Source organism: Zootoca vivipara, chromosome 8 (genome assembly GCF_965207765.1).
Source record: "Zootoca vivipara chromosome 8, rZooViv2.hap1.1, whole genome shotgun sequence".
Taxonomy (NCBI): Eukaryota; Metazoa; Chordata; class Lepidosauria; order Squamata; family Lacertidae; genus Zootoca; species Zootoca vivipara.
In genome coordinates, this window is record NC_142591.1 from 70,012,813 (window position 1) to 70,156,991 (window position 144,179).

Here is a 144,179-nt window from a genome sequence, read left to right on the forward strand (position 1 = left end):
TTCGAATGGTTTAAAAGCAAGCATTAAACTGCTAAAGAGAAATACGTTCTCTTTATGGCTCCCAGTACGTTTCCAAGCACAATTCAAAGTGTTGGTATTGACCTTTAAAGCCCTAAACAGCCTCAGCCCAATATACCTGAAGGAGCGTCACCACCCCATTGTTCTGCCTGGACACTGAGGTCCAGCACCGAGGGCCTTCTGGTGGTTCACCCAGGGTGGCTGGGGAAACCCAGCCAGATGGGTGGGGTACAAATAAATTATTATTATTATTATTATTATTATTATTATTATTATTATTATTATTATGGATCTGGGGTTGAAGCATGAGTATGGAACCATATAAGCTAATACTGTTACCTTGGGCACACTTACAAGAGTCTTCATTCCAAGTAAATAAGCCCAGGATGACCTCTGATAACTTGTAGTTATAATCAACTCCATGGACTCTCATGTGGACTCTATGGCCTGGTTCTCATGTGTCAATAAGCTACAGTCTGTTTTAAATCATGACTGAATCATGTCACCAACATGCCACCAGCATGGCTCAAACAAACTACCCTATGAGAAGAATCCAACACAGTGCTAAGAGAAGGTTCCATCAGTTCAAAGATTTCTCCCTGTGCAGCAGAACAGAACATTCTCCTCCTCTCCTTCCCTATATGCCCCTTAAATGTTCTAGGTGTTCCCTCAGCTCTCTGAAGCAGATTCGGGGAGAGTGTCGGGTGTACATGTTGCCTGATCCTGGACTGCTATATGTCAGTTTCAAACAAGCCAGAAACAGTGAGCCTGAAAATATTACCAGAGTTCGTTCTTGGTTTATTTCTGCCCTACCACTTGCAGTTTCTTTAAAATAAACTAAATGTGGTTCAGGTTCAGATGACACTTCATTCCATAGCAAGGCTAGTTTGAGCTGAGCAGGTGTTTATACATGTTTTCTCTTACACTCTTTCCATTCCATTGAAAACTGCTGTAGTGGAAGAGGAGGGAGAGATCTAGACATGCTGAGAAGTGTGTCTCCAGTTTGGGTGTGTTTTAGATTTACTGGATGGCTTTAGATCCCTTAGATCCAAGCCACTTCCCCAAATGCCCTCTTTCATTTTCAGCCCCACTGCCACCAGAACTCTCGAGTCAAGTGGGTCAGGTCATTGGAAGAGCCGGGGGGGGGGGTTAGAGATTTGCCCCTCTGGAACTTCCTATCTGACACTAGAGTGGTACATCCAATTTATCCTATAAGCCCCTTGTTTTATTTAGTAGTTTTAACTTTAACACCACTTTTCAAGAAAACAATTCTTCACGAAGTGGATTACACAGCACAAGCATCAAACATAGGCAATGAAATAATAATTTTTAAACATTTACAACTGTTCTTTCAGAACTCCAAGTACAGCTAAAAAGCCTGCACTGAATCAATTTGTCCCTCACCTTGACACTGAGTGGCTTTCTGGTACCAGGGATACCTAAGGGACGGGTTCAGAAATTACTTCTTGTAAGGTTTCAAAGACTAAGGTCCTTCTGTTGTTGGAAGGGGGAAAGGTCACAATTGAGATAACAACCTTGTGATAAGATCTCTGATCCTTATGGGGTACTCAGGGATGAATATTACATATATATTTTTTGTCCTGCCTGACAGAGATAGCGGAAACTCCTGCCACCATCTAAAAAATTAAAACAGTCCTATCTTACAATTCCCTGCTGCTCCTATCCCACTAAGCCATTAAAGTGATCAGACAGTGTCAGATTTCTCAGTCTGAACTATCATGTTCATCTCATCCCTCTTGTTCCTGTGTAATCGCCATATCTAATGGGAAGAGCCACTGACTGTTGCACAGACATTAGCAAGGGAGTGTAGCTGATTCCCTTGTGCTGTGGTAGATGAATCTGCTCATGTGTTTTAGGATGGAAAAAAATAAAAATAAAAGGTCACTGGGAGAAAAATAGTTCTTTCCATCAAACCTCTTTGATCAAAACTTGTTATGATCTCTCAATTGCATTTCCTTATCGACCACTACACTGTTTCTTCTCCCTGATTTATGTGAGGGATGAGAACACCAGCCTCAGGACACAAAAGTTCATCCTAGGGCATCACATCTTATATTTGTCATCAATGACCATGAAGAAGCCAGTTAGCATACTGCCTAGGCTAATAAGCTGACAGTGATAATGATGGGATTATCTCGGGGAAAGCGCTGAATATCTTACAAGCCATTAAGAATCTGCTTGTTCGTTTTGATTGCATTAAGCCTTTCCATCTGTAACGTCCCACCAAAGAGAAAATACTTAAAACTTTTTGTCAGGAGACATGATATGTAACCTACATCGTTCATTAGCATTCAGACCTGTCCAGCGTCAATCATGGACTTTAAAGTGGCATTGGTCAAATCAAGTACAGAAGAACAACGGTTGTGCCTGTGGTTCTATTGTCTAATTCTTATTGGTAAGGAATAAGAAGGGCATTATGTAGCAAAAATAAATCATGACACAGATCTTCCTCACCTACTCAATGGCCCAACAGTGCATCTATGTTAATATGGGCAAGGTTGATTATGTGAACCTCTCCAACCTGGTGGTGGGCACTTTCCCTTCTACTTTGCTTTAATCAGGCTAAAAAAAAAAAATACAAGTTTGGCCCTGCTTCCATGGCCCTAGCATTCATAGACTTCCATTATACATTTTCTAACTGGCACATTTGCAACAGTCCCAATGCTTGCTCCAGTAGCCCAAGTAGTCTTGTGTGGACATCCAGTGGACATCCTACAGGTAGCAACCATCCTATAGTACCTACCTCTTTTGAGATGTACATTTTCTGTGTAGCTGCTAATTGGAACAACTGATTTAAACAGGAATCTTTACACCAGAAGTGGAGAACCTGTACACTTCCAGATGTTGTTGGCTACAGCTCCCACTGCACCAGACCACTTGCTGTGGTGGCTGTAGCTGAGCTGCTGTAATATATATATATATATATATATATATATATATATATATATATATATATCTGAAGGACCACAGGTTTTCCCATACTTACGTTTATACCAATCTTCTCCAACCTAGTGCCCTCCAGATTCTTTGAATTTCAATTCCCATAAGCACTTACCTTTGGCCATGCTGCCTGGACCAGATGGGAGTTTAACTCACCACATCTGGAGGGCACCAGCTTGGGGAAGGGTGCTTAAGACCTTCACTGATTGGCATAGGACAATGGGATGGTCACATGCATCATAGCGGTGTGAGAGAGGCACAAGGTTTGGAAAAGCTGGTCAAAATCTCAGTGAAATGTGAGAACAGCATCTAGATTACCATCGGTAAACATTTAAAATGAACAAATCTGAAACTTATTGTGACAGGTGCTAGTTATTGTATGCTCCCTCCTTTTATCTGGTAAGTGCCACTAAGCCAGGGGTCCCCAAACTAAGGCCCGGGGGCTAGATGCGGCCCAATCGCCTTCTAAATCCGGCCCACGGACAGTCTGGGAAACAGCATGTTTTTACATGAGTAGAATGTGTACTTTTATTTAAAATTAATCTGTGGGTTATTTGTGGGGCCTGCATAGTGTTTTTACATGAGTAGAATGCATCCTTTTATTTAAAATGCATCTCTGGGTTATTTGTGGGGCATAGGAATTTGCATATATATATATATATATATATATATATATATATATATATATATATATATTCAAAATATAGTCTGGCCCCCCACGAGGTCTGAGGTTGCTGACCCCTGCACTAAGCTGTTATTTTGAAAAATAGAAGGCAATCCCTCTACTCTTCCTCTGCTCCTGATGGCTGCTTGATTGCACCCAACAAAGGATGCACTGCTTGCAGAATCCTGGCAGCCCCTTCTCCTAGCTCCAGGGGGATGACCCAGGGCTGCCTCAGATTTGTTTCTTCCTCTCTGGCTGTTTCCCCACTGTCAGAGTGTGTCTTGCTTGCTCATGGATGTGCTGAAGGATCAGCCATTTCTTTCAGCAGCAACCATTTACTGAATTGCTTGTTTTTGCCTACTCGAGGCACAACAGGAAGTGACGCCTTCCCCTGGCATGCTGCTCCCTCCATCGCCCCCGTAGACTGTTGCCACCAGTGCCGCTTCTCTGCCTGCCCTGCCACTTCTGCTGCTAGCTGCTACCTTGGGGGCTTTTGCCGCCTGAGGCAGCTGCCTTAGCTTGCCTAATGGCAGAGCTGGTTCTGCTTACTGATATGCTATTGTGTGTGGGGGGGAGCGTATTGATTAATAATAATAATAATAATAATGCTTTGTTATCGTAGTAAGCCACTTTGCACTCAGCTTTGCTGTTGGAAAAGTGGCATACAAATACTAAATCCAATCAGTATTAGTGCAATGGCTCGGCTGCTATATCTGCCAGTGCACTTGTTAAGGGTGGCAGTTTGTCACAAACTTCACTGGCATAGTGGTGCTTCCCACAACTCTATTGCCCCACAGCTGGATAAGCTTGTGCCCTGTTTCCTGGAGGGTGTGTGTGTAAGGAACCAGTCCTGTAGGTTTTAATGGGATGGAACTGAACATGCATCTGAAACAAATGTCCATTGAAAAGTGCTTAAGTTGGGCTGGATGATGGCTCTTACTAGTCAACATTTTTATTTTATTTTTGAAAGTAAGTGTCGGTTTATTGATTTAGTTGCAACCATCCTCTGTAGATGTTCAAGTCTGTTTGGAATCTGCACATTTGACAGAGTTTAATTAAAAAAAACAGGTCCATTTTCAACTAAATAAATAAAAGCAGGATTCTAAATAGATCAGTCGCCCAGTTGCTTCGTTGCTGATGTCGTTGCCGGGAATCACTCTATTCTGTAAGCAACACACAGGTGTTTAGTCACATCTCTCATACTGAAGATGGCTTGCTTTTCACAGTTAATTTCCCCACAAGCTCTTTTGAAAATATCAAGATGATTGATCCTCTAGCTATCTCATTGTACTCTGGTAGGCAGAAAGCCTGACTCACAAACCCATTGAGTCCAGACTTTTTGAGTTCAAGCTGTGTTAGTCTGAAGTGAAGCCAAGAGAACTGAATCAGCTATAATCAAAGATCCAGTGCAGGCAAGTTGGTGAGATGGGAGATCCATGAGCAGACCGCTTGAATTTTAAAACTAAAAGGGGCTGGAAGCAGCCATGGGATCCTCCAGTTTTGATCACAGCAGTGAAGCTGGGGAAGGACATATGTCAAAATAACCCTCTAAAGGTGTTAGTAGATCCAGTTGGGGGATGGGGAAGAAACAGGTAACATTGTATTATTGTACTTGGTCATCATGTTGCCTCGGATATTACTGTTTTTCCTCCCAGCAGATGATAATAATAATAATAATAATAATAATAATAATAATAATAATAATAATAATAATAATAATAATAATTTATTATTTATACCCTGCCCATCTGGCTGGGTTTCCCCAGCCACCCTGGGCAGTTTCCAACAGAAATATTAAAATACACTAATTTCTTAAAGATTAAAAGCTTCCCTAAACAGGGCTGCCTTCAGATGTCCTCTAAAAGTCTGGTAGTTATTTTTCTTTTTGACATCTGGTGGGAGGGCGTTCCACAGGGCGGGTGCCACTACTGAGAAAGCCCTCTGCCTGGTTCCCTATAATTTGGCTTCTCGCAGCAAGGGAACCGCCAGAAGGCCCTCAGCACTGGACCTCGGTGTCCGGGCAGAGCGATGGAGGTGAAGACGCTCCTTCAGGTATACTGGACCAAGGCCGTTTAGCGCTTTAAAGGTCAGCACCAACACTTTGAATTGTGCTCGGAAACGTACTGGGAGCCAATGCAGGTCTTTCAAGACCGGTGTTATGTGGTCTCGGCGGCTGCTCCCAGTCACCAGTCTAGCTGCCACATTCTTGATTAATGGTAGTTTCCGGGTCACCTTCAAAGGTAGCCCCACATAGAGTGCATTGCAGTAGTCCAAGCGAGAGATAACAAGAGCATGCACCTCCAAGATCCTCCAAGTGTCCCTGTTTTCTAGGGACAGTTCCAGATTTATACACGACACCCCAATTTCTGATTTAATCCCATAATGTCCCGCTTTTCCTTAGGATGCCCCTATTTTCATCAGAGAAATGCTGGACGATACGAAGTTATGCATACGCCAAACCAAGCAGATAAGTAACTATAAACCTTTAGAAGACATCTGAAGGTAGCCCTGTATAGTTTTATTATGTTTTTATATATGTTGGAAGCCACTCAGAGTGGCTGGGGCAACCCAGTCAGATGGGCAGGGTATAAATAATAATAAAAACATTATTACTATTATGGAATAGGATGTCTCTATTTCTATCGGATAAATCATAGAATCATAGAGTTGGAAGAGACCACAAGGGCCATCCAGTCCAACCCCCTGCCAAGCAGGAAACACCATCAAAGCATTCCTGACATATGGCTCTTAGTGCTCATGTATTTGTTTTACACACAAACAGGACGTTTGAATTTGAACTACATTGCAGTATGTGGTCAAATAGTGAGACTCATCTAGATTCTTACAGCTATGCATGTTAGGCAATAGAGTTGGAGGCCACACATTGTCTGGATCTTGACTTGAGTGTCAATAATAAAGTCATACATTTCTCTTTATAAAATAAGCCAAGAGAACGAAGCAGGATAATAAAAAAGGAATGTATGAAACTGCCTTATACTGAGCCAGACCATTAGTCCATCTCCAGATACTCTCCAGATTTGAAACTGGGGTGTCTCACAGTCGTATCTCAGTGTGCCAGGGATTTTTTGATGCAAAACTCCACTTCTGTTGCTGTATTTTTCCATGTAAAGTGGGGGTCTATAAATATTTAAGCAAACAAACACAATTTGCACCTTGTAGCTCTACCCCCTCTTGTCTCAGGAACAGAGCATGGTAATCCTCAGTTGCCTTCCTACTATTTCTCTATTTATAAAACTTTGATTTGGATTAATAGGTGTCATGATCCCATCACAAAATAAATATTTGGAAAGGGAGAGTCCAATTAGTCTTCATCACGATGAATTAACCTTTGCTTAAACAGCAACATTAATCAGTGCATTCACTCAAGTGCTCAAATGCCAAAGCATGGTATGAATGTGACTTTTATTTTCTGGACTGTTCCAGGTGCAACAGACAAATCAGTGGGCAGGATGAAGATAAGATGGGAGTTTGCATGAGGCATGCTTAACAAAACAAATTTACTTCAAAGTCGCCTAGTTCAATGAGGCACTCTCCCCGGTAAGGAGACTTAGGGACTGCAGCCTTAATCAGTTTATGATGTACCTGTAAGTTGAACGAAATCCTCCATTGGCAAGATTGTACGTATGGGTAATTATAATCAAACTGTGCACTTGAGCGGCAGCTGGGATACGAGCACACAACTCTGTTAGAAAAAGGAGCAATAATGTCGATTAGCTGCTGGGTAGAAAACGTGGGTAATTGAATCCTGAACAGCTGAGCCACAGTATGATTGTTTCTTTAGCAAGCCTTCAAGTGCACACATCCTTGGCATCCTGAGTATGCAAGAAACTACTCAATCCCTGTTTGCTAGAATTATGTGCTCAGAGATTATGTTTTCTGAAAAGGTGTCACCACTACCCCATTTGATCCTAGTAGTGGCTTTCTTTTCTTTCTTTGCTACATAACCTTACAAAGGCCTTCCAGCTAAGGATGGGAGAGAAATTGTATTCAGCTCAGATTTAATTTGCACTTCCTAGAACAATATGCAAAGCAAAACACAGTTGTTGTTCAAAATTTGCACCTCTCCAAATTTTGTGATGCCATTCTCCAGCACCTCCTAAAACAGGCTTCCTCAACCTCAGCCTTCCAGGTGTTTTTGGCCTACAACTCCCATGATCCCTAGCTAGCAGGAAAGATTGAGGGCACTAGGAGAAGGGGACGATCAAGGACGAGATAGTTGGACAGTGTTCTCGAAGCTACGAACATGAGTCTGACCAAACTGCGGGAGGCAGTGCAAGACAGGAGTGCCTGGCGTGTTATGGTCCATGGAGTCACGAAGAGTCGGACACGACTAAACGACTAAACAACAACAAAAAACAAACAAACAAGCAAATTGCAAACTGATGTAAAAATGTGATGAACTCACCTTGATATTCATTTATTTGATGCATTTATATTTTCTGCAAGGAGTTCAAACCTGTGAGGTATGTTAGACTAAAAAACAATGACTAGCCTGAGATCTCCCAGATCCTCATCCAACACTCTAACCCCTAAACTACACAGACTCTACATTAGGGGAAATTAGAAACTGAGATTGACAGGTTTATCAAACTGTGTCTCCAGTCATTAACTCAGAAAGTGTAACTGGATGAAAGGCTGCCTGCACTGAGGATTTAATTTTAAAGGCGAGTCTCATATTATTTGGGAATGGTGAGGTAGCTGTTCACAACGTTAAACCCTCCCACTAAAGTTATCTCTAGCTGCCACAACCCCCAGCTCTGCTTCTCATGGAAATCCATGTACAGTACATTCGCTTTGGGCTCCCCTACATGAATGGATGTGTGTGTGTCGGGGCGGGCGGGCGGAGGAACTAAAAATATCAGCACAGGCACTCCCAGCCTGTGAACAAAATGCCATTCTTACTGCTCCATTTCATTGCTCAAGTGGCAGAGTGAATTTCTGGATGGGGAATTCCCTGCACAGAAGGTAATGGCATCCTGGGGAGATGCTGGGCTAGAACACATTTTATCTGGTGCACTATGCCCAGAGGAATATTTTCACACAGGGAACATTTCAATATGTGATCCTCTGTTTTGGTATGAAATTGTAGAGCTGCCCCCACATAGCTGTTTTGATCATTGGCTTTGATCTTAAGAAAAGTTAACTTGAGGAAGGTCATGGAATGAAAGTTCCCCATTCCTTTCTCCTCCCAACAATCACCCCACAATCCCTCTGTGTGGCTTCTAAATTGTATAGGATGGTGCATGGGGGATGGTGGGAGACAGAGGCAGCTCTCTGGGTGGAGCAGAAACACTATGAGCTGGCTTCCCAACAGATAGGTTGCTTAAAAAAAAAAAACCTGGGAAGGAGAGGACTGAGGCAGCGTGGAGGTTGGTGGGGTACAAATGCTGTGGCAGAAATGCCAGATGGGCTTCTCCGGTTTGTTCACACTGCACTGACCTCTTCACTGCCTCCCCTCTCCCCTGCTCTGCTAGGAAGTGATTGTATAGACTCTGCCCCACCTAGAGAACCTCATTTGCTGAGGGAGGAAACAGCAATCCCAAAACTGCGCCCACCATTTTGGATGATTTCCCCTTACCCTAAGTTTTTGGTACCTTCTCAGATATTATATGGGAGACCACCTTCATCTAGAAAACCACAGGAACATTGGAAGCTGCCTTGTACTGGTCCACCTAGCTCACTATTTTCCACATTTGTTGGCAGCTGCTCTCTGGGTTTCGGGCCAGGTATATTTCCCAACTGGGGACACTGGGGTTGATCCTGTAGGCAAAGCTTTACCATTGAGACAATGGCCCCAGTCCTTTCTGGTAGTCTAAATCAGGCACTCCCAACCTGTGGCCCTCCAGATGTTTTGGCCTGCAGCTCCCATGAGCCCTAGCTAACAGGACCAGTGGTCAGGGATGATGGGAACTGTAGTCCAAAACATCTGGAGTGCCGAAGGTTGGGGGTGCCTGCTCTAAATGGTTGGAAATTGGAGGAGGGGGTAGGCAGCCTTTTTCATCTGTGAACTTCCTTAAAGTAACTCATATTTGGAACCGAGTCATTGTTTATTTGTTTTTTAATATATTTAAGTAAGCCTATAGAGCAGTAGGCCGAAAGAGTTTCTGTCTACCCAAAAAATGGCTCTTTTTATTTGAATACTTGTCTTCACTTGTGATGTATGTAAGCTTTTTAAATGCTCCAACTTAGTTCTCGACTCGAACATACTTGACTGGAACACACTTTGGTGTACATTCTGTCAAAGCCACACATTGTCAGCTCCCTCAGTAATTATGAGTAAACCTGCAGCTTTCTGTGCAAAATGGAATTTTTGATCACATTTTTGCCTCAAAGAACCAAGTTTGAAAGGGGGAGGGAAGGCAAATGTTGTGATTGCTCCATTATGCACCATTGTAAAGGAGAAGGTTAGTCATAGCAGGGGAAGTCGTATGTTGAGCAGAAAACAAACAGTGATTACTAGCATAATGCACTAATTTGACTTATTGCAAAGAATAATGTAACAAAGATAAGATTAATTTCAATTTTGGATATTGCCTATTCCACATTTGTTCTCCCTTCATTATCAATGTGAATTGATGTGAATTGTAAATGTTATATATATTTTCCCCCTTTAGCCAGAGAGTGTCTTGAAAACTGAATTGAATAACAGAATTCTATTAGCATGAATATTAGGATTTTTTCCACTTGGGTGCATTTGAAGAATAGTATCCATTGCAATTCTGAGTCATTTGGATTTCTTTCTAAATAACCTAGGTGATATTAATGAGGGGTGCTTGTTTGTGCCTGGATGGTTTCTTTAGGCAAGAGATCCAAGTCAGAACCAGTGTTATCTAAAAAAGATTTCTTAGGGTGTCTTGGTGTAACATCATTCAACTAATTCAATGGGATTTATTTATGAAAGATGGCGGGTAGAGAGGTTTGTGCATATGTATTACCTAGCTAAGATACATTTCACAAAATGCTGCCCTTAATATAGGTACAATGTACCCATAGATAGTCATTCCTAGTGTCCACGGTTAAATTAAAGTCTATTTTGCTCAAGAATATCAGATTTCAGGCTCACTTAAATAACAGCAACTTCTCACCCCAAGGCTGCACCTGCCTTTGGTGACAAAATTGCCACGATGAGCAAACAGGAATTCAGTCACAGGAGTCTAGCCTTACACTTGCATCTCAGAGCACCATCATGGGAGAGATGTGCACTACATTATCAAAATTCTGCAAAGGCCTGCCGGTTCAATCAGAATACATCAAGTGGAACCTGGTAACTGTTGAGCTGGAAACCCGATGGGAAGGTAACGAGAAAAATGTGGAGAAAACCTGTTCGGAAAGGAGAGGCTGGCTGGATTAGCATATAACAAGGAGTCTGTAGGTAAAAGAAAAGTAGAACAGATAAATCCCTTTTGAGTAGCTCAACAGGAAAAGAGAGGGGCACTAATGGAGTGACAGGAGGGTTCTGGAAAGGCCGAATCCCTACAACAGAGAAGGAAGCACAATGGGGATGGGAAGACTTTGCGGACCAATGTCTTTTTGACAGGGAGAGAATAAAAAAAGCTAGAAGCATCTGGTTATCTAGAGCTTTGTACAGTTCTGACTTGAGCAATCACTGCCAGTGATAGATGTCTAACCTTAGCGTGATAAAAACCAAAACCAAAACCTGCAATATTCAAAGACACTGGGATGTTGCCTTTCATTCCCGAGCTTTCTCCGCAGTTAGGTGTGGTTTTTATTTTGCAATATATCACTAACGTCCCAGGTGAAGTAGCATTTAGTATGCCTCTAAAGGCTTTGTTTTGCTTTGTTTGTTTAGAAAACCAAAGGTCTAAGGGAGAAAAGGAAGCAAGGCTGAAATAAAGCGTGGAGCCAGCTGGTAGAACTGTGACCAAGTGATGTTAAATCTGCTTAACGGGGAAGGCACCAATTAAATGCAGTGCGGCACAAATTCCTCTTCTCTTAGGGCAGATTATGTTGAAGTCTATGCATTAAGGATGACAGTTTAATCAAAACCAGCCTCGTATAAAACTTGCTCCTAATCACACCTTTAGGGCAATAACAGTATGAACTGGCTCTTTTACTAGGATGGAAGTGAGGTTAATTCTCTATTAATTATAATTGATTTCACATTAGCAATGCCTGAGATCATTAGGTCAGAGGTATGCCTGTGTTTAGAAATACTTGGCTGCATTTTAATGCACCGAATTTTCATAGTCAGTTCAGGGGCTGTGTCCCCTCATTGAATCTGTCTTCTTGTTACTGCTTTCTTGGGAGACACCAGGATATTATAGTTGTTTTATCAGCAGGGTGACTGCTCTGCTTACTTTATTTATTAAGAGGATTTATAGGCTGACTTCCCATCATAAGAGGAGCCCTGCTAGATCAGGTCAGTTAACTCATCTAGTCCAACATCCTGTTCTCACAGTAACCTATGGGAAGCCTGGAGGCAGAACCTGAGAGAAAGAGTCCTCTCCGCTCTTGCTATTCCCAACAAATGGCATTCAGAGTCTTATTGCCTTCAACAGTGGAGCTGGAACCTAGACACTGTGGCTCGTTTCATATGAAGATCAAGGCATACATCAGGCTTCAACAATTCTACTTGCCACCCCTGTTATGGCTAGTGGCACGATGAATGACCAGTCTTGCTTCCAATTTATTTCATTTATCATTACATATAAATCCCACCATTAGGCTAACAGATGGGGACAGGCCCAAAGTTTAAGAGGTGGTTGAGAATCATTATGGTAGTAGCATGGTAGTAGCCCTCCTAGACTCCAAAATTAAGAAGAGAGCTTGGTGACTAGGCTGAACTGGACCTACTTTCTGGACTTTCCTGTTTAGAAGAGGAGATACAAGTGTGGTAATGTAGGTGCCATTGCCTGAATACATCCCCAATACATTCAAGCAGTGGTGACCAAGTTGGCTCACTCTCCACCTGCCTGTTACCCCCTCAGGAAAGGCTGTTATGTGTCACTGCCCATATTTTTATAATGCTTTCCATTGGCTGGCCAGTGTGAGAACAGGATTCTGGACTAGGTAGCTTTTGGCCAGATCTAGCAAGACTTTTCTTACATTCCAAGTTTGGACCTCATACTACAACAGATCATGTGAGCAACCCTAAGCAGACTGGAGAAGAAGAGGGGGGGGCATGGTTTCCTGCAATATTTGCAACTGTGAAAGAACCTCGTGATTAAAGCACCACATGCACCTAAGGTTACACGCTTCCCAAAACTTCTGAACTTTTTTTTATTAAACAATTCCCATTTACTTTTGATTCGTACTGCTTTCTGTTTAACAGTACATGGCCTGATGTAGCTTGGCATGCTTTTATTGCCTTCATAAAATGGAACAAGAAATGTGGCAGGGAGTGAAATACCCTCATGGGTATCCTTCATTAATCACTATTCAGACTCGTTTCACAATAGCTGCATTATCTCCTTCAACTTCCCACAGAGTACTTATAAACCAGTGCTTCTCAAAATAGGTTTTCTTCTTTTCATGAGACACTGCAATCCCCCCCCTCTTTTTTTAACATTGCAGAAGGAGTTACTATTGTTCTTGGACACTCTTGAGCTCTATACTGTGCTTTTCCGAAGTCACCTTGAATGCATGCTCCGACATTGTCTTTAAGTAGGAATTCGGTTCTTCTGAAATGGTGTAATCTCTTAAAGGAGCATTGTGTTTTGGAGAAGTACTCTCAACTAGAGCAGAGCAGGGTCTCCTTGTTGCGTTCCATTCTTGTTCCAAGGGTTTGCTCTGTTCTTTCTTCTGCTCCTCCTAAATAGTCATTTAACTAGTGATGCTATTTCAGAGGACTCATCCATACTGTGAATAATAAGAACCACCAGTGAGTTAGAGACTCTAACCCTCGGTGAGTTAGAGCATGCAAAGACAGGCTCCAGCGGATTGAGCGGATGGGAACAACAGTAGGTCCAACAGTCAAGAAGGCTGTTACTGCATGTGCTGTAGAGGGATGAGAGGAGAACTTCAGTAGGGACAAATGTAAGGTTCTGCACTTAGGCAAGAAGAACCAGATGCACAAATATAGGATGGGTGACGCCTGGCTTACTGTCAGGACATGTGAAAAGGATCTAGGGATCTTGGTGGACATGAGTCAACAGTGTGATGCAGCAGCAGCAGCAGCAGCAAAAAAAAAAAAGCTAGTGCTAATCTAGGCTGTATCACAGAATTATAGTGTCCAGATCAAGGGAAGTAGTAGTACCACTCTATTCTGCCTTAGTCAGACCACACTTGGATTCTGAGCACCACAATTTAAAAGAAGGATGTTGACGAGCTGGAATGTGTGCAGCGAAAGGCAACCAAGATGATCAAAGGTCTAGTAATTTGATGATATACTGATCAAAACGGGGGAAAGCCTGGCCTCTTTTTAACTGCTGTAAAGGGATATATAGCTTTGGGTTTCTTTTTGTCATTAATATGTGTCAGTGCACAAAATCACAAATTGGAATGTTATTTTTTGAAGGCTTCCTACACGTCAAGCTGCGGAGCAATGCAGTGAAATATGCATGAGGGAACTCATTAAATTGAGCAGGATGTTGGCTTCCTTCATTCTACTACTGATCAAGAATGAATCAATGGGAATATAGGGGCACTGTAAATGGCCACAGGTTTTGGGGCATGGTCCATGAGAGGGATGCTGGACTAGTGTGGACTAGCATTTAGTGTGATCCAGCAGTGTTCTTATGTTTGCATTATGAATTTCCAGCCATCTTTCCTACCCAACGAGTAAAGAGGGAGGGTGGGCCTAGTTCACTTGGTGTGCCCATCACCAAACCTAGAAAATTGGAGTGTCTGTTGCTTCCTAACACGCAGGTAGGTGCAACCTCTTGATTATTCTCTACTCAGTTTCTGCAGAAACCAGATTACACATTCTACTCAGTTTAGGTGCAGAATAGCTAAGGATGACTAGGCATGTCCAAAGGCTCCTATTTGCTTTCTTACATTGATATCCCACCTTTCTTCCATCATGGTGCATGTGGTGCCCCCAAGATGATGTGCGTGTGAGTCACAGGTGTTCATCCATCCAGGTACTGACCAGATCCTGGCCTGCTTACCTTCAGGAAGTTGTGGGTCTCATGTGCCTTCAGACCATGTGCCTTCAGGCAAGCTATGTGTTGCCTGACACCTCCTTTCTTTTCATTCCCACATACGCAGCAAAAACAGGAGGCAGGTCACCATGTGTGGATAGATGACAGTGTTTGGATTCGTAAGTAATAAAGGTCTATCCTTAAAGCATCCTGATGTCTATTGTGTCCATGCTTAGTCCCGTATAAGCTATTACTCCCAGCCTTGTATATTTCTTTTCCTCTACCGTGCTCTTTAAAGTGATACAATTTATAACCCTGCTGAACCTATTTTAATAATATTCATACTTTGTAATAGCACCTGGATATTTAGCAAACAGAAAGCCTGATCAGAATCTGCAGGGTCATCAGTTGACTTAAATTAATTTTCTCGGGTGTACAAGCTATTCAGGATAAATTGCCACACTCTCCATCGTCCATCGGCAAGTGACAGAAGGCACTTTGCACCTGATGTACACCCCAGTCTTTCCCCCCAAACCTGCTCCGGGAGTTCATGAATAATATGAATTATCTTTCCCTGGCTCTGCTTCAGATATTAAGGTCTGTGAAGTTTTCCTTTGATATCTTCTTTATAGTCACAGTCTAGGCTGTAGCTGAGATGCATGTAATGCAGTCTAAACATATACAGAAGCAATACAGCCCGAGGCTGATGAAGAATGCATTGTAATCAGCGATACTATTAGCAGTGGTTTAAAAGAAAATTGGCTGATACTCAGAAAGTCGGTCTGTATGACTTTGAGGGTGCTCTTTGTCCCTTTCTCATTAAGTCTATATTGCATGTGGATATCAATAAAATACTTCATTCTGGCATCACACACTTGTAGCAAGCAGGTGTAGATGTATGCTGTATAAAAAGTGACTTGCCTTTCGATAGGCACACATCCCCTGTCTGATTGGTAGGCAGTAAACTGCTTCCTGAATTAGGAATGGGCAACTGTCATCTTCAGTTTCTCATTTTTCCAATCTTAAATTGGAAATTTAAGTTCTGCACATTTCCACATCATTTTGCAATTTTGCCAAATTAAAGCCCTCACAGAAGTTCTTTATTGGAGTGTGAATTTCTCCCAGTATACACATCACTGTATGTAAGTTTGCCAGTGTACACTTCTTCTTCTTTTTGCAAAGTGTATATTCACTAATACGCCTTTTTGCTCACATTACTTGGTTGGAGACCTGCATGTCAAAATTTGGAGATGTATGAATTTCAAAGGATGGCTGCGTTTCGGTTTGCATATCTTCATAGGTAAAGGTAAAGGGACCCCCGACCATTAGGTCCAGTCATGGCCGACTCTGGGGTTGCAGTGCTTATCTCACGTTATTGGCCGAGGGAGCCAGCGTACAGCTTCTAGGTCATGTGGCCAGCATGACAAAGCCCCTTCTGGCAAACCAGAGTGATACACGGAAACGCCATTTACCTTCCCGCTTGGAGCGGTACCTATTTATCTACTTGCACTTTGATGTGCTTTTGAACTGCTATGTTGGCAGCAGCAGGGACCGAGCAACGGAAGCTCACCCCATCGTGGGGATTTGAACCACCGGCCCTCTGATTGGCAAGCCCTAGGCTCTGTGGTTTAACCCACAGCACCACCCGCGTCCTTGCATATCTTCATAGAAAGTGGAAAAATTGTTAAGGAAGTTCAGCTTTAAATGTGAACTGGATTGAATTACTCCACTTTTTCCAGTGTGAACGCTGGTAGATAGAACTAGGTAATTGGACCCAATAAATAGTGTTGTCAAATTAGAGGATTTGTGACCATAATATATGGTGGTGGCCATAAGTTAGGTGACTTTAAAAGAGGATTATGCAAATTCCTGGAGAATAATGCTATCAATAGCCACTAGACATGGTGGCTCTATATACAGTATGCAGGATCTGAGAAATGAAAGCAGGAGAAGGTTTTTCCCTCATGCCCTGCTGGCTGGCCTCATGTAGGCATCTAACTGACCACTGTAGAAAGTGGACTGATGGTCTGAATATGTTTCTGGTCTGATCCAGCAAGACCCTTCTTATGTTATTGATGTAGGTGATGGTATGTGCTGCACTCACTGACTTCTGAAGCAGATGTGTTCGCCACAACATCATAATTATTACCTTGTAAAGGAGATGAATGTAAAGTTTTGAAGAATGTTTCATCTCCTAATGGTTGTATTTCTATGGGTTTTATCCAATGCTAGTCCTGCTTTGAGTAGACTCCTTGGTGTTAATGGACATGCCTAATGCGGATTCATTCTTTTCAGTGGGCCTACCCCAAGCAGAACTAGGTTGGATATGACCTACAACACATGCACAGTGGGGATAAATAGGAAGAAGTGAGAACAGTCTAGGGCACATGTGCACATACTAGCAAAATTGTATCTCTTAGCAATCTCTCCAGCAAAAGACGAGTGCAAAGTGTGTGGCAGCTCTGTCTATGGTAAACTGGGACGGTAAGAATGCATGGGAAATCAGTCTTTTTCTTTTTCTGGGAGTTGAGTCGTCCCTAGGGTGGAGAAATAGGGAAGTCAGCCTGTTTAATTGCTAGGGAGCGTAAGTCTGTCCTTGAAGAAGAAAGGGACACAGTGTGAGAAGTCCCTCTTCCCTGTCACTTGTAATGATCAGGTCAGAAGTGCTTACCGTCCTTTCTTTAATGTCTCTGTGTGGCATTAGATGTGATGATAATAGGTGGTGCATAATGAGGACATCTGAGTTATATACTATGCAAATTGTGATTATGGAAATGGGCTTCCCATTGATTTCTCAATCCAGCTTCAGTGCTCTACCCACCACTGGGCCTTATTCCACATGCCTCAATTTTAATGAAGGGGGGGGGGAGGTGAATTCAGTCTCACACCTTGAATGAGGGCAATTTTACTTTTAGTTTCTTAAATTATGTATTTGCTTTTACTGTTTAACCCCAAGGTAATGCAAACCAAAGATGTTTACCAAATTATGCATGGCATTGATAGAAAAACAAAACATTTTTTCTCCCTCTCTCATAACACTAGAATTCATCCAGTGAAGTTGAATGCTGGAAGAAGCAATTCTTCACACATAGTTAAACTACGGAACTCGATCCCACAAGATGCAGCAATTGCCACTAATTTGGATGGCTTTAGAAGAAGATGAGACAAATTCATGGAAGAGAGGGCTATCAAGGGCTACTAACCATGATGTCTGTGCTCTGCTTCCATGGCCAGAGGCAACAATGCTTCTGAATACCAGCTGCTGGAAGCCTCAGGAGGGTAGAGTGCTCTAGTGTTCGGGTCCTGCATGCTGGTTTCCCACAGGCATAACCATCAATTGAATGTCAAACCACCTATTAGGGCAAATGAGGCACTGCCCCACCAATCTCTCTCCCCCCCCCCATCAGCTCCTGCCTGCCTGCTTTCCAACATACAACCAGTCTAGGGGGTAGCACTGCCTGTCAAGTTTTGAATCCTTGGTCTTTGTGTTGTCCTTACAGAAATGAGCAGGGAGGAGAAGGACAAAATTAGAATTAGATGGCTCTGCCTGTCATTTGCTGTGGCTCCACTTCGTCTCCCTGTCCCCTGTGCTGCTAGTCTCAATGGGCACCAGCTCCCACTGTGAAAGGCTGAATAGCAATTGCACACTTAGGTAGAAAGAAGGTCTCCATGGTTAGTGGGGCTAATTATTGCCAATAATCATATACTGTAGATGTTTGCACTGGAAGCCACATTGAACTCAGTAGGACTTTTCCCATGTAAGCACACATAGGATCAGGCCTTTTGCTGCTAGGGAGTAATCTCCATGGATGCATTTACAAATGTGCCTCACATCACGTGTATTCTACAGCTTTTTCCCGCACGTTAAAAGTACTGGTGTGAACTGCTACAAAGCAGATTTTTGATGGCTTCAGCAGACACAGAGAATGTGGGGAGAGAGAGAGAGAGAGAGAGAGGGAGGGAGAGAGAGAGGGAGGGAGAGAATGGGTGTTAAAAATAATTTGTCAATAGTTCTAATTCCACTGTTACTCATTTTGTTTTGATGAGACTGAAAATAAATGGCATTTCATGATTCAGCGATTACCCTAAATGCATGAAAACACAAGGCTGGGGTCTTGCTGTCTGACAGCGTCACCCAAATCCATTCCAAATGTTGATTATCGGCTTATAGGAGGCACTGCCAAATGCATATTTAACTTCCCTTTGGTCAAACAGATAGATTTGTCAAATACTCTTCACAGCACGGATAGGGTGTAAAATTGCATTTCATGCCTCTTTTCTATTTTAAACCAGTTTTGATAGCACTATTAGCACAGATAAGATGAGGCTAGGATTGCATAAGCAGTTAGTTACTTTGCATGGGTATAATGATGAGGTTTACAGAATCTCCAAAATATGTGGCTAGGCAATCGAGCAAACCCAATCTTAGACCACTTCACACCAATGTAGTATCTATGGCCTTATCCAGATAATAAAAGTTACATTTTTCTATATGTTGTTCAACACCTGGAACAACCTAGCTCTATAACCCATAGGATCAGTAGAGATGTCACCAAAGATGGCGTCCTGCTGCTCTCTGTGTATGGAATGACCATGTGGAACTCTTGCCAGGCTACGACACAGGTTGTGTGCCATAGAGAGCATGGGGTACTCCAGGGTTCAAGGTGAATGGCCTGAGATCAGTGGCAGAACATCTGCTTTCCTTGTCGAAGGTCCAAGGTTCAATCCCCAGGAAGGGCTGAGGAAGAACTGTCTGAAACCTTGGACAGCTGCTGCCAAGTCAGTGTAGACCAGGCATCCCCAAACTGCGGCCCTCCAGATGTTTTGGCCTACAACTCCCATGATCCCTAGCTAACAGGACCAGTGGTCAGGGATGATGGGAGTTGTAGTCCAAAACATCTGGAGGGCCGAAGTTTGGGGATGCCTGGTGTAGACCCTACTGAGCTAGATGGACCAATGGTCTGGCTCAAGAGCCAGTGTGGTGTAGTGGTTAAGAGCGGTAGACTCGTAATCTGGGGAACCGGGTTCGTGTCTCCATTCCTCCACATGCAGCTGCTGGGTGACCTTGGGCTAGTCACACTTCTCTGAAGTCTCTCAGCCCCACCCACCTCACAGGGTGTTTGTTGTGGGGGAGGAGGGGAAAGGAGATTGTTAGCCGCTTTGAGACTCCTTCGGGTAGTGATAAAGTGGGATATCAAATCAAAACTCTTCTTCTTCTTCTTCTTCTTCTTCTTCTTCTTCTTCTTCTTCTTCTTCTTCTTCTTCTTCTCAAGTATAAGACAGCTTCAGGTTTAATGGATTGACTCTTAAACCACTTTGAGAATGGCAGCTCTGTGAGGGAAGTTGGGCATTGCAGGGGGTTGGACTAGATCAGGCATCCCCAAGCCCTCCAGATGTTTTGGGAGTACAACTCCCATCATCCCTAGCTAACAGGACCAGTGGTCAGGGATGATGGGAATTGTAGTCCCAAAACATCTGGAGGGACGAGTTTGGGGATGCCTGGACTAGATGATGCCCTGGGCCCTTTCCAACTCTACAGTTCTATTATTCTATACTCTCAGGGCTCTTAACTGCAGTCCCCAGGTTGTTTGTGGGGAAGCCATATCTGTTTAAAGTGGTCTGCTACTGCTTCAAATGTATAATATAGATGGAGCAGAGAAGACTCCCTGGAAAAGACCCTGATGCTGGGAAAGATTGAGGGCACAAGGAGAAGGGGACGACAGAGGACAAGATGGTTGGACAGTGTTTTTGAAGCTACGAACATGAGTTTGACCAAACTGCGGGAGGCAGTGGAAGACAGGAGTGCCTGGCGTGCTATGGTCCATGGGGTCACGAAGAGTCGGACACGACTAAACGACTAAACAACAACAACAATGGCAAATAATGGATACAAGCCTATCTGATTGCTTCAATAACACATACTTCGGCTTAAAGTAAGAGCTAGTGAGGTGATCTGAAAACCTCCTGGAAATCGTGAGTTTTGAGGAAGGACTTAAGGGAAATAGGGGGAGTGGTTACAGGGAGGCAGTTCCAGCCATAAAGGGCAGAAAGAGGAAATTGGTAGAATTGTTTCAGGGAGCAGGAGACCTTCCAGTGATGGTGATGATGGCAATGCTCATATTATCTAAGAGTTTGTATACCATATTGGCCCAAATATAAGCCACAACAAAGGGAAAGGGGGAAAGAAAAAATACTCGAATACAAGCCAGTCCATTCCTCGCTGCTCCTGGCTGCATACTGGGGTGGGGCCTTGGGGAGAGGACGGGGGACTATGCACAGGGTGGGCGCTGCTTCACCATGCTCCTGGCGCTGTTTGCCCTGCACTCCTGGCTGCATACCGTAAGGTTGCAAATATAAGCCACACTTTAACTTTCCACGGTTGGAATTTGGGGGAAATTGAGGCTCATATTCAGGCCAATACGGTATACTTGCTAAATGTGCTATGAAGACCATGACAGCAGAGTTCACAGCTGGGGTCAGGGAAGCTCGTCACATCATGGTCCCTCATCTTATGTGGGAAATTGTAACATACAATCTGCTGTAGGCGTAGGAAATTCATCAGGTGGGATGCTAATCACTGTGACCAATGTAAAAGTATAGATCTGCAGTCTAATATGAAGCTATTGAAATGCCCATGCGGTATCTGCTTCAAGAAAATTCAGGCGGTACCTGGGAGGTGGCTATTCTGAGATGTGTTGAATTTATCAATGTAGGTTATTAACTTTGGAGAGGCTGATTGTCCTACATGCACAAACAAGGTCAGGGTTTTTTTAAATATAAAAATAGGAGGGAAAAGAAGCACAGGTGCATTTGGGTTCCTACTATATTTTAAAGCTTCTTTTCTTGCCTGTGACCTCTTGGTGGTTTAATCCAGGGTAAGGATCCAGGTTGTCCATCCCCAGTTGTGCTGACAAATTGCCTTGTATTATCAGTAACCAGGGAGCACACTTTGCGAGAGAGAGATTATTAAACACAAAGCCACAGGAACGAGAAGCTGGATTGATTGCAGCAGTAACCAACCTGTGATAGATATATAGAGTCACTCCCGGAGAAACACAAGTATCCTTTGCAACTATCTTATCCTGCAGCAGCTTGAGGATGAATAGGCTGAGGAAAATGGAAGGTCATGGGAAGCGAATTAGACAGGGCAACATCTGACACCCACTTTGCACCCACTTTGCACAGGTGTAAATGACTGCACAGGCTGTCAGGCAGTGAGAATTAAGCTCTAGGACTTCATTTTGGATGCCCTGTCAAGAAGTGACACACACACACACATACACATAGCTATTTTTAGCACTGCTGCGCTGTCTCTGCTGCCTGAGTTTGGTGACTAGTAGACAGGCTGGAAGAATCAGGGAGCAGGATAGCTCACCAAGTACAATGCCATAATTATTTCATGCTGTATGTACAGAAAAATAGTGTTTTGGTTTAACAAATCCGCTGTATGTACAGAAAAATAGTGTTTTGGTTTAACAAATCCATTCAGCGGAGCTATGGTGAATTCTGAATTGGGAGAAAGGATTCTAGCGATAGGCTTTTAGTCTTGGATCATACGCCAGAGAGGGCAAGCAACAGACCAACTGAAAATGGATCTGTATTGTACCTGATGTTTGCAGGCTTAAGTTCTTTGTTTGCAATGTTGTTTTGTACCTTGTAGGCAGTGCTTCGATTGGTTTTTCTCCATTTGGATGCCGCGGCAAACTACGGTTTAAGAAACTAGGAAGTCTCCTCACTAGCCAGCCTTAGGAAAGAAGGGAAGGACAGACTTCTGGATCTCCCATCTCATTCGTGCTCCAGCAAACCATGGAGTGTGCCCTATTACACAATCACACAACATAGTGCAAACAGAGGATGTTCTGGCTACCTCACATCTATATGCAGTTGTGTACAGTCATACCTCGGTTTAAGTACGCCTCGGTTTGAGTATTTTCAGTTTAAGTACTCCGCGGACCTGTCTGGAACGGATTAATCCACTTTCCATTACTTTCAATGGGAAAGTTCGCTTCAGGTTAAGTTCGCTTCAGGTTAAGTACAGACTTCCGGAACCAATTGTGTTTGTAAACTGAGGTACCACTGTACTTGAAAGGCCATATTCATACATCTGGCATGCCTCGGTCCTGATGTGCAAAGAAGCCCATCTGCAAAAGCTATGTCTGCACACATCCCTTCCTCACTGGATTCCTTATTTATACACACTTATTACATTTCCCCTTTCTTTGGTGGGAGACAACGTTTTTTCTGCTCCCCTTATGGGAGAAGTCCTGCATCACCAGGCAGGCATTTATGAGACCGTATGTTAATTTCTTGCCATTTGCCTCACCCTGCCCAGACTCCAGGCATTTCCTGCAGACTCAGCATTGTCAGACTCCTGGTGCATCTGCCTTCTCCTCTAAGCAGGTTCCTTGCCCTCTGAATCCTGAGTCCATCTCTTTATGATGGTGACTCCTGTCTGCACAGCACGGCTGGGTTTTCTGGCGCTGCTGTTTAATTGCAGTGGAGAGAGAGAGAGAGAGAGAGAGAGAGAGAGAGAGAGATTTACAGCCTCACCACTTGGGTTCCGTTTATGGCTATATATATATATATATATATATATATATATATATATATATATATTCCTAGCTTTGGCTGATTCCATCCGGTTTTATGTGTGGGTGTTTTTTAGTCCGACGGGTTTCCATTTTAATGAAGCCACAGCAACAGCTTCACTGATGCTGCTTCCATTTGTCAGCACAGACAGATCATAACGGCTCTGATTCATCCTGTGCCTGAAATTGTACACCCCCTTTAAAAATCAGGAGCTGCACATGTGTGTGACCCAGAAGCATATTGATAAATTGTGTTGCAGTGGATTCAGTAGTGTTTCGTCAAACATTTCAAAAGTCCTTTCCCTTCTTCCTTTCTCCCCTCCCCTTCTCCTGGTTTTAGCATGGAAAAACTTGGTGATATTTAACACCATGGGAGAAAATCATAATTCTGAAAGCAAGGTGATGTGAGTGTGGGACTTGGGTTCATAACCCTGTTTCTCATTGTGACTTTGGAGCAATCACACAGTCTCAGCCTATCCTACCTCACAGAGCTATTGTGAGAATAAAAAAATAAAACCCACTTAATGTGGCCACCCAGAGCGCTCTCTCTCTCTCTCTCTCTCTGTAACATTAATCCTATTCAGGCATTCTATGTCTGTGTTTAATTGACATTTAATCAATACTATACTGCTTCCAACTCTCCTGCATTTGGTGCCTGCTAAAAGCTTTTTAGTTTAGTCTATTATTTGTATTGTTGTTAATGTAACCCACCTTTTCCCCCCTGACAGGGACTCAAGGTGGCTTACAGATTAAACAATGAGCACTAAAAACATAGGGGGGGGGGGCAATCATTAAAATAAATTAGTCAGCCCTATCTATAAAAGTAAAGAAGACATACATTCTGCTACATCTATCTGGGGTGACCCAGCTGGATGGGTGGGGGATTCTTCATAAATCATTATTAACCACTCTAATTTTAACTGCTGCTTTGGGCTGCTGCTTCGGCTACAGAGATGTACTAGAAGGACGCAACACAATGAGTCCTGCTAGGGCAACAGGGCTTTTGCCCATCTTCTCCCATGCATCCTCACACCTCCCCTTTATTGGCCTGGAGAAGGGGTTCTGGAGATGCCCAAGAAGAGCTAAAATGCTTGTACTGATAGATGGATTGGCAGAGAATGATGTTGAATTTTTCCCTTTATCAATGTTTTATATTTATATTTTGAAATGTTTTAGGTCTACATGTCTTTAATCATAGAAGCTTAAAGTTGGAAGAGACCACAAGGGCCATCCAGTCCAACCCCTTGCCAAGCAGGAAACAAGCAGGAAACTCCCTGCCAAGCAGTTAACATCTGACTGATCATTTTAATGTATATTTTATATAAACCACTAGGTATGTGTGTGCGCGCGCACACACACACTGAAGCAATGTACATACACTATTCTATTTAATGGATAAATGGATAAATAAAATGGCAACATGCAACAGGCAGGGGAGAGAACAAGGGTGAGCAGCCTAGCTCTGCCCTCGTCACAATCCCCACTGGCCTTTTTAAAATGTAGGGATCACTTTTGATGAGGGAGGCTCCCCCTGTGATTTAGTTCCCCATGAGATTTAGAATCTATGTCATATGGGAAGATGACACGTGTGAGAAAACATTCCCTTCTTCAGAAGCCATCCCGGAGAGTGACAGGGACAGCAGCCATGGCAGAGCTAAAGTGCTCACCTTTGCTCTCCCCCACCCACATTTTGAGCAAATGCCTGGCTAAGCTGTGATCACCTGGCAGAGTGTGGGAAGCTGCTGGCAGGCTGGAGAACAAAGCCTGGCACAGAACAAGTAGTATCGTTGGCTGTGTAAACTGGTGCCATGGCTACATTTTCACCTGGATTTTATGTTTTGTTCATTTACGTATAACAGCGTACCGCCCTCTCGCAAAACACCAGGGCAGGGCACAGCGATACACAACATATAAAACCTATTAAAAAGCAATACAGAACGTTAAAATAACTGGCTGCTTGAGGATATATTAAACAACTGCAAAGGCCCGTCAGCATAAAAAGTTCTACAAGGCACATTTACTGTAAAAGCCGAAAGCAAGGACTCCGGCCAGATCTCTGCTGGAATTGTGTTCCCACAGCATGGGACCAGCAGCACTAAAAACATACCCAACTTCTGGTTGAGGGCAGTCGAGCCTCAGGAGCCTGGCTGACAACTAGTTGACCCCAGTGAGCAAGTTGGGATACAAAGGTTCAAGCAGTCATAGTTAATGTTGTTGTGAAAAGAAAATTGCCTGTGAAAAACAGAGACCGGCATGATAACTTTGAAGAAATGTTTGCATGGGGCAGGCACAGGGAGTTGGCAGCTGTTCCTATCTTAAGATCAGTATGAGGTGACCGAGTGGCGTCTATCCTTGCTTTTATCCATTTTTTAACAGGAGCTTCGTGCCAGCTTCTCTGTCTCCTGGCTTACTCAAATGCCTACTTAGAGAAATCTACAACAGGTTGATCTCCAGGGGGCTTTCTGAGAAGCGTGGCTGGCCAAGAAGCTGCCTGCAGAGCACTGAAGAGCTGTGGAGGATTTTATTACTAATAATAGCCTGCTGAGGAGAGCAGCTGAGGATTTAACCTTTTTTAAAAGTGGCAGGGAGAAAACCCACCCTGCTTTCACAGGGAGTGAATAGTTTGGTGAAATGGCAGTGTGTGTGTGTGTGTGTGTGTGTGTGTGTGTGAAGATTCGGCACCAGTGTAAACAATTTTTCCTCTGTATGAAATTTTGATATATGGCGCTACAATTTATGTACCACAGCAGCCTGTTTCATGTTCCATTCCTAACCTTTGAATAATAATATAATAATAATAATAATAATAATAATAATAATAATAATAATAATAGAATAATAGAATAATTTATTGGCCAAGTATCAACCATACTTGGAATTTTGCTTTGACTACATTGCAATGTAAAGAAAAAAACGTACCTCATACAAACAGTATTCCTATCACAATACAACAGCACAGCAAAAAGACCCCATACCACCAACTGGCCTCCTTTCCTCCCACAACTACAGATTCAACATTTTGATGGCACGAGGAACAAAGCTACTCCTGTGCCTAGATGTTTTTGTATATAGAGTCCTGTACCGATGTCCGGAAGGGAGTAAATCCCGTGTTGGTGTGACGTAGTCAAAAAAATAAATAAATAAAAATTCCTTCCAGTAGCACCTTAGAGACCAACTAAGTTTGTCATAGGTATGAGCTTTTGTGAGCATGCACACTGTTTCAGATGCACTGTGTATCTGAAGAAGTGTGCATGCACACGAAAGCTCATACCTATGAAAAACTTAGTTGGTCTCTAAGGTGCTACTGGAATGAATTTTTTTATTAAGTGATGACCAGTAGCGAAGGGTCTACAGCAGTGGTCCTCAACCTTGGGCCTCCAGATGTTTTGAGACTACAATTCCCATCATCCCTGACCACTGGTCCTGCTAGCTAGGGATCAAGGGAGTTGTAGGCCAACAACATCTGGAGGCCCAAGGTTGAGGACCACTGGTCTACAGCAGGCATCCCCAAACTTCGGCCCTCCAGATGTTTTGGACTACAATTCCCATCTTCCCCGACCACTGGTCCTGTTAGCTAGGGATCATGGGAGTTGTAGGCCAAAACATCTGGAAGGTTGCAGTTTGGGGATGCCTGGTCTACAGCAATTCTCTCTGCTCTCTTCCTGACTCGAGCGGCATAAAGTGTCTCTACTGGAGGCAAACTAACACCAATTACCCTCTCTGCAGTTCTCACTGCTCGTCGGAGCCTCTTCTTATCCAGGTTAGAGGCTGTACCATACCAGACAGTAATGGAATTACAGAGAACAGTTTCAATAGTACCTCTATAAAATTGGACCAACGATTCTTGGGGCAGATTAAATTTCCTTAGCTGTCGCAAGAAATACAATCTCTGGTGTACCTTTTAAATAATAATATTGATGTTATCTGACCAATTCATTTTTTGAGAGATCATCAAGTCCAAGAACTTAAGGACTCTACCACTACAACCATGTTACCAAGAATGGAGATTGGCAACGAGGTGGGAGGATGCCTTCTAAAAATCATTTATCATTTCCACTGTCTTTTGGGCATTTAGCACCAAGTTATTCTTGCTGCACCACAAGACAAGACGATCTACTTCCCGCCTATATGCAGATTCATCCTCCTCCTGGATGAGCCCAATGACTGTGGTATCATCCGCAAATTTCAAGATCTTAACCGATGGATCAGTTGAAGTGCAGTCATTTGTGTATAGAGAAAAAAAGCAGTGGCGAAAGCACGCATCCCTGGGGAACACCTGTACCGACGGTATTGATTGGAACCCATTCATATCGTATTCTATCGCAGACCCTCCAAGTGTCCCTATTTTCCAGGGACAGTCAGTCCCAGATTTGTGTTATGTGTGTACTGGTGTGCTTAATGGAAACCATAAAAGGAAATCACTGGCCTGTATACGAAAAATATGGTTACAAGGGAACCTGATGTACCTTAACCATGGTTTGTGCCAGCTAGGGATGGATTAACTTTTCTATTTTGGTTTCTGTCAGTTTCTTGTATTTCTAACTTTATGCTTAGCTCATCCCATTTACACATCAACTTTCATTCCCCCCCCCCATTAAAAGGCCTCATGAAATTGTGTGTACGTTTCCATTCTCATTCCTCCAAATCTATGTATTTTTGTATCAGTGTTGCCTAATAAATGCATTATAAGACAATTTCGTATGCTTTTAAATGAATATATGCATTTTGCAAGCAATTTCCCCTAATATAAGGCAGTTTTGTACATTATGTTATACAGCTGCATGTATACTGCATCACAAAATGAGAAGAAGTGCAATTTTTGAAGGATAGCTGTGGTTCAGTTCACTGATTGGTTCAGGAAGAGCAGATTGGGTAGGGTGTGTATTGAAATGTGAATTGAGTCAACCCTCCTATCCTGAGTGTCAGTGCATAATGCAAAACCATTGTAATCCCAGGGATGCAAAAAAATATTTCCTGAGATGGAAGAGACAAATGTGCATTTCTGAAGCTTGCTCCTTGATTGCAAACCATAGTTTCTGGGAATCCAGCATTACATTTTTACCTCTACAACAAAAGAAAAAGGTAAGTTGAATGATATGATGAAGCCTTTTGCTGATTTTCTTTCCTTAGCTGCCAAATTTGACTTAAGGAACAATTTGCATACTTGAGTGACATTGATAATGACAGGTAGCAATATGTTCAAACTCGCTTTTCTTTCACCAAGTATTAATGATTGTGGTCCCAAAGCAGCGAGAGCACAGTTAAAATTTATGACAGTTTAGACAGGTAAAGTAGTGAAAGAGCTTGCTTAATAACTTTGACCTATAGAATCTACCGAGACACTAAATCTGCACTGATATTCTCCTGGCAAGCCGGGAGAAGAGTTGCTGAGAGTTGCTCTAGCCTTCTGATGACTTACTCAAGAATAGACTCATTGAAGTCTTTGACACTCTTTCACAGTGAGTGACGGGAACAGTAGGCAGGGTAATGGAGGAGAATTTGAGAAGTTATTGCCAAAAGTGAACCTTGCAGTGAGAAATGTTTAAGGAAAGAAAACAAATATGAAGCATTCCATATGTAGAACTCTAATCAGATTTATACATGATGGGGGGGGGGGGCAGGCAAAACAAACCTGTTCCTCTGTAAACATAAGATTCCGCTAGACATACTTGTTGTTTCGCGTTAGACAAAATGGCACACGCCAAGAGGTTCGGGGTGTCTCCTCTTTTGCTTTAGAGATGCTCTTCTCTAGAAATCTAATCAACATACAGTGGTACCTCGACTTACGAATTTAATTCGTTCTGAATTCACATTCATAAATCGAAAATTTCGTAAGTTGAATCACGGTTTACCATAGGAATGCAATGGAAATGGATTAATTCATTCCGGAGCCTAGAAAAAAGACCCAGACACCCAGTTTTTTGTGTGAGAAACTTTAAAGGCATGCACTTTAAAGGCATGCAAACTGCACAGCAACATTGCCTTTTCAGTGCAGGGAGCGCGGGCGGCGGCGATCCGGCGGGAGGCCGGCGGCGCGGCAAGGCCCTGATCTGGCCGGGTGGGAGCTGGCAGTGCCGACAGCAATCCGTCCTGAGGCCGGCGGTGGCGGAGAGGGCCCGATCTGGCCGGGCAGGAGCCGGCAATGCCGGCAGCGATCCGGCCCGAGGCCGTGCAGCAGTGGAGAGGGCCCGATCCGGCTGGGCGGGAGCCGGCAGTGTGAGGCTGGCAGTGGCGGAGAGGACTCGATCTGGCCGGGCAGGAGCTGGCAGTGCCAACAGTGATCCGGCCCGAGGCCGTGCGGCGATGGTGAGGGGTCAATCCGGCCCGAGGCCGGTCAGCGAGGTGCCGGGAGCAATCCGGCGGGAGGCCAGCGCCTGCAACGATGCCCCGATTCGGCCTTCGGGTGTTGAAAAAATTTGTAAGCGCTCGCCAATTATTTTAGTTCGTAAGTCGAATATTTCGTAAGTCGAGTCATTCGTAACTCGAGGTACCACTGTGGAGGTGTTGCTTTCAGTCCTGGACTGTGGATCTGTCAAAGGACAGTAGCCACATTGAAAATTGATCTTTAACAGCAGGATAGAAATGTTTCAGATAAATTTCCTCAATTAAACTTGTCAGTATCACATATTCTTACACACCGGAATGTGATGCATACAATTGCAGGCTCAGATGCAATGCAGCCAAGACCATTGCGATGAACACAGAACAACCAATCGGGAATTGAACAGGACACAACTTTATTGATTATGGTTTGGGGGGGGGGGTGTATCCTAAATCAACCAACCTGTCTGCTGGTTGAATATTTTGGCAAGGTTAAGGACATATGTGCATCAAATTGAGATGACCCCTCCAAGGTCTACATTTTTAGGGTGCTATGGCCCATTAGCTCCCATCCGGGTGTCTGGGCAGAAGCACCTCCCCCTGAATCCATTTAACAGGATACCGGGGGGGACGACCCTTTGTCTACTTAGGTAAAGGATTCAGCCCAATGCCTTATCCATCATGAGAGTAAGCCCCTCCTTGCTAGTTCACTGATGATGAGCCATCTGTTCAGCAAATAACTAAACCTAGTGTGTAAAAAAATCCACATTTTGTTGAAGATTCATTCCCTGTGTCTGCTGTCTATCACATGATGGTATATGTTTTTTCATTCCACAGAGTGGGAAGTGACGAAGACAGGCTGTTTGTGTTGCGTGAAGTGGGACTATTGTCTTTTGTTCTTTCCCTCTTTGCTGCCTGATGCTAGAGAGAGAGGGAGCCATGCTGCAGTGTTCCATGTGTTTTGATATGTAAATAAAAGTAGAGTAGCCAAAATGCTGAGTTGCTGAGTTCTGTTACGCAACTGCGCAAACTCTGCAAATCCGTAAGTGTGGTGATGTTTCTTGGCATCAGTCGCTGTGATGTTCGGGCTGCAGAAAGCTTTGTAGCCCCGAACGATCAACCAGGAGGGAGAGAACATGCCAGTCGGGCATGTGTCTCTGCCAGGGTCCTATTTGTGAGTAAGAGATCTTAAAACATTTAACATACAGTCATACCTTAGTTTAAGTATGCTTCAGTTTGAGTACTTTCAGTTTAAGTACTCCGCGGACCTGTTAAGTACGCTTCAGGTTAAGTGCAGACTTCTGGAACCAATTGTGTACTTAAACCGAGGTACCACTGTAATTACCTTATGCTTTTCTGCCTAAATCCAAAAAGTTTCCTATAAATTTGATAGTTGCATACTGAGATTGAGCATTACCAAATAGCTATTCAGAAAAGCACATTCTCTTCAGAGATCCATGCCACTGAACTGAAATCAATAAATATATTGTGGGCTGAAAGCCTCACTCTTCAGTTTCATATTACCTATTTAATATCTATAATTTAAAGGTATTTACAACTATGAATGCTTTCCCTCCAGTTCTGAACACCACCAAGAGCTTTCTTGGGTATAAATGTTATCTCGGTCCTTGTAGACATCAAAACCATCCTTTAATACCATACATTCTTTTTACTCTGTCAACATCATGATCCTGAGAATTACCTTTTCCTATTGGCCAGTTCACATTTAGAGAGGATACTGTGTAAACAACAGTAGATGCCAAAGACTACTCTGAATCCAACAATATGGATGCACTGTGGGTGGGAAGTTCCCGCGTCTAGATAGTTGGTCAATTTACTGCTTTGAATGAGGTCATATTCTCCATGAAGGAGCAGGTTTGTGGTCTGGGGATGTTGCTGGACCCACCTCAGGAGTATCTTTGACCAGCGGTGCTTGGTAAGACAGCAGTGGCCTTTTCTGGGTCAGGGCAGGCTGATCACTGTTGTCCATGGTGGTCTCCAGATTGAATTACAGCAAAACACTCCATGTGGGGCTGCCCTTTAGTGCAGGGAGTGCAAATTGTGGTGGCTTGACTGCTCACTGGGATCTCTCCATAACATTATGCCACTGCTAATGGAATTTCACTGGCTGCCATGTAGCTGTTGAGCTACGTTCAAGGTGCTTGTATTGGTGTACAAAGCCCTATACAGCTTGGGAATGGTAAACCTAAAATACCACTTCAGTCTTTACATACATACTGCATTCTGTAGGAGAGGACAACAGGGGGTCTTTATGTGTGATGTCCGAATCAGGCCTTTAGTGTGAAGGCACCTACACTTTGGAACTCTTTCCCATTGCACATCAGACAAGCACCTTCTCTAGGGCCTTTTCAGCACTCGCAAAGACCCGTTCTGTGCCCAATAAGCACAGGATGCCTTTATCCGGAGGTGTTACTTCCCATAGTTTGCAGCAAAATACTGGGCAACATTTTGCCCAGGATCTTCTCTGTGTGATGGGCTCATGGGAAAAAACTGTCCCATGAACTCTTGCTGTAGAGGAAAGACTATATAACACTGCTTCCCCTGGAGCTCACAGCCATTTTGCTTTGAGAGCTTCCCACCCGCCCAACCTCGGGTTATAGCCTTCACTGAGCAATTTTGGGTCACTAGTTGACAAGGTCAGAAATAATTTTTTTTTCTCCCTCAACCTGATTGGCACTTGCTTAGAGTTGTGGGGTTTTGTTGCCTTTGCCTCAGTGAAATTATGGCTTTCCTTTGTTAGGTGGAAAAACGTTTGTATGAGGGCGGAAATGGCATTGGTCAGGATCAACATAGTATAGGTAAAGGTAAAGGGACCCCTGACCATAAGGTCCAATCGTGGATGACTCTGGGGTTGCGGCACTCATCTCACTTTACTGGCCGAGGGAGCCGGCATACAGCTTCCGGCTCATGTGGCCAGCATGACAAAGCTGCTACTGGGAACCAGAGCAAAGCACTGAAACACCGTTAACCCACCCACCGGAGCGGTACCTATTTATCTACTTGCACTTTGACATGCTTTTGAACTGCTAGGATGACAGGAGCAGGAACCGAGCAACAGGAGCTCACCCCATCATGGGGATTCGAACCGCAGACCTTCCGATTGGCAAGCCCTAGGCTCTGTGGTTTAGACCACAGCACCACCTGCGTCCCTTACCAACATAGTATAGGGGGGACTTAATAAGGTGCCAGAGGGGAGGATTGACCACGGCAAACCCAATTGTGGGTTCAGTATCTGCCTGGTTGGTCCCCGCACTGAGACCTTGCTTGCTTGGCTTGCACGATGGAAAGATTCAGCACTGGCCCACTCCCGTTGCACAAGTTTTGGAGCAATCCAAACCCACTGGATCCATTCCATCAACATTGGGCTTGTGGAATGATGAACTGATTCTCAGACCCAATGCTATGCCAACACTTGCCCTGTCTGCTGCTCTCATGGGTCACATAAAACACCTGCCTGGGCAAATGCATTTTCCATTCAACAAGCCTTCTAAGATCTTTATGCCAGATGGTATCTGTCCTGGTTCTGAATTGATCTTATGTACATATTGTTCTTTTAAACTGGTTTTATAATTATAGGTTTGCTTGTTTTAAGTTTTTATATCCAATTGCTTCTAACTGTTTTTACATATGTCACTGTTTTTATATTGTAACTTGAGAATCACGGAAAGTGATTCATAACTAACATAGGTAAAGGTAAAGGGGCCCCTGACCATCAGGTCCAGTCGTGTCCGACTCTGGGGTTGCGGCTCTCATCTCGCTCTATAGGCCGAGGGAGCCGGCGTTTGTCCGCAGACAGCTTCTGGGTCATGTGGCCAGCATGACAAAGCTGCTTCTGGCGAACCAGAGCAGCGCACGGAAACACCGTTTACCTTCCCGCTGGAGCGGTCCCTATTTATCTACTTGCACTTTGATGTGCTTTCGAACTGCTAGGTGGGCAGGAGCTGGGACCGAGCAACGGGAGTTCACCCCATTGCTGGGATTCGAACTGCCGACCTTCTAATCAGCAAGCCCTAGACTCTGTGGTTTAACCCACAGCGCCACCTGGGTCCCTATATAACTAACATAAATAATAATAAAATTATACGATTCAATGTATCATTTTACAACGTTTCAGTATTGCAAAGAATTATCCACTCTTATTGATTGATTTGTTTTTCCACAGGCAGTCAACTATAAGCATTACAATTACAACCACCTTCATAACTATTTTTTTTTAAAGAGAGTCAACAACAATGGCAAGCATAATGGATGCCAAATGCAATTCAAAGAAACCCAATCCAAGTCAATTCAACAATTCAGTATTTGTTTTAACTGTATCAGGTATGTTAAAATTATTTTCATAAAAGGTTTGTGAGCATGTGACTTTTGAGAATTTGGGATGGATGCAAGAGTTTAAAAAATGGAGGAGTCTGAACTTTCTGACTAAGAGACTAGTTAGCTTCTCAACAAAATAGAACAAGTGTTAAGAACAGCAATACGCGATATGTTTCATTTAAGAAACCAGCAGGACATCCCTTGGCAATCCTGAAGGGAATGCAGGGGAAAGGTGTGTGAAAGTGGTATCAGCGATAAGCTACTCAACCAACACAAGCCGATTAGTATACTTGTTTGGTGTGTAGAAAGATAGGATCACAAAAATGCTACAGTGCCTTAGAGACAATTGGGTTTATTCCGGCATTATTTGCTGTGTAAGGCAGGAGCCTCGGTTTCTTTTCCCCCAATCTCCCTTGCTTCATAGTTTATGTTTGGTAAGGACCAAAGTGACTCAAATTCTCTGGTACTGGATTATCAATCAAATGGAGTAGACAGGGCTATAAAGAGAAACATGTCCGGAGCCCTTTTTCCAGTTTTCCTCCTCCTTAAACATTAGCCTTATTGAAAATGTAGTGAGGTACAGCTGTGCTATACCCCATGTCTCATCCATGCTGTCATGGCCCCCTCAACCCCAGCCCCACTGCTCAGGCATTGGGGTGGTGGGCAGTATTCAATTAAGTATATTCTGGAGTATAAAACGACAGGGTGTATAAGACGACCCCCAACTTTTCCAGTTAAAATATAGAGTTTGGGATATACTCACGGTATAAGAAATACGACCCGGCGTATAAGACGACCCCTGACTTTTGAGAATATTTTCCTGGGTTCAAAAGTAGTCTTATACGCAGGAATATACAGTAAATCAGTTTGCAGCTCCCTTAACATGGAAAACCATGCTAGTAAAGTGATGAAATTTGGGGCTTGTATACTGACATACAGTTATTTTGCACAGTTTTCATGGGGGAACAGAAGCATGGGTGGGGAAGTAGTGCTGTGTCACACCACACTTCCTGATATGAACGAAATTTAGCATGACATGCCGGTGCATTGCTCAAAAAGCCACCGTTCCATAACACAGCAGGCGCTGCAGTGTGAATGGAACGTTGGAAAATGTGACACGAGTGCTACCCTTATCAGGAATAACTAACACAAACTTCCCCACATCTGAATGCTCCTTTAGGCTTATCCAGCAGGTATCTTTGAGTGTACTGATTATGCAATATTCTCAGCCTATAGCCATCCGCATGGTATTTGCTCACTGTAAACACTCTTTACTGTTGATGTTTTAAAGCTATTTTTAGGGGGGAACAGCAAAAACAGCACACAGGATTCCCTAGTGAACAATATGCACAATGCATGCCACACTCTCTCTATATTTTATGGTTTTATATTTTGATTTTGTTCTGTGAAGCGCCCTGAGACCTCCAGGTATAGGGCGGTATATAAATTCAATACACAATAACAATAATAATATGACCCCATTGCAATGGGTAGCAGTGGGAGGCACTGTGACAGAAGTGGTAGGACCAGCTAGCGGCAGTAGTAAGACTCTCCCCTAGCTGTGATAGCTGAATGAGGGATGGGCCCAAACAGGGTTATTGATTATTTGTAAAGCTGTGCTGAACACTCTTGACTTTTCATCTTCAGGCTGAAAAAATGCTATTGTGGCAGCATAGAAATATTGCTGTAAAATATGTGCAAATACGATTTCCCCCCATATTGTTTCAGTTGGTTGGTTCACCATACTATCTTTCCCCCTCTGGCTGTTGTTGCTGCTCCTGCCTAGATTAGTCACATGGGTTATTCCAACCAATGAGGGATCACATGGTGAATGGGAAAATGTCATAATGATGCTAGCTTCATGGCCATTCAGATTTGATGATGCGGTGCAGCTACTGAGGACTAGTTGACGGAAAGTGAGAACAAGTCTGGCTAATTGAAAATAATAGCTTTTTAATGGATACTTTAAGGGTTTCTTTCTTTTTAACTATTGCTGAAATTGTTTAGGCTCAGTTCTCCTTTTTGTATTTCCCCTCTATTTACACACACCTTAAGTAGCTGTCAAATACTTTCTTAGATAAGATGCAGTGATTTGATGTGTTCTGAAACTAAAAGTTAAGGTATATTCAGGTAATGCCTTCTTTTGGCTGTGAATTGTAATGTGGCTAAAGCCTGTGTAAACATTTCCATATTAATTTACTCATGTTCTACTCATTCATTTAAATTAGGGTTTATCATTTTGCTGGGTCCTATCCTCCAAATACTATATAAGCATTTTAAATGAGTTTGATAATGGTGCTCAAGTTTAAGATTCTTGCAGGAATTGGAATCAGGGTTTTCACATCTACCATTGTAAAAAATGCTTAGAATAAGTTAGTGCTGATAAATTGCTAAGCAGAGATGCAGGTAGAATCAATAGTGTGTCTGGAAAGCTGAACAACAGTGGCTACAGGCAATGCTAAAAATGTACATACAATTACCTGATTTGCATACATTACCTATTGGTTGCCCTGAAATTTCTAGATTACTTTGACTCATCTGTAGAATAGGGGAACTCTTATGAAGAGCAATAAGATATAATATTGAGGTGGTGAATTAGTAAGGGTGGATGAGAAGATTAGAGGAGAAACTGAGTGGGTTTTTACAATGGATTAAACTTCCAGCTTTATTTAAATTAAAGAGGAACTATCACCCCATTATATTGTTCCTTACAAGGAGAATTCATTTCTACGTTCCACTAAATCCTTATTAAACACAAACCCTGGAATTAATGCAAGCAGCACTATTGTAACTAGGGTGCTTAAAAGAGGAATATGTACTGAGAGAAATTCAATGTAACTCTTCCAGTGGGAACTGGAAGTGTCAATTTAGAACAACTTTCCGAGGGGCCATTATTTCCATGTGAACAAACTGGTCATCTGATTTTTCAATCTCTTCTCTTCCTATTGTCACAAGCATTTCAAATAGGAAGAAACAAATCTCATCCCCTCCCCCATCTTAAATTCAGGTTGCCACATTTCCACATCAGTTTCCAAATCATATTGAAAAGTCCTCATGAACATCCATTACCATTTTAGAGTGCAGTTCTCCTGCATTTTTGCCAAAGCAATTTCTCCTAACCGTATGCATTTTTGTGGGCAGATTCCCCCCCCCATATATGCATTTTTGTACAAATTCATTTGATTGGAGAGGGGTTTATTGGTTTGTGAGGTTTTTTGTTCTCGTTTTTATTATGTGCGTTGTGTTTTTTTATCTTGCATTTTACGCCGTGAAGCACTCTGAGATATTCAGATGAAGGGTGGTTTACAAATTTAATAAATAGTAAATAAATAGTTCAGCGATAGGCGATTTTCCAAAGACAACTGCATTACTGTTCACATATTGTTTAGGAAGGGAGAATTAGGTAGCTTCACATTAAAATGTGAAGAGAACTGGATCTCTCTCCCATCCCTACACCCCAAAGCATGTTATATGAAGCCAGAAGGAAGTACCATGATGGTGACCTGAAAATTTGAAGAACTCTTAGACAATCATTCCCCACCTCTAAGGAGCAAGCAGAAGGAGTAAAGGGCACTGTGTTCATGCTCTCAGCTGTGTAGAAATTAGTGTTTATAGGGGCAGAGCAGGATTCTGCCTGCTGGTGCAGTCTTCCACATCTCCAAAGTCTTGCTGGACTCATGTCCAGAGTATGCATATAATATGTACACAGTTTTTGGTTTTTTTTGGTTTTTTAATGCACATAGACTTTATCCATCTGATGAGGACCCCCTATTTTGAATGCATTGGAAACGTTGTTTTAACTGGCAGGTGTACCAATGGAGGGCGACTAATAAACTGAACACAATGGATTGTAGTCAAGATAGCATTCAGCAGATCATTCTGTCAACACAAGGTCTTCTCTTTGCACAACAGAACAATCTTCCACTCCCCACCCCCCTACCCTCCAGGATGACCCAGGGCATGCATGAGAATAGGAGAGGAGGGAATCTCATTATGCCAGCACTAATCCTTGCACCAGCACAATTATTTAGTTGAATCCCGCCCGTAATAAAACTGCCGGCTCTTCTTACTGCCTTGGCGTGCAATTCAATTGGAGTGAGGCTTCTGCAAGAAGTAAACATGCAAGCCCACTGTCTCTGCATCTGTCTTCATTGCAAGAAGGCAATCCTGCTATCTGCAGTTTAGCAAGGGGAAAGCAGTGTACGTGGGCTGTGTTTTGATGCTGCAGTCAGGTGCTGATGAAGAGTTTGATTACAATCTGAGCAATCAAGGAAGAGCCCTGTGGTAGCTGGCACCGCGACTGGATGGCATCTACCAGCGGCAAACAAAACACCTTTTCTGTGTGTGTTCCAATCAACAAGAGGATGGCGATTCTGCAAATGCCCTTCATGTTGGCTGCCAGAGCACGAACAAAATGGCAAAATATATAGTTTCTGCCTAGCAGATAGTTTTCTGATGGGAAACAAACAGCTCTGATCTGTATTGTCATTAGACCAGGTCCTCTTTGCAAGTTGGATACAATTTGCAACTTTGCAGTTGCCAATTTCAAGCCTCACTAAGCTTTCTTATTAACGTGATAAATTATATGTTCAGTATTAAAACACTCAATTCATTAATGTCTGTTTAGACAGTACAGAGGTCAGCGAAGCCTTGTTTCCTCTCAAAGGTGAGGCTAGATAAATAGAACAAAAGTGCAGCAGTGGGATGCTGTGTTCATCTTTGAGGGTGGTCATTTGCTGATTGCCATTGTGCTTCATTGCCAAATGATGAGTTCCACCTAAATGGACACCTGGAAAATGAATAAAGAAATCAGAACAGCATTTGAAGTTTTTCTCTCATTCATTGGTGTGTTTGTGTGTGTATCAAACATTCTAATTACATCACAGAAACCAACGTCCGTTCCTGGGTTCCACCTTTTTTGTCACATTCTAGAATGACCAAGATGATGAAGAGAGAAGAATTGATTTGGTTATATATGGCTGGGGCTATATTTATTATGCAGTGGGTGTAAAATCTGATTCCTGTCCAGACAGAAAAATTGTTGAGAGCTTTTTTGGGCAAAGTTGTTGAGCATTTTCATGTGTGTATGTGTAATGATGTTTTTGAGCTATTCTTAGGGAGGGGGGGACTGCCAATATGGGTTGCCATACATGGTGCCCCTCAAAATGTTGTGGACTACAACTCTCATCAGCCCCAGTCATGTGACCAATGATCAGATATTATGGGGGTTGTGACCTACTGTATTTTTCCATGTATAAGACTAGGATGTAAAATAGGTGTAAAATTGGGGCTCGTCTTATACACGGGTAGTGCTGAGAGATGTTTTCTTAATTTGGAGTCCTCCAAAATAGGGGGCATCTTATACAAGGGGGCGTCTTATACACGGAAAAATACGGTAGCTTCCAAAGGCAAATACAAAGGGATTTTTAATTTTTATGGACAGGTCTAGTTTTTAAACACAGTGAATTGTTTTTTTATTTTAAGACGCTCCAAAACTCATTGGAAAGAAAGAAAGAAAAAGAAAGAAAGAAAGAAAGAAAGAAAGAAAGAAAGAAAGAAAGAAAGAAAGAAAGAAAGAAAGAAAGAAAGAAAGAAAAGGCAGTCATTGTGGGAAAGGATGCCGAAGTAAATAAGCAGGATAGTTATTCACATGGGTCACTGTTCTCCTCTAAGTTTTGACTGTGAGAGTAGGATACTACTGGAGTGATCTGCTTCTTCCCCATCCAATCTTTTTTCCTATAAAACAATTAGAAATAATAGATATCTCTCTTGTTTCTTCATGGAGGTAATTTCCAGGAATAGGGAGGGAATGGCAAGAAAAAACAAGCTTGGAACAATAGCCCCTGGACCTATTTCTCTGAACTTCAGCAGATTTCTTACCCAAGGGCCCCCACCTCATGCCTCACTTTTCAGACTGTTTGCTCCCGCCCGCCTCCCAAAAAGTAACGGGAAAGTGGTTTCTATTTTCCTATTTCCAGATGGTAAAGTCTGCCTTTGTGATAGAATCACAGCAGCTATCTTCAGAAATCGGAAAGGTGTCATCTGCTCAGAATGGGAGACCATGTCTGAAATTTGCAGACAATTCTGACAAAACATTAAAATGGTAGATTATTTTTCATTTTGTTTTTTAATCAAAAGGTCCCCTGCAAAACCCTACTTGGATGGATCTTACTGAAATTTGTCAGGCTTAATCCATTTTGGAGGGGCGGTTGGAGAATGGATGGCAGCAAACAGATTGAGGTTGAAACAAGACAGAAGTCCTGTTTGTGGGGGACAGGAGGAGAGCAGGTGTGGAGGACTCCCTGGTCCTGAATGGGGTAACTGTGCCCCTGAAGGACCAGGTGCGCAGCCTGGGAGTCATTTTGGACTCACAGCTGTCCATGGAGGCACAGGTCAATTCTGTGTCCAGGGCAGCTGTTTATCAGCTCCATCTGGTACGCAGGCTGAGACCCTACCTGTCTCACCAGAGTGGTGCATGCTCTAGTTATCTCCCGCTTGGACTACTGCAATGTGCTCTACGTGGGGCTACCTTTGAAGGTGACCCGGAAACTACAACTAACCCAGAATGTGGCAGCTAGACTGGTGACTGGGAGCGGCCGCGGAGACCACATAACACCGGTCCTGAAAGACCTACATTGGCTCCCAGTATGTTTCCGAGCACAATTCAAAGTGTTGGTGCTGACCTTTAAAGCCCTGAATGGCCTCGGTCCAGTATACCTGAAGGAGCGTCTCCTCCCCCATCGTTCTGCCCGGACACTGAGGTCCAGCGCCGAGGGCCTTCTGGCGGTTCCCTCGCTACGAGAAGCCAAGTTACAGGGAACCAGGCACAGGGCCTTCTCGGTAGTGGCACCCACCCTGTGGAATGCCCTCCCACCAGAGGTCAAAGAGAATAACACTTTCCAGACCTTTAGAAGGCATCTGAAGGCAGCCCTGTTTAGGGAAGCTTTTAATGTTTGATGGATTTCTGTATTTTAATATTTTGTTGGAAGCCGCCCAGAGTGGCTGGGGGAACCCGGCCAGATGGGCGGGGTAGAAATAATAAATTATTATTATTATTATTATTATCCACTTATGTGAAATGGAAAGAGAGTTGTAGCCATTTTTATATACCCCATTATAGTCAGCGGGTGTGAAGCAGAGCTTTGAATTTAATAGATCAGATTCGGAGCCTAATAACAATCAGAAGGACATCGAGCCAATCAGATACAGATTGGGCTCCTTTCAAATGCTATCCCTACATTACACTATATATATATATGAAATTTTTGATCCATTGACCCCTTGGGAACAGAAGCAAGTGGGAGAAGCAACTCCTATCCACCGAGTGATTGAAATTTTAAAAAAGTACAAATCATAACTAAATCAAAGCACCCACTTTGAGAAAGATTCCAATTTGTTATCCCAATTAAGAAGATTTAATTGAAATGGTACTGAAGATAGAAAATGCCTTATGTTTGCTGCATATTTCTCTTTTGCTATTTTATCTCTTGGGAACCAACAGAAGTTAATTACTCTGTTCATAATCAGGAGTAATATACTCTCTAGTCCAACCTTCTGCTCTTTCATTCTGCAAGCAACAGAATCAGCATCTAGACAGCTAACAGCTTGTTCGTGTTACTGGGTATTGATATGCAATTTGTACCTAACATCCAACTCTGATTAAAGGTGTGCCAAAGGCTAGCTGGACCAAGCATTTCACAGAGCAACCCTAACAATGTCTGACTGAGTTCAATATGAGTTACATCTAGGTAAGTATATATAGCAGGGATGAGTAACCTCCAGGTCAAATTTGAGCCTCCCCATTTGGCCAATGGAGCTCTTTCCTCAAGCCATGTCCCCATCTGATACCATATGATGCCCCTCCCTCTGCAATGGTCTATCTAGATATTGCTGTAAGTCTTGAAATCTAAGAGGTTTGTGACACATCCTCCAACCCACCTGGGCCTGGAATTTCATCTAAAATGACACATGAACTGAACTTTGAGGGTTCTGCTTCCTGTTCCAGCAAAGGTTCCTGTAGGATTTCAAGGAAGTCTCAATACAGCTTTGATAATATCATCAGTATTTCACAGAAAGGAAAAGGAAGAGCTCCTCTATATCCCTAACAGAGTAAAGAAGTGAACTCTGTTGCAAAACAAGTATTGGGGGGGGAGGGGCATTTGAACCTTGGGTGAGAAAATGCATTTCCTGGACTTATTGGAATTACTCATAATTTCCCACAAATTTTACTTCTCATTTGATTTTTTTTTTAAAAAAATGAAATAACAGAAATGCCATTTTTTAAATAAAGGCTAGGAGACCAAATAAATTTATTTTCAGCTTGCTGTTATTAATGTTTGTTATAAATCATAGAGCAGACAACAGCAGCATACAGAAATGAGGATTAGACGGGGGGAAAGCACATGCTTACAAATAGCCACGCAGGAGACAGAATGTATGAATTTGGAAGTAAGTTTCATGCAGGAGGTCAAATTGAAACTTTGCAAATCAAAATCTGGGAGGAAAGCATGGGGACTCAAATGAGATTAATGTAAAATTTAGGAGTGAGCAAGACATTGTATTGCATGCTAAATGAGTAGAATAAAAAAATTCCTTCAGTAGCACCTTAAAGACCAACTAAGTTTTTATTTTGGTATGAGCTTTCGTGTGCATGCACACTTCTTCAGATCCTAAATGAGTAGGATACACTTTAGTGGTGTTATTAAAAGGCCTACTACTCCATTTTATTTTTGGATGAGAGCACAGTGGCACATCTATTCTAAGCTGTGCCACTGTGAGAAATACTGTGGAAAGTTTTAACATTTTTATAAGCATAGCAATAGCTTTGGCCAGAAAGAGGGGTATATTAAAACACTGCAAATGTTGGATGATTAACAGTGATAAGTGAGCTGAGATAGGTGAGGGGAACCTTGTTCTGCATGAGTGGGGAGAAAAAGGTTCAGGCTGAGATCTTTCCCTTTCTCAAGGCCCAAGCGGCAAGTCAGGAGGTCGTCCTGAGCACAATCTCCATTGAACATAATGGGACTAACTTCTGTTGTTGTTGTTTAGTTGTTTAGTCGTGTCCGACTCTTCGTGACCCCATGGACCATAGCACGCCAGGCACTCCTGTCTTCCACTGCCTCCCGCAGTTTGGTCAAACTCATGTTCGTAGCTGCGAGAACACTGTCCAACCATCTCGTCCTCTGTTGTCCCCTTCTCCTAGTGCCCTCCATCTTTCCCAACATCAAGGTCTTTTCCAAGGATTCTTCTCTTCTCATGAGGTGGCCAAAGTATTGGAGCCTCAGCTTCACGATCTGTCCTTCCAGTGAGCACTCAGGGCTGATTTCCTTCAGAATGGATAGGTTTGATCTTCTTGCAGTCCATGGGACTCTCAAGAGTCTCCTCCAGCACCATACTGGAGGACTTACTTCTAGGGATGAACAAATATGTAAATTTGGGGTTTTCTCAGCTTACCTGTCCACTCCCCCACCACCACAGCTGTTGCATCCTCTTCCTTAAAAAAAATATTTTTTTTAAAAAAAATCTAGCGATGTCTGGAAGTCAAAAGCAAGAATGTGGGCTGGATCTATCCTGGAACAGTATTCCACAGCATGGAACCATCAGCATTAAATACTCAACTTGAGGTGGGCGCCAGTCAGGCCTCTGGAACATGAGGGACAACAATAGGTGCCAGGTTATCTCAGTGACCAAGATGGGTAAAGGGCTCAGGCAGTTCCTAAGGTATCCTGGACCCAAGCTGAACCTTGAACCTAGCCTGTAGCTTATGGCCAACCAGTGCAGATGTTTTTTCAGAGGTGTCTGTCCCCATGAGCATTCTGCAGTAGCTGCAGCTTCCAGACACGGCTGAAGGGTAGCTCCTCAGGAAGTACCTTGCAATAATCCAGCCGTGAGGAATGCCAATGTGGGGCAATGTTCTATCATGGCAGACATCCAACAGGTGCAGGGGCTTCCTTGGTATGTTGTTTTCTCTTGTCATCTTCTGGAAGCTGTAACCCCAGAAGACCAGTGAACATGGCCTGGCTGCTGTATTTTTGTTACCCACCCCCAGTGTAAATTGAGCAAACCCTTCTTGGAGAAGCTAAGGATTGAGCAAAAGCCTAAAAACCCTTTAAGGTGGGATGACAAACCATCCACTTGCAAGCACGGCTTTGGAATTAGAAATTATGGTTGCAGGCTTTTCGTTTCTTTTCTTTAAAAAAAACAACAACACACGCATTGCTTTAAACACAAAAATAAGCAGTGCAACATGGAAGCAAAACATGCATCTTTGATATTTTTCTTCCACAATCCCAGTCGATGTTGGATGATTCTGACAGGTTGTGATTTTATCTATTTAACAAAGCCTTGAGCTTTCAAGCTGTTACACACCACTGGTTTTTTTTCCTGTTCACATATATTTCTATTCAAATAACAAGATCTTGAGGTATTGACATTTTTATATGTCTGTAGAACAATCTGACAGCTCGAAAAGTTTGAGTGCATTGTGGTTCGAGCTGCTTAAAATGATTAACTATCATGTACTTGGCTGGCAGAAAAACGTAACTAGACTTTTGATGAACTATTGATTACAATAGGGGGTTACCAGGACAAAATATATATATATATATATAGGACTTTCTGATAAGTGCATGGGCATGTGGGCAAAAATTGCCAAACACATTTTTTTGAATGTAAAACCATCTATCAAAACTCCTATAGGCACCTCATTTTTACATGCCTCTTTATGTCTGCTTCATATACATTCCTGCTTTGTATTCATCAGTGCCTGACATCTATCTCAGGTACAGATGATGGAGGTTTGGATACAGGAACTAGCTTGGCACTCATATCCCCCTGCCCTAAAGCACAGAATATTTTCTATGAAGCTTGGCCTTTGTCTACGCATTGGGTGGCGCTGTGGGTTAAACCACAGAGTCTAGGGCTTGCCAATTAGAAGGTTGGCGGTTCGAATCCCCATGACGGGGTGAGATCCCGTTGCTCGGTCCCAGTTCCTGCCCATGAATAGATGTCAGTGTTTTAGTGTGAATTTCTCCTGGCGAGCACATTTTTGTCTGCAGCTTTGACTAATCTAGAAAGCACTTTAATATTATCCATTTTTGCATGTCCATTTCACTATTATACATATGTTTCTATATATACTTTTTATTTTCAGTAATATATGCATTTTATGGATGCTTCCTCCAATAGATGCATTTTGGTACACATTGGCTGGTTGGAGAACTGCATTGCAAAAATCAGAGATGTGTGAATTTTGAAGGATAGCTGTGTTTTGGTTTGAATATTGGACTGAGAAGTGTGAATTGGGTGGATTCTCATTAAAATGCAAACAAGAACAAATTTCTTCCCTTTTCCCAGGAGAGAGCATCTTGTTGGACATTGTGGGGAGGATATGGAGCTGGATATCTATGCCATGGACCTGATCCATCAGAACTTTTCCTGTGTTCTAATGTTAGCCTGCAAGCCAGTGCAAAATTATATTGGCTTACAAAAAAGAACAGAAAAATATGGTTTAGACTAACTGATGCAAAACTATATTCATCTGTGTCACGGTCCGGTCGGCGGGCGTCAGGACCAGAGGCAAGATGGTGGTGAAGAAGCAGGGTCGAAGGCAGAGGCGAAGGTCCACGGGGCACGAAGCAGGGTGAAGGCAAAGCGAGGGTCCAGGAACAAGAAGCAAGGCAAAGGTCCACGGGGCAAGAGCAAGGCGAAGGTGAAGCAAGGGTCCAAGGAGCAAGGAGCAAGACGAAGGATCGAGGAACAAGAAGCAAGGCGAAGGTCCACGGGGCAGGAGCAAGGCGAAGGCGAAGGCGAAGCAATGGTCCAAGGAGCAAGGAGCAAGGCGAAGGATCCAGGAACGAGAAGCAAGGCGAAGGTCCACGGGGCAGGAGCAAGGCGAAGGCGAGGCAGAGGTCCAAGAAGCACGGCAGCAACAAGGCAAGGGTCCAAGGAACAGAAGGCCAGATGCAACCAGGCAGGGATAGCGTTGCTGTGGCAAAGAGCTGAAGGGAAATGCCGGGCTTTTATCCCTCCCAGCTCCTGCCACCAGGTGCAGTGAGATCTCAAGTGGCCTCACCTGGGTGATTACTCCTTGCCTCTCCAGCACTAGCTGAGGACTTCACCTGTGTGGGCACGCCTTGCTTCTCCAGCACAAGTTGAGGCATGCCCCAGTCCTGCAAAGCACTACAGGCCCCAGAGCCTGACTCCTGCCCATACTCCTGACAATCTGCTTTGCTACATCAGTGACCAAAACCCCTCAGATATATTCTTATTAACAAACAGTAATGTACCTACCGTGTTTCTCCAAAAATAAGACACCGTCTTATATTTATTTTTCCTCAAAAACAAAACAAAACACGGTGGCTTATTTTCGGGGTATGGCTTATTTTCGGGGTATGGCTTATTTTCGGAGAAACACAGTATTTGCCTCTTGCCAATTTATATTTGCTACAGGCGGCCAATTAAGTGGGTATTTCAAGTAGGAATGAAAATATCCACTTTCATTTCTTTTATTTCCCCTCTGGAACTTCACCCTGCCCTGATTTTCCACTTGTCCTGAATGCCACTTTTAACTAGGAACAGGAAAGCGTCCAAAGTTAATTCCAGAATCAGAGCATGTACAGTTCCACAATGTTTAAATTGAAACATCCATTGTTTTCCCAAGTCTGCATTCCACAATTTATCCTTACAGGAAAACACTTCAATGGTACTTCAAGTACTGTAGATTAATGCAAGCAGATGATATTTCAGTTTAAAATAAAAATAAAAATCAGATTACTATTCTGCTGCCGTTTGGTAAGGATTGTATATATAGGTGACACTTTTCTATTTATTTCATTTTATTTCATAACCTCTTTAATGAACTGTAAAATTGTTTTAATAGCACTTCACAAAATCCACAGAGGATGGCAAATTGGGAGATGAGGCAGGCACCAGCAGGACAGAGACCAAGCATGACAGAATTCAGTAGGATTAGGAAGAGAAGTGGTACATTACCAAATGAGATTCAGCTTGAAACTTCCAATACGTTCTGTGGAATAAACTTTAGCAAATATTGTAGGGGGGGGGGGAACCAGCAGAAACAGCAGCTAGTTAGGTCTGCCCTTGAAGGCGATTCAGAAACTTCAGCCGGTCTAAAACGTAGCAGCCACATTAGTGGCCGGGCTTCCATTTTGAATCCACGTAACCACTATCTTAGAATAGCTGCATTAGTTGCTGCTTTGTTTCTGGGTAATTCAAGTTGCTCACCCTAGGATTTAAATCCCTAAATATCTTGGGTTCCAAATACTGAGAGGAGATATGATAGCCACCTTCAAGTATCTGAAGTGCTGTGACATGGGAGATAGAGCAGCTTAGGTTTCTCCTGCTCTGGAAGGTAGGACTCGGACCAACACCTTCAAGTTACAAGAAAGGAGATTCCGGAAGAAGAAGAAGAAGAAGAAGAAGAAGAAGAAGAAGAAGAAGAAGAAGAAGAAGAAGAAGAGGAGTTTGGATTTGATATCCCGCTTTATCACTACCCGAAGGAGTCTCAAAACGGCTAACATTCTCCTTTCCCTTCCTCCGCCACAACAAACACCCTGTGAGGTGGGTGGGGCTGAGAGACTTCAGAGAAGTGTGACTAGCCCAAGGTCAAACAGCAGTTGCATGTGGAGGAGTGGAGACGCGAACCCGGTTCACCAGATTACGGTGGTAAAAGCTGTGAAACAGGCTCCCTCGGAAAGTGGTGGTCTCTCCTTCCTTGGAGGTTTTAAAGCAGATGTTGGATGCCCGTCTGTCATGGATGCTTTAGCTGAGATTCCTGCATTGCAAGGTGCTGGACTAGATGACCCAGTTCTATGGTTCTATGTTCCTTAGAGTTGATCTAAATAGAATCATTTACTACACAGTTGTGCAAGCTTCATTTTCTTGATTGCCATGGAATTCCTGAAGATGCCAAACCTGCTTCTCTTCCCATGTGTTTTATCTGAGATCCCTGCACTGAAGGGGATTGGGTTAGATGACTCACAGGGTCCCTTTCAATAATAATAAATAGCAAGCTACAGCTCCCAGAAGTCTGTGGAGGAAGCCACTCATTCTCCCACCTCTTCACATGCAAGGAGAGTAGAACTAAACCCACTGGTCGATTCCTGTTGCATGTGATTTCTGGAACCTGCTTGGGGCTGAATGCCTGCAGCAGGGAGCCTGGTCTACACATGATTGAAAACCCTACAAGTATTCTTAATTGTCTAAGAAGACGTCTTTTTATTTTTAAAAAGTAAAAAATGCATAAATAGAAAAAAATGTTGTTTTTTAATAAAAAAACAAAAACAAAAGGTTAATACACAAAGCAAAAATAATAAATTATTATTTGTCTGGTATGTCCATGGGGTCATATTTACCAGATATGACATTTATGCTTCCTACATAATGAGGATCTGGCTCTGCTATCTATTCTGCAAACAAGCACGTGACACTGCTCCTGTCCTGATGTTAACTGAATAAAATTAAACTTTACTGTGTAGAATGTGTCTTGTTTTATTTGAGCCTTAAGCAAGCAAACCTTTTGTGTCAGCTTCTATGGTTTAGCAATCATTCCCTCTTCCCAGGGAGGTCTGGGAATTGTAACTCTGTTGGGGAGGGGAATAGGGGTCTCCTAGCATTGTAAGGAACCCACAAGCTGAACATGAAATCAATGGAACTTGCAGCTAATTTGCCATATTGATTTCAATGGGACCTCAATTCAACTACCTCAGGCCCCATCTGCACTATATGTTTAAAGCAGTATCATGCCACTGTGAATAATGGCTTCCTGCAAAGGATCCTGGTGACGGTAGTTTGTTAAGAGTGATGAGAGATGTTAGGAGACCCCTATTTCCCTCCCAGTTCCCAGAGTGGGAAATGTAGTTCTGTGAGTGGAAATGGGGGCTTCTAACAACTCTCAGTACTTTTACAAACTACAGTTCTTTGGGGGAAGCCATGGTTATTTAAACTGGCATAATAGTGCTTTAAATGTGCAGATGGGGCCATAACTAGGAACCAAACCATATTGTACCAGTTTTCACTATGGTTCCCTAAAAATGCTTCCAAAAGCAAGTCACAACCATTCTTACTGCCATAAACAACGAACAGTTACAGGTAGGTAGCCGTGTTGGTCTGACGCAGTCAAAACAAAATAAAAAAATCCTTCCAGTAGCACCTTAGAGACCAACTAAGTTTGTCATAGGTATGAGATTTCGTGTGCATGCACACTTCTTCAGATACACCGAAACAGAAGTCACCAGACCCGATGTATAGTCAGAGGGTGGTCAGGGGTATTACTCAGAAGGGTGGTGGGAATGGGTGATTGGCTGATAGGAGTGGTAAACCTGTTGATGACTCTTAATGACTGTTCAGGGCCGGCCCTACGGCCATGCTGGGTGGCGCAGGGAGCCAGGGTGCCTGCCTGCCGGGGGGGGGGGTGCTGCGCCTGCCCGCGCAGCTCCGGCTGCCCGCTGCAAAGGGAAACAGGGTAGGACGAGGCCGCCGGAGGGATCCGTCGCACCACGGCGCCAGGGCGTCAATTATACTTAAGACGGCCCTGCGACTGTTAACGACTGCAAGACCAATTGGTGCTACTGGAAGGATTATATATATATATATAAACAAGGAAGTTAAGCTTTTTAACCTTAGCTTCTACGTCTGGACCATCCCAAACATTTAAGAATGTTAGTGTCAGTGTTGGCAAAACATCATAGTGATCTGACTGCACTCACCTGATATCTTTTCCAAAAATGTTGTCACAACAGGGCACTCCCACCACACCTGGTATCATGTGCCTTTTCTTGACCCACCTCACCAACACAAAGTGAGATATAAGGCAGGCTTCAGAGACAATCACAGGGACATCTCTCCCTTATGTATGATGACAATTGAAGGTAAGGAGGCTGGATTTAGAACAAAGAAACTTCTACATTTGTTTCCAGCAGCTTCTGCTTGTTTAATTAGAAAGTGAATACTAACGCTTTCCAAACGGATTAATATTTTAATGACCATAAAGCGTTCTCTCATGTTCAAATGACTTTTCAAAATGTGAATTATGTTTTTAAGCATGTAGGCATACTGTTTTGATTTTTCTGTTCAAATGTAAACGTTCTCTGTGGGTAGTTGAGGATTCCATAAGTTGATGAATATTTATATGAATTCAAGAGCTCGGGCATCTGTCACACTGTGCATATTTATGACATAATCTTGGTGGAAGAATTCTTATGAGAGTATCAGATAAAAATAAAATGCTTCTCAGGTTGCGCTGGAATGCTCCAAAAAGGCAGCTAGATCATTTAGTTTAGTACCTATCTACCTACCTACCTACAAATTAAAACTCTGTTGAGAAGAATGACTGAAATGAAAAGTTGATTAAATACACTCCCTAACAGCTGGGTGCAGGAAGAAAATCATACAAATATCCAGCATGGATACCTTGTACCTTCAGAAACTCTTCACTGGCTCCATCCATCTTCATCTTCCACCTCTGTATTTTAGGAACATGGGAAGCTGCCTTACATCAAGTCAGTCAAATTTGTTAATTTCAAACTCCACAAGTTTACCTTTGAATGCAAACTGAATGTTGTAGGACTGGACTCCCATCAACTCTAGCCAACATGGCATAGTGATTAGAGTGCTGGACCCTCGGAGACCAGGGTCCAAATCCCTGCTCAGTTATGAAACTCGATGGGTGTCTTTTGGCCAGTCACAGTCTCACTCAGTCTCGCCTACTTCACAGGGTTGTTGTGATGATCAAAATGGAGAGCGGGAAAACTATGGACACCATCTTGAGCTCCTTGGTGGAAAGGTGGGCTATAAATGCAGCAATAAACTAAAACTAAAACATGGCTATGGATTAGGGAGGACCCCAGGTCCCCCAATGCTGCACTACTGAATGGAAAAGCAGACGAAAAAAATATTCTAAATTAAATTCTACCAGGTAGTTTCATGCATACAAGTGCTGGTAACTTTTAATTAAATCATTTAAAATCATTTTCACAAAAAGGTGTTTTCAAAGAAGTTGACCCCCCCCCTTTCCTTGAATGGGTTGTTTAGGAATATCTACCAAAGCTTTTAAAACCCTGAATCCGCACGAAATCAATCCCAACAAACAAATGCAAAACAAGCTGAGCTTAGATAAACTGAGGTGCAATTGCATAGTTTTCTGTCAGGATAATTAATTGGATTCTATTATTGGTAACGTATTTTATGTATGTTACCGATGTTCTGCATCTTAGAAACACTTCATCTCAGTTCATTTATATCATTTAACAGCCTGCTGTTCTATTAATCACCTGAATAGGAATTGCAGTGGATCTGTCATCGTCACAAAGTGTAAACTGTTGACGCTGAGTATGTGCAATACTTGTGTTTTGTTTCTGGTTGTTGTTTTTTTAAAAAAAAATCTAAAGGGAAAAAACACAGAGAGAACTTTATACTATTTTCCCTTCAACAGTGATAATATGGTCCTACATACTTGGCTTGAGCAGTTGTTTGTGCCCTTGGCGGAGGATGGTAGAAGGAAGGAGAGTCAACATGCAGTGTCAGGTGAAGAACAAAAGAACATAAGGTGAACCTGCTAAATCAAGCCAAAGCCCCATCTAGTCAGCATCCTGTTCTCACAGTGGTTGACCCGATGCCTGTGAGAAGCCTGAAAGTTGGATATGAGTGCAGAAACACTCTTCCCAACTGGTATCCAGAGACATGATTCCTCTGGCAGTGGAGGTAGAAAGAATGAAACCAACATGCTTTAACAACAACGGTTTGAATTCATATACTGTATATGGCTTTGGTTCCTACCCCCACCTTACTTCTAGATCCCTTTGTACTTCCTCAAAATTTGCACCTGAAGGTATGATCTGTGTGTGAAGTGAAGAATGGTGATAACTGGGGTGGGGATCTTAAAAGTAAATGGAAGTAAGGTGATTCACCACATACACAGTTTGTTGAGCATGGTCTTTGTTGCATACAACCTATCCCACAGAGTGAACAACTGTATGATGAAAATACTACTCTGATGCCCACTACACACTAATCCGAAATGCTGCAGATACTACTTGAAACCAAATCTGTGTTGTGGTTCCTGCACATGGTGGACTAATCTGCCATGATCCATCTCCAAAGCGTCACACAATATTCCTATTCACAATGTATGGGGACCTTCATGGGTTGTTGGCTAATGAAACATGAGTCTCTGCCCACAAGAGTCAAAATACATGGGTAACCACCATGTGCATCCCTTTTCAAATGTCTATGCATCACCACATATGTGGTGGATTTTAATCTTTTGATTTTTTTAAAAATTTCCTTTATAAAAGATTAATAGAAACTGTATGACCTGTTGTGACCAAATCATAACAGCCCTCCATCATATGATGATTGTCAGACCTCATTTCTTGTTGGAAAAAAATGGTTTGTGAATTATGGATTAGGCCCTGGGGCTCTAAAAGGACCTACCTATGAATACCATCAAAAGTCCTGAGACCTCTGCCTTCTGAAGTTAGGCAACTTGTAAGTTTTCATCTGTATGTGTAATGTCTTCCTTAGACACAGTTCCTCCTGACATCGAAGTTGATGTCCTTTTAGCAACAGCCAAAGAACCGTCAATCCCAAGGCCTTCCATCATGCAATATGATCTGCATTTGAACCAATAGTTTGCTTCTTATTTGCTATGCTTTGTATTTATTACAACATTATGAGTTTAATGTGATGGATTATGCTGATTATTTTGTGATTGTTATGGTTTTAGCCATCCTGGGAATTTCTGTAAATGAAGCATAGAAGTGTTTGGAGCAGGTTTAGGTAAGCTGTGGCCTGGGGGCTAGTTGCTTGTAGTTAGTTAGAAGAGTCAAAGGCAGAGCTGAGTTGTATGTATATAAACTAGAAGCTGGAAGCAAGCTGGGAAGCCAGAGACACAAAGCCATGCCAGACTTCTATTGAAATCCAAGGTTGTGAGCCTGCCACTGTGGAAGAAGCAAGATCCTCCTGGGGTGTTAATGCTGTGAACCCCTCCATTGTAGGCTCAGGTTGTATATATGTGTAAATAAACCATATGTCATACAGACACCACAATCTCCAACGTGCCTCGATCCCAAAAGGAAACACAAATCCTGAAACCCCTGGAATCTCTCACTGCTCAATATGTTCCATGGCAAAGGAAAGAGCAGATGGTGAAGAGAAGTCTCTTGCTGTGTGAAACGCTTTTATCTTTTATGCATGTCATGGATCCAAAGACCTGGAAAATGCATTCATTGTGCTTTGATGGCGCGCAACGATGTTCAAATTTCAAAGTTGTTAAGAGTGGGCAATTTGAGAGAAAAGAAAGCAACTTAAAATAAAAATGAAAGGAAAGATGGAAGATAAGTGAACTTTGTCATTCAAAGCTTTAAAATCACTGAATTTTGTATAACATTGACTTTTATTTAACAGATGACTATTTATTTAATAATTATGAAGGTCGTATTCACCCTTTTACATTGATAATACAATACTCAAGGTGGGGGGGAGCAGGGTGGGGAGGAAAGAATTTGAATCCCTATGGGAGCAATCCTATACTCAAGAATCTGGTTTTTATCTCAATCTTATTAGTCACTAATAATCAGTGGTTCTAATAGAACTTAGAATATGGGGGAAAGGGCACATAATAGTTCCCACCTACACAGTTACTGGCTCCATGCTTTTATCAGAGTATAATGAGCGACACTCATTCTGAAGGAAATCAGCCCTGAGTGCTCACAGAAAGGACAGATCCTGAAGCTGAGGCTCCAATACTTTGGCCACCTCATGAGAAGAGAAAAACCCCTGGAAAAAGCCCTGATGTTGGGAAAGACTGAGGGCACAAGGAGAAGGGGACGACAGAGGACGAGATAGTTGGACAGTGTTATAGAAGCTACCAACCTGATTTTGATAAAACTCCGGGAGGCAGTGGAAGACAGAAGTGCTCTGCTCCATCAGGTTACGAAGAGTCAGACACGACTAAATGACTAAACAACAACAACAACAACAATGAGAGACAGCCACAAGAGTGCAGCTTCTATGAGGAAACATATAAGTAATCTCCCAGTCATGATTCCACTGTTCTGTGCAAGTCTAGAAAAGTTCGGAATTAGCACTCTGGGCAAGGTGAACTCTGGGCATTTTACAATTCTACTGGACATCTCCAAATAATATTTCATGTACAAATTCCTTCCTCTGAGGCATCCCCAACCAGTAGTTTAGGGCAGGGGGCAAGTTTTCCCCAACCTCCCTCTATGGGGATGAAGGATCAACGTGGCCATTTTGACAGGCCATGTCAGCTAAAAGGAGCAGAGCTGCGGGTGGCCTTTCTAGGGAGGCCCATCTCTGACTCCTCAGAGCATTTCTTCAAATGGTACTTCGCCTCCTGTCCCAAACCTCAATGGGAATTTGCATCATGGGGTTAGGGCTGTTGCTACTGTTCATCCATGCAGAGCCAAATGATTCATTCAGTGGAGCCCTTTAAACTCCATTAAGGTTCACTTTATTGGGGGCAAATGCTTTATATATTAATTTAGGTTTATAAGAATATTTATAAAATGCCACCTCATTTTTTAAAATGAGTTTATTTTTTAAAATAAAACCATTAAATCATATTGAAATCATAAAGTGCCTTAAAATGCCCTGCACTAAAGCCCTTTGCAAAATGACAACCTTTTCACATGGCAATGGAAGAACATAATTCCAAGTGCCTGCCTGACTTAAAGAGCCGTGTGTGTGTGTGTGTGTGTGTGTGTGTGTGTGTGTAAATTCACCTGCTTATACTCTACAGCTCTTAAAAGAAATGTTCTTCCTGGGAGCTGATGAGGTGCCAAATGTTTGTGCCTCAACTAATAAGAAAGGATCTGAATTCTGCATACTGTACATATCATTCTGCCAGTAAGCAAACTCCTTGTGATGCCAATTGGAAGCTCCTGGATGTTGCAATCTAGACTCCAATATTCTCTTCCAGCTCATTTATTATCAAGCAATCAGCAATACAACAATTCCTTGCAGCTAACAGTATTCACTGAGAACAGATATTAGATTCCCCCCCTTTCTGTGCTTTTGTTCTTATTATGTTTATCTATTGACAGCAACAATGCTTTTCAAGTAGTGACATCTGACCCCAATTCAAAAATTCCTAACTCCAGAGCAAGGGCATGATAAAAAATGAATAATCTGAACTTCACCAAAACACATTTGCAATATTAGAAGCATCTTACGTTCTGCATGGTCGTGTGATTGCTTGAAAATGATTTCAGCATTGAGGTGGTGGAAGTAAACAAGATGGACTACTGTGGAGAAAATATCTCCCAACTTATTTTAGAACACTGCTATGGGGGGGGGACCTATAATGTGAGGGCTAAATATAAGACTTGGAAGTTCCAGAGTGTTATCCTATACACAAGAAGCTGGCACAGAGCAACCCAATGTAAATTAAGTCGGTATAAAGTTATACCAGATCCAAACACCATTGCGTGGACAGGTGGACTCCCCCCCAAACCCAGGCGCCCCCCGAGTGGAATAATGACTCAAGACAACATGCTATGGGATTAAAATTGGCCACAACTTTCTTAAGTTTCAGATGTAGGGAGACCTTGGCTCAGGTATTGGCCTTTTATTCTTCCCAATCCCCAGCCAGGGATCTGGGAGACATCAGGGTTATCCATAATGTGTGGGGATTGGGCTGGCTCTGGAGAACATAGGTTCAAGCAGAGAGCCCGTCCCCCCATTTCCCCACCTTTGGAGGGGAGAGCAATGACAACCTCTCAGCGTATGGCATTTTTTGGGCTGAGCTGGGGTTGGGGACTTAGCACCAGTGGTGGAGAGCAGGCAGGGGCAGGGCTGGTGAGCGTTCTGGGGGCATGCCTGTGGGGGCGGGGCGCACAGCATGGGCAGGGGGGCAGCCACGATAGCACCCTTGGGATCGCGCTGCCCGGGGCAGAGCACCCCTATCGCCCCCCTCTTCCTACGCCCCTGCTTAGCAGCAGATGAGCCCACATGAGCCAGGTACTAGCAGTCTGAGCTAGAGACCTGCTGCATCCTAAGCTGTTCATCCTAATGGATCTTGCCATAAAATTGCCTCCTAGATATTGTGGTGGCGGTGAACTCAGTGTAGATCACTATGTTTGGAACAAGGCATTGCAGAGTATGTGGAGATTTTGCTGAAATGACTGTGCTATATAAACTTCCCTCCCTCCTGTAGCCCCCTCCCAAAATAAGCATACTTTTCCAAAGCAAATATAAAGTAACTGTATAACATTCTCTATGGCTGCTAACAGTGCACTCCTGTACTCTCCAACTCAGAGGTGAGTACCATTGAGGGGTTTTTTCTCTCTCTATTGGTTTGTGGCTTTGCTATTTGTTCAGGTGGGAGAAGATGTACTTTGAAGACGAGCCAATAGAGAAGAACCTGGCTGTTTCATATTTCCCAACAAGAGAAATCTGTGGGCAAAAGATAGCTTCACTGTGGATTGTTTCCAGCTACTCTTTCAATTTCACAGTGCCATCAGAGTGCATGGCACTTGGAAAAGGACAAGAGAACAGGTCCCTGCCCCAATGAGTTTATAATTTCAAATTGAGCACATAGGAAGAGTAGAGAAGAAGCAGGAGTAGACAGAGACGCAAAATGCAGTTATTTCAGTTGTGCCTGGTTAGACCAGGCTTCCTCAACCTTGGCCCTCCAGATGTTTTGAGACTACAATTCCCATCATCCCTGACCACCGGTCCTGCTAGCTAGGGATCATGGGCGTTGTAGTCCCAAAATATCTGGAGAGCCGAGGTTGAGGAAGCCTGGGTTAGACCTAGTAGTGGGTTAAGTTAGAGCATGGCCGGGGAACCTGTGGCCCTTTGGAAGTTGCTCGGCTGCTATCAGTGCTAGTCCAAATGACCAATGGTCATAGATGATAGGAATGGGAAGAGTGCACTCTGGTCCTGCTTTCAAGCTTCCCATAGCCATCAGCTTGGTCATTGTGGGAGTATGATGCTGGTTTGATCCAGCAAGCTCTTCCTATGTTCTTACAGTATGAAAGATATTCTGGTTATTCTCCATCTTTATATTATGCTGATAGATCAGTTCTGAGATATTTATATAGATGGGCATCATCAACAATGCATTGTATGTGAGCCCTTAATAACTTGCGTAATATGTATCTCACACAGTTAATGGGTACATTTATTGTAAATGGAACCAGTAATAAAGACCTCCAATTACGTGAACCAGCTCAGCAAAACCACAACATTCCTTCAACCAAGTAATCCGCTCTGCAATTTTAGAAACATAATTAATCAGTATCAATTTACATAAATATGCATTAACAAAAAATAACTAAATTAAAATTTCAGTTTGATTCATGGTGTCTCAACTTGTTATAATATGATGAGTAATTCAGACTGCAAAATTATGAGCAATTATGAGCATTTAGGAGTAAGTCACACTGAATGCAATAGGACTTCTGGATAAACATGAATGATCTCTCTCTCTCTCTCTCTCTCTCTCTGTGTGTGTGTGTGTGTGTGTATGTGTGTGTGTAGGGACACAGGCGGCACTGTGGTCTAAGCCACTGAGCATAGGGCTTGCCGAACGGAAGGTCGGCAGTTCGAATCCCTACTACGGGGTGAGCTCCCGTTGTTCGGTCCCAGCTCCTGCTCACCTAGCAGTTTGAAAGCACATCAAGTGCAAGTAGATAAACAGGTACCACTCCGACAGGAAGGTAAACGGCATTTCTGTGCACTGCTCTGGTTCGCCAAAAGCGGCTTAGTGATGCTGGCCACATGACCTGGAAGCTGTCTGCAGACAAATGCTGGCTCCCTTGGCCTATAGAGCGAGATAAGCGCGCAACCTCAGAGTCGTCTGCGACTGGATCCAACAGTCAGGGGTGTGTGTGTGTGTGTGTGTGTGTGTGTAGCCACAGGAAAATGGAAATGGGTGGAGTTGCATTTGTGAAAATTATTCCAACATTTGCTTTAATAGTAAATGGAGCAAGATGGGGTTGTTGTTGTTGTTGTTGTTGTTGTTTAATCATTTTTATTATTTTTCCAATAAAAACAGCCAATTAACGTATCCATCAAATCATAATCACAATCCAATAAAAAACAATAAACTAAAATAAAAAACCAAATTACAATCCAAATTATTAATTATTTTTTTTCCGGGCTTCCCATAGTCTAGACCTCTTGAAGTATATCTCCAATATCTTCATTCCTGCCTTCTTCTTCTTGTTCTCGTATTTTCCACATTCCGATCTTAACACTTTAAAGTTCTCCATCCCTGGCTATGCGATTCTCAATCATGTCAGAAATCATATATCCTTTCATCCATCGAATACAGCTTTGATTGTAAATATGTATTTTTTCCAGCTGTATATTTGCCAGTGCAGCTTTTCCTGACTTCATTTCAATCTTCCAATCCGGGCTGTTGTCCAAGCCTGTCGTTTGAAAATTGTTGAACATACTGTTTGCAATATTGCAATGTAAATGAACTGTATTCCACATTTGGCGATTGATCAGCTTTCAGAAACCACACAATCCCCCCTTCTGGGCCCTAGAAGGGGGGCTGCTAGACATCCATTTAGCCTTCTCTCTCGCTCATAATGAAGAAATTATGCATACAGATGCACTGTATGTTATCCCAAATTATTGTCTCAAGTCACTACAAAGTCAGCCAGCAAGCATCTCCCACTTCCCTCGAAAAAGGGAGGAACTCTCATTTTTCTGTGCTGCGTCATATCAACAAGTGCCATCTTGTTTCTTCTTTTATCTTTATCAATTCTTTCAAGTCTAAGTAAAGCTGCACAATTGAATACTTAATTATAAATAGAAGTCCTTCTGCACTTTTTTAAATAAAAAATAGATTTCTTTATGAGGCTTGGAGTAGAAAAACAATTGTAGGTATTGAGGAGAAGAAGAAAGAACATACCAATCTCCTCTTTAATCCAAACACCATGATGAGAATCTCTTTGAAGTCCGAGTTTAAACACCAGGGACTGTGCAGTTTTGCAGGTTTTTTCTCAGTCTTCTTCGGTCCTGACTATGTCTGTTTATTGTCCAAATCTAATTATTTTATCAAACAGATATTTCCGGCTATGAGAATGACTTCAGAGAGTGCCAGTCGTGTCGTGCTCTGGGACCCAGTGTCTTGCCACTTGCTGCAAGCTGACAATCTTGGACAATCTGCAGGTCTACGAGACAGTCCTCCCTTACCTGGGGAATCTGGAAAGGCTAATTACCCCCATATCAACCCTGAATTATTGGCACGGCTGAGGTCCGATCGTATGGGAGTCAGCCATTTCTCACCACCGGAAACAGGAAGCCCTGGAGCAAGATGGTTTGATTCCACTGACCAAGTTCTTTTTATGTCAGAAGTCTAAAAATTGAGAAGCCACATGATTATAAGTCTTTGGTGATTGTAGCAGTTATCAGTTCTGAGTAGTGCTGCACAGAAAATTTCTCATTAAAAAAACAACTCCATTGATTAATGGAGGTCCACCAGAGAGAAGATCCATCTCCCAAGTCCCCACAGCCTTAGCACAAAGCTGTTCTTTAATTCAGTGACGAAGCTCCATGCTCCACTACCGGGGGCAGAGAGCAGGCAGGGGAATGGCTGGCGTCCCAGGGGGCGTGACATGGCGTTTTTGGGGCGTGACACTTGGTGCGCACGGGGGAGCATGTCGGGGGGGCGCCACTATGGGTGGTCCACGCCCTCCACACTACCGTTCCTCCACCAGTGCTTTAATTCAAGCACTTCTCTCTCTCTTTTTTGCATTTCATTTGCACAATCTTTTAAATATAACAGAAGTGTGAATTTTTACTTATATTTGTAAAAAAAAAAACACCAAAAAAACCCTGCAGGACAGGTTTTGCTGCTGAAAATGACATTTCGCAAAAAATCATTTTGCGAAAGCATCGTGGCAGCTTAGCACGAGGAGTCCTTGTCTTGTAGAAATGGCCTGTTCTCATCAAGTGCCATTTCGTCTCAACATCTCGTCACATAAATATGCCATAGGCTGCAATATGCCGAGGGCTGTAATAACTGATAGGTTATTTCTAGTGCTGTGGAAACTAGAGGTCTTATAAAAGCAAGTTTGGAACTGTATTGTATCAGATTGCAAACATATGGCAAGAGGCAGTTTTCAACTGACAAAGCGTACAATAAAAGGTAGAGGTTATAGATAACATCTTTGGAAATGTCCAGAGACCTCTAATTTAGGGCTCTGAGTTTACAAATTCAGGTCTCCAGTTCTCATCGTGCAGCTTACATAATGTAAGAATTGCCTCACTAGATCAGATAAAACTCATGTTAGAACAGGGATGGTGAGCATAGCATAGATTTATACACTAGCTTTATGATACTTGAAGGTTTATTTTATTCGTAATAATTCCTAACACTGAATTTGCCTTTTCACTGCTACAGCACATTTTGGGCCAGAATGTCTAATTTTTTAAGACAAACAGGCAGGAACCCAAACTTGTTCCCCACTGGGGAAGCAGAACCCAATTACTATATTAAATGGTACAGAAGTTATTAAAATGAACATCCAGCCTCTTAAAAAGTTCTGGAGACTTTAGAAAAAAAATGTTCACTATTTTGCAACGTTTTGGTTATCTAATCAGGCAAGTTTGAAGCTTTTTGCACCTATCCTTGTTTGTTATAGCCCATCTAAAGGTTCTTTTTTAAAAAAATAATAATAATAAAGTGAGGTCTTTCTTTCTTTCTTTCTTTCTTTCTTTCTTTCTTTCTTTCTTTCTTTCTTTCTCCCAAGTTTATGTATTGCAGCCTTAAGTACTGCCAACCCAGTAGTTCGAAAGCACACCAGTGCAAGTAGATAAATACGTACCACTGTGGTGGGAAGGTAAATGACGTTTCCAGGCACTCTGGTTTCTGTCATGATCCTCCATGCACCAGTAGTGGTTTAGTCATACTGGCCACATGACCTAGAAAGCTATCTGTGGACAAACAGCGGCTCCCTGAACCTGAAGCGAGATGAGCACCACACCCCATAGTTCCCTTTGACTGGACTTGACCATCCAGGGGTCCTTTACCTTTACCTATTGCATCATTAATCCAGGTTGGGGAAAGGGATAAATGGCCAATACTTCATGTTTAAAAATATAAAATCTAGTAATCACCCAGATCTGTCACTGGTTTTAAGCAAAACACACAGGTTCCTAATGAGATAGAACACAAAGAAAAACAAAGCTGGTATGTGTCATATGTGATAATGATTGACTGTTGACCCACATGATTTCATCTACTAAACTTTTGCAATTACATCTCTCAATGTGTCACATTTGCCAGGTGGTTCTCTGCTAGAGTGTGTAGACCTGTGTGGTCTTATTTATGAAAAATATTGCTAGAGGAAAGCATTAGGGGTGTGTGATAGATTTGTGTGTGTAGGGGAAGGTGTTATTGGATGACTGAGCCAATGAATAATTCCTGTCCTATCAAAAATGCAAATCTGAACCATAAAAATAGAAACCACAAAAAATGTCCTAGTTCTAATTTCAATAAATGTTTTATTAAAGTGGTTGCTTTTAAAAAATACCAGCAGTAGGAATGTCAGAATTCTGACAAAACAAAACCAAAAATTGTTCATGTTCATTTATTTGCTGCATGTGTGGAATGGAAATAAATCTAGTAAATGTGATTGGTATTTTCTGTTCTTACTTTCATCCTACAAACAGTACATAACTAATTATGCTCCCTTCCCACATTTTTTTTCCTGTTTCCTTTGCATTGAAATGAATGGAGTGCAATAACATAACATGCACAACTTATGTAAAGGACATATGTTACATAATTTCATCACAGTCGACAGCAGGATGAATAATGTAGCTTTTGGCAAAAGGTGGAATGCAGTGGGATGGAAACAGTGCTGCATGCAAAAATAAAGGTCAGGATAGGAAGCACTGCCTTATTGCATCCTATCTCATTATTTTAGATTATTTTATGGTATAAAAACATCTCATTTTACTGTAGGTAGATCACATAGAAGACAATGACTCAATGAGAATTTGAGCATGGGTCCTCTAATGCGCATTTACAACACAAGACCCTTGGCGTCAACCTATGCCTTTGCCAATTAGCATCTCAAATGCTATTGTATCTTAGAGCTAAACAGCTGAAGGCATGACACTCCTCCCATTAGATCTGCTTTCAAGAAAGAATTGACAGTTACATCTCTCCCTCCATCCCTCCCTCTCTGGCGATAAAACAAAACAAAACTGCACTCCTGTAGATAGATATCATAGTTGGGAAAGGGAATCTTACAGAAAGCCAACTGTCTCCCAAGGCAGATTCCTTAACTGGCAACATGAGAAACCAAAGTGCTGTTACACTAAAATGAAACTCTCCCTTGAGAAAGTTGGGAAAGGAGGTAAGGCAGCAATAGAGGAAGCACACCTACAGAGCCTGCTACTACATTGGGTAGAGTGCCATTATCTGATGTGGCAGCCATGTGCAAGTCCAATTACTTGTTTCTAAAGGCATGCCCTGGCTCTCTTGACCAGAGTCTCCTGCTGTAATTTCTGTGCTGTTTTAATGGGATTGTTTTATTGTATACGTTAGTGTTATTGTCATTGGTTTTTATACTTGCAAACCACTTGGAAGCATTTAGTGGTATATAAATTAAATCATCACCACCATCAAATACCTTGTGATAAAGGAACTAGATAGGTCAAGGCATGATCAACACTATGCTGGCTGTTGCTTCAGCCAGGACTACCCAATTCCTGTTTGTAGCTGTTCCTCCTGGAACTATTTCACATCCACTAACCTGCACATTTCCTTAGACCAAGATGGCAAAAGCATTAAAATTGCAGTACAGTCGTACCTCTGGTTACGAACACCTCGGGTTACGAACTCCGCAAACCCAGATGTATTTCTGCCGCATGCGCAAAGCGAGGAAATCACAGAAATTGAGCGTTGTGCATGTGCAAAATGGCGCTTCAGGTTACGACCATTTCGGGTTACGAACTGCGTCCTGGAACGGATCGTGTTCGTAACCTGAGGTACCACTGTAGTAAGAAAAGGCAGCAACAGCAACATTTGCTCTCACCCACAGTCAACTGTAGTGGTGAAGGGGAGGAGAAGCCTTTAGCAAGGGCAGTTAGGAAGAAGATCCAAGCCTCTAGAACAGGCATGTCAAACCTGCGACCCTCCAGATGTTTTGGCCTACAACTCCCATGATCCCTAGCTAGCAGGACCAGTGGTTGGGGAAGATGGGAATTGTAGTCCAAAACATATGGAGGGCCGCAGGTTTGACATGCCTGCTCTAGAAGGTGCCTTTGCCTCAAAAATAAAGCACTTCCTTCTTAGATGCTGCTCTTTTCTGGAATGTATCCCACTTTAAAGCACAGATGGAGAAACTGTTGCTGTTGTTGAATGATTCTTCCCATCCCCCTGATCATTGGCCATGATGGATGGAAACTGAAGTTCAACATCTGGATTACTGAGCGTTCCCCATTCCTTGTTTCAAACTGATCCTTTCTGGAAACTGGTGCAAAAATCCAGAAATGCAAAGTGCATTTTTTATGTGGGAGGCTCATTTTTAGTTAAAAGTTGATGTGTGTGTTGAAACAGAGGCCATGAAGCAGTTAAGTCAACCCAAGCATTCAAGGGCTGAAGGCTGCAGCTCTGCAAAATAGCACAGCTACATGTAATCAGGTGGGTAAAACATCCACACTATTGTGATTTCCCCCATGAAATGTCTGTACAGTGTACATGTTTGGAACCCATCCTAACTACTTAACATCCCTAATAATTGTTGAGAAGATACATCTCCATATGGAGATTCAAATCACTTTACAATTAAAGATTTTGATAAATGCTAATTATATGTCAGGGAACAATTCCGAAAATTAGCTGCTGAACACCTGAGAAGCATAACAAAGTAAGCCAATTAAATCAAAGAGGAGCAAAGATCATAGCACTGCTAAGTCCTAAAATGTTTCCAAACTCCCAATAAATCTTTGAGCATATTGTTGCCAGAGAGCCTTGGCTCACTTCCATTTTGAGTGCCCATGCTGTCCCCGTGACTCAAATGTTTCCATTTTCTCTGCAAATATTTGCTGGAGAAGCCTAACAATGAAGGCAGGAAGCACTTTCAGGGATGGCCAATGTGGTTCCTTCCAGATGTTGCTATCCTTCACTTTCCATCAGTCCTAGCCAGTGGTGCCAGTTGTTAAGGATGATTGGAATTATAGTACAACAGTGCCTGGAAAGAGCCATCTTGGCAAACCCCTGCTCGACTGAAATAGTGATGGAGACTGTCTTGGCTCTGTATATGTTGGTCTGTGAATATCTGAAGGTTCAAGCCATAATATTATAGGTGGTGTTAAGCTAAGTGTCCCGAACCCCTGGCAGGAAGTCAGTATGACAAGTCCCCAGTCTGGGGTCAATCCATGTGCCCCACAAAGATCCTGAAGCACGCCTTCAACATGGGCAAACACAGCACCTCAGCTCTGCTGCCTTTTTATACTTTGCATGCTGATTGCAGCATCTGGGCTGGACAAGGCTTGTGACCCTCACCTGTTCTAAGCCTACTCCAGCTGAGGAATCACCCACCTCCTCCTAGAGCTACTGAGCCCCACCTGGCCTACTAGGGAGCTGGGCTGTGGGCCCTTGCCTGCCTAAGCCTCCTGGAGCGCCCTGCTTGCTGCTCCCTATGTCTCAGAGCCTGCCATGGTGAGGGCTCCTGCCGTTCTGATCACTATGCACTGACTTCTCCTTCCCCAGTCCCAGTGTCAGGGATTGGACTCAAGAGGGCGAGATGGAGGAAGAGGAGGAATGGTGGAGATCTCTCTCACACACACACCCTTCTTCTGATGCTGCAGGAGAAGAGGGATACAGTCTTGAACTACAACAGGCTTTGAGGACTCTGAGGGAAGTCACAGCTCAGAGACAGACGAACAGATGAGTTGGGCGGTGTTAGAAGGAGGAGGGGAACTGTGGCAGGGCAGCCAAATGACACACTCTCACTGGAGAGCATTTCTGATCCCCCTTCTCCCAGAACATGGTGTTGGTTAAGAGTGCAGGAACAAAGGAATCAGCAACATTTGACCAGGAGTGGCTACCTTAAGGGGAGTTGCTGTTGCTAGGAAGGTGGGAGCCCAGTTTGGAGCAACACCATTGTTAAGGCTGGCTGTGTTCTTTTGTCTCTCTCTCTCTCTCTCTCTATTATGGTTGAATAAATTCATTAAAAAGTACTCTACCTTGTTTTCTCTGCTCTTGCAACACCGTTCGCCGGGATCCTCCTCCTCCTCCTCCTCCTTCTCCTCCTCCTCCTCCTCCTCCTCTCCATTGTCCTGACAGTCCATGGCACTAAGAGACCTATTGAACTGAATGGACCTTATTTAGTCATGCTCAATCATTTCAGTGGGTCTACTCCAAGTAAGACTTGGAGAAATAAAAACTTTCTAAAAGGTCAAATAGAATTTATTATTCACAGTCTAATAGAGGGGGTGGTGTGAAAACTCAACCACTACATATTCAGCATGAAACAGATGTGCTATAGGATGTCTACTGCGTTTTTTCCAGGATTGTCAAAAGGGGAGATTCAGCTAAGAGAAACTGTGGATCACTCCAAAGTCATGCCTCATAGCTGCAGCTGGCACCTGCCTACTTCCAGTCTCTTTCTGTCCTGCTGTGTGCTCTCTCCGTATGAAATGAGACCAAATGGAGCACTGAGCCAGGCTCATCACAGCTGCCAGCTTTTGTCCAGATAATTGTCCTCCTACCTCTCCCCTCAGCTCAGGCAAATAATTGGCAGCCTGGGTGAAAGGCCACGAAGAAAGAAATCACACTACTGCCTTATATAATAAACACAAAAAATCCTGCAAATTAAAGGGCAAGAACAATAATAAACTCAATGTGACCAACACTGAACTCATCTTTTCTTTCAAACTTTCCTCTCCCTGTTAGCATGGTGTATCCACTGATAGCATCTTTACCATCCACAATGTGATCGTTGGGGTCTTTGGGGAGTCATTGTTTGTGGTCACCCATGGCTCAAATGCATAACTCATATCCAGCAGGAGCTATGCATTCAGAATTGTGAGCCACGTTTGGGGGGGACTCCCTTACGGTTGCAGTGGGACAGGCTCCTACCCTGTGAAGGATGTCAGAGGATTCAGATAAGAATGGAAATGAGCATGGAGATTTCTGCTGTTCACACAGTTCACAAGTAAACCAGGTTTCCTTTCCATGACTGTAAGATGTCATTTGTTCATTGATTTCACAAACACTATACACTGCTTGACTTGGGGGGGGGGGAGAGACATCTCAAAGTGGTTTACAAAAAAGATGAAACCATAAAATCAAGGGGGAAATCGCAACATAGAAAAGTTAAAGGACTAAAACAGGTTAAAATTAACTCAAGTTTCTGAGCATCTGGGTGGGCTTCTTGAATGTGGAGTAAGCCTCATTGAACACAGCAGGACTTACCTCTGAACAAATGTGCAAAGGATTGATGCTGCAATCCTAACTCCTTTCTTTGAATTAGTTACAGGTAGGTAGCCATGTTGGTCTGAGTCGAAGCAAAAAATAAATAAATTCCTTCAGTAGCACCTTAAAGACCAACTAAGTTTTTATTTTGGTATGAGCTTTCGTGTGCATGCACACTTCTTCAGACACAGCTTTCGTGTGCATGCACACGAAGAAGTGTGCATGCACACGAAAGCTCATACCAAAATAAAAACTTAGTTGGTCTTTAAGGTGCTACTGAAGGATTTTTTTTTCCTTTCCTTGAAGTAAGCACCATTGAATAAGTATGTTTAAGTCTGTAGCCTGTGCTACAAAGACCCATTGCAATGTCCCTGTCGCTTTGAATTATTGGCTATGACAGAACAATGATGATGATGATGATGATGATGATGATGATGATGATGATGATGATAATGTTATGACTTTATACACAGCCCAACAAAACAATGACAAAAATCCACCAACACTTGCCCACCCCACTCACACACAAGACAAAGACCACCACAGCCAACCACAAAGGAACAACCATATCCTAGGCCAACCCCAACATCTCTCACCATCAAAGGAAAAGAAGTGAACAACAGAGAACCTGCACAAGCGACGCTGACAACCCCCCCCCACTTAGTAAGCAAAATGGAAACATAGTCACCCCACCCCACCCTCCCCCATCTACTTTCCTTCCCCTCTCCTCACCAATGTCTCAACAAATGAAACTGATTTGTAGAAACGCTAAGAGAGACATTGCACATATCTTTGTAAACCAAGAAAACCCTTAATAATAAAAAATAAAAAATAAAATAAATGTGATTTATAAAACTGTTAGATATTGAATGCTACAATCCCACACTGTCAGCATGTTCCATGGAATTCAATGGGATTACTTCCAGGAAAAGGGTCAGCATTTCAGCTTCAATCCTAGGCACACAAGCCAAGCAGGTATTGGCTATAAAGACAAGCATGCCTCATCCCCCTCAGAGGACTAAAGATCTGCCAGACACAGTTGACTTGGGGCTGGGGGCTCCATCTGATGCTTAGGAAGGGAGGAGGACTGAGCAAAATTCACAGTTTTGAAAATAATGTACATTTATATACAGTGCAGCCTATAAATATGTACTTGGTGGTTGTCAAATGTCCATGATATGTTCTTAGGTTGAATATTAGTTAAATTGGCCAAGAATGCTGCTGCCACTCTAGAGCAGCTCCCCAATACTCAAAGGACTAGTTTTGCTAGGGAAAACTCAGTGTGATCCCCCATTTTCTCTTCCAGCGCTATCGCAGAAACGCAAAAAGAAAGGAAAATGCATGGCCTGTGCTTCCTTCAACATTTTCTCATAATAACTCGAAGGCAGTTTTCAAATTTTGATAGAAACTAAAGCTGAATACGTAAGTTGTGAGTACATCCCGGAGCCTTTTGCTGGAGGTGAAAGCTCTGAAGAGTTTATGCATCCTCGACTGAGAACAGATCTTTAACGAAGTGTATGTGTGTTTCGAAACAAATTTTATTTCATTATTAAACAAAATAAATCAAAGATAATGAACTTAAAGGAGTATGGCTACAGCAGCTTGAAAGCAACATAAGATTGGACATTATCACTGAACTTGCTGTTTTGAAACGTTACAAAAAACAACAACAACTCATTACTCCATAAACCTATTAGGGTGGTTTATATGTATGTATGTATTTATATGTATTCTTTTGCAATAGGTTGGCCAAAATATATTTACTATGGACCAAATTTTCTAAATCCACTCAGATATAAAAGGAGATAGGCTTATTTCTTTTAAACTGTGTATTAAATACAACTTTGATTTTAAAACACACACCGGGCTATAGTGCAACAACAGTCTTGTCCCTTTCCTTTCTAGTCACAACAGGTACAGCTGCTTTGAAAGAGCACCTAGGGGCTTTGTTGCTATGGAAACTGCATCGTTTATACCTGTATTTTTAGATATACGTTCCTAGAAAAAAAATCTCACAAGCAGCTCCCTCTTCACAATAAAGAGAAGAAGAGGATAGCACTAATACGCAGAAAACATATTTTAAAGGGGTTTCCCTCCAATGGCTACATCTAAATACCAGATTCATATCTAAGAGAGCAGCAAACAGGCAGGTGCGGTGTGTTTTCACAAGGCCCTTTTCCAGGATGCTATAAATCAGCCTTCTACAACCATGTGACCCACACATGACCCACACAATTGTTTCAGGGGGCTAGGAAATCCCTCCCCAGTGGCCCCACTCCTTTTGCTGATGCTGCCCTTCAAAGATACTCCCCACTCACCCACAATGTCATGATGCAAGAAAAGAGCAAGGTGGCCCTTTCTCAGGATAAGGCATTCTGAACATGGTGTCTGAGATAATGCATGCATGGCTGCTGCTTTGCCATGGCAACTAGAAGCTGTGTTTAAATGAAAATGAATTTAAATGTTTACCTATTTTATAAACAATTAACCTACAAGAAGCTTTGGATCCAGAGGTCTCAAACAAATGAATTCAAGTTCTGATTCCAACTAAACTTCAGAAGGAACTTTCTGACCCTAAGAGCTGTTCAACAGTAGAACGGTCTCCCTCGGGAGATCATGGACTCTTCTTCCTTGGAGGTTTTTAAGCAGAGTTTGGATGGCCATCTGTCATGGATGCATTAGTGGAGACTCCTGAAGTGCAGAGGGTTGGGATAGATGACTCTTAAGGCCCCTTCCAACTCTACAGTTCCATGATTTTATGATTAATATGCACTTTGAAATAACTATTATTATGAGTTGTATTAATACAGCCTTTTTATTTTTTTATGGTTGTTTTGTTATGTATACATTAAGTTGCTTAATCGGGTCCTCCCTCAAAGAGGGCATGTTTTGCAGTGAGACCTGGCAACCAATCCCTGTGTTGTGGGTGGGTATGATTGACAGCCACAACACCCAATTGGTAGGTCCCTTGATCTAGGGCAGGCATCCCCAAACTGCAGCCCTCCAGATGTTTTGGCCTATAACTCCCATGATCCCTAGTTAACAGGACCAGTGGTCAGGGATGATGGGAACTGTAGTCAAAAAACATCTGGAGGGCTGAAGTTTGGGGATGCCTGATCTAGGGTGTAATCAGGCCAATGGGACACAGCCTAAATGGATCAAAGGACCTATAAATACCTATCCACGTGACCCAGAGCTTCCTCTTTTGGCAAGGGCATCGGAACACCCACCCACCTCTCCCTACTTTTAGGGCTTGTTCGCTTGACCTTGTTATGCCATCGTGTGTCATCTGTTGGTGAGACAGGGGCACAGCAGGAATTTCCCCCACTTGGCTGATTGGCTGGTGCCATTTGGGTTTCACCTGGCATGTAGCAAATCGTCACAACTTGTAAGGTTGCGGATAGGCTCTGGTTCAGGTGATAGGGATGGGAGAGCGCTTTCGCCATCCGTTAAAGGAATCCAGGGACTCTTCGGTTTGGCCAACCCAGTGAGGGGGTTGTGCCCGTGCCTGAGTCCAGGGGGACATCTGGGTGGTGGACATATAGTAGCAAGTCCCTGGCTTTCCGCCTATCCAGGTGTTCACCACAGGCTGACCTATGGTGGTGCCCTGCGTCAGTGCAACTTGCGTAACGGTGCAGGGAGCTAATCAAACCAGAGCCTATTCAACCACTCACTTGCTGTAATTAATAAAGTTGTGGCCTAAATTCTGCCAAAAACCAAACCAAAGTTTGAGTCTTGTCTGAATTTATTTAAGGGGGAGATTAAAAGGTTTGAACACGCAATTATGTTACTATGTTGTAAGGAGATCTGTGACCATTTTATTTAATTTCTTAAATTAATTAAATTTAAAAGAAATAAAAACCCACCTTTGGGTGGGGTTTTTTTTTATGAACACCAGGCAGAAGAGGGTGCATATTTCCCCTTTCCTTTCCTAAATAACCTTCTGATTCTACCATATTTATACAGCACAGAAACAAGTAAGTCTGGGAATTAATTACAAGGAAAATGAAGCTGAAACACTAATGAACTTTGAACTCATTAAGAAAATCAGTGAGGGGCTTAGAAATGTGATGACTGTGTGCAATTGCTTTGAAAATCGACAGGCTAATATGTTTCTTAATTTGACAGCTTTGGAATGAATAACATTCTCTGGTGAAATTATGTAGCTAAACAGTGGAAGGAGTTTGTGTTTCATGTTGAATCATATCCGAGAGGTGAGATCATAATTTAAAATAAGGGCTTCAGTAATTGACTGACATGTTGAGATGAACTCCTGTGCAGAAAAGTTCCACTGGTGAAGTACAGTTTTAAAGGCACTGCTGTGCCAATTAAAAATACATGGCTTCCCCCAAAGAATGCTGGGATCTGCAATTTCCTCCTTTCAAATCTATAGTTCCCAGCACCAGTCCTGGATTTACGTATAAGCTAAACAAGCTATAGCTTAGGGCCCCACTCTCTTGGGGGGCCCCCAAAAAATTGAAGAAAAAACAACAACTGGATGTACACTTCCAAAATGTAAGATAAAAAACAAATAAAATAAAACCTACATACAGCAACAGTGCTTTCTGTTGTGTAGGCTCCTATGATGTAAGTAATGGGCCCCACCTGCTAGCTTGCAACCTAAAAAATCACTGGTTTGCTCATTTCTATATACACTGGTGGAGGAGTGGGGGGGGAGTGCACCGTCCCCAGCAGCGCGATCCCAGTAGCGTGCCATTGCGGCTGTCCCCCCACCCTCCCGTGTTGGGCATCCCGCCCCCGTAGGCGGCACGCCCTGTGCCCGTGCCAGCCCCGCCCCTGCCTGCTCTCCGCCCCCTGGTGCCGGAGTATGAACCCCCGCCACTGTCTATATATAGGGTGCCTACATTCTGCATGTGCAAATAAATTACCATATAGCTGAGCTATACCACAAAGGACAGCTGGACATATAAAGGGCCCCATTACCTTCAGTAGCTTAGAGCCTCATCAAACCTAAATCCAGCCCTGTCCAGCACCCTTCACAAACGATAGTTGACCGGATTCTCTCTGAGAAGTCATGTGCTTTAAATGTGTGTTGACTGTGTTTCAAATAGTTGGTGTGGAACTACCCTGCAACTCCCTGTGGTAGCTTTAAAAGGGGATTTGTCAAAATCATTGTGAATACAACTATTGTTGGCTCCTTGTAAGTTTTGAGGTCCATTTAGAGCTTCAAGGTTGAAAAACAGAATGTCAGTTGCTGGAGAGAAGCAAATGGGATAATGCATTGACCTCCATGCCCAGCATTTGAGCTTCCTGGAGGTATCTGCTTGGCCATTGTAAGGATGCTGGACTAATGGCCCTTTGCTATGCAATATCAAGATTTCCTCTTATTTCGTATTTTTCTTAATTGTACATTTTGGTGGTGGCAGTGTGTGAAGCACAGAGTTATAGACTGCCATGAAAATTGTTAAAATCTAAGTAAAGCATTTACAAAACCATCCAATAAAGACATAGCTGCCAAGTCTCCCGTATTCCCCGGGAAAACCCCGTTTTTCCAGCCATTTCCCACTGGCAGCCCAGATTTTTTTAAAAAACAAAAACCGTAAATCCCCCGGATTCTTACCGGCCCGGGGAAGCTCCTTCTGCGCATGGCTGGAGTCTCTGGACATGCGCAGAAGCGATTTCTGGTGCTGCAGCCATTTTGGAAATGGGCAGAGCATGCATAGAAGCGACTTCCAGTGCTGCTCTGCCCAGTTCCAAAATGGCCGCAGCGCGACTTCCGGTGCCGCGCCGCTGCCGGATTTTTCAATCTGGGAGTTGGCACCTATGAATAAAGATGAAGCCATTTGTCTGCAGCGTCCATGGAGTGTGAAGGCAGCATCCACCAGAGCTTATGCAAGACACAAACTAGTATTTAATTTCTTCTCTCTTAGTGCTTCCTCTAAGCAACAAAAAGTCATGGGTCTTTTTTTTCTTAATAATGGAAGGAATGACAGTAAACAATGAGCCTGTACAAACAAGATTATTTGCAGGCACATTTTTGGATCTATTTTCCTCCGCTCAGCATACAAATGCAAAAGTTCTCTTATAATGTAAGTTTAAAGACCTAACCATTCAGTTAATGAAAAAGTTATGAATTTAAGCACAATGTTTTGCAGCTTATAATCACTGCATTGTAGTAGACAGAGGGGCCTTTTCAGATGGATAGGCACCAGGTCTGCAGAATGTGCAACAGTAAGTTGCTCCTTAAATGATTGGATTTTTTCCCCCTTGTGTGCAGAACCGGTGGCTTCTCTTTCTAATAGCATACTGTGCATCAGAGAGTGAAAGGAATTCTTTATGAACGCCCATACTTTTAAAGGAGCATATACACTTCTTACTTTGCATATAAATAGAAAATGCCCAGTGTGACACCGATGACCGGTCATCCTTTGATAGGTAAGCACGGATCAGGAGCAATTAATGTTTTTAATGAGTGAGGAGCATATGGATAGTCAAGGGAAAGAAATATCTCAAATGAAGAGGTGCTTTTTAAGAAAGGATGTTGAACTGTGTGCTGGGCATGTATGTGGCATGCAAAGAGCTATTTCCCTGAGCTGGTTTTCAATCACATAACCAATCTGGTTGAAATTTGAGAAATTTGAGCTTTGTAGGTTTCCAAGGGTTTAATAAACAGTTTAGCAGCCACAAACAATTTCAACACTCTTTCTCCTGTCAGTTTCTGTATGCAGTAGTACCTTGGGTTACGAACTTAATTCGTTCCGGAGGTCCGTACTTAACCCAAAACTGTTCTTAACCTGAGGCACGCTTTCGCTAATGGGGCCTCCTGTTGCCGCTACACCACCAGCGTGTTATTTCTGTTCTCATCCTGGGGCAAAGTTCTCAACCCGAGGTACTACTTCCGCGTTAGCGGAGTTTGTAACCTGAAGTGTTTGTAACCTGAGTTACCAGTGTACAGGAGTTGCCAACAGGGCCGTCTTAAGCATATCTGCCGCCCTGGGGCCATGGTGTGAAGATCGCTCCGGCGCCCCCCCCCCCCGTTTCCCACCGTGGCTGTCTGGCGGGCACAGCGCACAGCGCGGCTGCCACAGGCACAGCCGCACGGCGCCCCCCTGGCGACACAGCGCCCTGGCGCCCTACGCCACCCAGCCTTGCCTTAGAGCCGGCCCTGGTTGCCTACATTGTATCCATCATTAGCTCCTATGGCACTCATAAAAGACCTCATTCTCTCTCTCCACACACACACAATGCAGGATAAGCAGTTTCCTCTTCCTCCTCATTTTCTGTTTGCACTCACTCAAACTCATGGACACACATCCATAAGATAAATTTCACTGGATTAGATGTCATGTCCCTGTGGTAGCCATTTTTTGTTAGGGCACACACACACAGGAGCCATCTTGTGACTAGCACTTTATCAAATCTGATTAGGAAGATCTTGACCTGCTGGCAGAAGGATAACAAAGTGAGAGCCAACCAAACTTTATTGGAAGGGAATTCCACAATACAGGAGCAGTCACTGGGCAGGCTCTTTCTCAAGCAACCATCAACAGTGCACTCTTTGATGTCGATGGGCCCAAGTGAAGATGCACAGAGTAAGCCTACCTCTTATTTTGTGTTACACACTCATGATCACACATTTTAAGTGAACTTACATTAAAATAGTTGTCAGCTTCTGGCTTCTCTTCACGGACACTAACGATACTGTCCCACAGAAATGCATGCTGTGTTTCAGAGCAACATTCAATTTGCACCAAATATAAAGTGCCAAGTTTCCATTTCCCCCAAACTGGGACACTTCAACCTAAAGAAAACCCCAAAGAATGATAAAAGAAATTATTCCATACTAGCAAGCTTGCTTATCTTAGTTGGATCATTTTTAATTGTTAATTCTCCACATAAGAGAACCAAGAGGGCTATTAAAAAGTTTTTTCTTGCTTCAGAAAACAAATCATCAGTAGGCTGGTGAGCACTTAATAACAAAGGTACTGAAGATTTGAAAAGATGTAAAATGAACAATATGGAGTGTTTGTGGGGGAGAAACAATATTGGATAAATGATTTGGAAAATTAAAGTTTGCTTCTAATTGTTTCAAATAATGTCCTCCCACCATTCAGGCCTTTGAGATAAATCTATAGTTTCAATAGTGAGATAAAATCACGTGGGGCACATTTGTGCTAACAAATCTTTAAATCGATATTTCAAATGTAAGCTCCAAATATTTATTCAAAGTAAGCTCCAGTGCAGGCAAGTCAATGTGTTTATTGAGGTGCACAACAATTTGAAAAATAAGAAGCTACTTCATTGCCTAAGTTTTGTGACCCACCAAGTCAAAGGAAAATTGGAAGCTGCCTTATACTGAACCAAATCACACATTTCCATTCACATACCCTAGGGATGACACACTTCCAATCAAATGTCCTTCAACTCCTGTTGACTCTCCACATGAGCAAGTATTTAAAGGTGTATGTGAAAACATGTGGACCAATTCATCCTGCCATTCAGGATGAAGCTGTCTTTCAGCGTATCCAGAATGTGCTGCTGATACCTTTAATATTATTGCTATTATTAATAATAATTTATTTGCTTCAGAGCCTACCGTAAGCTGATCCATAACTTCATGGGGTTTCAGGTTGTGAAGGACACAGTTTTAGTGCTGTTTTGCAGAACTCACAATCCATACTTGGTGTGGTCTTCTATATCCATCCAAAGTCTTCCAAATAACCCGATTTCCTAGAAATGAGAGACTTCAGTCCCATTCACATTCATTTGGAAATGTTCTGCTGAACTCTTATAAAAACATAGCTCTGAGTAAACATGCATGGAACATTTTTCACTGCCTATGCATTATGCAGTGGCAAAATAAGATGGTTCTCCAGAACTCCCTTATTTCAACAGAGCAACACTTCTTGCAATCAAGACAACCGTCAACATTCAACCAGATGTGGAAAAGTTTACTCACTTTCCCCAAGCAACCACTTGCAAGGAAGGGATGTGAACCCTGCAGCCCTCCAGAAGTTGTTGAACTCCATTTCTCAGCAGCTTGATCAACATGGCTAATGGTTAAGGATGGTACAAATTGTAGCCCAGCATTTGGGGGTTCACAGATTCATGCTTTAAGGTCTTAAGAGACTAAAAGCATCAAACCTAAGCACACTTGCCCCACTCAAAAGGACCTATTTTGGGTGGATATGCATTGGATTGCTCTGAAAATGGGCACAATTTAAATAACAAAATTGTTTCATAGTACTGTCAATAACAGAATCAAATAATTGTACCTAAGAGTTATAGGATTGTTTGCGATTGCTAAACCATTATTGAAAACAGTACCTTCAATTAGGCTTTTTTTTAAAGCACAGTTTTGACAACCAGATGATTGGTCATCAGTCTTCTGAAATGTGTGCTCCTTTTGATGTCTTTGTGTTACTGCCTTTTATTTCTCATAGCTTGGTGAATTGTTATCCTGAAAAGAGAAGGGGGAGGGGACACACAACAGATGCATAAATCTCCCTTTAAGGTGCTTATTATCCTTCTCAAACAGCCAGCAATGAAGTGTATTATAGAGGATTAAAATGGAAAAGAGGTAGTTTAGCTTCTTGGTAATAAAACAAGGACATCCTTGAGAATTACTTCTTCATAGAATGATACATACTGAAGATTATTTTTAAAAGAAAAAGAAGAGAGAGAGAGAGAGGAGAACCCATTGAAAGATGAAATAAATCCACAGAAAGTCTTTTCAGTTTCTTGGGAGCTGGAAAGGAGCATGGGAAAAACCAGATTAATGAAACTGAACCTCCTAACGCAAGGATAACCAAAGTGGTGCCCTCCAGTTGATAGACTTTTACTTTGATCAGTCCCTGTCGGTATGGCCAATGGCCCACAAAGATGAACATTATAGTTCATCTGGAGACAGAGGCTCCAGCTTCTCAAGACAATTGAAGGGGCCTCAATACGACATCCTGACTTCATGCACTCAATGTCATAAGCAGCCAGGGGGTGGAGCATTGAGGGGGCCTGTCCCCTAAAAAAAAACATGGGGTGGGCTTAAAGTGGCTCAGCCTTTAGGAGCTGGCACCCATGTCTGGACATTGGCACACATTGACTATCCCTGCTCTAACGCCATTCGAGTTAAACAACTTTTAAATGGTTATTACAGCATGCCAAACAAAGTATTTAACTAACCCCTTTCTGGTTAACCTACAGCTAGCTCTCTGGGACACAGATTCCTTGGCCACTATGCTCCCTGCTCCAGTAATCCACATGTTGGACTATTGCAATTTGCTCTACATGGAGCTGCCTTTGAAGATTATTTGGAAACTTCAACTGGTTCAAAATGCAGTGGCCAGCACCCTCCAGGTCTTGTTGGTTCTCCCAGTTTCTCTGCCCATAAATAGGGTAGATAATTTGAAGGAAACTTTGAGCACAGCTCTTTGAGCACAGGTTACAGGTAGGTAGCCGTGTTGGTCTGGATCGAAGTAAAATAAAAAAAATTCCTTCAGTAGCACCTTAAAGACCAACTAAGTTTTTATTTTGGTATGAGCTTCCGTGTGCACGCACACTTCTTCAGATACAGTGAAATGGAAGTTTCCAGGCACTTATGTAGAGAAGGGGTGGGGAGGGGTGGGGATGGGGAGGGGGGATCACTCAGAAGGGTGGTGGAAATGGGTGATTGACTGACTGATAGCTGTTGATGACCGCAAACGACTGCAAATGGTTTTGCATGAAAAAGCAAGGGTTGAGATGGCTGAAGATCGCTTATCATGTATAATGAGATAAGAATCTGATATCTCTGTTCAAACCAGGTCCCTCCATGGTTTTGAGCTTGGTGATAAGTTGCAATTCAGCAACTTCTCTTTCCAGTCTATTTCTTAAATTCTTTTGTAGTAAGACAGCTACTTTGAGATCTTGTATAGAATGTCCTGGGAGATTGAAGTGTTCTCCTACTATTTTTCTGTCTTCTGGTTCCTGATGTCAGATTTATGTCCATTTATCCTTTGGCGTAGGGTTTGGCCTGTTTGTCCAATATAGAGAGCTGAAGGGCACTGTTGGCATTTGATGGCATACACAATGTTAGAAGATGAGCAATTAAATAGTCCTGAGATGGTATGTTGGATGTTGTTGGGGCCAGTAATGGTGTTGTCTGGGTGTATGTGGCAGCAAAGTTGGCATCTGGGTTTATTGCAGGCTCTGGTACCAGTGTCCATGTTAAGTCTGGTGGTTGTATTATTGTGGGTGAGGAGTTGTTTAAGATTGGGTGGCTGTCTGTAGGCAATGAAAGGTCTTCCTCCTCTTTGAGCACAGTTTGCATTATTTCAGTTCTTTGAAGCTCAGGTGGATACAGATGCATGACCTATCATATAGTGATATACAGGAGCACCTTCTCTGTTGTAAACACACACACACACACACACACACACACACACACACACACACCAGACTCTGGAATTCCCTACCCGTGGAGCTGTGGTCAGTGGTCTACAAGCTGGAGGAATGAATGAGTAAGGGATAAATATCAGCCCAAAGAAATGATGGAGCCAGATTTTTTCCAGGAGTGAGTTCTTGTTCACTGCCTTTTCTAGGCCATTGAAAGGAAGTGCTTTTAATACAAAATGGTAGCACCCTTCTCATTCCTCAAGGTAAAAATAAAAATAAAAATGGTCCAAGCTTGCTAGCTCATTTCTCTTTGACTTCCAAACTGAAACGATTAGCATGTCGCTCATATCAAACAGCCATAAATGCTTCCTTTTGAAAACTACCAAAGGAGGATTAGTCTCTTTCAAAGACTAATTGCATGTAGCATTGCGGTGCCGGAAACGAAGCTGCTTTTGATCCTACAACTTGGCAATGGAAATACACTCTGAGCCTCCAGCTATGCTCAGGTTTGGAAGTGAAAGAAGGATGCCTGCCAAAATCGTGCCACAATAGAGATTGAAAGCTAGAGGTAGGAGGCTTTAAAGACTGTTATGTAGCTGAAAAGATGGGCTGCGATGGATGTGCTATATCCTGTGGTGGTTTTAATGCAGGTCAGGTCATTTAATGTTCCCTGCTCTCCACTGTTCAAAAAGCCTTCAGGAGTAGCAACAATGCTTCTCTGTGCATTTCTGCCGCTCCCACCTTGTTGAGTGTCCAGGGTGCAAAATGGCTTCTGTTACATAACACAACATTTGTGGCTATGTTCTTACGAACAAAGGAACAAACGGTTTTATATTCTTACAGATGTTATTCAGGAGACAGCACACACACACACACACACACACACACACACACACACACACACACTTTATGTGCAGAAGCATCATCCACATCTCCTTCCTTCTTCAAAAGGAGTCTCATGTTCTGTGCTGTCACTTAATTAATTAATAAATCAGTCAATCAATGTGACACGATGCTCAGGGTAGAATGCAAATGAAAACAGATGCAGAAATGAAGAAATCATTTTAGCATTGCACAGAATCACGGAAGCCCCAGAAGAAGGAAAACTATAAAGATGTTATACAGCAGGCACGTCCAACAGGTAGATCGTGATCTACTGGTAAATCACTGGACATCTGTGGTAGATCACTGGGGGCCCCCAAGAAGCTCAACAAGTTTGGCTGCCCCCAAAAAAGCTCAACATTTTTGCCCTGGACCCCTAAAAAATGTGGCTTTCCCCTCCCTCCCTATAAAAAGTTCAACAATTTCAACCTGAACCCCCCAAGAATGGGCCTTCCTCCTTCCTAAAAAAAAAAAAGGAAAAAAGATAATCAACTTTGACCTGAACCGCCAAAAAGGGGGTAGATCACTGCCAGTTTTTAACTCTGTGAGTAGACCGCTATCTCTTGGAAGTTGGCCACCCCTGTTATACAGCAACACAATTTTAATCATGTTATCCTAGAATGGTAACTTTTTAAGTGGGCTTTTATCTAGTTCCAAAAGAGCATCGGTGGTGGATATACTGCCACTTCCCAAGTCCTGTTGATCTGCACTAAACAATTATTATTATTATTATTATTATTAGGCAGGAGGTATTTGGGAGGGGGGCTTAGCCAGTGTTTATCCACCATACAACCACCCTAAAAATCCCCCCTTGCTTTCAATAAGGAACCATTATCCATTCAATGCTGGGTGAGGATTTTTTGGAGAATGAAGGTGTCTTTGATCCAGCAGATCCAATATCTGCTCTGTCCCATCTCTGGTTCTGCTCCCAGAACACCTGGTTTTGGGGCTTAACACCAACTAGCACTGGTGAGACTAGTGTTGGTGGCCTTTCATAGGTGCAGCAGGGGCCTCCACAGAGAAAATGGAGTCCTAACTTCCTCTAACCAGCAGATCTGAAGGTTAAGATTGCTCTGTCCCTCTGCACTGATTTTGAATTTATTTTGTGATACTTTGATTGTCATGGATATAGGACTCATTCTGGAAAGGAAAAAAAGTGATTGGCTCTTCTTTGGCTCTACCACCCTCTTTGATTTAAGTCTACCAAGGTGGTTCAGATGTTTACCACCCAACCCCACTGCCTCTGGAAAAGCTCTTACATGTGGCAGTACTTAAACATCTATATTCGTTTCCTAAATAATATATGGACCTTTGCTAATAGCATTTGGTTGCCAAGTAAAATCACCAGTTCATTTTAGGAAGCTTTTTCTGTTAGCTGACTTAATTTGCTTAATATGATTGACCCATTACAGAATGTTAATATGACTGACTTAAGCAATATGATAATGACAATTCTTATTGCTAGCCTTTAATTTTAAGTAGCTGTATTTCATTTCTTAGTTTGTAACATACAGGTTGTTTAGGCATTTTTATTCTTTTGGGTGCTTAGTATTTCTGACCTGTCCATGGCTTCAGGAATTGCTTCAGGGCAAAGAAGTCAGTCTGTGGTTATTTAAACAAACAAACAAACAAACAAATAGGCATAGGAGATCATGCCTTTTGCTTTACCCTGCAGAGTCTGACTCAAAATCTCCCAAAGTCAGTGTAACTCTTTCCAATGACATAAATGCATATAGATTTGATCTTCAGTATCTTGAGCCAAATCAAAGAGACAAATTGAATTCCTGGCTTTTGATGGTGACGTTACATTTCAATTGCGTTAGAAAAATGGAGAAAAGAAAGCAGATCTAAAAATGCATTTATGTGTTGTCATTCTGGCTACAGAATGTGTTGTCATTCTGGCTACAGTGGATGTGCCCCTGTGGTTTTGTGGGGCAGCTTACACTCTATGGTCCAAATACAGGAGATCAGTTATCAAATCTGACACCTTTCCATTTTCTTTTTTAGTAGAGCAACCACTAAGGAGGGGAGCTGTTATTTTGATCAATACCATATTCCAGATCCCAATCAGCCCTCTAAAAACTGATCAGAAAAATATATAGTACAGTGGTACCTTGGGTTAAGAACTTAATTCATTCTGGAGGTCCATTCTTAACCTGAGGTGCCACTTTAGTTAATGGGGCCTCCCACTGCCGCCACGCTGCCACTGCATGATTTGTGTTCTCATCCTGAAGCAAAGTTCTTAACCTGAGGTACTATTTCTGGGTTAGTGTAGCCTGTAACCTGAAGCATCTATAACCTGAAGCGTCTATAACCTGAGTTACCACTGTATGTGCATTATTCTTGCCTTTTTAAATTGAAGCCATCTTCCAGATCTCAATCACAGACACACCTCAAGCTGATATTAGCCCTACAGGAGAATATATATATAGCATCTCTTTCATGCTTCTCTGCTTTGGGGAGCAGTTTAGATCAGGAAAACAGCACCTCTTCCATAGCATTGTTGTTGATCAAATTTTCCAGGGTAACAGAACATCTGAACATCACTGCTGCTTTATATGAAAGCAGTGAAACAAAACCACTGCAAAAAATTCATCTTTTCCCCATCCCATCCATCATAATTTCACAGCAAAGAAAAACTTTTTAGAAAATCCTCAAATCAGCACCATTGTATTTCCAACCTATCCTCTCTGGTGTTGTGTTGAAAATCTCTCCTGCACCTTCCAGATTATCCAAAATGTATAGGAACATTGCAAATGTCTGCTGGAGGTGTGGGGGAAATGATGGAAACCTATTTCATATGTGGTGGACTTGTGACAATATTAAGAAATTCTGGGACAATGTTCGTGATGAAATCCAAAAAATCTTGGGAAGGAATATTCCAAAAAGACCAGAGATTTTCTTATTAAGTATTACTTTTCAGAAAGATATCCCAATAAAATTAAGAGAAGTCCTTCTATATTCCTTAGCAGCGGCTCGCATGGTTATTGCCAAAAAATGGAAAGAGAAAGAAGCCCCAAAAATTACAGAGTGGCAGAATAAACTTCAGGAATTTGCCAAAATGGCACAGTTAACAAACAGTTTGAGAGGAAAGGTTAAAGAAGAATTCGTTTAAAAATGGGATAGGTACAAGAAATATGTCAAAAAATATAGTGAGAATAAAATTTCTATGATAGCGTTCGAGTAAATTGGAAAGGACATAGTTTGAATTTGCAGAAATCGGGATGTTTAAAGCAATATGAGTGTGAAACGATAGATAAAAATAGATATAGCATTGATTGTGTATACACTCGACAATAAAAGAAAAAAAGGTATGCTGACGGAGGTAACAGGAAGCACAAAGTTACTCTTTTTCCCCCCTCTTTGTTTCTGGCTGTTGTTCTTTTTTCCCTTTTTTTCTTTTTCTTTTTTTCTGCTGATGTCTATGTGTTTTTTGTAATTGTGTGATTTATTGTATGGAAAGTGTAAAAATTGTATATGTTTGGTGAAGAAAATAAATAAATATTATTCAGAGAGTAGAAAATCTCTCCTGCATCTCCTCTGCCACCTTCCCACCATTTGCTGTCAATTAATGAGGACCAAAAAAATCACATTTGAAATTATCCAAGGGAAGAGAGAATTTCGGTGAAATCTTCATGGGTGAGGTACAAGGGTGCTTACTTTTCAGGTGACTGAGGGCTATTGTGAGCGTCCTTTCATTATTATACAGATAATCTCACCAGTGGTGTTCCCTCTGCAGCCTTCCTGGGTGCTCATCAGGGGAAAGTCAGGAGGAACATATAATGGGACCATTCCTCCCACTGGACTTTCTCCAACAAGGAAGTGCTGGCAGCCAGGGAGGCTGCAAAGCACTACATAAATGTTTAATGGAAAGAAAACATACACCGGCCAACCTTAGCCCACCACACAACAATAGGATAAACTCAAAACTTCACACACACCCATAAAAATTCTAAATAAATTCTAAAGTGCCCTGAGAACGAGGGTGAAAAATAGATGCTACTTTCCAGAGGGAGAAACCCTTTGAGAAACTGGGAGGGCAGATTTTGGCACAGCACTCCATGCTAGTGCTAACATCGATGGTTTATTTCAATATATCTTCATATCATTTCTCTGAGAGAACTATAAGGATTTAAAGCCAGTATTGTGTCCACTTCTACTACTTATACTGTGTCTTACACACATAAACCTTACAAATATTTCTATCCCTTATTACCTCTACAATTCCCTTTTTCTGGAAAGTTTTTAGTTTTACTACAGAGCTGTCCAGCTCTCTACCGCCTGTCCCAAATTAGCTTCCCTTGTGTAGGAATTATTTTAGAAAAATGCCTGTGCTGAGATGCGTGTACTCATCTTAGCACATCTAAAAACAGGTTGTTTGAGAGAGAAAACCAGCATGGACCTCTAAAGATTGGTAGAAGTACTGTGTTCGACTAGAAGGGAACCATCATCTTTTATCTCCCCAACAACTTCAAGTTCAGATCGTTCTGCTAAAATCGAGACACACAAGAAAATTCTATTGATTAAGAGGGAGAGTGAAGTCCCCCCCCCGTCATCTGAACAAAACTGTCATTGCATCATTAAGTAATGAGTCACGATTATGTCACTCATTTCAGTAAGAAACCATCCTTAATGACTTTTAATTGTAATCTTTCAGAGTTGTAATTGCTTTTTCTTTTAAGCTTTTGATCAACACAACAAAGAGCCATTATTTGGTATGCAGCAAAGGCAGTCATTTCACAATTGCCAGCAAAATAATGGAAGCAGCTTTTTCATATAATTGTAGAAGGACAAGCAGTCAGATGTGTAACTACCATGTCTCCAGCTGTGGTTTACTCTGTGTGTGAAGGTGACTTCTGCCCCCCATCGTATACACACAGAGGAACACAGTCAGTTCCCATGAAAGGTATCGGATGCTCAACACCACTTTGATTCATCTAAAAATAACAGCCTTGTGCTCTGCACACACTGAAGCCTCCAAGGATTGCCCCATATAAAATACACTATAGTAGTTTAGCCTTCAGAGACAACCTCAGAAACAAAAGGTGTCAGAACATAAATATGGGGAAGCTTTTAAATAATTTTTCAGGCTATTTCATAGCCAGTTGGCTCCATAGAAACTGTGAAAGTGTAGCTTTCTCTTCCCACACATCTGAATATCATGCAAAAAGGGGGGAAATGAATGGAGGAGAGAGAAAAAAGCAAAATATGCACTTCGCTGTTTCTTCTGTTGGAACCAGAAATCTGAGGAGAGGAAGTGAAACTAATTCATGCTTTCATTGCTTCTACAGAATGAGTGCAAAAGTAGCCATAAAGCAAAATAATGGTAGTTGTGGTCAGAACTTGCCATAGACTTTTTAAAAACTGTAAAATAACTAAATGAATGTATACAATTCAAAGGAAAATAAAACAGGGGAAACAGGGGAAAGGTAGGGGAGAAATTTGATTCTGTTTGCATTTAAAGGTGGAGCTACCCAAATCATGCTTTCCAAAGCAATATGCAAACTGAAACCAAGCCCTCCTCCAATATTCTTGCCTCTCTGAATTTTGCAATACAGTTGTCTAGCCAGTTATACACAGGTAAGATGTGCATAATAATGCATATATGACAGAAAATAACATGCAAAGTACATTATATTGGGGAAAACTGATTTGCAAAAATGTATGTGTCAAGCAAGATTGCATGCCAAAATGTGTATATTAGGAGAACTTCACACTAAAATGCTGATGAATATTCAGATTGATTCCACCCCCCCCCCAAATAGGAAATAAAATTGCAAACTGGTATGTAAATGTGACAAATTGAAGTTAATATTGTAAAATGAGAAACAAAGACAACCCTAAATTTACAGATCTGACCATCCCTAATAATGCCTCAAACTAGAGCAAACCCTCCCTTAAGATGGATCGTTCTAGCAGCTCCACCACCATTTTATTTTCAATAAACAACATTTGTATTTCCTTCCTGCCGTACCCTTTCCATTGCATGTTACGTGCATGAACTGAATTTCCTTGTCCTCTACTATGCATTTCAAGTCATCTTCAGGTTTTATGAAAGCTGAAAGAGACTTTGTTTTGTTTTTCTTGTTAAGAAGAAGAAACCACAGGATTCATACAAAAGAGAACATCCCCAGAAGGCTTAATGAACTGTAAATAGTAGGACACTATTATAGAACTGCAGCATTAAATCAATTGTCTTCACATTTTCATGTTAATTAAACTTTGTTGCCAAAATCCTCTGCATAAATGGCAGGATGCTAAAATAATGGTGCCAGGAATGTAGTGTTACACAGGAAGATGATGGCGATCCAGGGTTGGAACCAGACTTGGCCTTCCACTAATAGAAGGACTCCTTTCAATTGCTGAAAGGACTAAAAATCCACTGGCGAAAGGTGGCAGAAGATGATTTAAATGGCAAGGAGGCTGCAGGGGGAGAGGAATAAGTGAAAATCATCTTTGAAAATCCCCAGCAAAACAAAACCTGAACACTTTCCAAAGCAAGCTGGTAGAACTTGTCCAACTTGTCCAACATTACTCTGAGGTCACAGGAACCTTTAATAAATTAATGTATCTTTACTCAAAATTAAGTCCCATTGAATTCAATGGGGTTTGGAGCAGATGACCCTCAGGGTTCCTTCCAACTCTACAATTCTATGGTTTTAAAATGCTGATGGAAAAGGGTCAGAAGCAAAAAGGAAGGACTTAAGCTGGTACCTAAGCCTGTTCAGTTCAGACATAAATTAAGCTGGCAGAAAAGGGTGGTGTAACTCAAACACTATCTTCAAAGGCTTGCCCAGGCTTAGGCCAGCTCAGCCAGAAGTAGCTCCACTGCTGAATGGATTTGGTGCAAGTTTGTGCCAGCTTAATTTACAACAACTTGCTTAACATAAACCACTGAGAAAACAAGAACAACTTGGCCATGCTCTGTGACCTCTCATTTGATGTAATTTTAATCTGCTGTGCGCGCGCGCACACACACACACACAACATACTGCTTAGAGGATTTTTGCAATTAAGTGTTGTATACATGCTATGAAACAAACAAACAAACAAACAAGTTTGCCATATCCACACCCACTCACACCTCACAACAGATCCAGTGGACACCAGCCCCAACCAGCACACCATCCCAGGTGCTACTAATGTCCTCTGACCTAATTCCAGCCACCACATTCATCATTAGGTAGTTCAGGGTGTGGGTGTGTGCAATTTTAAAGAAGGCAAAATCTTATTTACAATTCAGCAACCCAATGTTGGCCATGGCTCTTAAAGAAACGGGAAGCCGTTTTCAAGGCTACACACAAAAATGTGCTGCAAACATTTGTGGTTTATTCAAAAAGTTGAAACAAAGGCTTGCCTCATTATGAATCTCCCCATGAACCTCCCTCTTCCTCCCTCTTTTGTCCCTCACTATAATTTGACAATCAGCTGTCATAAAGAATTCTACTATGTAGAATTTTCTATTTTAAGGAATAATAATTTCCTCTCCTTAAAAGTCTGGCTGTCTTTTCCCTTCCTCGCAGAAAGTGGGTAGGCTAGCACCCGTCACAGGCAGGACTTTTGATGGGATTGATTCAGACATTTGGAGAAGAGTGAAAGATGAAGTGTGCTTATCTGCCTCTGGATTGCCCTGTTATGTTCTTCCTTGAATGCTCAACAGAATTGTAAGTATTCTTACCTGGTGGGACTCAGCCTACATAAAGTAGGCTAATGGCAAGTAATAGTACCGCTGCATAGATCCTCATTTTGCAGATATGATTATTATCATTCTGCTTTCCTTCATAAATATGCCCAAAGTGGATCACAACAAAGGAACTATAATGAAGATGATCATTCATCAGAGCAAAGAAAACAATGTAATTATATTCTCCTCATTTTGTTTTTGCTTTTAAAAGTCATCAGGTCACTTAAAATTTGGAGGGAATGCTATTGGTAGGGGGATGACTTTGGTATTCATTGACCACAAATGAATAATAAAATATTTATGCATGAATTGTCTCTCACCATATAGGGTTTTTGCACCCCAAAGGGCTGCATTCATGTCTGAGCAACCTTTCCAGAGCCCAATTTTTACTTCCTCAACATGAACGGAACAAAGATGGGCCAATGAGAACCTGCTTCTCTCTCTCTCTTGTCAAAGGCTCCTAGGTCTTTGGGAAAAAAAAAATTTTTCAATGATACTGCAGGAGTGAAGAGATAACCCTCCTTGCATTTTGACTTCCCAATAATTTACACACACACACACACACACACACACACCCCACATCTCCAAACTGTTTAGTGTACATTTGATCTTTAGAAGACAGCTTTCACCTGTGTTTCTCCTGGTAATGATGGTCAGGTACCAATCAGGTACGAGTCAGATGTGAGTTCCTAATCTGGCCAACTACTGCGCACTTCCAGTGGCTATATTTTGTATCCACAGTCAGCCCAACAATGTGCACCTTTCTCCATGCCCCTTGTAATGTGATGCTCTGTGTGCGTGTTTATACTGAATAGTGTCCTACAGCCACCTTGATGTGAAACACTTTGATCTTATTACATCTCTTCTTCTGGCACAAATTGCTCCAGATGATTGTACACAACACAACCACCTGTGGTACATTACGACGAACATCCAAATTTAGCCAACCTTACCTTTCCCAAAACAAATGCAAGTTTCTAGAAGCATAGGAAGTTTCACTAGGCTAGCTCGTATATTACAAAGATGTCAGAAGGGACTCCATGCCACTAAGGCCACCTGGGCCTAGAGCAACAGCAAAGGATCCAGGAACACTCCCAAGCTATGGACCTGCTCCTCAAGAGGGTGTGGAGCCCCCTCAAGAGCAGAGAGTCTCCCACCCATCTGGTCTAGGGAACCACCCACTAACAGTGCCTCTGTCTTATCTGGATTGAGTTTCAGTTTACTGGCTCTCTTCCAATTAATTACCGAGGTGAGACACTGGTCCAGCATATCCACTGGCCCACCTGCAGATGTAAAGGCGAAGAAGAGCTTGGAGGACTGGGAAAGGTTGTGGAAGAAAAGTATTAAATTTACCATGTGTAATACCCTAAGAGAGAATATGATGAAAATGATGTATAGATGGTATCTTACACTGGTAAAATTATCGAAGATTTATCATAAACATGATAATAAATGTTGGAAATGTAAAAAAAAAAACAAGAAGGAACCTTCTACCATATGTGGTGGACTTGCCCCCAAGTAAGAGACTTCTGGGAAAAGATTTATAATGAATTGAAAAAAGTGTTGAAAAACACCTTTGTTAAGAAACCAGAAGCCTTCTTACTTGGGATAGTTAGAGAGGAAATACCCAAGAAAGATGTAAAAAAATTTCTGTATGCCACAACAGCAGCAAGAATATTACTAGCCAAGAATTGGAAGAAGAAAGAATTACCAACGATAGATGAATGGCAGAAGAAGATGATAGAATTTATGGAGCTGGCAGAGCTAACCAGGAGACTCCGAGATCAGAGGGAAGAAGTGGTGGAAGAAGATTGGAAAAAAATTAAAGTGTATTTAAGAAATAAACATATTATTGGATAGAATTAAGAGAAGTTTAGGAGGTACAGAGAGGTTGTAGAAATAAAAAAATGTTTAGATAAGTATTGATATTGAGAAGTAGATATAAATAAATAGTAAGTGTGAGGTGTTGTGTTAGGATATAAGATAAGATTAGAATTAGAATTGGTATAAGAATAAGATTTAGAAATTACTAAAGAGGATTTACAATGTAACACAGTTAGAAGGGATTTGAGGAAGTCATCGATAAGTTGAAGTTTTGGAATTTTTCTGTTTTCTTTTTCTTTGTTTTTTTGCATTTTGTATCTTTTATATTTTTTGTATTTTGTATTCTGTATTTTTTTGTATTTTGTATTTTTTGTATGTTTATGCTTTTGTGTCTTCGTTTGTTACAAAATAATAAATATATTTGAAAGGGAAAAAAGGTGAAGAAGAGCTGTGTCAGCACATTGCTGACAGCAGTATTTTTTCCCAGTGCATGTTGGTTATCCTAGTGCATGGCGCTATATCTGTTCCCAAGCCTGACCCAGCCAATTTTCTGTGTGTGCCATAAGGATGCCGCAGCATGTCCGTGGAGTTCTGTGGATGCTCTGGTAGATGATGTAGAGCTTAACATCAAACATGCCTTGTATTCAAACAACACACACTCTTCTTTATGCGCTTACACATGGGTGAGATTCTTTAGCTCTGCCTTCATTCTGCGTAGCACTAACGCCTGCATGGCTGTCTTTAAAAATAACATAACAAAGCACAAAACAGCATTCTGTGAATGACAGCTCCCAACTCCGTGTGACACATGTTTTGTTACAGAATACAAGTGGAATAAGCAATGCACTGTGGTGAAAAAGCGAGAGGCTTCATTCCTCTGGCACAGTCTAATTCTGAATGACATTGGCAAAGCTGTATTTGAAATACAATTGCGGGCACAATGTCACACCAGCAGCCGCAGAAGCAGTTGTCCTGTCCCCAGAGAAGCTTGTAATGATAGTAGTGTTTTGCAGTCACGGTCCAGTGACAACAGGTGTCAACTACAACCTGCTTCAGCCACCCTGGAAATAATATGTGCTCACATGGGGAAATCCACATTTCCATTGTTTCTTATCCGATGGCTCTCAACAACAACAAACCTCCGAAGAAACGACCTAATCTAACACGACAACACAATTGAACAGAGGACCATTCTCCAAAAGTTTCACAGCTGTATGCATATGCTGCTGATTGAACCACAGGTATAACCACATGTCCGGGCCAAATTAAAGATCCCTATGTGAATTTAAAAAAAACAAAACAAAAAACCAATGAGATTACAGTAGGCATTGAGGGCCCTGTGATTTTTCTATTGAAGGAGATAACATTTGTTTAAAGAAGAAATGGCAATGGTGGATGGGATATGAGGATTGCTGGAGCCATGGGGGAGCAAATATCCTCACAGCTATATAGAGTGAACCCTGTCTTTTGGATGGCAGATAAATAAGTGAATTCTATGAATAAACAGCATTCCTTACTGTCAGAGGGCCTGATATGGCTACTCTAGAGTAACGACTCCAGCATGGTCTTTTAAGGCTTTTAATAAGTGCTGATTATTTACAGTGTTCAGAGCAGTAAAAATGCATCCTTAAGGTGAGGTGTCAGAACCTCCGAATGGCGATTGGCGCGTTTTCTTCCAGCACCAAAGCTTTGGCAGACCCAACCTCTTCCCCCTACGTTTGCGTCGCAATTCGGGAGTTGGGGGATTGGCCTCCCCCCCGTGCGTCCAACTTCCTGTCCCACCTGAGAAATGGGCTCCACAACCTTGCCTGAGCATCGGACACCACTTCCTGACTCTCCGCTGGAGGCAGAGCTCTCCTTACTCTCTCCAGCGCTTGGGGATGGGCTGGAACTTAAGATGGGAGGGACTTCCCTGTATCCCTTGTCCCTCACATCCACCCCCCTCCCAGGCTCCTCTCCCCCCCTCCCTAGGGGCTCTCTGCTTGCTGGGGACGAGTGAAACCCCAAGAAGTCTGTGGCATCCGAGCCTGTGGGTGTAAAAATTTCCCCCCAATCCTGCGATCTTTCTCCTTCTCCCTGAGAAGACGGGAATCCCAAGAAGTCAGTGGCGTCAGAGCTGGTGGGAGTAAAAATGTTCTGCCAGTCCTCTCCTGCCTCTGACGTAGTCGACCTCCGTGAAACCCACACCTCTTCTTCCGTCTCCTCAAATTCCACTTCCCATCTCCATGGAGAGCTGCTGCCTGCGATCCCTTCCTCCCGCCCCTCCCCCTCTCCCTCCCTTTCCATGTGCCAGGGCTTGGGCCTGTGGGGGAACAGGGCGTGGAACTCTTCCACTAAAAATTCCTCAGGTACTTCCGTGGCCGGTATCCACTCATTGTGGGACGGCGGAGTGTCCTCCCATGCTATCAGGTACTCCAGCCCTCTCACCCCTCTCCTTGAGTCTAAAATTTCAGTTGCCTCATTGAGCTGTCGGGCATCTCCCGTTTCCCCTCCTCCCTCTGGAGGCTGATCGCTGTCCCTGAACCTGGTACTTTCTCTGTATGGCGACAGCAGCGATCTGTGAAACACTGGGTGCACTCTCATGTCCTCAGGCAGTGCTAGCCTGAAGGCTACCGGGTTGACCTGTTGCGTGACCGTGAAGGGGCCCAGCCTCCTGGGTGCTAACTTCTTGCATCGCCCCCTGGTGGGAAGACCTTCCGAGGATAACCAAACCTTGTCCCCCACCCTGATGACCTCTCCCGGTCTCCTGTGGCGATCTGCCCCCTTCTTGTACGCTTCCTTGGCCCTCTCCAAGTGTTCTCTGAGCTGCTGGTGCACCGTCTCCAGGTCCTCTGCCCAATCCTCTGCCTGTGGGCCCTCTTCCTCCTCCTCCCCCTCCCTCTCCGGGAAAGATCTGAGGTCGCGCCCGTAGTTGGCCTTAAAGGGCGACACCCCTGTGGAGACGTGCACCGCATTGTTGTAGGCAAATTCTGCCAGTGGCAGGCGATCCACCCAGTCCGTTTGCCTCTGGCTGACGTAACATCTCAGGTACTGCTGCAGAATGGCGTTGACCCGCTCCGCCTGTCCATTGGTCTGCGGGTGCCGAGCCGTAGACAAACTGACCTCCACCTGCAGGAGGTTCATTAGCCGCCGCCAGAACCTGGAAACAAATTGGCGGCCACGATCCGAAATAACTCTTAAAGGCAATCCATGCAGTCTGAATACGTGGTCAACAAACAGTTTGGCCGTCTCTTCTGCCGAGACCGCCCTGGCACACGGTATAAAGTGGCACATTTTGGACATGAGGTCCACCACCACCAACACTGCGGTCTTGCCCCTGGACGACGGCAGGTCTGTGATGAAGTCCATGGACACTGCTTCCCACGGCCTGTGCGGTGTGGCTAATGGCTCCAGCAAACCTGCTGGTGGCGCCCTGACCACCTTTGCTCGCTGGCAGGTGTCACATCCCCTTACATAATCCCGAACATCCTCCCGCACCCCTGGCCACCAGAAGTGTCTCATGACTAGGTGAGTGGTTTTGTCCCTTCCGATATGACCCGCCGTTGGGTTGCCGTGCATCTGCTTGAGGAACTTACCTCTCAGCTGTTTGGTGGGCAGGTACAGGGCTCCCCTGTAAAAAAGCAAACCCCTCCTTTCCTCAAAGTCTTTAGCCTGCTCCCTCCCCCCTCGCAGCTCTCTGAAGATGCGGGAGGCAAACTCATCTGCTGCCGTCAGTGCTGTGAGTTCTGCCTCGCTCACCACTGCTGCTCCGCAGGACCATGCTGATGGGGGGAAAATGTGCCTGGGCGCTGGTGGCAACTCCTGCTCCATGTACTCTGGTTTGCGGGAGAGGGCATCCGCCCTGACATTCTGCTCCCCCGGGATGTAGTGGATGGAGAAGTTGAAGTTCGAGAAGAACTCTGCCCACCGTATCTGTCGCTGGTTGAGCACCCTGGCCGTTCTCCAGAACTCCAGGTTCTTGTGGTCTGTGCACACCTGGATGGGGTGCTTGGCGCCCACCAGGAAGTGTCGCCAGTGCTGGAAAGCAGCGTGGATCGCAAGAAGTTCCCTATCAAACACCGTGTAGTTGCGTTCAGGCTGTGTCAGCTTCCTGGAGAAGAAGGCACAAGGTCTCCACTCTCTGTTGGCGTCCAGTTGCAACAGGATCGCTCCCAACGCCCGGTCTGAAGCGTCTGTCTCCACGCGTAGGGGCGCATCCTGCACCACATGGAACAGGTTCTGGTCGGACGCGAACACCCTCTTGAGGCTTTCGAACGCTGCTTGCGCCTCTGGCGTCCACCTGAACTTCTGCTTGCCTCTCAGGCAGTCCGTGATGGGAGCCGTAACCCGCGAGAAGTTCTTGATGAATTTCCTGTAGAAGTTGGCGAATCCTAGGAGGCGTTGGGCATCTTTGCGCGTCCTGGGGCTGTGCCAGTCCAGGATGGCCTGCACCTTGTCCTTGTCCATCGCCAGTCCCTTGTCTGACAGTTTGTAGCCCAGGAAGTCCACTTCCCTGGCGTGAAACTTGCACTTCTCCAGCTTCACATACAGGTGGTTCTCCTTCAGGCGTTGCAATACCTCCCTGACATCCTTCACATGTTGCACTGGGTCAGCGGAATGGATAAGGATGTCATCCAGGAAGACTAAGCAGTTCTTGAAGAGAAGGGACCCCAGGACGTGGTGCATGAAGGCCTGGAAGCATGCTGAGCCCCCTTGCAACCCGAAGGGCATCACCAGATATTCAAAAGAGCCCAGAGGCGTGAACATCGTGGTTTTCCACTCATCGCCTTCCCGAATCCTGATCAAGTTGTACGCCCCCCTCAGGTCTAGCTTGGTGAAAATCTTGCCCCTGAGTGCCGCTGTCAGGAGATTGTCCACTCTGGGCATGGGGAAAGCCACTGGCTCTGTCACTGAATTGAGCCGTCTGAAATCCACCACAAGACGGCGCTGTTGCGTGTCTTTCTTGTCCACCCAGAAGACCGGGCTGCCCCCTGCTGCCTTGCTTTCTCTGATGAACCCCCGTTTGAGGTTCTTGTCTATGAACGCACGCAAATCCTCGAGTTCCTGATCTGACATGGCGTACAGCTTGGCTGGGGGTAGGTGGTCGGACTCCGCTTCGTTGAAGACCTCCTGCAGGTCCCAGTACTGCTTGGGTATCGCCTCACCCCCTTTGACATGCATGGTGGCCACCGTGGCTATTGGAGGCCCCTCCCCTGGTTGGTGCTGCATGCAATGTTCCAGACAAAAGTCCGACCCAAACGTGATGCATCTCTGGTGCCAACTTATGGAGGGGTCGTGGCGCGCCAGCCAGCTCATTCCCAAAACGATGGGGGGGTCTGAGATGGTTGTGACGTTGAAAGCCAGTGTCTCTGAGTGCCTTCCCACCGTCATTCTCATTGGGGGGGGGGTTTGATGAGTGATGGCCCCTCCCAGCAACTCTCTGCCGTCAATGGTGGCTACGTGCAGGGGAAAATCCAGCTGCAAAAGCTGGATCTGGTGCTCTTCTGCAAAGTTTCTCGAGAAGAAGTTGGCTGAGGCACCACTGTCAATTAAGGCAAGGACTGTCAGGGGATAGCCATTTGGGAGCGTTAGCGTGACTTCTAGAACCACTCCTGCTCTGGGAGGGGTGGGCTGGCTCTGCTCCTCTCTGTGCGGGTGGGCGGGCTGGGGCTGTTGTCTGCTGACTGTGCCTGGCTGCTGCCCCTTGTCTCCTGCAGCCAGGCTGTCTCGTTTCCCTGCTGTGGTGCTGCTTCAGTGGGGGAAGGTACAACCGTTCCCGCCTTTCCTTGCCACTCTCTGCGATGAGGGCAGTCTCTGACGCGATGCCGGGGGGAGTTGCAGAGAAAGCAATTCCCGCCTCTTCCCTCCTTGCGTCTTGGCGCCGCTGGGGTTTGAAAAGCCCGCGCGCGCGCTCCACCGATCTCCATCGGTTCCGGCTCTGGGCATGGTCTGGGCGGGTCTGGGGGCGGGCCCTGGGGTGGGGTTTGGTGATGTGGTCTGTCCTGGGAGCGTGGGAACCAAGGTTTTGCTGCGCGCGTCGCTTGTTTGTCATACCATCTGGATTCCTGTCTCACCCCCACCGCTAGCGCCGCTTTGCTTAACTCATCCATAGTCCGCGGTCTAGGACCTCTTGCCAGCTCATCCTTAACGTCTGCGTGCAAACCCAGGTAGAAGGCTGATTTCACTGGCTCACTTTGCAGATCCCACCCCAGTTTGTGCACCAGCATGGTGAATCTCGCCCAGTAGTCCCTAACTGTCGATTTTCCTTGTGTTAAGTTATGAAGCTCCTGTTTAGTGGCCTCCATTTCACTGTCACTAGCGTACATTATTTTTAAAGCTTCTAGAAATAATTTTGTGTTCTTCATGCAAGGATTTTTTTGCGCGATGAGCGGTCTTACCCATTCCCGGGCGGCGCCCGTCAAATGGTCTATGATAAAGGAGACTCTGTGCGCGTCATCTGGGAATTCTGCTGCATGCAATTCCAGCGCATAATTTATTTCTGTCTCGAATCCTAGGTACTCCCTAGGGTCGCCGCTAAACTTGGTGACTAGGCTCTGTCCCCTTCTCACTTGGACTAGCTGCGGCTGGGGCGCCCCCCCACCTCTAGCGGCTTTCTCCTCTTCCAACTTTTTCTGCAGGTCCAATACCATCACCCTTAGCTGTTTCTCAGTCTCCTCTTTTGTCCTCACCTGGTCCACCAGCTTGTTCAGCTCCTCCTGCGCCCCTCGCGCTTCCTCCTGAGCGGCATGCAATTGCTGCTGTGCCTGCGCTGTGAGGTTCCATAGCTCCTGCTTCGCTGCTTCGGCCTCCAGCCTCCACTGCTCAGCCTCTTGAGCGCTCATCGCTGCACTCCAAAGTAGCCAAAAAAAGATTCGGAGGTTGCTGTCAGAGGGCCTGATATGGCTACTCTAGAGTAACGACTCCAGCATGGTCTTTTAAGGCTTTTAATAAGTGCTGATTATTTACAGTGTTCAGAGCAGTAAAAATGCATCCTTAAGGTGAGGTGTCAGAACCTCCGAATGGCGATTGGCGCATTTTCTTCCAGCACCAAAGCTTTGGCAGACCCAACCTCTTCCCCCTACGTTTGCGTCGCAATTCGGGAGTTGGGGGGATTGGCCTCCCCCCCCGTGCGTCCAACTTCCTGTCCCACTTGAGGCATGGGCTCCACAACCTTGCCTGAGCCTCGGACACCACTTCCTGACTCTCCGCTGGAGGCAGAGCTCTCCTTACTCTCTCCAGCGCTTGGGGATGGGCTGGAACTTAAGATGGGAGGGACTTCCCTGTATCCCTTGTCCCTCACACTTACTATTACCACCATGGTTGTCCTGGCATTGAGGAATGAGAAAGTGTAGAAAAAAGATGCACATGATGGGCATGGCAGGGAAAGCCATCACACAAAGCATGATGAAAGTAATGTATAAACCATCAGCCTAAGACAAATGCTTTTTAAGCCTCCCAAGTACCCTGCACTTAAGGAAGCATATCCGCAATCCAATTGCGGGAAGGTGGTGGACGGTGTATGATGGAAGAACCGCCAACTACTTTTTGGTGTCTGTATGTGGGGACAGAGTTGGCTGGATGGCAAAGAAGGCTAGAGAGGTTCCCGCAGTTCCAACAACTTCCCATCCCAATCCAGGGTCTGAATCCCCAGCATCTCCAGGGCTGGGAGAGACTCCTGCCTGAAACCCTGAAGTGTATACCAGCATACCTGCCAAGTCTCCCGCAGAAAATTACGGGATCAGCAGCAGCAGCGACACTGGAAGTTGCACCGGAAGTTGTCCGGCGGCCATCTTGGGGGGGGCGCATGGCGACGGCCATATTAGGGGTGGCCATGTGGCCACCTCCAAGATGGCCACCGCCATGTGGCCACCCCTAAGATGGCTGCCGGGCATGCATAGAAGCTATTTCTGGCACCAGCAGCAGTCATTTTCTGGTGCCCATAGATGGGCAAACCAGCACCAGAAAAATTTACGGGAGATTTACGGGAGAGGAGCTCAAATGGGAGACCGCCGGGAAATGGTAAGGAAAAACGGGGGTTTCCCGGGGAATACGGGGTACTTGGCAACTATGTATACCAGGGCTTGCCAAACTTGGCTTGCCAGCTGTTGTTGGACTACAACTCCCATCATCACTAGCTAGCAGGACCAGTGGTCAGGGATGATGGGAATTGTAGTGCCAAAACAGCTGAAGACCCAAGATTGGGAAACCCTGGTGTAGACAGTACAGAGCTACAGGTACTAATGGTCTGACTCTACATAAGGCAGTTCCCTACATCCATTCCTACCTGAGAGCAAATCCCTCTAAATATAGTGGGGATGACTTCTGAGTAAACAACCACAGGCTCCAGCCTGCAGACCCACTTATGTGGTGCTTGGAATAAGCTCCAATTGACTCCATGTGGTTGGGTTGAAAGTAAACATGGATAGGATCGAGCTGTGAAGCCCGTGAGACAATTATTTGGAAAGACATTATTGCTGAACCGTGCTTAATCAGGGTGCTGCCATATATCAGGTACCGCATCTGCGCGTCCCATGAAAACCAATATAGAACCTAATTAGAAAAATGAAAGCGACACATTTGCGTTTTATTCGCCGGCAGACAAAAGCTCTCAGACTTTCCACAGACAAATGAATAATTAAAGTGCTAGGGGAAAGACGAGTCTTGGCAAGGCAACTTGAGCCACATTTTAAAACAAAACAATCAAGTCATATTTCCCTCAGGAGCAGCCCATGATCACTGAAAAGAGATTATTATAAACAATTGAACAGAGATGTCAAGGAAACACATCTGACAAGCAGACCTTTGAGTATTTTTTTAATTTTTTTAAAAATAGATATTCTTGGATTTTTTTATGTTCAGTTGCCATAGCCCACTGAAATACATAGGAAAGAAAATGATTGAAAGAAATGAAAGTGGTCCTCAGTCCTTGTTCACAATCAGACTTGCAAATGAAGGGGTAGGAAATGACACTTTGTACAAAAAGTTACACTTTGTAATGGTTTCCATTTCCATTTCCTGACATAGGGAGACAAGTGTTGTTTTTTTATACACAGTTTGAATAAATGTTTTTAGTCTGAAACATAATTGCATTGGGTTCTGTCCAAGGACGAACCACGGAGTAGACCCACTGAAATCAATGAGCATGATAAATGAAAGTTCATAGATTTGAGGGGGTGGGTCTATTCTGAATATGAAGTAGGCCACATAAAGCACTGTGATACAACTTGAAACCATCATGGTTTCCCCAAAGAATTCTGGTAGCTGCAGTTCATTAAAAGTCCTGAGAATTGTTGAGAGGCCCCTATGCCCCTCACAAAGCTACAATTCTCAGAGGTCCCTGTGAAAGAGGGATTGATCATTAAGCTATTCTGGGGATTTTAGCTAACAACCCTCAGCACCTTAAACTATAGGACCCAGCATTATTTGGGGGAAGCTTTGATTGTTTATAGTGGTAAAAATACAATTCTAATACCAGGTGGTTTTTAAAAATATATATTTTAATTATTTTAATATCAGTTAAAACAATTTACATTCAAAAGAACCGGGTCTCCCTATTCTATAAACTTGCTATTTTTTGTTCCTATGATATTTCAGTGCCCATAATTATCTGGGGGACATTTCCCCACCACCCCTAGTTCTTGCTCAACATTGTGTTTTTCAATGTGGGAAATGTAAAGGAATACAATTCTTGGCCTGTGGAACTTGGCACTTAAATGTATGTAGGGCCATGTCTGTAAATGTTCACAGCGGCAGTCCACACAGCCTGTTTCTTATGAATGTGATTAGATTAAGAGAAATCCTCAGGAGAAAGTGTAGGCTTATGCCGCTTGGCAGACTTGGGGCAATACTTTGAGATTTCTCTGTAGGTGAATCTTCTTTCTGCTGCACTGAAGGCTAAAGTTTTCAACAACTTTGTCCTCCCTTATGGAGTATCGACAGCACATCAGTGATCCCCCCCTCCCCAATTGCCAGAGGGTAGAAAGTTAAGAGGTTTCCAAAAATTTCCCTTGGCAGGACAACAGTCTGCAGATTTCATTTCCAACTACAGTAACATTATATAGGAGTTTGCCATCAACTTTCTGACCCTGGTTTTACTCTAAACATGTCAGCAAAATGGACATGACTTTTTTTAACACCAATTTAAACTGGAGTTCCACCACATTTATATTTTAATTATTACTTATTAATTTAGGCTGAAATCCTCTATGTCAGTTAGTTGTGAGTAGGTCCAATTGACTTCACTGGAAGTTTCTTCTGAGTTGACATGTCCGTGGCTTCACTGTTACATACCTGCCAAGACGACATTCCATGATCTCAGTGACCATTTGCCAAAAGCGCTTTTCCGGGGCCAGAACGAGGTGTGGGTTACATGACTGACCCAGGAGTATGTCCCGGAAGTCATGTGTTCTAATTTTGCATCAGAAAAAAGTTGGAAGGCATGCTGTTAAACAAGTGATTCTCTAAAACATGGCCCTTAGGCTAAAATCAAACCATAGCACAATTGCAGGTGGCAAAAAAGTTGTGCAAACACTTTTAATTTATTTCACTTGATAGTTCAGAATTCACAAGCATCAAGACTTGCATATTTGCAAACTTTTGCCCCAAAACTGGTATGAAATTGTTGGCAGTTTTAGAGCTGTTTGCACAATGCAATTTTGGTTTCAGTTTACATAGTCCCCCATTCTAAAGCACAGTTTTTTCTAGTTTAGATACTCATGGTTGCTCACTTTGTTGTTGTTTAGTCATTTAGTCATGTCCGACTCTTCGTGACCCCATGGACCAAAGCACGCCAGGCACTCCTGTCTTCCTCCTCAGGCACTATGAGTTGTATTCAGAATACTGCTAAATAGCTCCTTTCCCAAGTTGAATGACTTCTGCATGTGCAATGGGATTCCCCCTCTGGCCCCCATGTGCCCCTTAAATCTGTTCTAGGGCTTCCCTCAACATTCCGGAGCAGCTTTGGGGGTACCCTCAAATCTGTAACAAAGCATTGTTAATCAGGCAGGAGTACTGGAGTACTGGGAAGAAAGTTTATATTGGTATTAGCAAGTTTCAAATACTATTGCCCCCGGTTTGATTTTCATCCAAGGCTTATTCCTTTTAGCAGTCTGCTTGGGATTTAATGGTGTCTCGGAATGGTTTATGGACATTCATAACATTCCTGTGTCCATATTTTACCTTTTTATTCTTCTTTTCTCACTATCCATTTTGAAAAATAGACAAATATTCTCTTACAGCATGCCACACTGAAATGATCTCAAAACCTTTATTAAATTCTCAATCTTTCTTGCTGTAAAAAAGAGAGGAAGGGATGGAGAGAGAGGGAAAAAAATCTTTTTATGAAGCTAAGAATGATCAACAGGATTAAACCATAAGGACCATTTTCAAAACAATGTATCTGTCAATGGAGCCCACAAAGGCTGCATGCAGCCTGAAAGGTTCTCATGAAATATTCATTTACAAGCTGGAGCAAGGGAAGCAGATTGAGTTTTCTTCCATTACGGCAATGTGAAAGTGATGAATGGTCCTAGACTTTTGACTTTGGCTACGACCCACACTTTCGATTTGTTTCTTTCTTCACCTTAGTTCTAAACATATTTTTAAAAACTCAGTAAGGATGGTACATCTAAAACAATTCCATCATTCTCTCTCTCTCTCTCTCTCTCTCTCTCTCTCTCTCTCTCCCTCCCCCCCCCTGCCCTCTGTCTCTCACACAAATTTGTATGCTCAACGCATTCCATGCAGTGAATGAATGCATGGCAGGGACCATGCAGGCTGGCCCTTCGCACTGTCACTGCCATACATGTCTCCTGACAAACATTCATTTGATGGCTGGGTAGCTCTTTCTGATGCATGTCAAATGGATGTTCATCAGGAGAGTGTGGCAGCAGTGTGCGGTAATAGTGGTAGTGGGTTACCCTATATGCACTCATGCCCATCCCCACATGTTCAATCTGTGCATGAAGCCTCTAGATGTCTACAAAGCCAGGCCTCAACCCTATGGCCTTGTTGACCTTAGATCATCAGGGTGTAAAGAAGCTGGAAAACTAACATTTCCCCTCTCTTACACAAACACATACACAATAGTCAATCACCAACCATATGTATTTCCTGAATTTAGGGCTATAGCATAAGAAGGCTGAAGTATCAGGGGTCAGCAAACTTTTTCAGCAGGGGGCCGGTCCACTGTCCCTCAGACCTTGTGGGGGGCTGGACTATATTTTGAAAAAAAAATATGAACAAATTCCTATGCTCCACAAATAACCCAGAGATGCATTTTAAATAAAAGGACACATTCTACCCATGTAAAAACATGCTGATTCCCAGACCATCTGTGGGTCGCATTGAGAAGGCGATTGGGCCACATCCAGCCCCCGGGCCTTAGTTTGGGGACCCCTGAAGTAGATGGATCACATGTAGTTTCGCATCCTGCTTCTCAAAGGCGTCAATCCGGTGTCTTTTTAAAGAAATATTTTTATTAAGTTTACATTTATATCATTTCCACATTATATTAATTCATCTCATCACCAAATGCATAACTCATTCTGAGCTTCAACTTCCCACTCTCTAGCTTCCTGAATATTCACTTAAATCTTAGCATTTCCATAAGCAACCTATCTACCTTAGTCATTTCTTAGTCAAATTTTCTTGTTAAATGTAGACCGGTTCCACAAATTAACATTACAAAATATTTTGACTTCCGGTCTGCCGTGCTGGAAAATGGAGGCGCAGAAACCTCGCGCTGCGAGGTTTCTGGCATCGCGGAGGGGGGGGAATCCGCGGGGGCACGCGGATCCCCATAAATACCTCTGGTTGAGCGTCCAGGGGGCAAATTTTGCCTGGCGGAGCTCCAGAAGCGACTCCTCAGCTGCCCAGGAAGCCCGCAAGAGCCCCTGAGAGCCAGCCGAGTGGCAGTCGCGGGAGCCATTTTAGGCATACCATCGTTACCTCCAAGAAGCGAAGCTCCGAGCCTCCAACCTGCAGGCGGTGGATTCTTCCTGAAAAAGTTACGATCTGGACGAAGTAAGTTGAAACCAATCAATTTGAAACAAGAATTTGGCAGTGGGAGGCGGAGATTAAAAAGGGAAGTCATCTCCCCCCGATTGAGTAACTAAAGATCGCAGCAAGCTAGAAAACCCAGAAATGCTGTAAAAAGAGCTTTTTCCTGAGGCAGAGTAAAGGAAAAGGTAAGCGGTGTATTTATCTCTGCAAAAGACTGAGATCCAGCATGAGAAAAGCCCCCTGCGAGCCTGGAGTCGGGTCAAAGGAAAGATCAGTCAGTCTGCTGATTAACGTCACAATACAAAGGAATGTGTCTGGCTGAATGTGAGAGACTGAGAGCTGTAAACAGTGAAAGAGGACTTGTTTTGCCTTGAGGCTGCTCAGTATTGACTCTGAGGAAAAGAAGGAGTAAAGAGAGAGATTCTGACCAAGTGGGACTGGATTTTTGGCTTTTTGCCTATTTGTTCACTTTTCATATATATTGGACTAAAATTTCAACTCCACGGCCTGTCTGTACAAAGATGGAGGAGGTTTTAGACAAAGGAATAGGAGAGAAGGTTCCAGAAAGTGGACAGGAAGTCACACAGTGGGACTTAATATTGGCAACAATTTTGGATCTTACTAAGCAAGTGAGCATCTCCAAGCTTGATGTAAACTTTCTGAGAGAAGAGACTGTCGGGATATCTGTTTTTGACTGTAAAACACAGGATCCAACAGAAATAGAAGATCAGGAGAAGGGAGAAGAAAAAAGATTGGAAGACCAGGACTGTGCTGGAGTGACGTATGTAAAAAACATAGAAGAGGAGAAAGATAATACTGAAGGACAATATGCTGAACCAATGGATTTATTTCCTGAAAAGAACACTGTTCTACTGGTGGGAGGGGTGGAACAGGGAGGGAAAGTAGGAGAAAACACTGTTTCACTGGTGAGAGAAGTGAAACAGGAGAGGGTAAAAGCAAAAAAGCACCCCAAAAAAGAGGTTGGGAAAATCAGCGCCCCGGTGAGAGAGGGGAGGACACAAACAGTTGGGGGGCAGAAAGAGGATGAAAAGGTGCAAAGATACAAAGTGATGGGATTACAGAAGAGGGGGGCAAGAGTTCGGCAAAAGTTGGTATGGGACAGACTAGGGGTGGGTTGAGAGGTTCTGGATTATTTGGTATTGTCTGAAATAATATGGTCTGATCTCGGAATGTATTAAGGATTGTATGAAGAACCTGGCTGATTCATCTGGAGACCTCGATTCCAGGGAAGGGGGGGTGGGAACTTTGTTGTGTGGGTGGAAGTAAATGGGTAATAAATTAGGATGTGAATCTTATATATTTTTGGGTAAGGGAAAGAGATTAGGGATTAGATAATAATAATTTTGGAGAGAGGATGTTAAGAGAAAAGAGGTTAAAGTACAAGGAGAATGGATAATTGTGACGGGTATAGGGCTCCGTTGAGTTGTTTATGACTCAATTAGGAGCCTCTGATTATCGCCCGGCGCGCTTCCTCTCCGCTTCTCTGCTTCCGTAGAACCGGGCTGGCAGTAAAACACACACAGCAGAGTTCTTCTTCTCACACAGCGAAAGCTTGTATAGCCGTTGGATAAAAAGCCTCTTAAGAACATACAGAGTCCAAAGTGTTCTTAATAACTACTTAAGTTTATTCTAGAGAGAAAATAACAAACAACCTGGTGAGAGCGCAGACATCTTGCGACCGTCTCCCAGGCAGAAACGAAACCAACTGCAACATACAGAAACACTTCTGGTACATTCTGTAACATGATCTTCCTCAGTGGTCAGGTGCTACAGTACACAGTTAACTCTTTAGTTACTTGTTACTCATCACACCCCCTCTCACCTGAACACTGGGGATAGTGGGTATCCAAACTTACCCCAAAACCAACCCTTCACAGAATTCCCCATGCCGTTGGAAACTCAAGGGTTTTGTGAACCCATCTGCTAGGTTCTCTTGGCTTGGACAATACCTCAACTTCACCAAGCCTACCTGTATGCTCTGACATACGTTTCGGAAGCGGATGTCTAAGTGTTTGGTTCTGGCTTTGAACTGTCCAGACTCCGCCAGTCTCAAAGATGGTTGATTGTCGCCCCAAACAGTGATGGGCTGGCTACAATCACCCCAGATTTCCTGGACCAAACATCTGTAGTACTCCAATTCAGTGCATGTCGCAGACAACGCACAGAATTCGGCTTCCGTGGAAGACATTGCTATTAGGCTTTGCCTGCGCAACCGCCAACCAATCAGGGCATTTCCAAACTTGACTACCAAACCAGTCACTGACTTCCTGTCCTCCTGATTGGCCCAATCAGCATCTGCAAAACAAGTGAGTTGTGGCTCACCTTGCGCTGACATCTCCAAACAATACTCTTTGGTCTCCTGCAAATACCTAAGCACTCTCTTAATGCCATTCCAAGCATGCATGCTAGGTTTCGATGCTTCTCTACTGAGCAAATTGACTGCAAAAGCAATATCTGGTCTGCTCCATTGTGACAAATACAACAGACTCCCTAGCGCTGACTGAAACACTTCAGGACTCTCAAACGCTACTTTGTCCTTCACTTGTGACTCTTTCACAAAGTTTGTCTCCATGGGTGTTCTGACCCCTTTACAGTCAGACATTCTGAACTTCTCAAGCAAATGTTCAATCTTGCCTTTCTGACTGAGCAAAAAACTTCCATCCTCAGTTCTGTCTATCTGCACACCTAGATAAACATTCACTGCACCTAGATTCTTGAGTTTGAACCTCTTGCCTAGCTCTTTTGCAAACTTCTGCACTTGCATCTGGCTCTTTGCTAAGCAGATCAAGTCATCAACATAGACAAGCAACAGTTCTTGCTGTTCTCCTTCACCTCTGAGATACAGACAACTGTCAGCTAGACTCTTCCTGAAACCTAGGCTCTTCAAAACAGAATCAAGACATGAATTCCAATTTTTAGCTGATTGCTTCAGACCGTAGATCGACTTGTGCAGCTTCCACACCTGACCTGGCACGTCACTCTCAAACCCTGGAGGAGGCAACATGTACAACTCCTCCTGGAGGTCAGAGTTCAAATAAGCGGTGTCCACATCAAAGTGGTTGACCACTAGGCCTCTCTGCGCTGCAGTCGCTAAAAGCATCCTGAAAGATTCCGCTCTCGAAGTCGGACTAAAGACATCTGTGTAGTGGATTCCTTTCTTCTGAGTAAAACCTCTAGCCACTAATCTAGCCTTGTACTGAGGCTCTCCAGTCACTGTGGGTTTCAGCCTGTAGACCCACCTACAACTGACTGCTTTCTTGCCTTCTGGCAACTGTGTTAGGCTATACACACCAAGAGATTGCATGGAGTTCAACTCTTTCTCCATTGCAACTTTCCACTTACTAGCTTCCTCCACTGACAACTGTTGCACCTCTTCAAAGCTTTCAGGCTCACACACTGCTAGGTTCGCCCATACACTGACAGCTGTAAACCTTTCAGGTGGTTTACCTTTCGTGGTGCGTTTTGAACGCCTTGGTCCCACATCTTCCCCCTCTAAATCCGAACTGCTTGTCTCTGACTGTGGCTCTCTCGGACTAGCAGCACTGTCAAGAGACCTACTACGCTTTGCAGCCCCCTCTGGGCTTGCTTTGGGTGAAGTGGGTAACCTACCACGTTTGCTGTACTTCCCAGGCTTGACCTGGGGTGAAGTCGGTGCGCTTCTGACTACTTGCTTCACTTCCCTAGGAGCTACACCACTTGGACCAGCTGCCTGACCTGGATCTGGTCCTGCAGCACCTGGAACTCCAGCATCAGCTACCTGAGTTTCCTCTTCCTGGTCAAAACCGAAAGACCAGTCAAGAAGAACTTCGGGGTTAGCATGAATGCGTCTCCAGCCCTCTTGTTCACAGAAAGTAGCACTCCTGCTAAAGTGAACGCGGGTTTGGTCCCCCTCTGCTGGTACAAACCTCCAAGCCTTTGAGTTTGGTTCGTAACCACAGAAGATCATTTTTCTGGATCTTGATCCTCCCTTTCTGCGCTTCTGCTTTGGAATTAGAACCCAAGCCTCACACCCAAAAGTTCTGAAATAGTGCACCTTCGGAACTTTGCCATACAACATGTAGTAGGGTGTGTTGTCCACAACTGAATTAAAAGCGCGATTTGAACAATAATTCACAAATTTATAGCATTCCCCCCAAAACTTCTGGGGTAGTCCTGCATCAAACAACGTTGCCTCTACCAGTTCAGACAGCGTTCTAAATTTCCTTTCAGCTAAACCATTCTCCTGTGGACTAAAAGGAGCGGTTTTTCTGTGCCTAATTCCCTTGCTTCGGAAAAACCCTTGTAGTTCTGCACTCAAAAACTCTCCTGCCCTGTCACTCTGAAAACACTGGACAGTGACGGAGAACTGTAGTTCTACTTCGGCTACCCACTCTTTTATCACTCTGGCAGCCTCCCCCTTCTCTTTCAGTGTTATGACCCAGGAAAAATGGCTGAAATCATCCAAAAGACACAAAACATATTTTGAACCACCTAAACTTAACGTTGACATAGGCCCAGAAATATCCAAATGCACTAACTGAAATGGCTTTGTGCTCTTCCTCTCAGACCTAGGATAAGAGCATCTCTTCGTCTTCGCTTTCGCACATGCGCGGCATTGCAGGTGTTTTTGACATGGCTTAAACCTGCAACCTTTGACTAAATCAGGGGCTTTTTTCACATAAGGAAAAGACATGTGACAATATTTCCTGTGCCAAGCATGAATACAATCCTTATGGATAGCGCCCTCTGTGCCCTTTGGGGTATTGGCACTTTTAGCCTGAGCATCACCAGTGTTACTTCCACCTGCTTGCCCCCTCCCATCTAGGACAAACAGACCATCAGACCCAACAGTAACGCTTACCAGCTCAGCCCCATCTCTGGCAATTTTGCAAACACCATTGGCAAAACTTATTTCAAAGCCCTCACGCAATAAGCAAGACACACTTAAAAGACCATTTTCCATGCCTGGTACAACATAAACATCAAGGTTAGTGTCTAAGCATTGCATATAAAAAACACCCTTGCTTTTAATTGTTCCAGAAGAACCATCAGCAAGATGCAGGCTCTTTTCATCTTCAAGTGGCCTGCAGTTCAGGATCTGTCCTGAAGGAGGTACAAGATGATGGGTGCTGCCTGAGTCGATAATAAAAGTGAAACTGTCCTGTCCTCTGTTTCTGACCGTTGCTAAGGCAGCAGAAAGACGGCTGACAGGCTTATCTGGAGTTTTCCCACGTCCTCTGCCTCGGCGCTGCTGGCTGGTCCCACGACCACGTCCGCTGGGTTGCCTGGCACCTGGCTGAGTGACCTTGGCTGCTTCCGGAGCTGGGCAAAATCTCGCTACGTGCCCAGGCTGCTGGCACCGATAGCAAAGCCTTGTTGCGCACGCACTCACAGTGGATTCCTCAGTGCTTTTTACTGCACCCCCACTGGCTTCTCTGTGCCCACGGCCCCCCTTCTCAGCCGATTCTTTCTGGCGTCTCAGTTCCTCATCCGCCAAACTGTCCCAGGCTTGCTTGGCATTCTCAGCATTTTGCACATAGGGCAGTTGTGTAGCATCGCAGCTCATGGCAATGGCACATAGAGCCTTATTGTCTTTTCTGGTTTCTGCTGCAAACCTCTGTGCTTCAGCTGCTGAATTATCAGCGACAGGGGTTGGAGGATTTAACACACAAGTCCACAAATCCTTTCCTAGCAACCACATTCTGGCCCTTTCTCTCCACTCTGCATAGTTGTCGCCATTCAACCTCTGGAACGGCACGACAAATGACTCCTGTAGCTGCTCCGCCATCTTGTCCACCCCCGGGCTCCGTGTCTGTGTACTCACTCAGAATAGCTCACGTTGCTCCTCCGGGTAGACTGCGGATCCCAGCCTTCTTGTACAGGGTCTTTCTGCTAGCGAGTGCATCTATTGATTGCCGACTGCAAAACAACAGGTTTCTCCCAGCTAGCTCTTTACACCGGCTTTCTTCAAGGCTTTTACAGCTGCAATCACCTTTTATTGCTTTGGTGATTGATTAGGTTCAGGACCTCTTATCTCCCATAACCTGTCACCCAGAACCTGTGACAGGTGGCCCATGACCTATGACCCATAACCTGTGACGGGTATAGGGCTCCGTTGAGTTGTTTATGACTCAATTAGGAGCCTCTGATTATCGCCCGGCGCGCTTCCTCTCCGCTTCTCTGCTTCCGTAGAACCGGGCTGGCAGTAAAACACACACAGCAGAGTTCTTCTTCTCACACAGCGAAAGCTTGTATAGCCGTTGGATAAAAAGCCTCTTAAGAACACACAGAGTCCAAAGTGTTCTTAATAACTACTTAAGTTTATTCTAGAGAGAAAATAACAAACAACCTGGTGAGAGCGCAGACATCTTGCGACCGTCTCCCAGGCAGAAACGAAACCAACTGCAACATACAGAAACACTTCTGGTACATTCTGTAACATGATCTTCCTCAGTGGTCAGGTGCTACAGTACACAGATGAAAAAGTTGAAATTTAGAAAAAAGAATGTGAAGTTAGAATGGGAAAATGCGAGAACTATTTTTAACAATAAGAACTCAAGAAGGGGAAATGAGGAAGTCTGAATCTGTTTTTGTTTTTTGTTTTTTGTTTGTTTTTCTGATGTATTTTTCTTTTTTGTGCCTTTTTCTTTTTTCTTGTATTTCTTGTTAAAATCTAATAAAAATTATATTAAAAAAAAACATTACAAAATATTTTAACTCAAACCTACAAGTGTTTTCAAGTTGTACAATATTCTTTCATATATTGTATGAATTTACTCCAGTCCTTCTGAAACAACTCGTCGCACTGGTTACGGATCTTCCCTGTCAGCTTTGCCAGTTCAGCATATTCCATCATTTTCATCTGCCATTCTTCCAATGTTGGAAGTTCCTGCTGTTTCCAGGGGTCAATCTGGTGTCAATGGTCAATCTATACAGGTGGCCATTCACTGTAGGGGAAAAGTGCATACAGTATTGGGTTTCAGTGAGGCAGTGTTGCTGTGGTCCCCTGTGACAGTTTCAAAATGTGCACCCCTGAAAATCTGTTTTAGAACAAGGGTGGGTAACCTTAGGCTCAATCACGGCCCTCCAAATTTCTCTATCTGACTCTCAGTACTATTCCTGCACTAGACCCTGTCCCCAGTTCACCCTTCTCACTGGCCTTGCTTTGCATCCTCCTTGAATATTTCTGTGAGTCTGGAATGTGCCTTGGAACTCTCATAATGTTCCACCCATTTTCCCACCTGACACATTCTCTCCCCCCCCCCCAGAAGGGAATGTGGCTCTCAGACTTAAACAGCATCCAACACTTATTATGGTACCTTCAACCTCTTCAGACCTATGACCCACTTTTAACACAGACATGCATTGGGGGACCCTATTTATTAATTTATTTAAAAAGATTTTACCATATATTTGCATGGCAGTAGTGCTCTTGGTGCAACCATCCTTGGATGGTCCTGACCCAACACTTGGAGGCCAGGTTTTTAGACCACTGGGTAACCCTTGAGAACAGCACAGAAGATGGCCCTGGGGGTGGGCGGGCACGGGGCTGAAGCAGGAAAGGAGTACTGCTCGAAATGGCATCTCCTCTTATTTTAAGAGACATCTCCTCTCTACCGAAACCATTCTGAAAAGGTCGGTGTTGGAATCACCTATATTCTCCAAACATCTTTTTCTGCTCAAATTACTAGGATGTGGTGATAAAGTATTGCCTTTAAACTTTGTATGACATTTCTAAACAAACAGGGTGGTTTTTTTAAAAAAGAAAGAAAACCAAAAATAACACCTCCAATTACCGGTTTCCGGTTTCAGTATGTGAATTCTTCTTTTATCTCAGGAAAAAAGCCAAAATGCCCTATTGATTTTCAGACCTGTTTTTGCTAGCCAAGTGCATGTAAGCAGGCAGCTCATTTATCCAGTTTCAACCTTATGGAACTTGAAATGGCTGCGATCTCTGAAGTCTTCTAATTGGGGTTGATTGTAGAAAAGTCGTATCAGCCTTAAACACAGATCTCCACTGACACAGCAATAATAGCATGAAAGACGAGTCAAGAGGGTAAATGTTACCTGCAAAATTCACATCGTGCCTAAGAGGGGGGAATATCAAAGCACAGCAATTGCTTAGAACTTTACACAAACAACTTTACACATAGGGACAAGTAAGCAAGTAGGATTTTCCCACTCGCTTCTAATAACAGCAGCAACAACAACCATAATAATAGCATTAGCAATAACAACCTAATTTATAGGCTGCTTTACGGCCATGATTTAAATACTGAATAAAACACAAGCTCTAAAATGCAATCAATTCAACAAACTAAAGCAATAAAGCCATCCATATATACTCAGAGGTTTTGCAATGTATTGATGACAAGAACATTCAAATACAGTATCTAATCACTTGTGGCAACTATCTAATTGCCATCTATCTATCCAGGTTCAACCAAAGTGATGATGACCACCTGAGGACTGTTGTGAGTGTTGGGAGGTCAACATTAAGACTTGTAATGGGCTACCGTCTATTTTTCTAGACTTCACTATCACCTTGTTTTGAAATATTTGGCTTCCATGTGGCTGGGGAGATAGCAGTACTGCAGTGGACTTTCCTCAGTGTGTTTTACACTGCAAGGTCCCTGAGTTATAACATGATGCTGATGAGATAGGTTTACTTGGCTAAAACTGGCAGACGAATGGCCGAGAGAGAATATGTGGTTAGCACCTGAAGGTGTCAAGAAGCTGAAGGGAGATTTGATAGACCTGGAACAAGGAAGGGAGGAGCTGTTGGACTGAGTTTCCATTTAAAGGCAAAAGTGACTAATTCACATTTTCTGAAACAATGAACATACTGAAACACAGCTATCCTTTGAAATCCACACTTCTCCATAGTTTACAGTACAGTCCTCCAGCCACCCCTTGCAATAGTTACTGTGGAGAATGGATCACTATTATAAATGAACTTCAACTCACCTTTATTGTGTTAAAAAAAAACGAAACACCACCATAGACAACCATGCATAATGTTCTGGAATTTATGTATACAATTTATATTCAATCCTATCTTACTCTATCTATTCAAGACCACATAAGATAAACCAAGCATATTAGATAAGAATTTGTAGTATATGCACAATCCATTTGTTTGAGTATACATTTTTGTGTAGTTAGCCACTGAACCTGGAGACCTGGAAATGGAAGGAAGCAACAATAAAGAGGGAGGAATGGCCATAAAAATCTATAATGCTGAGCTTTATGGCAAGAACATGTTCAATGCAAATAAAGTGCTATAGACTAAACATTTGCAAGAGAATGTGCTTCTCTTGCACAGATTATTTTTCCCCATTGTAAATTATCTAGTTCTTTGTTAGACTGTGAAATCTTGAGGACTTTTAGAAACCTCTCACACTTGTTATTCTGCTTTATTGCAGTTATGGGCAGTTGAAACACTGAGAGTTTCTCATTTGTTTTCCCCATGAACCCCTGGGATTGCACAGAAAATATTTTATCATGAGATATAAAACAAAGTTAATACCGAAAATATAGAACTATATTGGGGTTGGTTTGTTTTTCTATGTAAAAAAAGAAATAATTTGAGAAAAATAGCTGGGCCCTACTCTGGTCCATAGCTGCCAAGTTATCCCTTTTTTTAAGGGATTTTCCCTTATGCTGAATAGGCTTCCTCGCGAGAAAAGGGAAAACTTGGCAGCTATGCGTCTGGTCTGGAAAGGGATTCTTTGACTCTCACAAAGTATCCTGGGAACTGCGTTTTGTAAAGGGTGCTGAGAGACCCCCTGCTCCCCTCACAGAGCTACAACTTTCAGAGTGGCTTAACAATTGACCCCAGAATTCTTTGGGGAAAGCCATAAGTGTTAAAGTGGTATGGTACTGCTTTAAATGTATACTGCTGGTGGGCTCTGACTTCTTTGGAATTCACCTCCAGGCTTGGCTACTGTAACTCGCTCTATGCGGGGCTGCCCTTGAAACTGTCCCAGAAACTCCAGCGGGTGCAGAATGCCGCAGCGAGGTCCCTCACGGGACCGCCTCTCCTGGTATGTCCTGCAGAGGACCCAAAGGTCCATGAATAATAATAGCTTAAGGGTCCCGGGCCCTAAGGAAGCCAGATTATCCTTCACCAGGGCCAGGGCTTTTTCAGTGATGACTCCGACCTGGTGGAATACTCTATCCCACAAGACTAGGGCCATAGCTGCCAAGTTCTCCTTTTTTTAAGGGAAATTCCCTTATGCTGAATAGGCTTCCTCGCGAGAAAAGGGAAAACTTGGCAGCTGTGACTAGGGCCCTGCAGGACTTGATCTTCTGCAGGGCCTGTAAGACAGAGCTATTCCACATGGCCTTCAATTTGAATTAGCCTGATCCTCTATTCCCTTTTCCCTTTCCTCTTCTATGAAAAAACCGTTTCTGGGACCACAGAAGTAAATTCTTTCTGGTGTCCTTGCTGGCCCTAGTAGGGCCAACTTGGCCAGTTAACCCTGGTGATCATTTGATGTCTACTGACTGTTTTTTTGTTTTTTCCCCTCCCCAAAATGACACCTGAATTTTTGAATTTGATTGATATTGATGCTGCATTTTATGTCGTATTTTATGCTGTTTTATGCTGTTTTAAAATCACATTTTAATGAATGTTTTATATTTGCTGTTAGCCCCCCTGAGCCTGGTTTTTAAACCGGGAAGGGCAGGGTATAAATAAAAATTTATTATTATTATTTATTATAAAGATCTATATTGGAGAAATCTTGGTTTCTACTTTGTGCTTGCAGTTAACATATGTTAAGCATGGATAACAGGCAGCCCGAGGGATCATTCTGCCTTTTTTTGGTACCAAGATATGTATTCCGTATCCAAAACTTTTTATGTCTGATTTTTCCCCAGAATGTTGCACATGTCCGTTTCATGGCAGCTTTCATTTTCTTCAGCTCAGACATGTCTGATTTTCCTCTCCCATACACAAACTTGTACATTAACCCACCCTCCTGCAAACAAAAACAAAAACCCCGCCCTTCTTTCCGTAAAAGCATTAAAATCATCAATATGGTTGAATCAGGATTATTTCTGTATGACATTTGACCTGCATGTGCATCTCAGAAAAGCACAGAACAAAAATGGATCTGAATGTAATTATACATATGATCACATCATTGTTGCTGCCGAGCCCCATACTGTATACTTGGGTGGGGTAAACTGAAAGCAACAGAGAATGATGTGCATGAAATCCTGAATTAATATACTTCTTTATTAATTGATTTTTTTGTTTTTATTTGCAAACACCACAGTACTAAGCAAATAGCTGAACAAATAACTTTGAAAGAAACTACAGGACAATAAGGGGAATGAATGGAGGTCAGGTGTTGTTTACTGGCAAAGTATATTAAAATGACACCTAGGGATCATTTTACATCCACTAGAGAGTCAAACAGGTGAGTTCATGCATAAACATAATATCATTACAGGCAGTCGGCTAGATTTTCTTTTGTTGGGTGAATACATACATAAACATTTGTGGATGTAATTACTATGGAAACTACTGCCCTGATGAATTGTCCCATTCAGTACATGTGCCACCCCTATCCCCAGTTGTGGACTACAACTTTCATCATCCCTGACCATTAGCTATGCTGGCTTAGGCTGTTGAGAGTTGCAGAGTCCAGTGACATCAATTGGTCACCATGTTGACTACCCTCGCAGTACAATTTGGTCCAGTCCAAACAAGGTGCATTGGAAAGTAGCCACTGGTGGAAACAATAGTGAAGAATTTAGCCTCTAGGCTTCAGAATTCTTTGTCAGCCACTGAATGATTTTTCTCGCAGGGAGCTTTACATTGTCCTGCTCATAACCTTATTAATTTGAATGGAAAAGTGGGTGGAGAGAAGAGGACATTAAAACAAGCACTATCATGATATCATTATCTTGCTGGGTAATTTATCTAGGACAAAGGGATTAGTATGTTTAGCTTTGCAAACATATCCTTAGATTATCTGAATAAACACAAGAACTTGATAGACAAATGGTTTCATGGGCAGCATGATGTCCTTACACTGGCCTGTGAGCACTCCAGTTGGAGAACGGCCTTTACCAAAGGTGTCATGGGCTTTGAAGAAACTCGATCTCAGGACGCAAGGGAGAAACGTGCTAAGAGGAAGGCACGCTTGGCAAATCCACACCGTGATCAACTCCCGCCTGGAAACCAATGTCCCCACTGTGGAAGGACGTGTGGATCCAGAATTGGCCTCCACAGTCACTTATGGACCCATTGTTAAAACCATGTTGTTTATGGAAGACAATCTTACTCGGCTATGAGTGATCGCAGAAGAAGAAGAAGAAGAAGAAGAAGAAGAAGAAGAAGAAGAAGAAGAAGAAGAAGAAGAAGAAGAAGAAGAAGAAGAAAAGTGATATTGTTTTCTGGTGTTTTTTGTTTTGTTTTTTTGAGGTGCTTTATCCACACACCAATGACCCATTCACACAGCCATTTCGTCCCACAGAACAGTATCGTACTTTTTGCAGACATCACATTCATGTATTTAAGTTTTCTCCGAACCATGTTTGGTGAGTCCTCACGTTCATTTTTGATTTAGCAATGTGATCATAATGTGGTGACTTTCAGTTCGGTGTGGAGTCACCATCTGCTTTGAATGTTCCTTGTTTGGAGAATGTGGATATCATATATGCTATCATCAGACAACAGGAGGTCTCAGAAACAGCCACTCTTGTGTCATTGGGCTCTGCTGTCCAAAGATACAGCGCTAGGTCAGTAAATGTCAAGGGACTTCACTCAGTACTCAGCATATCTAGTTAGGGCTAGCGAAGACCACTGCTCCAAGCCCTGGGAAGTTACTTCTGGTTAGTGTAGACAGCACTGAGCTCGATGCCCCAGTGATTTGACTTTGTATAAAGCAGCACACAAAGTCAGTGAACATGTAAATCCTTTTGTAAGAAATCAAAGCAGTTTATAAAAGCATGACCCATTAATGTTCATTGAATTATCAATGAATTAGTTAAGTCGGTGACTTTCAGACCCCTAAGTATTCTTAGAACAGGGGTGGGGAACCTCTGGCCCAGGGTCCAGATTCATCTTGCTTGCCTATGTATGTATGTACAGTATATATGTATTTATATACAGTATATATACTGTATGTATGTACAGTATATATGTAGGTGTCCAGGCATGTCCAAAGTCAGTTTCGGGGCCTAATTTGGCACACCAGTGGGTTAAACCTGGCCCCTGTGGCAGTTTATTTCCCAGGGTAAAATCCTAAAAGAAAAACTCAACAACTGCAATCCTTAAAAAAGGTCAACAACGTCCCTGGTCGGCCCTTTGGTTGGCCCTCAAACATGCTCACTTAATCAAAACTGGCCCTTCTGAGCCCTTCTGAACTCTTTAAGAAATCTGTGAATAACCTGGGTGCTTGCATGAAGGCTATCTGTGCATTGCACATCTATTGCTGGAAACTGATTAATGCTCAGTTTTCCACTGGTCTCAATGTTATAAGAACAGGCTATTTGTGTCACCATGTATTCCATTTAAAAGGGGACCAACTAAAGGATATGACAGAAGGATTTTTCTCATGTAATAAATCGTATCAGTAATTTTCCACAAGCTTAACTGCTAATGTTTGCTACTAATATAAGTCAATAACTAGTTAGCTAGCACTAGAAAGGTTAATCCTCACAAAATTGAGGTCAGTGTAATACTTGGATGCAACTCCTTCCATATAAATAAGTCTTAATTTCTATTTGGGAAAAAAGAGAGAACAAAACCAGGGTCTTTTAGAAATCATAGCTATTAACACATGAATAAGTGGATATGAACTAAAAACATGTATTAGTGCTATTTTATGTTTAACTTGCATTGGATCTAGATGGACTTTTGTGTATCTTGGGGTGGATAAACATATTTGGAAAAAGGAAGCTAATTCTCTTTTTCTATTTATATGTAAATATATAATTTTCAATTATGAATACACTTATACTGTTGAAGTAGCTCTTTCAGAAATCTGTGAATAACCTGGCTTAGCTTCATACACAGTGTGTGTGTGTGTGTGTGTGTGTGTGTGTGTGTGTGTGTTATATCTCCTACAAATAAGAGTCAAAATTCTAGGTGCGATCTGAAATTTCTTAGAAAATACCTCCCTGGCAAATTTATGAAAATGTTCTTTTTCAAGCACTCCTGAACTGCCTTCTCCTAAATAATGTTTAGCAAAATAGCACTCCAAATTTCACCTGCCCTGAATTTTAGGTGCACCTATGGATCCAGCTTTTCTTTAAAAAATAAAAATAAAAATAAGATTTTTTTTAAACGTAAAATAAAAAGGCAAAGAAACAAACAAAAATAACCTGCAAAATCGAACCAGCATCCATTCAAGAAGTTCATTTGATTGGAAAATTGCTGTTTGATCATCCCACAAATTCAGAAGGGCAAGTTTTGAGGAAGCTTAATTTTATTTGATATTCCCCCCCGGAAAAAAAAAAATCAACCCAAAATTTTGATGCCAAAAGGCATTCCCACCAAAAGAGGAAAAATTGTCCTCCTGACCACAACTATGACAACAATCCTGTGTGCTATTTGATGTCATATGACAAAGATTCACAGTTTTAACATTACTCCTCTTCATACATTACTTGAGAATAGGACACACACAGAGTTTGTCACTTCGTGCCTCCTGTTATATCACCACACTAGCATTACCTTTCAATAGGGATGGGGAGGGGATTCATTTCAGTCTGCATATAAAGTAGAATCTATTAAATCTGCACTTTCCTAAACAATACAAGGACTAAAACAGAGCCAACCTTTGAAATTTGCATACAGAAGGATCCGGGTTCAATCTCTGGTGTCTCCAGGTAGGGCTGGGAAGTCGAGGTAGATAAAGGCAGCAACCATTTTAGCCATGTCCAATTGATGCCCAATTGCTGACACCCTGGTCCTTGGGGGCCCAGAAGTGGGCAGAATGGTGGTGGGAATGGAGTGTAGGGAGCAGAACAGGACATTAAGGGACAGGGCACACATAAATTGGCTCCTGATATGTTTCTGAGCACAAATGAAAGTGTTGGTGCTGACCTTTAAAGCCCTAAATGGCCTCGGACCAGCATACCCGAAGGAGCATCTCCACCCCCATTGTTCTGCCTGGACACTGAGGTCCAGCGCTGAGGACCTTCTGGCGGTTCCCTCACTGTGAGAAGTGAGGTTACAGGGAACCAGGCAGAGGACCTTCTCAGTAGTGGCACCCGCCCCGTGGAACGTCCTCCCATCAGATGTCAAGGAAATAAACAACTCTCTGACTTTTAGAAGACATCTGAAGGCGGTCATGTTTAGGGAAGTTTTTAATGTTTCATGTTTTATCGTGTTTTCAATATTCTGCTGGGAGCTGTCCAGAGTGGCTGGGGAAACCCACCCAGATGGGCAGGATATAAATAATAAATTACTATCATTATTATTCTTATATGTGCTGTGCCAATTTGGGGGGGGCAAGAAAGGAACCCCAGCACAAAATGGTCGCCATCTGTAATAGTGAATTAGACTCAGCTACATCAGTCAAGAAACAACGTTTTGAACACATTATAAACTTGCAACACTACATAGCGCTGGAGAACAACAACAACAACAAATGTATAAGTGATTTTTCATAGCGTTTTTCCCCCTTTTGTCATAACAATTTGATTTCTGACTTATTTATAGCTCCCCCCCACCCCCGTATGTAAATAAACCTTCAGTATGACTCATTGTATTCCCTCAGTGTTCCTATCCTAATGGAAAAAGCATCACAGGGATCCACTTTTTGTGGAAATCCTTGTCCCTGATTTCAGATTTGGTGTTGTGGGTATTTAGCAATGGGAAAGGCCCTCCTCTTCACATATTCAGTGGCACTCACATTAGCAAGCCCTGGCACTGAAGCTGAGCTCTGTTGTGGAAAGGTGGCCAGATGTCTGATCCATGGCATTATAAATCTTTGAATACAGAAATGAGAATTTCAGTGTTCTGGAAAGAACAAAGCAAGTCACTGCGAAGCAAATAATAGCCCTCAAAGCATATGCTTAATTGTAAAGCACAGTTCTTAATGAGACATCTATTACATTCGGAGAACTGCCCCACCGGATTTGGGTCAGAGTACTCCGCAATTAAAATGAAGCAGGCTGCAATATTTGAAACGGAAATAATGAATTTAGAAAGCATGCTCAAGCACACCAAACTCCAAAATGACATTGATTTTGCTGTCTTTTTGAGGGTATTTAGTGACTCATGAATATGCAAAGTTCCCAAGCTTAAACACCATGCCAGGTTCTCAAGTAAACAAAATGAAAGGGCATCGTTCAGTTAGAAATTTCTGCTTTCCATAGTGAGGTGGGGGTGAAAAATTATACCGTACACAAGTCTGCCAGGCTGATAGGAATCAATTATAGCATTAAGCCACGAGAATGGATACGAAATAAGTAGTTTAGCTAAAGGGGTTATTTTGACAATTTTTTTTTGTTATTATTTCCACTTGGATTGCAATGGCTCTCAAACACAGACATATGCAAATATACATTATGGAAGACATTAGCATGATTATATTGCTGGTTAGAAATGTAGCCAGGCTAGTCTTAAGTCATTCTGGAGTTCAATTCACACATGCATGTGCATCACTTGATAATTCAACACCAGATGACGGGCAGCTCAATGGATGGACCCTGTCCACTGAATGCATTCAGGCTTTTGGGAAAGTATATTCCCTGATGCAACATAAAAGTTCCATTTGTCAGGGCTCTGCACACCCCATCCAATCTGGGGCCTGATCCAGCATTTTGGGTAAATCCAGATACGGCTAATCTGGGCCAACCTACATCTAGACCCCATATCAATTTGGGGTGACCCCTAATGTTTAATTAGGATTTTTAAATCTAATTAAAATACAGTTAGTTGGGCAGCAGGAGAAGAAGGACCCTTCTCCCCAACTGCAGGACCCTCCGCTCACTAGCTAGAGCAGGCATAGGCAACCTTGGCTCTCCAGATGTTTTGGAACTACAATGCCCATGATCCCTAGCTAACAGGCCCAGTGGTCAGGGATCGTGGGCATTGTAGTTCCAGAACATCTGGAGAGCCAAGGTTGCCTATGCCTGAGCTAGAGCTAGTATGGAATGTGGGCTTTGGTTTTCTCTAGTGCACAGCTCAGCTGTTTGATCAAAAATTTAAAAAATCCTTCTAGTAGCACCTTAGAGACCAACTAAGTTTGTCATAGGTATGAGCTTTCGTGTGCATGCACACTTCTTCAGATACACTGAAACAGAAGTCTCCAGACCTTTATGAATAGCCAGAGGGTGGGGGTGGGGTTATTACTCAGAAGGGTGGTGGGAATGGGTGATTGGCTGATAGGAGTTGTAAACCTGTTGATGACTGTTAACAACTGCAATTGGTTTTGCAGGAAAAAGCAAGGGGTGAGGTGCTAAAGAAAGCTTTATTATGTATATTGAGATAAGAATCCAATGTCCTTATTCAGACCAGGTCTCTCCATGGTTTTAAGCTTGGTAATGAGTTGCAATTCAGCAACTTCTCTTTCCAGTCTGCTTCTGAAATTTTTCTGTAATAAAATAGCTACTTTGAGATCTTGTATAGAATGTCCTGGGAGATTGAAGTGTTCTCCCACTGGTTTCTCTGTCTTGTGATTCCTGATGTCAGATTTATGTCCATTTATCCTTTGGCATAGGGTTTGGCCTGTTTGTGCAATATAGAGAGCTGAAGGGCACCGTTGGCATTTGATGGCATACACAATGTTAGATTAATTAAATATCTCTAAGGTGCTACTGGAAGGATTTTTTTTTATTATTTTATTGACTGCGTCAGACCAACACGGCTACTTACCTGTATCTAGTACTATGGAAGGCACCACATTGAGCCACATGAAATGGAAGTCCATCAACCTCACTCTCCAGCTCAGTTAGAGATACACCAGCATAAGACCCCACCCCAGTGGAATTTATGTCAGGTTTAAACATACACTGAATCCCAAATCTGTTCTGCTTGGCTATGTGACCTGGCAACCAGCAGAAGTTACACCAGCAAAAGGGTTGTGAAAGTCAAACTCTCTTTAAAAGTGAAGTTTTACCTCTGGCTCACTCCTCTCTAACAATGTCTTCTAGAGTCCAGAATTATCAAATGTTGATAACACAATATTTGCAAAAGGGCTGGCCATGGAAGTTCCTGCATCAGCCCAGCTCCCAAGGTAACTTACTGCACTGCCATTCAGACTTTCCTTCCGCCTATCTAGGCTTACATCTGCCACAGTGCTTAATCCCCATTTCTTAAAAGAAAAAGAAAAAGGGATAGCTTATCTTATTGCATTAATGGACCTTAATTAATCCATGTTACTGTTTACATGTAGATACTAATGTATTTGGTGGCTTACAAAGATAAATATTACAGATAGGCGCTGAACTTGTACTAGGCATTTTTTTAAAAAAAATGGGAGCAGGGGGATGGAGAGAGAGAAAGTGGGGCAGAAAAATCACAGTTCTTTTTTTTTAAAAAAACAAACCACTTCCAAATAAGCAATGAAAACAAGCAGGTGCAATTACACACAGCCATTACAGAAATATATAGAACTGCAATCAGTTCTATCAGTTATAACATGCTGCAAGCAAAAAGGAGGGGAAATCAAGGTGTATCGGGTTCCTTCAGCACATGAGAGACATAAACTAGACAGCCATGGTGCTTTTAAATCCTAAAGTGCATGGGAAGGGGTATTGCCTATTGAATCTGGACTGCAGAATCGAGATGGGAAAGGGTGGGATGGAGAGTCTGGAGACCAGGTTGTACAAAAGGAGATGGTGCGTACATTAAATTCACTGCAGAATGGAAGAGCTAATGGGTGGTATTCAGTGGGTGGTATTTTACTCAGAGTAAATCCATTGCAGTCAATGGGCATAACCTAGCCATGTTGATTAATTCCAGTGGTTCTACTCTGATTAGAATTTAGTTGAATACTACCTATTATGATGATTATTCTTATTGAACCATTTCTTCCAAAGTACCTCGAGGCAGTGCAAACAAAAGTGATAAAGGAATTAAAGCACAAACAATTCCAGTACAGATGGAGACTGCAAAAGAGCCCTACCTAAAAAGGCTTGTTGAAATATTTAAGCATATGAATAATGACCCTCTTATTAAATGATACTTTCTTGAAAGGGGGCTTAACTTTGACTGAATTGTGCCTCAAGTCATTTTTGTAAATTTGATCGGCTATACGGAACTACTTTATACATGGCTAACCGGGCTTTGCTTTTACCAACATATTCTAGTGCCATACAATAAATTGCTTTTTGTGGCAACGGTTGCATGAAGAGTTTGTTCTTTGTGAATTCTTGTATTTAGTTTATTTATTCTTTTAAACTTTGAAGCTGCTCTTTGTTGCAAAAGAATTTCAGGGTTGTAGCTGTTGCAAGACATAGCCACTGAAGTCATTTAATTTGTGCACAGCCTTTCACTTGGGCCACAGAAGTCCCACCCTTCAGATCTGTTCTGGGGTCTCCCCCAGTCCTCTGCAGCATACTTTTGTGGGGATTCACATGGAATGAAGAGGGAAATGAAGTTTCATGGGAAAAATCCTTGTGAATGGAACAATGCATTTGGATGCAACCCACAGAATAACTCCCCAAAATACTATAATGCAACGTATCCGAACCAACTGGAAAACAACTAAAATTATCAGTCAATTAAAACAATCAAAGATGTCAGCAACTGGGCAGATGCTAGGAGCCTGAACAAACTAAATTTCAATTAAGAAATGCCTGGGAGAAGAGATACGTTTTAATCTATCAGAGGGACCCCATCAACGTAGGGGCATTCTGTGCCTCCTGGCCTGACCTGATCACAACTCCCAGACTAATATGTAGATTGGAAAATGGTTATCTTTCATATTTCACCCTCCTCTGGATATTGCAATGCAGTTCTCTGCTCAAAGAGTGAGTCAAAATGTGTTTCGAAATGCATGGGTTAAGAACATTCAGGTTTAGAAATGTGTCTTATGAGAAAAAGTGCATTTAGAAGTGTGTGTTTTTATGACAGAATAGACAACAAATATTTGAATGCATGTTTAGATGTGAGTTTTTGAGAATGTGCAGGTTTTACTTCTTCTTTTATTGAAAAAGCAAATTGATGTAGAAAGCGGATGGCATGGACTCTCGTAATGACTCATTGCTTTACATGGGTTCTGGACCGCATTGCTGCATCAGCTGCCATTTTCAGATACTGATGAGATTTTATTTCCCACTGCCCTGCCATATGCTTATATAAAACAGATGCAGGCATTGATCTATAGCATTGTGGATCGTTCATGCATTTCAAAATAGTTTTATTTTCAAGGGGTGTATGTGCAGGGGACGGAATACACCAAGATTTGTAGGTATTCTCATTCTCTCTCATCTGAAATGGCAAAGCTGTCCCTTCAGGCATTCACTTTGTCTCTGTCCCATATTACACATTCATATTGCTTACTTTGGACATAAAGAGCTCCCCGGAGTACTTGTTCAGTTTGCGGGGAGAAAGCTATATCATCATCTGTGCTCATGACTGAAAATATTAATCAGAGAGAAATAATGGCTTTCAGTTGGCAAAATATAAAAGCTTTTGTAATTAATGGATAGGGATTACAAGGTCAGCTGTTCCCACTGCATTTCAAATGAAAACCAAGAATCTGTTTAGCATAAAATCAGAGGGCAATACGCTGTGTTTTTTGTATTTCTTTTTTTACCACTTGCGGGATGTTTCTCCTCCCAGTTTCACATTCAGAACTATGTTTTCAGAGTATTGTTTAAGCACAGAGGCTCAGATTCATATTCAGTGGGAAGTTTCCAAGTTTTTAAGCTCGCAGCCAGCAGTTTTGTTCCTTAGATCAATAATGCTTCCATATATATATATATATATATATATATATATATATATATATATACATATATATATATATATATATATATAAAATTTATGAATATATATATATATATATATATATATATATATATATATATATATAGTTGATCTGCTCACCAATCCCCCATCGATCCCTCCACAAGACAAATTTGTTTGCTGAATTGTCTGCCCAATCAAGAAATCATCCTAGCTTCTCCCTTCTATTCTGCACCTCTGGTTTCACCTTCAACTTCACCCCCATTCCTGCCTCCTGTTTTCATATCCATCTTGCACACTCCAGCCAATCAGCCAAGTGGGAAAAAATCCTGCCATGCCCCTGTCCCAACGATAAACAACACACGACGGCATAGCAAGGTCAAGTCCTAAAAATAGGGAGAGGTGTGGGGGGCTGTTCCGATGCACACACAGTCCCTTGATCCGTTTAGCCTGCGTCCCATTGGCCTGATTGAACCCTGCATCGAGGGACCTACCTATTGGGTGTTGTGGCTATCCAATCATACCCACCCACAACCACAAGGTTTGGTTACCAGGTCTCACCACAACACGTGCCCTCTTTAAGGGAGGACCCGATTTATCAGCACCCAAGCTGTTCTCTTATTTTTTCCCAAGCACCTTTTATTGATGTTTACATTGATATTATTTTGTAATATTATATGTTTTATATGACCTTGGTGTATTTTTATGAAAAGTGTGTCTATAAATATTTAAAATCATAAATAAATAAATGGGAATGTACTCTTTTCCTATGATGTATACAAGCTATGCACACACACACACACATGCAAATGTCCACATCATAGGATTGCACACACAAAAATGAAGACAAAATGGCTTATTTTTCAAGAAATGAGAAAATCTCAGGTCTGAATGAGATGAAGGAAAGGAAACCCTCATGTTTTGGACAGAAGACAAGACTCCATACAGCCTCATCCATCTGCTGCACAGTACAATGAAAGCAACACAACATTTGTCTGGAATTATAGCCCAGTTTGACTGAAAAGCTATGGACAGGTTTGCTTCCGCGGAAATTAGTCTCAGGCAAACTTCCAAAGTTGAATGCACTGTAGATGCATCTGTCTGATTTTTTTGATTTTTTTTTGAAATCCAACTCCCTTTGTGAAAGTTTCCCATTTTATGAGGAAAGGTTAAAAGGATAGACTAGATCTGTGATTGAAAAAAATGGTGAGACTACCATAGAACCTTATCAAACACTGCTTGTTCTCAGAGGTTACAGACCTGACATCAAGAAGTTCCATCAATTTTTTTAATTGTGCTTTGAAATTGAAACCTGTAATATTGAGAACCAAGTACGGTATCTGCAAAATACTAATCTGCATTTTGGCTGCATTCCTGAGCCAAAATCAGCCGATGAAGCCATCCTGGTGACCTTCATGCAGGATGAAGTATGCTGAAGGGCCTTTTCAGTGGTGGCTCCCTCCTTCCTGTGTAACCCCTTCCATACTGAAGTCCATCTGGCTCCAACTCCTTATAGTTTTAGGAGGCATCTTTTCGATGGCAGTTTGGCAAAGTGGCATGATTGCTGCTGCCATTATTGATTTGCATTTAAGGATTTGTTGCTGTGTGTTTTAAAGGATGGTGTTGTTTTAGGATTTATTTGTTTGTTTGATTTTGTTGTAACCTTCCCTGTGGCTTATGCAAAGGGTGATATATAAATTATCTAAAATGAATAAATATATAAATTCTTTGAAAATAATAATAATAATAATAATAATAATAATAATAATAATAGTAATTTGTTATCAGGTGGAATTTAATGTTTCATGGACTTCAGCACTTCAAATAGGACTCTTCCTTCTTTTCTTACCTCTGCAACCTCCTGCAAACAACCAAAATCTGCTGGGGGGGACAGACGGACGGACCAGATTTTTCCAACCCAGCTCATTGGGGAGTACTGGATGGAAAGGTCTGTGGCACAAGCACAAAACCAACGGAATGAATGGCTTAGCACTACTTTGGATATAATACACAGTTTCCTACTGATCAGACTTTCCTGCTGTTCTAATACCCAGAATTTGGGTCTATATATCATCAGATTCATCTAGTCCCTTCCACGAGCCATTGCTCCCTGCCAGTGCACACCCTTCCAAAGCAAAAATAAAAAAATAAAAAAATACAATACAATAAAATAAAAACCTCTTTGAGAAAGAGAGCAAGTAACCAGTAGCTAGGAATGGTCCTTAGAAAAAGGATTGCACTTGCCATCTTTAAATGGAAATCTTTTTGCTGGGCATGACTAGGACTATTATTTTCTGTCTGGCAAGCATAGGAGTATACTTTCCTCTTCCTAACTATTCAATTTGGGAGCCATAGGAAATTTCAAATCCCATGCTCCACAGCAGGAATTGATGCAATGAAGCATGCACAACTGCTCCATTGCCAGGTAAGGATGAGGCTCTCTTTTCCTATTGTTTTCTTCCTGAGTTTGCATCTTTCGTCTGGTGGTGGTTGTTTAAGCCATTTTGATTGTGGCAGTTTCCTGTATATGCACCTGTCTTGCTTTGATCTTCTTTAGTACCTTTAAAAGAACCATGCCATTCTGCGATATTCTTGCAATATTAACTGGGAATGATTTATGAGGACACTGCTAATGGATATTCTTAACCCTACTTGAAACCAAATATAGATTCAGGTTGGAAGGTGGGAGTGAAACTCAGCAGGGACACTTATTATGCCAAGGCAGGCATCACAATACAGAAAATAAAAATAAGAAGCCTTCTCCCAGTACGCAACATGAAGCAGCCATTTCCAGGTTCCTGTTTTTTTCCAGGAATAATTATAGCAGCTACCATAAAATATAAGCAGACAAGGTCAGTTCTTACAATTGTTTAGTCAAATTCAGTTCAGGGTATTCACTTGTGTCAGCTGGTTCATGCATTGTGAGATTTATATAACCTTTGCGCTGCCCTTCACAATTGTTATGAATAAGGAACAATTGTTCACAATGCTTGAGAGCAGTACATGTGAAAAGGATCTAGGAGTCCTGGTAGACCACAAACTTGACATGAGTCAACAGTGTGATGCAGCAGCTAAAAAAGCCAATGCAATTCTGGGCTGCATCAATAGGAGTATAGCGTCTAGATCAGGCATGTCAAACCTGCGGCCCTCCAGATGTTTTGGCCTACAACCCCCATGATCCCTAGCTAGCAGGACCAGTGGTTGGGGAAGATGGGAACTGTAGTCCAAAACATCTGGAGGGCCGCAGGTTTGACATGCCTGGTCTAGATCAAGGGAAGTAATAGTACCACTGTATCTTAGGTGGAAGAATCTTAGGTGGAAGATTCCACCTAAACATTAGGAAGAACTTCCGGACAGTAAGAGCTGTTTGACAGTGGAATTTGCTGCCAAGAAGGGTGGTGGAGCCTCCTTCTTTGGAGGTCTTTAAGCAGAGGCTTGACAGCCATATGTCAAGAATGCTTTGATGGTTTTTCCTGCTTGGCGGGGGGTTGGACTGGATGGCCCTTGTGGTCTCTTCCAACTCTATGATTCTATGATTCTAAGGAGTTGTTTCCAAAATGAAAAAGAACAAATTGTGCCCTCCCTCAAAGAGGGCACGTGTTGTGGTGAGACCTGGCAACCAAACCCTTGTGTTGTGGTTGGGTACGATTGGATAGCTACAACACCTGATTGGTAGGCCCCTTGATGGTGGATTCAATCTGACCAATGGGACACTAGCCAAAATGGATATATGCCAATGCACATGACCCTGAGCTTTTCTCTCTTGGTCAGTGCATCGGAACACCCACGCACACCTCTCCCTATATTTAGGGCTCGCACACTTGTCCTTGCTATGCCGTCGTGTGTCATCTGTCGTTGGGACAGGGGAAGGGCAGGAATTTTCCCCACTTGGCTAATCAGCTGGTGCCATTTGGGTTTCTCCTGCCGTGTAGCAAATCGTCACAACTTGTAAGGTTGCAGAGGACTCTGGTTCAGGTGATAGGGATGGGGGAACGCTCTCACCATCCCTATGTGAAGGGGTATTCCGTTAAAGGAATCCAAAGACTCAATGGTTTGGTCAACCCTGTGAGGGGGTTGTGCCCCTGCCTGAGTCCAGGGGGACATCTGGGTGGTGGACATAGCATGTCCCTGGCTTTCTGCCATTCCAGGTGTTCACCCTAGGCTGACCTATGATGGAGCTCTGGGTCAGCGCTACCTGCCACGGTGCAGAGAGCTAGTCAAACCAGAGCCTATGCAACCACTTGCTGTAATCAATAAAGTTGTGGCCTAAATTCTGCCAAAAACCAAACCAAAATTTGTGTCTTGTCTGAATTTATTTAAGGGGGAGGTTTAAAGGCAAGCTATATATATTGCAACTTTGTACATTGCTTTTTCCCCTTCCTAATTGATAACGGAAGGGAGGGGAGATGTTCATAAGTTCCAAGTATTAACAAATATAATAAAAAGGTAAAAAAAAGATAAGGGACCCCTGGTCAGTTAAGTCCAGTCAAAGGTGACTATGGGGTTGCGGCACTCATCTCGCTTTCAGGCCGAGGGAGCCGGCATTTGTCCACAGACAGCTTTCCGGTGACCAGCATGACTAAACTGCTTCTGGCACAACGGGACACCGTGACAAACCAGAGCACATAGAAATACCATTTACCTTCCCACCACAGCGGTACCTATTTATCTACTTGCACTGGCATGCTTTCGAACTGCTAGGTTGGCAGGAGCTGGGACTGAGCAACGGGAGCTCATCCTGTTGCGGCGATTTGAACCACCAACCTTCTGATCAGCAAGCCCAAGAGGCTCAGTGGTTTAGACCACAGTGTCACCCATATAATACCAAATTGATCATTATTATGTTTTACTTCCACTGGCCACTGGCCCTGATCCAGCATGCTCATCTCATGTTCTTCTTCATCTCTCTTATTATTCATTATTGTAGCCCAATCCTCTCCTTCTAATTTTTTTACCTGAAAGGACCCCCCCCCACCTCACATAAAGGAACATTTAAAAAGTTTTACCCACCTTCAGTCTGAAGTGGCGCAGTTCATTTTACCACTTCATTTGCTATCATTCTCATTACCAGTCGTATTCCATTAATGAATCACTGTGCATCTCAAAGTGATTTTTTTTCAGCACACCATTAAAAACAGCTACAAATAGTTTTTACAACAATAGAAAAAGACAGCTAAATATAGGTTTAAAAGCAAGGCAAGATGAACAGCTAAGGCAGAGACCTTTTCACCCAGTTGGGAAAGCTTGTTGAAATGAAAACGTTTTCAGTTGTTCCTGGAAAGTACTAATATGAGTGCCTATAATATCCCAAAAGGGATGCTATTCCACACAAAAAAGGGCAGCGACACTGAAAACCCTGCTCCAAATTACTGTGATATTTTAGGGACTTCGAAGAGATTGATTGTTGAATGATTGTGTAAAAGTGTCATTATTGTTTCACTGTACCTTTAAGAGTCAGGAAAGATTAAATGACTGGGGCTCTGCAGCTGTGGAGCAGCTCTACAGGTGTTGCTGTGAAGCTGATGATGCAGGGTATATCAGGGGTGTTGTGTGTTGCCTCTGTGCTGGGCGTTTTCCCAGTGTGCTCTTGGTGGGTGGTTTGGTTGTGCGGGTATTTTGTTCAAGCTTAATTTAATTTTTTGTTATTTTTACTTTCTCCATTAAACCAAGCATTTGTTTAAGTCTTGGTCTCTATGTGTAAGTTTCTCAACCAGTTTCTGCTGATTTTGCTTTTAACCCTAACAGTTTCCAATGTTTTAAGGACTTCAAAGAGAAGCTCTCCTGAAGAACGTGGTAACCTACTTAATATATAAGGAATAAAGTGATATCTTACGTAACCTGGTCCTGAGCTGTATAGTGTACCAAAAATTGAGCTTGTTGGGAGTAGTTTGCCCCCACGTAACCTATTTGCATGCTCTGGAACAGTCTCAATGGCAGGTCCACATACTGTGCTACTAAATGTAGAGCATGGCCCACCCACTTGGTGTTTTATCTTTCTATAGCTGAGTTGCCACCACTATTTTTGAATAAATAAATAAAGATTTCCATTCCGAATAGACTTATCATTTAGTACTTTTCTATCACCAACAATGTATGGGTTATTCAGGAATACAGTGGTACCTCAGTTTACAAACAGTCCCGTTTATGAACGCCTCCGTTTAGGAACACCGCAGACCCAGAAGTGTTCACATCCGGGTTCCACAGCGTTGGACGTGCAGACACAATTTGCGAAGCTCGCACATGCGCAGAAGCGATCTGCGCAGCGCGTGCGTGCGCAGAAACACTCTATCGGCGCTTCGTACACACGCAGAAGTATGCCTTCAGGGAGCAAATGCCTCCATTTACAAATGCCTCTGTGGAACGGATCACGTTCGTAAGCCGAGGTTACACTGTATTTCCTTCTGAAATTGTTTCTTTCCTCTAACATACAAATTGAACGATTAAAAACTAGACCTCCCTCCCTCTAATCCCCTAAAAGTCTTGAGAAAAAGTCATACTATAAGAAAAACCCTGCTGGAAGGACCAGATAGTTCTGTTTCCTGTTTCCTACAGTGACAAACCAGGTGCCTATAGAAACACCACCAGCAGGGCATAAACACAAAACACGCTGCCACTTTGGTTCCTGAGTGTCTGGTCTCCAGAGACGTGTTGTCTCTAATATTGGACTTCACCATTACAACACTGATTTGGAGAAGGAGCAGGGGAACTCTCAATGTAACTATCATTTATAAATGAAGATGCCCATATGTTGAGTTTAATGTGCAGCTCAAGCATGTATTAAACCTTATGAAGTTGTTAAAAACATGAAGGCTTTATTAAACTGTAGTAACTGTCTTGACAATGTGACCTTAGCAAAGGGGTGTGGTGGAGAACATGTGGATTTCCTGCTAATTGGAGGCGGGTTCCATGCAAAGTATGGCATGCTAAATGAATCTCTTAATGCCTTTGGGGCAAATTCATATTTTGCCTCTTCAGTGTTCTGTGCAGTCAGTGGGGAAGGTGGGGAAGAGCTGAAGATTTAGGCAACTTTGCTTGCCTTCTGCTTTCCTTTGAACCTAAGCCTTATAAAACATTGAACATTTTTCACCTCCCACAGGCAAAGAGCTTAACCAGCTCTCATTCTAGATCAGGTTATTTAACCCTCAGAATAATTTCCCAGCGGAATTTCTTTATTAGCATTTTTAAAAGTTTTTGATTATACTGTGATAACTTCATTAACCTCATCATCAGTTCACCAGCTCGGTGGAATTGACCAGTCAGGAAGTGTGTATGACAATGCAAATGATTGCACAATACTCTAATGAATTCTGACTGTGTTATTACATTTAAATAATTGATTGGGCTCTTGCTAAGAAATCTAGGCTTAAACATTCGTCCCGAAGCTATTCCACATTGCAACATAAATATTACAGAAAATTCAAGAATGCCGTCAATAGTATGGGCCCAAATATCACATTCAAGAGTAGGGAAGGTTAACTGAAACATGTATCTCATTAATATTGGCAGTCCAATCTGAGGCTGTTCAGCAGGTTTGGTTGTGCAATGCTCCTGTCTTCATCGTCACAAGCTTCCAAGTTTAACTTTTTGGTACAGGCAGATTTTTTGTTCAGCAGTGACTTGTGAGTAGGGTTAATGAATATACCAATTTGTGGTTTTCTCAATTCCCCCCAATCTTTTTAATATAATTTTTTGGATGCAGTTTTGCTCAATATACACATTTTTGCAAAGTGATTTCCCCCACTAAAATATGCATTTATATGCACACTTTAGATGTGTACAGATGTTGCCAACTTTACATGTATATGCATTCATACACACATTACTTAGCTAGCGAACTGCATTGCAAAATTCAGAGAAGTGTGAAATTTGAAGCATGGTTCTGCTTCAGTTTGTGTTTCTTTTCTTTTTTTGGAAAATGTGTGTTTGGTAAGTCTGCCTTTAAGTACAAACTGGATCAAATCCCTAACTTGTGAGTTGGCTCACTGAAAGCCTACCAACTTCTGCTACAGAGTGCCATTGCATGTTGTGGGGGACAGTGGGGGAAACACATCACATTTACTAGAAAGTGGTGGGAAATGGCCAAGGAGATGTGTGGCTGCTGTCTCAGAACTATGGATGCTGAGTGGATGACCACCCAACAGAGGTCTCTGGCTTCTTGGCCCACACTCATAATGGGCACTGCTAGCCATGGATTAGCCTTGGTAATGTGGATCCAAATCAGGACTTCATTTGAGGGCATTCCACTGTGCTATGTTGTACAATGGTAGGCTTACTGGGCAGTGTCAGGAGAAGGCAGCAGAAGCACTTTGATCAGCTCAAAGCAGCTTGGAGCCACCCTTTTAATCTCCCCTCAGTATCCCGGGGTGATTCCTGCCTGCAAACCTAGGTGGAAACCACAACATTGTAGGGAAGCCTCATGAATCCACCCTTAAGTAAAATAAATGTAGTGTAAATATAGGGATGGGGAATACTTGTTGTTGTTGCTCGACTTCCGCCAAATAAATTCTCTCTCACACACAGCAATTTAAGTTTAAGGTTTTGGGCATTATTTTGGGCACAACTGTATTTAAATGCAATCAAAATGTGAGTGGTTGCTTAGGCATTGATTACTCCATCTGTCCCCCGCCCTGGGACAGATCTGCACTGACTTCCTCTAGCCATCTGTGGAAGTCAGTAGGTAAACACTCCCTGAGAGAGGAGGAGCAGGGTACCACAAGCCCTTCACCTCTCCCCGAATGTTCCCTGAGGCTCTTTGCTCTGTGTGTAGCCCAATCCCCTACCAGGGTACTGACGAGAGCCCTTTGAGCCCCAGGATTCCTTTAACAGAATACCTCTATAAGCAGCAGCAATTTTGAGGGGTAGGCCCAGCCTTTCCATACCCCTCCACCAACCAATTTTAACCAATGTCTAACCACCAACCTTACAAGTTGTGACGATTTGCTACGCAGTAGGCAAAAACCAAATAGCAACAGCCAATCAGCCAAATGGACAAAATTCCTACCGGGCCCCTGCCCCAAAGCAGGCGACCCCATGACAGGCACAGCAATGTCAATCGCAAGAAGCCCTTAAAAGAGGGTGGGTGGGCGGGAGATCCGATGCATTTGGTAAAAGTTAAACCAGAAGCAGCACGCAGGGGTTTATAAGTGCTAAGGCTGTCAATCACTTAACTTGCAACATGGCTTTTACCCCAGCGACAACACAAAATGCCCAGTCACCCCATGGCCATCTTGATTAATCTGCCCAGCAACCCAGGGGTCATCCTGTTTCCCCTCCCGCAACACGTGCTCTCCGTGATTGGAGAACTCGCTATTTGGTATAATATTTTCAGGGTCACATGCTAGTGGCAGACAAAGGCCAAAGCCTGTGGTGGATAGAACCAGATTCCAAAGCACTATTAGGGCTTTCTCGTTCTCTTGCAGTCTTTCTGACACCCATTGCCTTATTTTTCTGTCACCTGCTTCTCTTTTTCTCCCCTTCCCCACCCAGTGGGTTGCAGTGGGTTGGGCAGATTGCTCTTGCCAGAGGTTTGGACTGATAACTTACCTAGGGCTCACTCACTTCCTTCCATCATTCTATTCACTTCAACCTTCTTCCCATTCCCCTCTTCTCTTACTTTCTCCCCCAGGGATTCCTTCACCCACATAGAGGCCAAGAGCCATGCAGCCTTTGTGCAACAGATTGTTCATCCCTCCTGAAAGCCATTCACAATAAAGATGTACAGATCACATCCTTCCAATTCCAGCTATCGAGGGATGGTTGAGGGGCGCAGCATCTATATTATTGTCGTGAGATACTTTTCTCACAATCTGACCCAAAGTGACTTGCGTTAAAAACAATTTAATGTAGGAAAAATGAACAGCTGAAATGATTGGTCTGAGGGAGAATATACGGGTAGCTAATATGGTTATCTTGTAAGAATGATAGTGCCTGTGTGTTAGATTTTAAAATAAACATTTTTTTTTCAGACTTAATTTTTTCTCTCCCTGCCCCCAACCTTTTTACTCCGTGAGCTGGTTTTCGTTTTTACTTTCTCTTATGGAGTTTGGCCTATGGGTTTTGTAATTTAAAAACCCTAAACATGGGTTGGATTGAATTGCATTTATGTTAATCTCTGTGAATGATTAAAATCAATGATCCATATAATTAATTAGTACTCCATTTAAATATTCTTTTTTGATGTGTGTATTGTAGGTTATATATTTGTTAGCATTTACCTATGCTTTTAATTTCTTTTTTCATTTTAAGAACTTTTTAAAAAAATTGTTTGAAACGATTTCAAAAGAAGTAACTTCATCAAAACAGTTGAGTCTTCCTTCAAAATCCCTGGAATGTTTTGTAGTAAAGGATTCCCAGGATTCACCTCACAGGGTTTTTGTTAGGATGGAATGGGAAGGGGAAAACAATTTGAACTCTTTGGAGAAAAGGTAGAAATTCAATGTGATAAGTACATAAAAATGCACATATTAATGAAAATGTGAAAATGTTTGTATTAGACAAAATTGCATGCAAAACTGAAGTTTTAGGATAAATTTCCTGAAAACATTGCATGAGGAATGTACATATATGTTTGTGTGTGTGTGTGCGTTCACAAACAGATGTGGAAATGTAGAGAATTGAATTTAAGATGGAAAAATGTGAAACAGAGAAAAACATAAATCAACAGATTCAACAATCCCTATGCTGGAGGTGGATTTGGGGTAAGCCATAGCTCTGAATGATCCCATTCACCCAGCATAGATGACATAGCTGCCAAGTTTTCCCTTTTCTCGTGAGGAAGCCTATTCAGCATAAGGGAAAATCCCTTAAAAAAGGGGATAACTTGGCAGCTATGATAGATGATAGGAGTCCAGGTCAATCTTGGAGCTTGGAAAATGGATCGTCCTCCATTGTTGCAAATAGAGAAATTGGTTACTGAAAAGACCTTGAGATTGAGAGGCACTACTTCACTCTCAATTCCACACTGCCAGGGCCTTGGATGAGGCAGCTGGTCTGCCTCTGGTTCTCCCTTCTTGGCCATGAGGTGGTGAGAATGGTTGCTTTTTTCTCCTGTGCAAGCTACACACAGCACTCAATGAGGAGGTTGGAAGGGTGGTGCTCTTTCCCACTTCCTCTTTCAGTTCTATGTGTTTTTCAAGGTTCAGATTCATTCCAACTTTTAGGCAGATTCCCCATAAAAGTGAAATTGTGTGTGGTTTCTCCCTTTCTGTCTCACCTGTGGGCAGTGGGGAGAAGTGACCAGAGAGGATGATGCCCATGCCCCTCACTCAAAATTCCAATTGTGTGCATCAACTATATATATATGAAGATTATAAAACTATTTGGAGAAATTATCAGGTGGTGTGTGGCCTGTCCATATTTTTCAGACAATGTGAGGTTTTATATTTTGAACAAAGCTGAATAGTTTGAAGAAATCTGGCAAAACCTCCAGACTTTTAAGCCTAAGCTTTCTTTAAAAAAATATATGATTGATTGGATTTCTTATCCACCCTTTGCAATAAGGTTTCAGGATGGGTTACAACAATATAAAAATACAAGATTGAAATTGCAATCTTGGCATATGACAAAAGCCATACAATGAAGATTCCAGACACACTTCTATGGGGGAAGGGAATTCCATACCCCTGAACTTTTGTAAATAGTAAAACTAACAAGAGATCCCACTCTATGAATCTTAATACCTAAGAGGATCTTTAGGGAAGGAGGCATGTTTTTCCAGATATTTATGAAACTGAAGCATAAGTGTGACTGATCCAACAGTTGCTGCCTATTGTAATACAGTAGCAATATCTAATTGATGGCTTGGGGAGATTTCTTACATGAAATAGACTATAAAAATTCACTTCTCCTCTAATGATGGGAATGTGGGCAAGTGGCATTAAATTCTCATCAACTATGTCGGCTAAAAGTTTATATATTCCAGCCAAATAACTCAGTGTAAAAGCAAGAACAGCAAAGGAAATGCTTGAACTTTAATGTGCTGACATTTGGTAACAAAAAATAAGAGGTAGTAGTCAACAAAGTTTTACTCAAAGTAGACCTATTGAAATTAATGAACCTAATCACCCTAGGATAGGAACGGAAAAGAACTGAAATTATCTATCAAATAAGAAGAATCTTTTCCCAAATGTATGACATTGAGTAAATGGTGAATGCTTGTTTGAATTAATGGCTTCTCATTTGCTAAGCAAGCTTCACTTGGGGTTTATTGACCATCATAGGAAAGGAGTGAAAGGATCATAGATCATAGAACTGTAGATTTTGAAAAGATCCTGATGGTCATCTAGTCTAACCCCCGCAGTGCAGGAATCTCAACTAAAGCATGTATGTCAAATGTCTATCCAACCTCTGCTTAAAAACCTCTTAGGAAGGAGAGTCCATCACCTTCTGAGGGAGTCCATTCCACTGCTGAACAGCTCTTACCACTATAAAGTTCTTCCTGATATTTAGTCAGACATCTCCTTTCTTGGAACTTGAACCCATTGGTTTGTGTCCTACTCTCCTGAGCAGGAGAAAACAAGCTTACTTCATCTTCCATGTGACAGCCCTTTAGCTATTTGAAGATGACTATCATATCTCCTCTCAGTCTCCTCTTTTCCAGGCTTAGCATATGCTGGGAGAGACAAGAAATATGTCCTATGTGACGGATTGGCCTGGTGGGCAAAAGAACTCCAGGGTGCAGAGAGTTAAACCCCAACCTCCTGGATAAATGACGCATTCCATTCCTGAGGGGCGGGACTGCCAGGAGTTTAAAAGGAATGGGAGGCAGTTAATTCTGGGAGAGGGTTGTGGGAGCGAGGGAGAGTGTGGGTAGGCGTAGGAGATCTTGAAGTGTTCTGAGGAGTTTAATTGAATTATATTATCTAGCCATTGTTAATTGAAACTAAGAATATGATCTAAGAGCCTGTACACATGAAACCATTACGCATTTAAAAGTCATCTAGTCTAAATAAAGCTTTCTTAAAGGTTAGTGAATGTGCTTAGTTATTCCAGCTGGGTATCTAAACTCACAGAAGTGGTGGCTCAATAGAGGACAAAACTTACCTCGGGAATAGAGGCAAAGGTTTGTGTCTTAGAGTTACACTGAGGAGGCTTAGGAGGATAACCTGGGGTGCTACAAAGTTGCCAGAGTGGAAAGGGCAAACTTTTGCAGTGGGGAATCAATCTGACTGAGACCCTTTACTGTAGGCAAGAGGTTAGTCCGTCAAACAGCCTAGAGTTTATCAAGATACCAGGCCACGTAAGCTGGAAGACTCTCTTTACTAAGGAACCCAAGTAACAGGGGTTTATTTTAAGGCGGCAGGAGAAGTGGGGGGGGTGGTTTCACCCCTGGATTCCTGTGTCACGTTTTTAGTAATAGAGAGGGAGGACCTTTTTCGTTACATCCTACATTGTGGGAATTGCACTGGATTGTCACATTCTTGTATAATGCAAATGCTCTCACTTTGGGGAAACTGGAAAAAAAATTACATGTCTGATATAGAAGATAAATGGCAAAAGTGATGGCTGTGGTCTATTGTAAAATTGTTGTTGTTTAGTCGTTTAGTCGTGTCCGACTCTTCGTGACCCCATGGACCAGAGCACGCCAGGCATGTCTGTCTTCCACTGCCTCCCACAGTTCGGTCAGACTCATGTCCGTAGCTTCGAGAACACTGTCCAACCATCTCACCCTCTGTCGTCCCCTTCTCCTTGTGCCCTCAGTTTTTCCCAACATCAGGGTCTTTTCCAGGGAGTCTTCTCTTCTCATGAGGTGGCCAAAGTATTGGAGCCTCAGCTTCAAGATCTGTCCTTCCAGTGAGCACTCAGGGCTGATTTCCTTCAGAATGGATAGGTTTGATCTTCTTGCAGTCCATGGGACTCTCTAGAGTCTCCTCCAGCACCATAATTCAAAAGCAGCAATTCTTTGGCGATCAGCCTTCTTTATGGTCCAGTTCTCACTTCCATACATCACTACTGGGAAAACCATAGCTTTAACTATACGGACCTTTGTCGGCAAGGTGATGTCTCTGCTTTTTAAGATGCTGTCTAGGTTTGTCATTGCTTTTCTCCCAAGAAGCAGACGTCTTTTAATTTCGTGACTACTGTCACCATCTGCAGTGATCATGGAACCCAAGAAAGTAAAATCTCTTCCCCTTCTATTAGCCAGGAGGTGATGGGACCAGTGGCCATGATCTTGGTTTTTTTTATGTTGAGCTTCAGACCATATTTTGCGCTCTCCTCTTTCACCCTCATTAAAAGTTTCTTTAATTCCTCCTCACTTTCTCCCATCAAGGTTGTGTCATCAGCATATCTGAGGTTGTTGATATTTCTTCCGGCAATCTTACTTCCGGCTTGGGATTCATCCAGTCCAGCCTTTTGCATGATGAATTCTGCATATAAGTTAAATAAGCAGGGAGACAATTGTAAAATAAGCACGAGCATTAGTGGGTGCATGAAGGGTTTCTGTTTTGTTTTGCCATGCATAAGAAATAGCCCCTTTGGGAAGGATTTCAACATGGGAAATAGGACAGAAAAAGTTTAACAGTCCCACTTCACCACTACCATGGTCCCAATCCAAATTACCCTTCTGCATGCCTGCCTTTGTTATAACAACAATCTAAGACATGCCGGCTAATCAACGGTTTGAATCTCAAATAATCCACAAATGAACTGGGAGACCATAAGGAAGCCACCATTCTCAACCTTGGGGGGGAAAAGGATTATTCCACTGGGCTACTTGTGTGTGTGTGTGTGTGTGTGTGTGTCGTTGATTTCTCTGAATGCTGAGGTTGTGCAGACACAATGAGGGCACCTCCCAACTGTATGAAGTAGTAGTTCTTCTCAGACCAAATTACTTCATTAGAAATTTCTGAGTTGTTGTTTCTAGAGGGGGCAATAGCCACAAGCAGTGATAAGACAGTGATCCCAGTAATGAGTAGTAAAGAATGAAGGACCTTCAAAGGCTGCCCTGAAATCACAACTGATGGAATATCAAGGGCAGCATATTTTAGATGGAGTTCCCCCTTCTAAACTCTTACAGATATGTATCTCATTATTTCTAAGTAGCATGTTCCACTTTGATATATCTCCCTGTGAATACTTTCCTGAGGTGTGTTAGAAAGATGGCATGCATCATTCCAACATGCTTTCATGGCCCTTCAGAACACATCATCAACTGATGGATAGTCTAAGACCCTTAAGGTAGTGAAGAGGAGCTACAAAATGATACTGCTGAAGGCAGTGATAAAGAAAGTGTAGATATAGGGGGAAAGTTCATCTTTATGCTCCCCCCCCCAAGTAGATCAAAACAAAAGCATCAGAGAGCTGAATCTGTTGCTACAGCACATTTTCAATCACACTGGGTCTGCTGTCGGGCATTGCTAGCTGTTGTATTCATCTGTCGAGAGTTTAGAATTGCTTTTAAGCATTGATTCTTTCCAAAAGTTTGAGCTTGTTTCACAAAATGTTAGATCCACTGGACTTAATTGACCCAACTAACTTATTTCTGTTAATTTCAGTGCATCCACTCTTAGGAAAACTTAGGTAGAGATACACTATAGACTATGGACAGTGTTCTCGAAGCTACGAACATGAGTTTGACCAAACTGAGGGAGGCAGTGGAAGACAGGAGTGCCTGGCGTGCTATGGTCCATGGGGTCATAAAGAGTCGGACACGACTAAACGACTAAACAAGAAGGTGGAGTCTCCTTCTTTGGAGGTCTTTAAGCAGAGGCTTGACAGGCATATGTCAAGAATGCTTTGATGGTGTTTCCTGCTTGGCAGGGGGTTGGACTGGATGGCCCTTGTTGTCTCTTCCAACTCTATGATTCTATGATTCTAACAACAACACACTATAGTCTCTCTTTGGACTTTCAAACACTTTTTTGGTGTGTGTGTGTGTGTGTGAGTGAGTGAGTGTGAGTGTGTGTGATGGTTGTCTGCAATCCTACTCCTCACCACACAAATTCAGCATTGTTGTTGTTTCTTGTGTGCCACTGTATATTCCAATGAATCTCTGTGCAGTTTACATCTCAACAATAATCAATGCATAATATATAAGTATGCAACTTCCACATTGAATACAACTACAACTGCTACAAATAATAACATCCCACATGATAAATAACATAAATAAAATCTATCTACACCAAAAAACACACAAAAGTGGATAATATAAAAACAGCAAATACATCAAAATACAGCATCAGAGTACAACATAGTTTCAATATCTTCTCATAAATACTACAAACAAAAACGCATTTGCATGTGTAATAATACAAAGGAATAATCCAGAAACCACACTGTTAGAGCCCATCACTGAGCAATCACACACTCCATGCCCCTACCATATCAGTCCACGCTAGGCTTGTCATACATCAGGAGAATTCCTGACATGTCCTGGTTTTTAGGTATTGATTTGGCAAAATTTTGGGAAACACCCGACTGTATGGCAACACGATGGGAAAAGCAATGGAAACAGCTCAAAAAGCTTAAAATCACATTTTTTGGGTTACGTTTTCCCCCAAAAGCTTTTGGGTCTTCCTAAAAAAAAAGCTCAACAGCTGATTGGAATAAGGCAACTGAAATGTACTCGGAGTCGAGAGTGAATTTCATGCTCTTTATTCAGCTCATAGTCATCAAGGAGAAGAGGAGAAGAAGAATGGCTCTTTTCCCAAAACCATCTGCTTATATACATTATTTACACAATGGGCCTTGCGTGATTGGCTACTTCAGGGCTACACCTGTGGGCCAATTATATTGTGGAATGACTTCTGCCTGCAGCCTGATTGGCTGCTCCTACAGGCCAATCAGGTAGCAGATTCACTTCTGCCAGCCGCCTGATTGGCTGCTCCAGCAGGCCAATCAGGTTGCGGATTCACTTCCACCTGGAGTTGGATTGGGTAGCTCCCGCTGATTCTGAATCCTATTGTTCTAGGATTCAGCTCAGTACATAACACCCCTCCCCTCTAAGTTCCAGTCCTGCCCGGGAAGTTGCATTCGTAGTCCCCAAGGTCTGCTGGCCGCCTCCGTGTGCGTTGTGGCCTGGGGTGTTCCTTGGTCAGGGGTTCTGGTTCTGGCTCGTGTTCCGAGGCTGCTGGCTGTGCCGGGGCTGTCTGGTCTGGCGCCACTGAACCACTAGGTTGTGGCTCTGGTTCCGGTGTCCTTCCAGCCTCGGGGCGCCCCTCTGTGCCTACTGCTTCTGCTTCCCCTGCCCACCCCTCTCGCTCTACAGGCCTCACTGCCCTGCTGTCCCCTTGGGACCCCTCTGTCCCGCTCTCCTCCCGGGTTCCTCCTGGGAATCGTCGCCGTAGCTGGTCGCAGTGGCGGCGCCAACATTGCCCCCCTTCCGTTAGTACCTCGTACGACACGGGACCGGTCACCTTGGTGACTGTGGCGGGTACCCATGCTGGGCCTGCCCCAAAATTCTTTGCGTACACTGCGTCCTGGGCCACAAATGTCCGGGGGTTCCTGCCTTTCCCCACCACTACCTCATCCTGAGCTCTGTCGGGGTGAAGTCGGTCCAGTCTAATTGCAAGGCGCCGGCCCATTAGTAGTTCAGCTGGGCTCCGGCCCGTCGTTGTGCTTGGGGTGCTGTGCTGTGCTAGAAGAAATGCGGCAAGGCGGTATTCCCAGTCCCCTTGTGTCATGCGGCGGAGGCTGTCCTTGGTGGTCCGCACCATGCGCTCCGCTTGGCCATTGGTGGCAGGGTGGAATGGTGCTGAGCAGATGTTGCGGATGGCGTTCTGCGCTGTGAAGGTCTGGAACTCCTCTGACGTGAATGCGGTTCCATTGTCCGAGACGAGGGTGTCAGGGAGCCCGTGGGTTGCAAAAAGCTTACGTAGTACCCGGATGGCTGCCGCCGTAGAAGTGGACGGTACCAGTGCGACCTCCAGCCATTTGGTGTAGGAATCCACCACTATGAAGAATGTTTTTTTTTTTTTTTGAATTTCATGCTCTTTATTCAGCTCATAGTCATCAAGGAGAAGAGGAGAAGAAGAATGGCTCTTTTCCCAAAACCATCTGCTTATATACATTATTTACACAATGGGCCTTGCGTGATTGGCTACTTCAGGGCTACACCTGTGGGCCAATTATATTGTGGAATGACTTCTGCCTGCAGCCTGATTGGCTGCTCCTACAGGCCAATCAGGTAGCAGATTCACTTCTGCCAGCCGCCTGATTGGCTGCTCCAGCAGGCCAATCAGGTTGCGGATTCACTTCCACCTGGAGTTGGATTGGGTAGCTCCCGCTGATTCTGAATCCTATTGTTCTAGGATTCAGCTCAGTACATAACAGCAACCCTAGTCCATGCACCCAGTTCAATAAGGCACTCAAGCATTCAGTATGCACAGGCATTCAACATATCAACAATACCCATGTACAGATCCAACAGCAGATAAAAAGCCAGAAAACAAACAAACCATCTTTTTCCTTCATTTATACCTCGGGCAATACAGACCCCATGCCCCCATTTCTTTCATACAGAGAAATCGGGTCCTCCCTCAAAGAGGACATGTGTTGTGATGAGACCTGGATACTGACACCCTGTGTTGTGGGTGAGTAAGATTGGTCAGCCACAACACCTGATTGGTATCCCTCGATGTTGGCTTCAATCTGGCCAATGGGGTGCAGTCCAAACGGATCGAAGCACCTATATATACCCATGAACATGACCCAGAGCTTCCTCTTTTGGTGTGTGCATTTGGAACAGCAGCAGTGTGTCCTCTGTGCAGAGAGAGAGAGAGAGAGAGAGAGAGAGAGAGAGAGAGAGAGAGAGAGAGAGAGAGAGAGAGAGAGAGACTTACTTTCAATGGATCATCCTGGTGATTTTTCCTTTATTCCCCCTCCCCCCCCCCATGTTCTTCCACTAGTTATTCTTTCCTCCTTGGTTAATTCCTTTCCCTTCTTTACCTTCCCATCCCCCCAGAGGGGCTTTTGCCCCACGGGGCTTCGGCGATTGAGCACTCCTGGTCTGTGGAGCTTGCCTCTGCCTTTTTAATTTGCTGGTGAGCTTTTGCGCAGCGGCTTTTCCTTCTCGGTCTGCAGCTTTGGGGCTTGGAAATTTTATTGGGCATTTTGTCTGTTGCAATATTTGGCTTTCTGTCTAGACGATCACTTTTGGGCATCACAGAGAGTTCCCTCTCTGAGCGAATTGCTGAGTTTCACTACTGTTCTGCTTGGGGGCTGGTGGGGACTTTCCTAGGGCTGGGACACAGACACACCCGTCTTAACGTGATTGCCATTTTGTACCTTCTTTTCGAGTAGGGGAGGTGTCAGCCCCAGCTAATATTGGCGGGAGCGCCATCTTGTTTCTGCGGGAGCGCCATTTTGATTTTGGGGTGCCTCTTAATTCCGTCTGTAATTTTCAGTAACACCCGACCCCCATTTAAGAAGAAGGTTTCGGGATGCCTATTAAGACAAATCCCAGTCCTGCTCTCCCTTCTAAAAGGGAGTTGGTATCTGAAGAAGTGTGCATGCACACGAAAGCTCATACCAAAATAAAAACCTAGTTGGTCTTTAAGGTGCTACTGAAGGAATTTTTTTATTTTCCTAAAAGGGAGGTTAGAGACCCGTCTCAGTCACTGCTTTCAGCGCCTCCCCCAGCAGTTCCCCAGCATACGCTGGGTCGCTTGGGTGCAATCATAGGCAATACTGGTTCAGATCCTGCGGCCATGTCAAGGTTTAATACAGAGCTGGAGTCATTGGCTCGGCATTGGCTCAAGTGTGAATTTATTTAGAGGGAGAGGTCTCTGGGTCTGAACACGCAAATCGCTCTTCTCCCCCGAAGGATTCTCACACTGTGGGGAGTTGAATATGCAAAAAAGTTTGAAATGCCTTATTGTGAATAGCAGATTGTTATTCTTTCTTACACTTGCAGCTATGAAACAAATATATCCAGTTCTGCAGAAGAAACTAAATCATAGTAAAATGTTGCTTTCACAGTTTATATCCCCACCCCACCCCACCCCGGAAAAAGAAATCTCACATTCCAAATGCATGAGGAATCAGCTTGGCAATAAAATACTTCATGTACCTGATGTTTTCTACCCTTTGCATCTGTCAGCTTCCATCCTGACCAATCCATCAGACTACATTGCAACTGCCAATATTTCATCATTTCTGTTGACAAAGGTGCCAAGTAAACAAAACAAACATTATTCATTAATATTTCAACTTAAAGAAGAAAAGGTTGAGGATCAGAATGGTGTAGTACATAGAGTACATAGTTTCAAACACACATAGCTGAAACAGGAAGTGGGGAGAGTATCAGTCTTCCAACTTCCTCTTTCAGTTTTATGTACTTTTTAGGGGAGAAAAAAATGTAACCTCCTTATGACCACAAGGACAGTGAGTAGGGTGAGGTTTAGAGGTTTTGTAGGTGTCAGGGGAAGACCTCAGTGGTGTCATTGCACCAATGGGCACTATGTTAGCAACCCCTGTCTTAACAGTGGAGAGTCAAGTGTCCAATCCCCATACGCTTCCAGTGTAACCTCTGTTGCGGGGCTGTTTGTGATGGCAAAATGTGTTAAGTCACCCTGAGTCCGAGGAAGGATGTTAAAAATATAAATATGAATAGTATTGTCGTTACCATGCACTTATACATACACTTCAGCCTCATAACCTGCTGCAGAAAATATGTACCCCTGAATCAACCTGGCAGCTTTAAGGAAAACTTGCACACACCACAGAACACATTAGATGGCTTAGAAAATAATTATAACAATGAATAACACTCCAAAATCAGTAGGTGTCAAATTCACTCAATCCTAGCTATGGCGGTCACATTCAAATGATATTTGGGGCTCCTTTACATTTAATTTTTTTCTTTGTTTCTGATCAACAGGTGTCTGCCAAAATACTTTCTTTTTATTTACCCTTAAAATTACAGGGACACTACAGGAACACAGGAACACTACATTGTCTCACCCTGAGTCTGACAACAGAAATGTTGAAGATTCATTCCCCGTGTCTGCTGTCATGGGATTGTTGTCTATCAAATGGTGGTATATGTTTTCATTCCACAGTGGGAAGTGACAAAGACAGGATGTTTGTGTTACTGTGTTTCCTGAAGTGGGACTATTGTCCTTTGTTCTCTCTCTTTGCCGCTTGATGCTAGAGAGAGAGGGAGCCATGTTGCAGTGCTCCGTATTTCAGAAACAGACTGGAAAGAGAAGTTGCTGAATTGCAACTCATTACCAAGCTTAAAACCATGGAGAGACCTGGTCTGAATAAAGACATTGGATTCTTATCTCATTATACATGATAAAGCTATATTTAGCCATCTCACCCCTTGCTTTTTCCTGCAAGACCAATTGCAGTCGTTAACAGTCGTCAAAAGGTTTACCACTCCTGTCAGCCCATCACCCATTCCCACCACCCTTCTTAGTAATACTCCTCCCCACCCTCTGACTATACATAAGGGCCTGGTGACTTCTGTTTCAGTGTATCTGAAGAAGTGTGCATGCACACGAAAGCTCATACCAATGACAAACTTAGTTGGTCTCGAAGGTGCTACTGGAAGGAATTTTTTAATTTTTTGCTCCTTATGTGTTTATATGTAAATAAATGTAGATTAGCCAAAGGCTGAGTTGCTGAGGTCTGTTATGCAACTGCACAAACTCTGCAGATCCATAAGTGTGCTGATGTCAGTTGGCATCAGTCACTGTGATGTTTGGGCTGGAGAAAGCTTTTGAAGCTCCCGAACTATCGACCAGGAGGGAGGGAACATGCCAGTTGGGCATGTGTCTCTGCCAGGGTCTTCTTGTGAGTAAGAGATCCTAACAAGAAAATCCAAGTCCACAAATCATTCCCCCCCCCCCCATTTATGACCACTCCTGTTAAATCTTGCAGCAAAAGGCTCCAAATTCTCTGAAGGGCGATGGACAATAAAGTAAGCCACAATCCAAGACCTTCATCCTTTGTCTCTACACCCATGGCTACATCCACACCACACATTTAAAGCACTACTCTATCACTTTAATCATCATGCCCTCCTCAAAGAATCTTGGGACCTATCATTTGTGAAGGCTGCTGAGGTTTGATAGGAGACCCCTATTCCCTTCACAGGATTACATTTCCCAGAGTTTGCTTGGAAGAGGGATTGGTTGTTAAACCACCCTCTCAAGGAATAAAGGTCTTCTAGCAGCACTCAGCACCCTTAACAAACTACAGTTCCCAGCATTATTCGGGGGAAGGCATGACTGTTATAGTGGTATAATAGTGCTTTAAATG

General features: G+C 43.1%; 1 protein-coding gene and 1 long non-coding RNA gene across 2 annotated transcripts; both read right to left on the reverse strand.

Annotated features, from left to right (window-relative positions):
- Window positions 1–4,570: 4,570 nt before the first annotated feature.
- On the reverse strand, window positions 4,571–25,684 carry LOC148684891 (uncharacterized). Its single transcript, XR_015951246.1, has 4 exons — window positions 25,402–25,684; window positions 23,030–23,189; window positions 7,247–7,346; window positions 4,571–4,806 (listed from the first exon to the last, which is right to left on the reverse strand). It is a non-coding gene; the product is annotated as an uncharacterized LOC148684891 (long non-coding RNA).
- Window positions 25,685–29,608: 3,924 nt separating this feature from the next.
- Window positions 29,609–107,554, reverse strand: LOC148684892 (uncharacterized). The gene is made up of 3 exons (XM_088676416.1): window positions 107,180–107,554; window positions 105,692–107,130; window positions 29,609–29,823 (listed from the first exon to the last, which is right to left on the reverse strand). Exons 2-3 carry the CDS (start codon window positions 106,872–106,874, stop codon window positions 29,609–29,611), a joined length of 1,398 nt encoding a protein of 465 aa, XP_088532542.1. The 5' UTR covers window positions 106,875–107,130; window positions 107,180–107,554.
- Between the last annotated feature and the right edge of the window lie 36,625 nt (window positions 107,555–144,179).

Coding starts and splice junctions, on each gene's coding strand:
- LOC148684892 (XM_088676416.1), bottom strand. CDS start 106,874: ATGGCGGAGCAGCTACAGGAGTCATTTGTCGTGCCGTTCCAGAGGTTG. Junction 29,824..105,691: donor ACACCTGCAATGCCGCGCAT/GTGCGAAAGCGA, acceptor GTCCTTTGACAG/ATCCACAGTCCAGGACTGAA.